Raw genomic sequence first — 104055 nt, 5'->3', positions numbered from 1 at the left:
AAATTTGCAACCTATCCTTGAAAACAGGCGTGATCCCAGAGGATTGGAAGATAGCCAACGTCACGCCCATCTTTAAAAAGGGATCAAGAGGTGACCCGGGAAACTACAGACCAGTGAGTCTGACCTCGGTTCCGGGGAAAATGGCGGAAGCACTGATTAAAGAACACATTGATGAACATTTGGAAAGAAATGAACTTCTGATAACAAGCCAACATGGTTTCTGCAGGGGGAGATTATGCCTAACGAACTTATTGCACTTCTTCGAAGGAATTAACAAACGGATGGACAGAGGAGACCCCATAGACATCATATACCTTGATTTCCAAAAAGCCTTTGACAAGGTGCCTCACGAGCGTCTACTCCGGAAACTGAAGAACCATGGAGTGGACGGAGACGTACATAGATGGATCAGAAACTGGTTGGCGGGTAGGAAACAGAGGGTAGGGGTAAAGGGCCACTACTCGGACTGGATGAGGGTCACGAGTGGTGTTCCGCAGGGCTCGGTGCTCGGGCCGCTGCTATTTAATATATTCATAAATGATCTAGAAACAGGCACGAAGTGTGAGATAATAAAATTTGCGGACGATACAAAACTATTTAGTGGAGCTGGGACTAAAGAGGAATGTGAAGAACTGCAAAGGGACTTGAACAAATGGGGAATGGGCGGCGAGATGGCAGATGAAGTTCAACGTTGAGAAATGTAAAGTATTGCATGTGGGAAGCGGAAACCCGAGGTACAACTATACAATGGGAGGGATATTATTGAATGAGAGTAGCCAAGAAAGGGACTTGGGGGTAATGGTGGACATGACAATGAAGCCGACGGCACAGTGTGCAGCGGCCGCTAAGAAAGCAAATAGAATGCTAGGCATAATCAAGAAGGGTATTACAACAAGGACGGTAGAAGTTATCCTGCCATTGTATCGAGCGATGGTGCGCCCGCATCTGGAATACTGCATCCAATATTGGTCGCCGTACCTTAAGAAGGATATGGTGTTACTCGAGAGGGTTCAGAGGGGAGCGACACGTTTGATAAAAGGGATGGAAAACCTTTCATACGCTGAGAGATTGGAGAAACTGGGTCTCTTTTCCCTGGAGAAGAGGAGACTTAGAGGGGATATGATAGAGACTTATGGTTAAATATATTTTATTGAGCAAGCAAGAGCACAACATAGCAACACAAAGTACAGAAACAGCTCAAAAGTTTTGAAATAGTCCCCAAAAGAACCACCCTCCCAAACCCCCCAAACCCCCCTCCCCACCATACCCACCCCTGGGTCCTCCTTCGAAACACAAATGAACAAAGAATCTGAATAACAAACTATACAAAAGAGGCACAAAAAGGAAGTACAAACAAAGCATCAATTAAGTATCCGGCTACGAGCCAGAGGGGTCAAAGTATTCCAGAAAGGTTCCCAAGTGGTCTGGAAAAGACGACCTTGTCGAGAAGCCAAGGCAGTCACATCCCTTCGCTCCCACATCAAAAGAGCGATCATGCGGCTCCTCCAAAGGGAATAGTCCGGAGCCTCAGCTTCAAGCCATTTCATCAGGATGCATTTCAAGGCGATCAGGATAGACCACTTGAGGAAAGCTGCAACTCCCTTGGAACGTGGAAAGTAGTGAGGAACAGTCCCAAATAAAAGCAAAGGGGAACTGCGAACAGTAACATGCCAAATAGACTGCACAAAAGCAAATATAGCAGTCCAAAAAAGTTGTATCTGAGGACAAGTCCAGAACATGTGGCCTAAGCTGGCTTCCGGAGCCTGACAACGAAGACAGGCTGCGTGAGGACGGAAGTGAGCCAAATAAGCCCTTTTAGGAGAAATATATAAACGAAAAATCAATTTAAAATGTTGCTCCCAAAAGGTAGTGTATTTACGAAAAGCAGGCAGTCGCCGGACAGCCTGAAGGAGAATATCAGAAGGCAAATCAACAGCAAGATCACCGGACCAAGCATCTCGCAGCTTAGAATGGTCAAACAAAGGGCATTCATCCTTCAAGTGGCGGTGATGAAACGTGAGAGGGACCGGTTGTTGAGAACCAAGGGTAAAGGCCGTGGACAAAGTCTCATGACAAGCGGCCTTCAAGGAGCTAGAAGGTAAGGAAGAGATGTAATGATGGATTTGCATGTAAGCAAAATAGTCAGTAGCAGGGAGATCAAATTCAGCTCGCAACTGAGCAAAAGATTTAGTGACGCCTTCATCATTAACCAAGTGAAATAGATAATGAATGCCCCTTGTTTCCCACCGAGCAAAGCTCGGCCCATCTATCCCAGGTAAGAAAGAACCATTGAAACGAATAGGAAGGAAGGGAGATACAGAAGGAGAAAGAGTGTGAAATTTACAGACCCAACGCCAAACCTTCCGTAAGGGTCAATGTAAAACTTTCATAGAAAGAGACTCAGGTTCTGAAGAAGGAACAGAATGAAGATAGGCACTGAAATGAGTGGAAGAAAAGCAGGAAAGTTCCAGAGCTGAGTTAGTAAATGCCAAAGTACCCCTAAAGAGATCATTAATATGCCTCATTCCACAACCAACTGTCAAATATCGGAGATTCAATAATCCCAAGCCACCCCTATACCAGGGAGTCGCCGCCCGCTTATAAGGCAAGCGAGGCCTCTTCCCTGCCCAAAGAAATTTCTGGACCAGTCGTTCCAATCGGCGCTCGTCACGAAACGTCAAATAAAGGGGAAGGACCTGAAAAACATAAAGCCAACAGGGGACCAGAAGCATGTTGTACAGGTGTACTCGACCCAAAAGTGAGAAAGGAAGGGACTCCCAAAGGTGCAACCTATTTTGTAACGTTTGAAACAACGGGGTTACATTCAGCCGGTACAAACTGGATAAATCTAGCGGAATATTAACCCCCAAGTACCGCAAAGAAGAATCTGCCCAACGAAGAGGGAAGACACCCCGCCACGAAGTACGTAAATCTGGTGGAAAAGGTAAAGCCAAAGATTTATCGAAGTTAAGAGACAGCCCTGAATAAAACCCAAATTCAGAGATGAGATCCAGAGCCGCCGGGAGAGAATCTTCAGGTCGGGTAAGAATGAGAAACATATCATCCGCGTACGCCAGAGTCTTAAGTTCGAAGTCACCGACTGAGAGACCTCGGACCTCCGCGAACCCCCGAAGAGTGCACAGCAACGGTTCCAAAGAAAGAAGAAACAAAAGAGGGGAGAGAGGGCATCCCTGTCGGGTTCCACGAAGAATAGGGAAGGGGTCAGTACAAGTCCCATTAACAAGCAAAGACGCCAAGGGATTGGAATATAGGGAACGCACAGCGTCTAGAAAGAATCCCCCGAGCCCCACATACTCCAAGGTACGAAATAAGAAGGACCAGTGAATACTATCAAACGCCTTAGAAGCATCCAAGCTGACAAATAAGGTCGGAATCCGGAAAGATTGACACTGGGCAAGAGCAAGAAGTACCTTGCGAACATTATGGACAGACTGTCGGCCCCGAACAAAGCCTACTTGATCCTCATGGATAAGCTGAGGTAAATGAGGAGCAAGACGATCAGCCAACATACGAGCAAAAAGTTTAAGGTCCACATTGATCAATGAAATGGGACGATAAGATTCCGGCAAATCAGCAGTCTTACCAGGCTTCAAGAGTAAGGTAATAAGGGCCTCGTTTGCAAAACGTGGAAAAGAACCACGGGCCGAAGCAGCATCAAAATATGCCAATAAAGGTCCATAAAGTGTCGGAGAAAGAAGCCGATAGAAATCTCCCGAGAACCCATCCGGACCCGGAGCCCGGTCAGAGCGGAGCGATTTAATGGCAGACTCCAATTCAACCGCCCTAAACGGACTATTAAGAGAGGCAATCGCATCCGCTGACAAACGAGGCAACCCAGAAGAGTGAAGATAGTCCGAAATCATATCCAAAGAAGCGTCTTCCGGAGCTGCATATAACCGACTAAAGAAATCAAATAAGACCCCAGAGATCTCAGAAGTCCGAGACACCACACCTCCGCCCTGGGTACGCATAGATAAAATCGGCTTCCTGCCAGTCGTAGCGTTAACCAAACGAGCCATAAGACGGCCGGGTTTGTTACCGTAACGAAGGAAACGATGCTGATAAAAGGCTTTACATTTTTGGGAACGAGAATGGAGAAGGGAGTTCAGGGCCACCTGAGTAGACAAATAGCAGTCTCGAGTCTCCGGAGAAGGGTGGAGAGAAAAGGACCGCTTTGCCAGACGTAAAGCCCGTTCCAGAGTGACGATCCCCTGATTGATACGCCTATGACGAGCACATAGAAATGAAATGATATGTCCTCAAATCACCGTCTTCCCAGCCTCCCAAAACAAGATAGGATCATCCATGTGGGTAGCATTATTTGTCGAATAATCGTCCCATTGAGTCTGCAAAAAAGCACGAAATTCCTCATCCTTAGCAAGGTAAAAGGGAAACCGCCAGGACGGTGCGCGGAAGTACGCAGGATCCAAGACAACATCAACCCAAATCGGGGCATGATCCGAGATAGACAGAGGGCCAAGCTCCGCCGAGTGAACAGAAGGAAACATAGAGGAGGACAAGAAAATATAATCGAGACGGGACCAAGTACCATGGGCACGAGAGAGATGGGTGTAGTCACGAACCTCGGGATGTAGAAGACGCCACGGGTCTACAATCGAAAGTGAGTCACAGAAATCAGAAAGGAGATGACTCTTAGAACCCAAAGAAGAAGCAGAAGAGCTAGACTTATCCTGATCGGGATGCATCACCAAGTTAAAATCTCCCAAAAGAAGCAGCGGGTCATCAGGGAAGCGAGAACGAAGCTGAAGCAATCGCTGTAAAAAGGCTGATTCACCAGAATTAGGGCCATATACCACTAAGAAAAGATAAGAACGACCTCCCAAAGTAAGGCGAAGAAGCAAGAAGCGACCGTCAGACGACTTGTCAAGAACCTGGACACCTATGGGCGAAGACTTACGGACCAGCACTGCTATGCCCCCATGACGACCCGAAGAGGAAGCAAAAAACACCTCCCCCACCCAGGATCGACGTAACTTAAGATGTTCTGCATCAGTCAATCTAGTTTCCTGTAGACAAGCAATGTCAGACCGGTAGCGTTGTAGAGCAACAAGTATTTTGGATCTCTTGACAGGCGACGTGATCCCCCCAACATTCCAAGAGGCAATTCTAAAAGGGGTACTCATAGTAGAAAAGCAGGAAGGAAACCATGCCAGAAAAGGAAAAGCCAGTGAAAACTACCCCAAGGGCCCAGCCTCCCCCAGAGCAGAAAGAATCGCCAAATAATTTTAGGGAACAGAAAAGACCAACAAGAAAACGTATCAAACTGATTGAGCAAATATAATGAAGGAGGACCCCCCACCCCCATGAACCCACCCCAACAACTCCCAAAGCCAGCCACCCCAACCCACCCCCAAAAAAGAACCAAGTAACACCTTCTAAAAGGTAACAGAAGAAACACAATTGGAAGGTGGACCCCCCACCCCCCAAACCCAACCCAACCCACCCTATCCCAAGACCCCCTAACTACCCAACCCATCCCAACTCCCACCCCCTTGAAAATTCTGCTCCACAAAAGGGGAACAGAAAAGAGTCACACAAAGATGTGAACGGGGCCCCAAATCCCCCCAATCCCACTCCCATCATACGCACCCCAGGTACTACAACACTCATCCAATCATCCAAACAAACCCCACCAAAACCAGGAGAAACTAGGGCCCAAAATGAGGCAGGGCTGTGAAACCAGGGGAACAGAGAAGCCCGCCAACCGCCAGTACTAAAGCCCCCCCCCCCCACTTCCAAACAGTGCACCAGTAGCCCAACAAGCGAACCACAAACCATGTAAAGGCCTTGCAAACCAAATAAACAACAGTCTTTCCCCAAAACAGGCAAACCAAACATACACACACACACAGGAGACCCAAAGCCATAGCGGACCCCATAAGCAATACAAGCAAGCAATACAATACAAGCAATACAAGCAATACAAGCAATACAATACAAGCAAGGAGCTGACACCCAAGAACCCACAAAAGAAAAAAGGGGGGGGGTCAGCAGGCATCGCAGGAAACCCTCCAGAAACGGAGCCCTCCACAGACCAAGCTAGGGAGGCTGCCCACCCTCGCCTGAAGGTGCTTAAACCAAAGGTACAGCGGGAGCCCCCTGGGCGTCGCTCCCAGACAGGTGGCCCGCAAAAGCTCCCAACCAGCACAATGGTCAAGCAACCAAGAAGCAGGCAGAACCGGGTCCATCCAAAGTGCAGAGCAGGGGATACAAGGACGCGATGACAGCAAAAGTCAAAGAGGCAAGGCAATGGAAAAGTGTACAGACTCCAAAGGATAAACAAAACAAAGGCAAGGGAGTGTGAACACTCCAACAGGGACCAAAATGCCAAAAGAGCCAAATAGAAATAGGGAGCCATCCCAGAGGCACAAAGCTGGGTCCCGCAGACCAAGGGAAGATCTCTCCAGTGGAAAGTGCTAGGTCAGCACAGCAACCAGGACAGGAAGACTCAGGGGGCCGAAGAAGGCCCTGCTTCACCGGGTAACTCATCCAGGTAGGTTTGCGCGGCTTCCGCTGAGTGGAACATTCGCCATCCCGAAGGGGTCCAGATCTTGAGCTGCGCCGGGTAAAGAAGCTGGAATCTCAGTTTTCGGTCGTAGAGAGCCGAACACACAGGGGAGAAGCGCCTCCGGCGTTCCTGTAGCGCGGGGGAGTAGTCCTGGAACAGGCGCACCGGGACGTCTTCAAAAGAAAGAGTATTCCTCTTCAGCCTGTACTGCCGCATTAATTCAGCTTTAACAGCCGAGTTGTGAATCTTACAAATAGTTACTCGAGCCCGCTCTCGATCATCAGAGCGCCGGCCCAGGCGGTGTGCACGGTCCAGCCGCAGCGGTCCCACGCCAGATGGAAGTGGCAGTGCCGCTTGCAGCCAGGACTCCAAGGTGGAAAGCAGCCGGGCATCGGGGACTGTCTCGGGGAGACCCACCAGGCGCAAGTTGTCCCGCCTCGAGCGATTCTCGAGGTCCTCCAGCTTGTCGGCCTGGCGCTGAAGCTGCGCCTTCATGGAGGTCAAATCGATAGCGGAGGCCGCACACGTGTCTTCAACTCCCGAGACGCGGCTCTCCAGTTCACCCGTGCGCCTGGTAGTCTCCCCCAGTAGAGCTTCAAGCGAGGTAAGCTGGCTAGACAGGTGGTCAAAGCGCGAGTCAAGAGCTCTAACCACCGAAGCCGACAGCGCTGCAATATGGGCCTCTGACAAGGGAAGCGCGGAACCCAAGTCCCCCACCGCCATTTTGGAGTCGGACCGCGCCGAACGAGTCTCCCTTTCCTTAGCTGCACGACCCGGCTTACCGCTCATGACCGGGCTAGGTTGCTGCACGAACCGATCCATGCACGGTCCCAGAGGTCCTGGAATACGCGGGCCAACAAAAGAAGAAGCTTAATGAGTGGAGAGATTCGGGGCCCCGGAGCACGAGTAAGGCACGTCTCACTCGGCTCAACACATCACGTGACTCCCATGATAGAGACTTATAAGATCATGAAGGGCATAGAGAGAGTAGAGAAGGACAGATTCTTCAAACTTTCAGAAAATACAAAAACAAGAGGACATTCGGAAAAGTTGAAAGGGGACAGATTCAAAACTAATGCTAGGAAGTTCTTCTTTACCCAACGTGTGGTGGATACCTGGAATGCACTTCCAGAGGACGTTATAGGGCAGAGTACAGTACTTGGGTTTAAGAAAGGATTGGACAATTTCCTGCTGGAAAAGGGGATAGAAGGGTATAGATAGAGGTTTACTGCACAGGTCCTGGACCTGTTGGGCCGCCGCGTGAGCGGACTGCTGGGCATGATGGACCTCAGGTCTGATCCAGTGGAGGCATTGCTTATGTTCTTATGTTCCCATCCCTTTCCCTCCTCCCCTCCCAGCAGTATCTCTCCTTCTTCTCCCTTCCCTCCTCCCTCTATCCAATATTAACTCTCTTCCCATCCCTTTCCTTCCTCTCCTCCCAGCAGCATCTCTCCTTCTAACTCCCTTCAAGTCCAGTAACAGCTCTCCCTTTTCCAGACCTTCCCAGCCTCCTACAGTGGCTTCCTCCCCTTCCAGCAGCTCTTGGTACTTGCCTGCAGGAAGTTGCTGGTAAATCACTGCCCTGGCAAATTGGAGAGCTGGTGGGAGGGGAGACAGCCACTGTGAAGGCTCCACAGGATCTTGTTCGTACATGCTGACCATCTCCCTCCACCTGCACCTGAATCTGCAGCTCTCTCCGGTCTAATCGCAACTTCCCCGCGGCCCTCTTCAGCAACTCGGCAGGGGTGGCGATCAAGACACGCTGCCGACGTCGGGACCTTCACTCTCTGAGTCCCGCCTATTTTGTTTCAACTTCCTGTTTCCGAACAGGCGAGACTCACAAAGGGAAGGCCCCGACGTTGGAAGCCTATCTTGATCGCCTGAGGCTGGGAGGAACATTAATCAGCAGGAACCGCAGTCAGGAGGAACCGCAGTCGGCAGGAAATTTAACTGCCGATTTGATCTCACCGGCCCTGCGCGGACCGGCAGAAATTTTCTGCGGACCGACACCGGTCCGCGGACCGGCGGTTAAAGAACTGTGATCTAGAGAACAGCGATTTTCAAAACAAAAAGACAGACGTTTTCCGTTTCAAAAATTCATCAAAATATCCTAAATCTGACTTAGATTGAAAATGCCCCATGTGTAATGGGGGTGGAGTGGGTTTGTTATTAATTAATTAGTAAATTTATATACCGCAAATTAGCTATGTGGTTTACAAGTTACATTCACATCATCTTGGCCCTACGATCACTACAAATGTGGCACCGGCAAACAAACAGGATCACAAAATTCCAGTAAAACAAAAACAGACATTATCAGATCAAATTTCAGCAATAGAAAACAGTAAAGCAAAGCAACCTCATCTACTCCTTATCTCCACTAGAAATTACCAGATATCTTCTTCATGTAATATGTTTCTTTATAATTCTTTTGTAATCCGCCTTGAACCGCAAGGCAATGGCGGAATTGAAATCTCTAATGTAATGTAATGTAAAACAATAATGGTCAAATTCATCTCAGAATATTTTTGAGAAATAAATCTTTAAGATTTCAGAAACACAGTAGCACACATAAAGAGGGATTACCATAGAAGGTATTAACATAGAAAGGCATTAGTGAACAGCTGTGATTTCAACATTTTCTTAAAATTAATCCTATCTGCACAAAATCGAAAAATACCGGGCAGGGCATTCCAAAGTTTGACACCTGTCACATATACCGCAATACCTCACAATTCAGTGCGGCTTGCAATAAAAGGTAAGAACGGTAAAAACACAGTGAATTTACACCACAAAACACAGTGCATCCTATATAATAAAACCCTAAGCGCACATGCGCACTTAGGGTTTCGTGATCCCTGCCACCGTGTTTTCTGATCCGTGGCCGAATTCTATTTTAGGACATGGCGGCAGGGAACACTCTGGCCATTCCCCTCCTCCCGCCCTGACTCACTGTAAGGCCCGCTGTTTCTTCGTTGTCGTTGTTGCCTCCCCCCCCTCACGCGGGTCAATCAGACCTTAGACTTAGTGTGGATGGGCGGACCCGCTATGCCTAAGGCCTGTTTGGTCCAGGCTTCTAGAGCCTGGGCCAATCAGGCCTTAGACTTCGGCGGGATGGGCCGGGAAGGGGCGGGCCTGCCTCATTTCGACCAGGCGTGCCTGCCGGCTGGACGGGCAACACCCATCTGGCTGTAAGAACAGGTTAGTTTGGTGGGGTGGAGGTTTGGGGGTTGTTAGCGCCGGGGGGGGGGAAGGGTGCGTCTTCGGGCAGGAGGGATTGGGCACCCTTCCTGCCAGCGATCAGACAGGCCGCGGCCCGCTATACTTATAGCGGCAGAGAGATCCCTTGCTGCGATAAGTGTAGCGGGCCGTGTCTAATCTAACCCGATTCTCTAACCAGCGTCTGTAACATGGACGCCGGTTACAGAATCGGGGTTTAGTGTAGGCCGATTCTGAATAGGACGCCTCTCCCGGGCGTCCTATACAGAATCAGAGCCTAGGTGTCTTGCGGGCCTCGCCTTCAATATAGGCGGCCTGCCTGGGGAGCATTTTTTTTAAAAAACGTGCATCCCGATTGGCTGATTAGACAGCTGTAGGACGCCTATAGCTGCCTAAAATCGGGACGCACTTTGGAGAATCAGGCCCACAGTGTCTAAGGAGAGAGAGACAAAGAAAAAAAAAAAAAAAGATAGACAGACATCTACTCTAGCACCCATTAATGTAACGGGCTTAAACACTAGTTATATATAAAATATAACATTAAGAAATTATTAACTTATCTAAATTATACATATTAAGAACTAACATTTTCAGTTCACTATTAGGTTCACTATTAGTTCACTTTAACAGTGTGTTTGCCATGAGAAATAATCGGGGGGAGAACTGGAGTGTCTTGTTGGCCATAGACACTACTATAATTTTGTGGCCTTTGAGGTATCCTTCAGCCTTGCCAATCTAAGAGGTCCACTATACACACGCACACTATAAAACAGTACCTAATGGCACCCAACTTGTAGGTGTGGTTGTCAATCAAATGCTGGGCACCGATTCTAGAATCTCAGCTACTGGCACTTATCGACTTAAGCACCAATAGGAATCCTAGTGTTAGGCGCCAATAATATAGGCCAGGGTTTTCCTGGCCTATGTTACCAGCGCCTGTCAGGTCATACCTATTTCCCACCCCTAACTACACCTACTTTTTGGGTAGGTATGGGTAGATGCCTGCCGACGCTTAGATGTAGGTGTCAGTAGGTGTCATGCTGAGTTCCGCATGGAACTCTCAGCTAGTGATTAAAACTTGTCTTTTGATTGGCTGAAAACTGGTATGATCAATTATCACGCCAATTAAGCCAATTTTGGAATCTGCATTCAGTTCAGCTAGACACCACTTACAGAATCAGGCCCACGGTGTCATTTGTCAAACCTCCGGAGTTTAGCTGCAGCAATGCTAGGAGTCCCTGGGGCTTCTCTTGGGCCTCCTTTGCTGTACAGTTCTTTTTGGAACTCCTAATTTCCAAGTGTATTTCAAATTTGATATACTGTCTATCAACTTGTACCTAGACGGTTTACAATTATAAAATTTTTTAAGAGGGTAAAAAAAGAAACTAAAAAGAAATACGTATATATATAGACTGGACTTAGACATACAAAAGCAAGAGGATTAGGGGCTAGGCAAGTGTGAAATACATTGAGATAGAATAAATGAAAAAGGGAAGGGAGAAGACAAAGAGGGAAAGGATGACGCTTCTTAAAAGCGGTTGGTATTCATTACTGTGAGCGGAGAGAGTAGATTGGGTGAATTGTCCATTCTCATGTTAGAAAGGCATCCTGAATTCTCCCACAGAAAAATCTTGGTAAATACCTGACTGGCATCCTTCCAGAAAGAGCATTTAGTCCCAGAGATTTGGGGTAAATGCCTTCCAAACTGCTTTGGACTGCTGAGTCTCTCCTGGAACTTCTTTAACCTCCTAAACAGTGGAAGAGATTATCTCATCTTCTCCGTAGGGCTATGAAAGCATATTAAACAGCTGCCCCTCTGTTCTCTGGAGCCTGAACAATTGCATCTTCTTACTGCTTTTTTCAGCTCCTTGGACCAAAGAAAGCCATTCCTAGCCTGTGTATATGAAAAGGGTGGGGGCAAGTTCTTTATCTCACAAGGAAGAGCATACAATGAGAGGGTTTTCTGTAGTACTTAATGGCTCATCTTGCCTCCTTAAAAGTTATCGAGAAATAATACAAGGAAGAAAAATACTTGTCAGTTAACACCCAAATCTAATACAAGCAGATGGAATAAATTAGCAGTTTGAGCAGGAAACGTCCCAGTCTAGAGAATTAGAAAGATTGCTCAAGAATGACTCAATTGTAAATTATTTACTTAATGCTACAAATATTTATAATTTATAATACTACTTTTTTTTTGTTAAAAAAGACTAAAAATCCAGCAAAAGCTCAAAAGGTTAAACTGGCTCTAGATTCTGAGTTTCTGGAACCTGATTCAGTTCTGATCCAATTGTTTAGGTTTGGTAGCATTTGTCTATAGCTATTCTGACGGCTGATGAAACAAAGAGGTGGTTATGGGTGAGAATTAGCTACAATAAATGTACTACAGCTAAATGCAATGGAGGACTTGGTCGTGCCTGAACTAAGTATATATAATGTAGCTTAACTTGTGGTTTATTTCTGAGTAGAGAAAATTGAAGGAACAAGGGGGAGAAGAGTGTGGCACACTGGTTAAAAGCTACAGCCTCAGCACCCTGAGATTGTGGGTTCAAATCCACACTGCTCCCTGTGACCCTGGGCAAGTCAATTAATCCCCTCGTTGCCCCCAGGTACATTAGATAGATTGTGAATCCACCAGGACAGACAGGGAAAAATGCTTGAGCACCTGAATAAATTCATGTAAACCATTGAGCTCCCCTGGGAGAATAGTATAGAAAATTGCATCAATAAAGAGTGTGAAAAGCTTCAGCCTCTGATAACCAGAGCTGCTATTGTGACATCATAATGCCTCATTCCACTAATGCCTAAGAGCCAACCTCTTAGGCATTAGTGATGTAACTTAGGCATTGTGATGTCACAATGGCTTGATTGTCCTATGCTTGGCTCACTTTTACTACATTATGATTTCTAGAGTGGCACAGTGGTTAAAGCTACAGCCTCAGCTGCTCCCTGTGACACTGGGCAAGTTACTCAATCCCCCCCATTGCCCCAGGTAGATAGACAGTGAGCCCACCAGGACAGACAGGGAAAATTGCTTGAGTATCTGAATAAATTCAGGGAGGAACAGTATAGAAAATTGAATAAATGAATAAGTTATCTGAGTGGAGGAAGAGGTGTGGGGTGCTGTATATATAACTGGGTACAGTAAAATCTTGGTTTGCGAGCATAATTCATTCCAGAAGCATGCTTGAAATTCAAAGCACTCATATATCAAAGCAAATTTCCCCATAGGAAATCATGGAAACAGACGATTCGTTCCAGAACCCAAAAACTTTAATACAAAATACAGTATAGTATATTTGAAAGTCTCCCAGTTAAGTAACTTGCAGAAACAAGATAATGCGATCATGCCCATTGTACTTACCTGGATGTGACTGCTGAGATAGTATATCTATGTGCCTATTTTCTCTTTGTTCCACTGATCAATGAAGTGAATTTTAAACCAATCATGGAGAAATTCTCTTTTATAAGGGAGAATACAAAAATATTGCACATTTGGCGATATCGATATATCATAGGTCTGTACATATGTAATTTTATAACATGACCCCTAGGCTGACAAAGTGCAGGTGCACATAGGAGTAATTCTATATAGAAAGGGCTAACATTTAGGCTCTATGAGTGCATGTATACGATTAGAGAGTGACTGAAGTTTGTTTGGATTTTAGCTTTGGTCAAAAATGCTGGTGCAGTTTTGGCTGAAACTGTGCAGCCCATAGCCCCCCACTCCCTTTCTGAACACAAGGACCCCTCCACCCCACAGGTAGGCACTTCCATGGCCCTTTACCACAGAATATTTTTCTCAACCCCACAAAGAGCCACGATCATTCTTTCTCTGGGACTCCTGCCCCCACCCTCCCGGATCTTCTCTCATAGCAGACAGCTTTGCTTAGAAACACTCATACACATGCACACCAAGTTCTCATAGTGAATAGTTCCCTACCCCCTCCTACCCTAACTATGGTAATCATAGAAAGCTCTTGTATTTGCCGGCATGTTTTGTTCCCCGTATGAAATGGTCCTCTTACACTCCCCCCATCCCCTTCTTTTTCCTATCACTTTTCTGCAATCCCTCTCTAGGACCCTCAGTGGATTAGCTGGCTCTATCTCAGTCCTGATTTTCTTGAAATAACCTTACTTTCACACTGTAGAACCTTCCCCCTGACTCAGCCCCTCCTTCCTATGACTAGAGATGCTTTTCAGCTCGTCGACTCATCACTGCTTCCTCACAGTCACTGTAATTGCTCTCCTGAGCCCTTTGATGGAACTGGGAACATCATCAGGAACCTGACTGGCTTATTGATGCCGCTAAGGCTTCTGAAAGCAGACAGGAGAGGCTAATTCACAATGGGAAGCTGCTCCCCAATTGATAACTTCAGGTAGAGGTCTAAACTCTGGACCATTTTCAGACTCTTTAGCCATACTTCTAGCTTCCAGACATAAGTACAATCATCTGTTTAGGGCTGAAAGAGTTAGCAATCCCAGGCCTTCCTGAACGCTAAGCCTGTCTGATAAGATGCTCCTACATATTTGGGCCCTCAGCTTGTGCTTAGTTTACTTATGCTTTGAGCTTCCTTCAACCTCTGGGATCACCTCTGTGGTCATCAACATTTCATCTTATTGTTTGGATTGTATACATCAATCAAAGATGACATCAGGGGATAGATTCAGAGCCCGCGGTCACAAGGCTCTGGTAGAAGTCTTGATGCATGGTCTTCGCACCATGACCGTTGCTGAAATGACCAGATTAGGTTCTATTTTGGTGAATATGCAATTGAGAAAAAAATCCCCAGGTATCTGCTCATGGTACCAGAGGCCAAAAGAAATAGAAGTGCTGGCCTAGGAAAAAGAAAACCACTGCTCCAGTACTTGGGAAAATTGGACTCAGTGAGATAGAAAATCAATGAGAGTCTATATAGAAAAAGTTGCCTGCTTGGCTGTATTTTTTTTATACTGCAAAATAAACGATAAACAATAAAATCATGATCTTAACATGTTCATGGTCAATTCTTACACATTTTAAATGATGAAATGCAGAGAATAATCGCTGGAAACAATTCTCAGTCTCTCCTAATACAACCCAAGGTTACCGTATATCTGTACATTTTTTTTTTCATGGAAAAACTCAAGAATTCAATCATAACCCACCACTAGCAGCTGTTTAATCATACTGCAGTGCCTGCCTCAAGACTATGCTCCTTCCCTATCTTCAAAATGACCAATTAGTAGCTCATTGTTATCATGGACTATAGAGTCTCAGCAGCTGCAAGACGATAAAAATTCCAAGTGAGGATTTAATACAAGAGCTTCAAGGTTAAACACAATCACTAACTCTTTTGCACTCAGCATTCAATTCCTGATGTACAGAAGTACTTCAAAGAATCACATCTATCCCTGTATTATAAACCAGTTATAGAAAAAAACAACAAACAACCAACCTATAGTATAGGAAAACTTTAGAAATGTTCAACCACAATATAAAGAAACTGTAAAAATGGAATAAGTGGATATTAGTAAATCTATTCTGGGTTCACTATGCACCAGATCAGCTGTCGTTACTCCATTTTATATTATGGCGATTTTACTTAGGGGTCGCGCGCTATGGGGGTTAGTGCGTTGGACATTTCATCACACGCTAACCCCCGCAGCAGCCTATAATCCTAACGCCTCATCAATGGAGGCGTTAGGTACTAGCGCAGCAGGCGGTTTAATGCGTGGTATTCCGCGTGTTAAACCGCTCCCGCGCCTTTGTAAAAATGACCCCTTAACGTTACATTAGGATAGATTGTGGTTATTTTTACTTCGGATTTTCTCTGTATTTTTATACACAGGGTGCAGGAATTGATTGTGAACAAATTTGTAAGAAAGATTTGTCTGCATTTGTGGATATAAGTTCACTTTAAAGTTAAATGATTATTAAAACACTAAGTAGTATTTTAATAATAATAATAATAATAGTTTATTTTTATATACCGCCATACCCAGGATTTATAGGCAGTTGACATCAATCATTATACATACAGTACAAATAGATATTTAAAATTGAAATCTAATTGAAATCATCTAAAATTTTGGCAAACTTAAAAGCTTACAGTGGGAAGATACAAACAATTTAATAGCACAAAGGGGCCTTTTTACTAAAATGTGGTACTTTTTAGTTCAAATCCTTGTGGTAAAAAATGGGGATGCCTGTATCTGTCCTGCATTTACCCTCCCCCCCCCCCCACCTTTTACTAAATCATAGTGTTGGTTTTAGTGCTGGCTGCGACAGTAACAGCTTCAAAACTCATAGGAATTCTATGAGCTGTCAGAGCTGTTACAGCCGCGGCTGGCACTGAAAACCACGCTACAGTTTAGTAAAAGGGAGATTAGTGCACACAGTTACCTTATAACTACATTACATAGAAACATGATGGCAGATAAAGGCCAAATGGCCCATCCACAGTAACCATTATCTCTTCCTCTCTCTAAGAGATCCCAGGCCTTCTTAAATTCAGACACACTCTTTGTCTCCACCACCTCTTCTGGAAGATTGTTCCATGCATCTACCACCCTTTCTGTAAAAAAGTATTTCCTCAGATTACTCTGGAGCCTATCGCCTCTTAACTTCATCCTATGCCCTCTCATTGCAGAGTTTCCTTTCAAATGGAGACTCGACTCATGAGCATTTACATTACGTACGTCTCTATCATATCTCTCCTCTCCAGCCTTTTCTCCAAAGTGTACAGATTGAGATCTTTAATTCTGTCACCATACGCCTTATGATGAAGACCACAAACCATTTTAGTGGCCTTCCTCTGGACCGACTCCATTCTTTTTATATCTTTTTGAAGTTGCGGCCTCCAGAATTGTACACAATATTCTAAATGAGGTATCATCAAAGCCTTATACAGGGGCATCAATACTTCCTTTTTCCTACTAGCCATACCTCTCCCTATGCAACCTAGCATCCTTCTAGCTTTCGTCATCACCTCTTCAACCTCTTTGGCCACCTTAAAATTATCACATACAATCACACCCAAGTCCCGCTCTTCTGTTGTGCACATAAGTTCTTCAACCTCTAATCCAGGGATCTCAAAGTCCCTCCTTGAGGGCCGCAATCCAGTCGGGTTTTCAGAATTTCCCCAATGAATAAGCATTGAAAGCAGTGCATGCACATAGATCTCATGCATATTCATTGGGGAAATCCTGAAAACCCGACTGGATTGCGGCCCTTGAGGGACTTTGAGACCTCTGCTCTAATCTGTTCCGTTCCCTTGGGATTTTGCAACCCAAATGCATGGCCTTGCGTTTCTTAGCATTAAATTTTAGCTGCCAAATTTCAGGTCATTCTTCAAGCTTCGCCAGGTCTTTCTTCGTGTTATTCACACCATCCGGCGGGTCTACTCTATTGCAGATTTTGGTATCATCCACAAAGAGGCAAATCTTACCTGACAACCCTTTGCGACATCATTGGGAAAATAAAATACAACACTTTAGCATAGTTCTTTTAATCTTGTGGGGGTTTTTTATTTTTAATTATCACCAGAAATTGAATATCCAATCACAATTATTTTGTGCTTTTGACAAACATTTAATATCCTAGCTACATTCTGAATTTAACATTTGTATGTAAAAATAACTACAGTCAGTTTTAGGCTTTAAAAAAAAAAAAAAAGATTTTCTTTCAGTCTTCATTACAATATAGTTAGTACAAAAACAGAACCTGAAATATAGCCTTCTGTGACCTTTAATTGACGTTCAAGTATTTCCAGTAGAATGGAATGTAAATGACAGTAGGATGTTGAATACATTTAATACAGCCCACATATAACCCAAACGTTCCCCAAGAAACTAACCCCCTCTTTTATTCAAGCTGTGCTAGAGCTCCTATGCTCACAGGAATTTTATGAACATCGGAGCATTTATCATAAAAACATAAGAACTGCCGCTGCTGGGTCAGACCAGTGGTCCATCGTGCCCAGCAGTGGCCCCCAGGTCAAAGACCAGTGCTCTAAATGAGTCCAGCCTTACACAGGCCCGCGCTAAAAACCTCTAGTGCAACTTGATAAAAGCCAGCCTAAATGTTGTACAAGGGTAACAGCTCTTAAGCTCAGATACTGGAACAATAATGTACAAAAGAAGCCGTGATGCAAATTTGTGCAACATTGACATGTTAGAAAGGATAACCATTTCCTCATTTTTAACAATTGTTTTGGTGTGTCAATCCATTATTGCATTTGGATGTTGTTGTAATAAACAAGCAACTACACTCGCTTAACTATAAAATAACACAGCAGCTCATCTTTGGCAAAAAAGTCCTTAGCTATAATAGAGGAACAGCACTATATACTTTGTAGAAGGTATGTAATTATTCAAGAAGGCGTCTAATTCAAGAGGGCAAATAGGTGCCTACTTAGGAGCTATTTTACAAAGACACAGAGGTGCCTATGTTGCAGGCACAGACATTTACACACATCCAGACGGTCCTCTCCGGATACCTCTCCCACTCCTCCATCCACCCCACCCATATCCATCTCCATCAACCCCTTGCTCAAGCATCCAAATGGCAGATGACATTTAATGTGAGCAAGTGCAAAGTGATGCATCTAGGGAAGAGGAACCCAAACTATAGCTACATGATGTTCCTCAAATATTGTGTGTAATTTTGGTCACTGCATCTCCCCTCCCCCCTCCCCAAAAAAAGACATATTGGAATTAGAAATGATCATGGGGATGGGATGACTTCCCTATGAGGAAAGGTTAAAGAGGCTAGGGTTCTTCAGTTTGAAGAAGAGACAACTCAGGGGAGATATAAAATACTGAGTGGAGAGCAATATGAAACATTTGTTTACAGTACTCTTTCCAAAATACAGGGTTTAGGGAACATGCAATGAAACTATTAAGTAGTACATTTTAAAAGAAATCAGAAAAAATATTTCTTCATTCAACAAGTAATTCAACTCTGGAATTTGTTGCTAGAGAATGTGTTAAAAGAACTTACCCCCCCTTTTACTAAGATGCGCTAACCGATTACCGTGCACTAAATGCTAATGCATCCGTAGACTAACATGCACGCGTTAGCATTTAGCGCGCGCTAATCGGTTAGCGCACCTTAGCAAAAGAGGGCCATAGCTTAGCAAGGTTTAAAAAAAAAAGGTTTGGCCTAGTTCCTACAAGAAAAGTCCATATCTTTGACATACTGCACTTATTTAACAAAGGTGAAGGTGGTGTACGTTACAAAAAAACGTAAAAGAAAAGGAACTGCATATCAAAATAGAAAAGATCCTTACAACTGAAGGTTACTCTACATTAAATTTTGTTCCTTTCATCTAGTTGCTCCATACAACTGGAATAAACTACCTGAGTTTGTCTGCCACACCCCTTCTCTCTAAAAACCCACCTTTTTAATGGAACCTTTGATCCATAACCCTACTCATAAAAACATAAGAATAGCCTTATTGGGTCAGACCAATGGTCCATCAAGCCCAGTAGCCCGTTCTCACGGTGGCCAATCCAGGTCCCTAGGACCTGGCCAAAAACCCAAAGAGTAGCAACATTCCATGCTACCGATCCAGGGCAAGCAGTGGCTTTCCCCATGTTTTTCTCAATAACAGACTATGGACTTTTCCTCCAGGAAGTATTCCAAACCTTTCTTAAAACCAGCTACGCTATTTGCTCTTACCACAACCTCTCTTGAGTGAAAAAAAAATTTCCTCCTATTGGTTTTAAGAGTATTTCCCTGTAACTTCATCGAATGTCCCCTAGTCTTTCTAATTTTTGTTGCAGTGAAAAATCGATCCACATGTACCCGTTTTACTCCTCAGGATTTTGTAGACTTCAATCATATCTCCCCTCAGCTATCTCTTTTCTAACCTTTTTAGTCTTTCCTCATACCAGAGAAGTTCCATCCCCTTTATTATCTTGGTTTCTCTTCTTTGAACCTTTACTAGCACCGCTATATCTTTCTTGAGATAAGGAGACCAGAATTGAATGCAATACTCCAGATGAAGTCGCATCATGGAGCGATACAGGGGCATTATAACATTCTTAATCTTGTTAACTATACCTTTTAAAATAATTCTTAGCATCCTGTTTGCTTTTTTGGCCGCACATTGGGCAAAAGGTTTCATCGTATTGTCTTCGATGACACCCAGATCCTTTTCTTGGGCGCTAACCCTCAAGGTGGACCCTAGCATCCAATTACTGTGATTCGGGTTATTCTTATACTTCCCAATGTGCATCACCTTGCATTTGTCCTCTAACTGTATCCATAGCATTTTCTTTAGAGTGTAAGCTCCTTTGTGCAGGGACTGTCTCCTTTGTGACTCTATAGTGCTGCGTACGTCTGGTAGCGCTATAGAAATAATTAATAGTAGTAGTAGTCTTCATTAACCTCTTACTTTGGAAAGGAAAGGCCATACCTCACCTACTGCTGGAGATGATGCGAGACTACAGGTACTAACCAAAAGAATGATTATTTCCATTTGACACTAAATATGCAGTCATCTGTGGGAGAGTAAGTTGCCAAGCAGAAGAGTAATGATCTAAAAGGAGTATAACGCCACCTTGAACCTGTCACTTCCAGTGGGGGATCCTGGAGGAGGGGAGGTGCAGGGACAGGAGGCGAGATGCCGACAAGGACTCATCGTTGGCACCAACTGCCTGCCCAGAAGACATGCCTCTCGCCACGAGAGGCACATCACGTAAGTAGTCATCCAGCACCTCTCCTCCTTGATGGCATCTCACGGCATACCTGGAATCAGTTTGTGGTACACTGTATTAGACTATACTATTTCTTTTATGTACAAATGCTTATTTGATATAATAACTGAAAACTTAATTTAAAAACAAACAAACAAGTATGCAACATACAAAGAAGATCAATTAAAAAATATTTCACTGCACAAAGTTGGTGCAAGGTCACAAATCCTTTGCATATTGTGTTACTTATCTTCAAAAAAAGACAACTGAAAATCTACCCTCACCATTATTAAGATGCACTTGGGGAAAATCCACCACTTATTCCTGGGATAAGCAGCATAAGATCTGTTTTTACTCCTTTTGGATCTTACCAGGTTACATGCGACCTGGATTGGCCACTGTTGAGGACAGAATGCTGGGCTTTATGAACCTTTGGTCTGACTCAATATGTTAATGCTTATCTAATCTAATCTAAACCTTAGGTTTGTATACCGCATCATCTCTACATTCGTAAAGCTCGACAAGGTTAACAAGAGTTAGGGTGGAAAGGAACTCCAGTGGAGGGAAGAGGCAAAATGAAGAGAAAATTTATAGGACTAGAATAACCAGAGAGGGAGGAGGAGTTACATTTTTGAGAATAACCAGGTTTTCAGATGTTTACGGAAGAGTTGGAGGGAGCTCAGATTCCAAAGAGGGAAGGTAAGGTTGTTCCAGAGCTGAGTGATTCTGAAAGGGAGGGAAGAACCTAGTTTTCCTACAAGTGAAATGCCTTTTAGAGAGGGAAAGGAAAGTTTCAGTTTTTGGGTGGATCTGGCAGAATTGGGGTTAGAGGAGTTCCAAGAAAGAGGAATGAAGGGAGGGAGAATACCGTGTAGGATCTTGAAAGTGAGGCAGGCACATTTGAAGTGGACTCTGGAGATAATTGGAAGCCAGTGGAGCTTGGATAAAAGCGGTGATGAGACGTGGTCGAATTTGCTTTTTGCGAAGATAAGCTTATCAGCGGTATTCTGAATCCGCTGGAGTCTTTGAAGGTTTTTCTTTGTTAAGCTAAGGTAGATAGAGTTGCAGTAATCCAATCTGGAAAGGATGGTGGATTGGACAAGGACGGCAAAGTGTTTTTGATGGAAACAGGATCTCACTTTTCTCAGCATGTGAAGGCTGAAGAAACATTTTTTTACTAGGGAGTTGAGGTGGTCGTTGAAGGAAAGTGTAGAGTCAATGATGACTCCCAGAACTTTACTAGAATATTCAAGATGCAGAGTGGGGCCAGAGGACAGTGGGATGGAGGTGGGCAGTTGGTCCAATTTTGGGCCGAGCCAGAGAAGTTTTGTTTTAGATTCGTTCAGTTTCATCTGCACAGTGTGGGCCCAGGATTGAAGGTTCGATATACATGAGGATATGTTTGCCAAGAGGTTGGTGAGGTTCCGGTCGGTCTCGAGGAGGACAAAGATGTCATCTGCGTAAGTGTAGAGTGTTTCAAGGGGGAGAGATGGAGGAGTTTAAGGGAGGACATATAAATGTTGAAGAGGATAGGAGAGAGAGGTGAGCCTTGCGGGACTCCACAATCCCCTTTTCCTTCAGGATATCATCCAATCCCATTTTGAAACCCAAAATTGTACTACTGGGCCAATCTTTAAAAGCTCGTACAAATGTATTCCCTATTTTGTAACAGGAATACATGTATTAATTTTGAGCCATATATTAATGTTATATCTTAATGAAACTTTCTAAAGAAAAGCAAAATCCACTCAGCCTTGTAAAATCATCCAGGTAAGAAAAGCATACAGAGAATGACAAATATACAAAGGTATTCTTTAAAAATAGTCTTCTAAAATCCCCTTTTCTGCTATTTGTTTCCACTAATGCAGAAACATGTGTTTTCTATTAAGTTTAAGGATGTGCCTCGTGGATGATGTCAATTGAAATAGTTTAACCTTAGAATTACTTCCAAAACTGTGTTAAAAGGGGCAGTTTGATATTCAACTGTTCTCATATCTAGAGAAGGCAAGGCACTCACTATTAGCAAACAAAAAAAAAAGAAAATAAACTCTGCAGAAGATATACTAAGAACTAAAGGAATGGAGACCCGAGCCACAGGTGCAAATTAAAAGACCTTTATTGGATAACAGCTGACCCGACACAGCCATGTTTTGGTAATAGTGCCTATGTCAGGGGACTTTGTTATTTCGGTAACCAAATGTATATTGTTCCAACAATTTTAAAGAAAATCAAACGGCAAACAATAACATCTTGCAACGGTAATTGACAGGATGTGTAGTGAACTGCAGCTCTGTGTCAAAATCAATACACAGAGCTGCAGTTCACTATGCATTGCATCAATTACAGCTGCAAGACATTATTGTTTGGGTACAATTGTTGGAACAATATACATTTGGTTCGGACCCCGGACGCAAGCACCATTACTGAAACATGGCCGTGTCGGGTCAGCTGTTGTTCAATAAAGGTCTTTCGCTTTGCACCTGTGACTCAGGTCTCCATTCCTTTTGGTCGCCTCCATTCTTTGGTTCTTTCAAAGCACTCACTATTTACACTTACTCAGTTCAAAGAGATAATTGTTCTTATTCCTGTCCTTCCCCGTTATGGGATGGATCTAAATTGCAAAGGATCAAGTATGTTGCTTGAGAATTCTTTTGGATGCTGGACTAACTTTTGAAAATCATATACAGTATCTCATCTGGTTAGTTCATCCTTTTATTACTTAAACCAACTTTGTAGGATTTGTTCTTATTTTACTTTAAAAGATTTTGCTCAGTTGCTGTATACTTATCTGATTTTGCACAATGATTATTGCAATGTGTTATTTACTGGACTCCCACTTAAAAGTTTAAAAAGACTTTAGTGTATTCAGAATGTGGCTGTCTGACGTCTAATTCTGGATGGTATAGTCATATTACGTCAAATTTTTTCTTCCTTATATTGGCTTCCAATTGAAAATGTTTAGCATTTAAGGTTTTTTTTACAGAAGGGCACCAAAACATGTTTTGGATAAGCTACCAGAATATATTCCTAAGCATCTCTGCCCGAATATGCTCACTCTCGCACGTATTCCTACTCTGTGATTCTACCCTTCTCTATCACAGTGGTTCTTAAACCTGTCCTGGGAGACCCCCCAGTCAGTCATATTTACAAGATACTCCTAAAAAATATGCATGTGGCAGATTTCCATATAATAGAGGTAACAGGCATGCAAATGTGCCTCATGCATATTCATTATGGATACCTTGAAAATCCAACTGGCTGGTGATACCCCAGGATAGGTTTAAGAACCACTGTGCTATCAGATCAATAGATGATTTATTAGGAATTTAAAGAGCTGTTAAGACTTATCAGTTTCACTGAAATTTATCTGGTAATTAATCTATGAACTTGCCCACCAGTTGAAGTAGAAGGGAAAACCAAGGTTGTCTGGGCTACGGAGGAGCTATCAGGATCATGGTGGCCGACTTGTTTTGAACTTAACTAATGTCTGCAGGATCACAGGGATTGGTGGAAATGCAGAAGAAATGCATCCGCTTCCAGACAATGAGGAGACTATTGTCTGGAGTAGAATTGAGGCAACTTGTGACTGCAGGGAGATGCAAACAAGTCTGGCAGTTTTCTGACTCCTGCGGCTACAGCAGAGGTTTCTACCGTGGCCCAGAGCGCTAAATGCTCCAACACTCATAGAATTCCTATGGGTGGTGGAGCATTTAGCGCCCTGGGCCACGGTAGAAACCTCTACCGTGGCTTAGTAAAAGATGGCCAAAATGATTATGCAAGAGTAACAACATAAGAATTGCCACACTGAGAGACTGAAGGTCCATCAAGCCCACCATCCTCTTTCCAACAGTGACCAACTTAGTACGTAGCTAGATTAAGTAGTAAAACAGATTTTATGCTGCTTAGCCTAGGAATAAGCAGTGGATTTCCCCAAGCCATCTCAATAATGGCCTATGAACTTCTCTTTTAGGAAATTATCCAAACCTTTTTAAAATCAATGTTACAAAACACATTAAAAAAAATAAACTTTAGCAGGCAAGGGAGCTTAATGCTTTGTATTAAATCACATTTTTCATAAATTGTATTTTTAAATTAAGAGTAAGAATCAACGGTATCACTGCTGAAACACTGACCAAATTACAAGGACATATATTTTACTGATTTACGCCCCCTTTTATCAAGCTGTATTAGGGTTGTTTGTTTTTTTTTTTGTTGGGGTTTTTTTTAAATCGCTGGTCGCATCCGTAAAAGTTTTGACGCTCATAGAATTCCTATGAGCATCAGAGCTTTTATCACCACAACCAGTGATAAAACAAAAAAACTAACGTGGCTTGATAAAAGGGGCCTTAGAAATTGAATTTAAAAATAATACTAGGTAAAATGATTGCAGCATCTGAAAAAGAGAAAATTTCACAAAATGGATAAAAAAATTTATCGTCTCTTGGTAAACAAACAGAATAAGCTTTACACATAAGTTTTGATGTGGGAATAAGTCTGAGGGGCCTGATATTCAAGAAACTGAACACCTACATTTAGGAACTTAACTTAGGGCCCCCTTTTACAAAGCTGCAGTAGCGATTCTCGTGCGGTAAATGTGATGGAAGCCCATTCAATTAATATGGGCTTCATCTCATTTGCCACACTGGAACTTGCTACCGTGGCTTTGTAAAAGGGGTCTCTAGATTTCTAAATTTGTCTCCTACTTTCAACTAAACCCAAGACCCTGTGTTTTCAGCTGAAAATTCACCTGAATTATTTAGGAGCATACAAATTATACTCTTAAACTTGCCATTCATTTGCCTAAATTTAAAAAAACTCTAAGTGCTCCTTTTACAAAGCCGTGTTAGACTTTTTTATTGTTGGCCTTGGTGGTACAAGCTCCAACGCTCATAGGAATTCTTTTAACGTTAGAGCTAATACAGCCGTGGCTAGTGATAAAAAAGCTTAAAACAGCTTTGTAAAAGGGGGGGGGGGGAGTTAATTTAGGGAGTGGCTGCTCAGTAGAATAGACAAAGGGTTTGTTGTTGGCTCTGGCAGCTTTTCTTTAGCTGCACAAATTAGCCACATTGTTTTAATCATGGTAGTTCTCACCAATCTCTAAAGGAGACTTACTTTAACAACCCCTGATGCAGGTGCTTTGCTGAAACATGACTTTTGCTGTGCTCTTTATAGAGAATGACACGGCGACAAAATTCATCACCGTTCCCGTCCCCGCGGATAACGGGAAACCATCTTCATGTCATTCTTTAAGGAGAGAGGGAAGAATCAGAGTATGAATGGCCACAACCACTGACCCACAAGCTTTCCTTTGAAGAATGCTGGTGTAGAAGGACTGAGGTTGAAACAGACACTACAGAATGACAGACTCTGGTATCCAGAGCAGATATTGTGATGTCATAATGCCTCATTCCACCAGTGCCTAAGAGCAAATCACATCAGTGATGTCACAATGGCTTCATTATCCTTGGCTCACATAAGAATCAGAGTATGAATGGCCACAACCACTGACCCACAAGCTTTGCTTTGAAGAATGCTGGTGTAGAAGGACCGAGGTTGAAATAGACACTAGAAAATGACATGGGATTATTTCCCGTGGTTATCCGCGGGGGACGGGAACGGTGATGAATTTTGTCACCGTGTCATTCTCTAGCTCTTTATTAAACTTAAAATGCCAACCCATCTTTGGAGGCCCATTGTGCTTTTTTTCCTTGGCCTGCCATTTATTTGCCTAGATTTAATCTTAATTTTGGCCATTAATTCAGAACATGGAAAAACTGGCCATTTTCCGGCTGCAGTAAAAATGGCCTTATTGCGTGAACAAGACTAGCATAAGGGTGCACAAAGGCCTTGTAAATGACCCCTAAAAGTAGTGTGTGTGAGTGGAAATATTTATTATTTGAGTTAGACACAGGGAGTGCTATATTATGGGTGTTTGGGACGAGGGGATCAAAGCAAGGGTAATTCAGATAAAGTATTGGATGGCAGCATGTGGAATGAGGCAGGCAGTAAGGCTGATTCTTACCATGGAATTTTCCCATTGAGGCATACAGTAAGGTTAATTCTTGCTATAGGATTTTCTCTCTTTTGATGTAGTGGTTTTTCTCCCAGTCTTACTCTATTTTAATTTTCTTTCCTTTATGAGGTTTTCCTTTCTCTTGTGGATAAACCCACAAAAAAATTACAGAGACAAGCATTAAAATCCTTTCATGTGTTCTCTCATTACAACTGGCCTCTAAATTTCTAAGGGATGCTCTAAATTGCTAAGGGATGCTTAGATTTGTCTTTGCCCATCAGACTCCCAAAATAAAAAGATTATTACAAAGAAATAAACTGAGTTGGAACCTCACCTATTGAAAGAAGTCATTGTACCTTACAAAATTCCTCAGCATATAAATGTAATCTTTGACAAAATTATTGCATTTTCCCATGGGGCACAGGGGTGGTGAAATTTTCAAAGCATGCTTTTACACAGCTGCACAATAAAAAACATCTTAACTAAAGTTCATGAAATGAAGATGACTGAAGTAGAGTTCCTCAAATGAAACAGGTGTGTTGTACAGGTTGCTCTGTATGCATGGGGGCAGTGTCAGTTTATTGCTTGTTACAGTTCTTGTAGACAGGAAGGAGGTCAGTAAATGACAGGGCCATCCAGCTTTACTACACACAGACTAATATGTCTGTGCAACAGACTACACTGCTGCAATATTTTATACATATATAAATTTATATACAGATATGCATATATATGGTTGTCTTTAGTTTCTAATATACACATGGTTGCCTTTAGGCTCACATATCATCTGAGGCACAGAGTAATAACCAAGTAAACCATTCCAAAATAATGTCTTAACATGCTCTTTTTTTTTTTTTTTGTTCAACAAGTGTGTTCTATTTTCTGATGGTTAGTCACATTCTCTTATGTAGAGCTCAGAAGTTAAATATCATCACTTTTACTCATCCACAGATCCCAAATTCCATAAAGGTTGCCCACACTTGGGCGCAGATCCCAGATTAGCGCCCAAAACAATTAGTTGATGGGCTCCAAAGACTAACTGATATTACAGTAGGCTCTGTTAACCAGAACTCAAACAATCAGAACTCTCAAGCAACCAGCAAAAAAATATCAAAGAAATACTGTAATACTTTAAATAAAAATAAAATCAATTTCTGGTATAAATTTAAGTGTAAACTTGGCACGCCATACCTGAGTACACCCATGCTTTGGCTACCACATGTCCAGTAGTTTGTCTAGAACAGTTTATGGTATGGCATAGTATGGGATATAGTATTAGTTAGGCCTATTTTTAAATAGTAACTCTCAAGCAACCAGAAACTATTTTTTTTTTTTTTTTTTTTAATTTGGCATCTATCAGTCTCTATGGGTGCCGGTTAACTGAGAGTCTACTGTAATTATAATTTGGGTGCCAATTTGGCTATGTGCTATTCTGTAATAATGGGCACTTAAATTGGATTGTGTGTAACTCAAAATGGGGCATGACCATGGGAGGGGCAGGGCATTTACAAAAGATATGTGCAACGTTATAGGGATCCATGCCCAATTTGTGTGCCACAATTTAGACCAGTTTCAGCTGGTGTTAAAGTCGTCATCATGCCCAAAGTTGAATGAAAAATTTGGCACTCAATGCTATTCTATAGTGCCTCTTATGGAATAGCGTAGAGTGCTGAATTTTATAGATGCCATTTATAGCATCTGGCCCAGAAGATACAATTGCTAAAACACAAACAAGCTAAAACAGAGACAAAATAATAATCATAATATCAAATTTTCAACAGCACCGTTCCTGGATCTTCATGTGAAATTTCTCACATGATAGAAGTTAAATTTCCTTCTTACCTTCTTTATGATGGTAATGCACTGGCAAATAATCACCACCTACCTTACTGCCAACATTCTTGCATTTCAGTAATCAGCAGAGCACTGGCATGCCAATACAGCAGAAAATACTCTACATATTCAAGAGGGATTTGATTCTGGAGCTTACTAGCATTGATCAGAAACCTTTCCATATATTTAGGATGTGGATATTTGGACAAGTAGGTTATCAGTGGTTCCCAATTTGTCATTGGCCTGAAGAAGTCTTGGAAGAGTAAGCGTCACAAGACAAATTATTTACCACCATGAAGAAAATGCAGACTAAAAAGCCAGAAGCTAAGCCTTCCTTTGTTTGTTCCTTCCGGTCTGTTCTTTAAAGTAAGAATTAGTAGTCAATACATTTCTACCTCTGATAATACTGGATAAGGATGGGGAGGATAAAAGCTGTGATTTGGATTAATTTGTATGCATGATTCCACCATGAATTTTCAGTAGGCCCTAAGCAAGCAGGCAGTCCAGTTTACTAATGTACTCTACCACATTACCACTGGCTAATATTGCTAACATGCACTGCTCTGTATAAAATGGAATCAGTGGTAAATAAAGTGCAATAATGCACTTTTTAGTAAATATAATACAAGATTTGGGAACCACTGAGATGCATACTTTTAAAAATGCTTCTATGTGAGTTGACTTGCTTTTATAGTATAATTTTTCCAATCTGAATGCTTAGCATATAGTGTATATTTTTGGTATAAATCCAAGAGTAGTGTACCGATAATTATACATTTCATAAGGGGCCCTAGTAATGGATCTGAGGAAGATGTTCTAGCAAGCAAAAATTTTCTTTCTAGGCATGACAGGGATATAGGCAGCTGTGTTTCACATCATTTTTTCTACAGGAACTGCTGAAGCTTTAAAGCTCGAATCCATACCAACATTGGTATTCCTCATGCATAATTCTGTCTCTATTAAGGAGACTGTACTCCTATATCCCAGAGAAATCACCACCATCTGTATAAAAGAAAAAGGAAACTGCCAAGATCTCTACAGAAAACGGTTAAGTTCTGTAAACATGGAGAAACCAAGAATATGACTCGTCACTGTCCATTTCTTCTACTGGATAAGATTGGAGAGAAAAGTAGTTGGGAAGACCAAGATATATTTGCTTTGGGTTCACTACAAAACTTAGAAAACAATTTATCTTAACCCTCCGAAAACAAGTTGCAAGTGTTAACTGAGATGTTAATGTTATCAGTGTTAACAATATTTAAAGAGTTCTGAAATGGATGTTGAAAAAAAAATATTGCTCTACTTTTGCATTAATCAACTACTATTCAACTCCTCATTATATCCATACAGAAGTCTTTCCATCTCTGCTACTGGAACTTCCCTTTTCTGAACTGGCTTTAGGCTTAGCCCCTTGCTTCTCATGGGCACTATTAACCATGTTCTGTTCCACCACAGTACCACCTGAAGCTGGGCTGCTTGTTATGGAAGGCTGTGCGTTGACCTGATTGTTATAGCTCTGGAAAGCTATGTCCAGCTGCTCCTGGGCCACTCTCAAATGTTTATGTAGTGTAGATAAATCTTGTGGAATATTGTCATCAGGGCTTGTGCATTGCTCTTGTGCAACATTGGCCAAGTTCTGCTCATGGGCCATCAAACTGATGGGCATTTTGGAGGGCTTCTCCGATTTCACCACTAGGTTATATTCAGGAGGACAGGAGATATTCTTTGGATAGGAATAATTGTATGGAAGCTGTCTACACCTACCAACTCTTCTGCTGCGAACTGCATCTCTAATTGTGCCAAAACCTAAGTGGAACATTTCACATACGTTGAGCAACAAACACAGGAAGCTCACTACATACATCACCAGGAGAAATATTGTTTTCTCTGTTGGTCTCGACACAAAACAGTCCACATTGTGAGGACAAGGGTTTCTGTCACAGACATAGTAAGGTTCAACTTCAAAGCCATACAGAAAGTATTGTCCTACTAGGAAACCAACCTCAAAAGCAGCTCTAGCAATCAGCTGAAAAACATATATCTTCATTAAGCCTTCTTGCTTAATGCGACTCCTTCCATCATGCTTTTTATCTTTGCCTTTTTCCTTTGTTTCTTCTTTTTCTTTTTCAACTGAATTATCATATATCATGGGTTCCTCTTCTTCAAGGTCATCCAAATTCCGGTGCCGTTGCCATTTCATTGAAATCTTTTTTTTTAATGCCTTGTGTCTCCTCTCGTCTTCCGATGCCCTAGCTATCTTGTGTATGGCATAGCCAAGATACATTACGGAAGGAGCTGATATCATGATGATTTGAAATACCCAAAATCTCACATGGGAAAGTGGTGCAAATGCATCATAGCAGACATTATCACAGCCTGGCTGTTTGGTGTTGCATGTAAATTTGCTCTGTTCATCTGAATAGATGGACTCCCCTCCAACAGCTGTCAATACAATGCGAAAGACAATGAGGACTGTGAGCCACACTTTGCCCACAAAGGTGGAATGATTGTGAATTTCCTCTAGTAGGCGGGTTAAAAAGCTCCAGCTCATGTTGGGCATAAGGACTGATCATTTATAACCTGAAAGAAAAAAAAAAAAAGTTATTTAAATACATATTTAAAACAATGAATTTTTTTGGGTAAGCAATATATTTTACATCTATTTGCATGGTTAAAATATTCACTGAGATGCCATAAAAACACTGTAGTATTTTTTTTTTTTAATGTCATCTTTAATTTACTTGTGTTGTCAAGAAGAAAAACATTAATAAAATAAATCTGATTCATTATTGTGAGCTTGGATGACATTCAGAAGAATTTTTTTTAATGGTAATTGGTGTGTATGGTTGCAGGTTCACTAGTCAAACCCAGGAAATTTGTCACCTCTAAGTCACTGCTTTAAATCTGTCTTAGGTCTACAGCAGGGGTCTCAAAGTCCCTCCTTGAGGACCGCAATCCAGTCGGGTTTTCAGGATTTCCCCAATGAATATGCATGAGATCTATGTGCATGCACTGCTTTCAATATATAATAAAAATAATAATAAATATTATGTAATAAATATAAATAAATAAAATATAATATAATAAAAATAATAATAAATATTATGTAATAAATATAAATAAATAAAATATAATAAAAATAATAATAAATATTATGTAATAAATATAAATAAATAAAATATAATAAAAAAACAACAACAACAAAAGACTAACCCCCTATTTTACAAAGCTGCGCTAGCAGCTGCCGCATGGCAACAGCCCCAAAGCCCTTTAAATCTCTATGGGCTTTGGGGCCATTACCGCAGCGGCCTGCGCTAAACAGCTTCGTAAAAGAGGCCCTAAATTAATTGATCCCATGAAGATCGGGTTTTTATGATTTGTTTCACAATAACCATTGAGGCGTTTTTTTAGCCCTCTGAGGATCATAATCAACAAACGAAGATATAAATTTTCTATGAATATGCTCGCTGGAATTTAAAGTTTAAACTGCATAGGAATTCTATGAGCACTGGAGCTTTTACTGTCACAGCCGGCAATAAAAAAAGCCTAACGCGGCTTCATAAAAGGGGGTGGGGGGAAAATTGGTTGAGGCAGCAAAGAGAATACTTACTGTTGATATCCGAGCAGCATCAGATTTGTAAAAGTGGAATATATTTATTTCTAGTCTTTACAATCTATTATCATACAAACAGCATGTTACTGAAAAAAAAAAAAGTTGCAATGGGAGAATGTGCTACATTTTTGTGGGGAGGAGGGATGATCCCCATTTTCTACTTGGTTTGGGATATCCTCTCGGGATTCCTAGGAGCATTGCTTTTCCTCAACTGTGATTGCAGTGCTACTCTCTTCAGATAAGAGGACAACCCCCCCCCCCCCACACAAAAAAACAACAGGCTTGTTTCCAGCCAAGTTCAGCAGTGATATTCTTCAGTCAACAGGCAGGTGGAGTCCTCCACTGCACACACACTTTCCTGCCACACCAGTTTCCCATTCATTTAATAGTAATAGCTTCTTTTTTGTGTTTTAGAAGCAGGCCAAATGACTGTGCCAATTCCCATTCCTGCAACAAATATTATCATGATAATGAGCTATCCAAAATTTTCTGAGGCATTGTGCAGGGAATGTACTTCTTTAACCTTTCCATATCCTCTGTTTTAATTTGCATCCACATTCTTTTCTTTATGCCAAACACTTTGGCAAAGAAAGGCATGAAAAATATTATTCTAAGAATGGGAAACATGACACCTCCTGTAGCAATCTCAGAACAATTGTAAGGTCAAAAACGTCTGATGTCGTGGGCTATCCCCTTCACCTTTGCTCAGATGCTATAATTACTTGATAGTGTTAGTATATGTTTTGGATAGTTTCCAATTCTGTTAGGATTTCTTCCCAAAAGTCACACAATTCTTCCTTAATAACTTACATAGACATTAATTGAAAAGAAAAACAACTCACGCCGACAAATATTTTTTTTCCCAGGCACACCAGAAAAATGTAAGTGAAAGTGTCAGAAAATAAAAAAATTATATATCCATTATTTAAACAGTTAATTATATAAATACAAGTGAAATTCTAAAAATTTTCCATGTCCATTTCTTGTGTCTTTATCACTTACGATGCCATGCTCCCTGCCGCCGTTATGTGTGCTTCCGTGCCGCATATGCGCACTGCTTGCCTTCTGCCCCGATCTCTGATGCCGGCTGATTTCCTGCGCTGCCACTGCCGGGACGCCTCTTCTCACCCCCGGAACAGCAAACGCAGCAGCCGTGGTTTCATCTTGCAGCCGTGGGGCATTTGCTAGGCCGGTCCACTTCGATAATGCAAGGTGGGCCGGCCTAGCAAAAGCCCCGAGGCTGCCCGGGCTAGCGGATGCTGGACAGGGGGAGCAGGGAAAGGAGAAAGGGTACTACTGGACAGGGGGAGCAGGGAAGGGGTGCTGCTGTACAGGGGGAGGTAAAATGAAGGTAGAAGGCCTGCTACTGTACAGGGGGGGAGGTAGAAGGGCTACTGCTGGTAAGGGGTGGTGGTGGACAGCCGAGGGAGAGAGAAAGAAAGAAAGAGAAAGAGAGAGAGAGAGAAAGAAAGAAAGAGAAAGAGTGAGAAAGAGAGGAAGAAAGAGAAAGAAAGAGAGAGAGAGAAAGATCTATTCTAGCACCTGCTAATGTAACAGGCTTAAAGACTAGTAAGTACAGTGGAACCTTGGTTTACAAGCATAATTTGTTCCAGAAGCATGCTCGTAAACCAAATTGCTCGTATATCAAAGCGAGTTTCCCCATAGAAAGTAAGGGAAACTCGCTTGATTTGTTCCCACCCCCCGAGGCTAGCAGCACTGCTCTATCCCCCCCGAGAACCGGAATTGCTCCCCCCGCTCAAGAAGGCCACCCTGCGTGATCTGGAATCCCCCAGCCACGATCCGGCACCCCCCCCCCCACCCGAACACTTCGCTTACCCTCCATCTGGCACCCGGTACCGGCACCAACGCACAGGACATGCCGGTGCCCGAAGATCTGCACGGCAGTCCTTTTTGCTGGGCCTTGAGCATCTGCGCATGCTCAAGGCCTTTGAGTTCCCGGTCTCTCTCTGATGACCACTGGAGGGATATAAGCATGACCCCACCATGCTCCCCCAGTGTTCACTGGCCCCCTCCTATCCCCCAAAGGTGTAAATGAAATAGTACATACCTTCCTGTATGACAGCTGCAAATGTAATTCTCAGTTCTAGAGTAGCCTGGTGGTCAGTGCAGTGGACTGCAGAGAAGGAGACCCAGGCCCATATCTCACTCTACTACACTTGTGCTGAAGTGTGCGAGTCCACCATAACCTAATGGACCATCTTATGGGTGCTACCTGCAGGCATTAAGGGCTATTGTTGTGGTGTACATAGGAGGATGGGATAATACATGGAATGACTATATTGTAATGAAGGGCAACATCTTACTACGATCCAAAAAAACAAGGCAAACAACCCCACGGCAAGTACATAGCAAAGAAAAAGTGGGGAAGGGACTGTGCACATCAACCTGAGATAAAATTGAGTTTAAGCACAATCATCTATTAAAATGCAACACAAATGAGATAACCAGTCTGTCTTTCATATCCTTCCAGACCTGACATGGTCCATGTTTCGGCTTTTTATGCTGTTCAAGCATGCACAGCCACGCAGCTCTACCGTGTCAGGTCTGCAAGGATATGAAAGATGAACTGATGTGTGTTGCATTTGAATAGATGTTTGTTCTTAATAAACTCAATTTTATCTCAGGTTGATGTGCACTGCTACGTCTTACTACAGCAGGAAAAAGAATTCTTGCTGAGAAATTCATGCATTATGTTTCTAGGTGTTTAAACTAGAAGATGGGAGCAACATATGTAAGCAGGACAATTATGGGGGCCACCCCCAGCAAAAGATAAGATGTGATGATAGTAAAGATAGCAATGTGAACAACAATCTTAGCAACTCACATGTTAGCAATGCAACAAGTGAAACTAAACAAAAAAACTGTACAAAAAATGAGATTGCTACAGGAATGTAATTGGAAAGCAATGACCACAAACGCTTGCCATCTAAAGCAACAAAGTTCATGATTTGCAAGCCCTGATGTTAGAGGAAGACTTGGATATTGTTGCTATCACAGAGACATGGTTCACTGATTCCCGGGATGCAAACATACCAGGCTATACTCTTTTTAGGAAGGACAGAGATGGTCAAAAAGGTGGAGGAGTAGCTGTCTATGTAAAGACCAATAGCCAAGCAACTGAAAGGGAGGGGGCCTGGGGAAAGAAGTGATATGGATTGCTCTGAAAAGAGAAGAGGGAACTTTTATCTATGTAGGTGTTGTCTACAGCAGTGTTCTTCAACCGCCGGTCTGCGGACCGGTGCCAGTCCTCAGAAAATACCTGCCGGTCTGCACAGGTCTGGCGAGATAGACGTGGTTAAATTTCCTGCCCCGGTGGTGTTGGCGGAAATCTGCTGTTCCACCCAGCCTCGGGCGATCAAGACAGGCTGCCGACGTCGGGCATTCCCTCTGTGAGTCTCGCCTATGCAGAAACAGGAAGTTGAAACAAAATAGGCGGAACTCAGAGAGGGATGGTCCCGACGTCAGCAGCCTTTCTTGATCGTTGCCCCTGCTGAGTCGCCGAAGAGGGCCACAGGGAAGGTGCAGGTGGAAGGGAGAGAACTGCAGGTAGAAGGGAGATGGGTCAGCATGCGCCGGGGGGGGGGGGGGGGGGTCAGCATGTGGATTGGGGCCATGGCAGTGTCTGTGCTGAGTGTCTGCCAACGTGCGGGATGCGTGCATGCACCCAGCGGTTGAGAGGGTGCCTCTAGGTGCAGTGGGTTGAGCCCATGTGGCTGTGGGGTCGTGCCGTGTTCTCTGGCTGCCACCGGGTTGTTGACAGCATCCACGGGTGAGCGAGTGGTGCGGTGCTGGCCCTAAGCTTTCCTGTATGCAGGCCGCTTACTCTTGGAGACTTGACAGCAGGGCGGCGGGTAGGGGCCTCCGGCTCGTCTTGGGTGGCAGGGCCTGCGGTGCAACGCTGTTTGTGCCAGCTTGAGAGGGGGGGGGGTGCGAATGTGCAGGGCGCGCAGGAGCAAGATCATAGGGAGCCTTTGACAGTGGCCGTCTCCCCTCCCAGCAGCTCTCGTACTTGCCAGGACAGTGATTCACTTTGGCAACTTTCCCTTTCCTCAGAGGCAGCAACGGACCCAAGGCTGCCTAAGTAAATCACTGCTGCAGGCAAGTACTGAGAGCTGCTGGAAGGAGAGGAAGCCACAGAGGCTGGGAAGCTGCTGGATAAAGGGAGAGCTGCTACTGGACCTGGAGGGAGGTAGAAGGAGAGATGCTACTGGGAGGGGAGGAGGGAAAGGGATGGGAAGAGAGTTTATGTTGGATAGGGAGGAGGAGGGAAGGGAGAAGGAAAAAAGGAAGGAAACAGCTGGCAGGGAGATTACAGGAGGGGAAGGGGTCAGGGTGGAATAGAGAGATCAAATGAGGGAAAGGGGAGAGACAGAGGAATGAGAAAGTAGAGAGAGATTGATTCTGGAAAGGGGTCAGCAGAGAAATGAGAGGAATAAAGATGCTAGATCTGGTGTAGGAGAGATAAAAATGAAGAAAGCAGTGAAGTTGGAATGAATGATGTAAAAAGGAGAGAGGAGGCACAGGCTGGATGGAAAGGGGAGAGAGGCATAGAAAGAAGTCAGATACATATGGAAAGGGGAGAGGGCAGACAGTGGATGGAACGGGCAGATGCTGGATTGAAGAGACAGGGCCGATGCTGGAAGGAAAAGAGTGAAAAGAAGATGAAAGCAGAAACCAGAGATCACAAAAGGTAGAAAAAATAATTTTATTTCTATTTTGTCATTAGAATATATCAGATTTAAAATATATATCCTGCTAGAGACACAACTGGGGGACTGCAAAGCCCAGGCAGTGCTTCTTTAGCTTCCAGCTGGCTTAGGGCTCTCTCTGACCAAGGGACATTCCCCTAACATAATTCCTGTCATGTGTGACTGCAGTATTCTGTTAGCATGATATTTCTGTGTAGCATTCTGTAATAACTTGGCTTGTTTAGTTTTCTTGATAGTAGAGGGGATATATGTGAAGGGGAGGGGAGACAGGGGTTTTTAGTTGGTCCTTGCTCTGTATATTTGTGTTTACAAAATGACAATTGTACAGAATATTGTTTCTTTTTATACTTTAATAAAATACGTTCAATATAAAATCATAACTGAGGCTTGTGCGGATGGGATCAGATGGTTTGTGGGGACTGAGCTTGTGGAGATGGGGCGGAAATGGTTTTTTAAATTTCAGCCTTAGTAGTTTGCCGGGCCATAAAATAATTATTTTATTTCTGCCAGTCCACGGGTGTAAAAAAGTTGAAGAACACTGGTCTACAGACCTCCAACTCAATCGCAGCAACTTGACAAAGATCTGATTGCAGATATCCAAAAGGTAGAAAAAAGGTAGAGATGATATTGATGCCTTTCAAGGGGCTCTGCTCAGACAAATGGTGATGGAAACCAAGAGGGAAAATCAATACTGGATCCGGTGCTCACTAATGGGGAGAGTATCTCTAACGTCCAAGTGGGTGCCCATCTGGGAAATAGCGACCATCAAACAGTTTGGTTTGATATAACAATTAAAGTGGAGGAAGGCCCCACAAAACTCAAAGTCCTAGATTTCAAGCATACAGACTTTAGTAAAATGGGAAAGTACTTGAAGAAAGTTGATAGGATGGGAGGACATAAGAGAAGTAGACAAACAGCAGTCCAAACTGAAAAGAGCAATAAAAATAGCTACTGACCTTTACGTAAGGAAAATACGCAAGAGAAAAAAGAAAACCAATATGGTTCTTTAAACTAGTGGCGGAGAAAATAAAGGCAAGAGAGTTGGCATTTAGTGAAATTAAAAAAACTCAAGAAGAGGAATATGGAAAGGAATACCAGATAAAACTGAAATAAGCCAAGAGACAGATCCACTTGTGCTTTTACCAGACGTAAGAACAAATGGATAGAAATGTCAATAAAAAGGAGACAAATTTTTTCAGGTATATTAGTAAAAGGAGGAAGACAAAAAATGGAATTGTGAGACTGAAAGAAGCTATGAACCACTATGTGGAGAGTGATGAGGAAAAAGCAAATGTACTAAACGAATACTTGTGTGTTCTCAAAAGAAAATGCTGGAGAAAGACTGCAATTGGCTGGCAAAGTTACACATAAGAATGGAGTGGATACCGTGCCGCTCACGGAAGAAAGTGTATATGAACAACTTGAAAAATTGAAGGTAAACAAAGCCTTGGGACTGGACAGGATCCATCCCAGGATATTGAGGGAGCTCAGAGAGGTTCTGGTGGACTCTAAGATTTATTCAATAAATCCTTAAAGGAAGGAGAGGTTCCACGGGACTGGAGAAGAGTGGATGTGGTCTCTCTTTACAAAAGTGGCTGCAGAGATAAAGCAGAAAACCCAGGCCGGTAAGTCTTACTTTGGTTATTGGAAAAAAAATGGAAGTGTTTCTTAAGGAAAGGATAGTGAATTTCTTAGAATCTAATAGATTACAAGATCCGAGGCATAGAAACATGATGGCAGATAAAGCCAAATGGCCCATCTGCAGTAAATATTATCTCTTCCTCTCTCTAAGAGATCCCACGTGCCTATCCCAGGCTTTCTTAAATTCAGACACAGTCTCTGTTTCCACCACCTCTTCTGGGAGACTATGCCTCGCATCTACCACCCTTTCTGTAAACAAGTATTTCCTTAGATTACTCCTGAGCCTATCACCTCTTAACTTCATCCTATGCCCTCTCATTCCAGAGCTTCCTTTCAAATGGAAGAGGCTTGACTCATGCACATTTATATCACATAGGTATTTAAACATCTCTATCATATCTCCCCTCTTCTGCCTTTCCTCTGAAGTATACAGATTGAGATCTTTAAATCTATCCCCATATGCCTTATGACGAACACCATTTTAGTTGCCTTCCTCTGGACCGACCCCCCATCCTTTTTATATATTAAAATTTGATTCTGTTGCTTATCCAACTTCTAAGTGAGTTACAGATAAAATATAATGGGGAATGCAAAAATAAAAAATGCCAGTAATACAATTAAAAAAGGAGATTAAAACAACATAAGCAAATGGCGTATCTAATGTAGTACATATTGGACTAAACTAACATGATACAAAAGGATGATGAGGAGGAAGTACAATTAATATAGGATAAAAAACAATTAAGGAGAGAACGAAAGGAAGGGGAACGCTGTATTTTGTTTCTTTTGAAAGGATGACTGGTAGAAACCAGAGGAAGATTTAAATGTTAAATGTATCTTTAAATAAGTGATTCTTACCCTTCATTGCAGTTCCTTTCTATCCCAACTCCTGTAAACCGTGCCGAGCTCTACGATTGTGGAGAGGATGCGGTATACAAACCTAGGGTTTAGTTTAATTTAAGAAGGCCTTTGAAGTGCATTCCCCACTCCCAAGGGATGTTGTTACAAAAAATTTCTTGATAGGACACTATCCTTTCAGGCAGGCATCTGGGAACACCCTAAGTGCCCTCCTCCTGAACTCCCCATCATACCAATCCTTCAGAAAATCTCTGAAAACCCACTTATTCGACAAGTTTATCTGATCCTATGGAACCCATCCAGCCTACCTACAGTCCCATCACATACCCCTTCCACCTGCACAACCACCCCCCCTCCATATTTAAACCTCTGCTGTAATCTGCCTGCTCTCTTCACTTGTACCGTTACCTGCGGTACCTTCACTGTATCTCTACTTTACTGTACACCGTCTTGAACTGAAAAGGTATGACAGGATATAAATAAAGCTATTATTATTTTCTTCTCTTACTGGAGCCGTCACCTTTTCAACCTGTTTGGCCACCTTAAGATAATCACATACAATCATACCCAAGTCCCTCTGATTGAATTCTTTGATTGGGCAACCAAATAATTGGATCAAGGACATGCACTAGATATAATTTACTTAGATTTTAGCAAAGCCTTTGTTATGGTTCCTCATAGGAAGCTCTTGAATTAACTTGACAGGCTGAAGTAAGGGTCCAAAGTGGTGAACTGGATTAGAAACTGGTTGATGGACAGATGCCAGAGGGTGGTGGTTAATGGAATTTGTTCATAGATCGGTGCTGGGGCCAATTTTGTTCAATATATTTGTGCATGATATTGCTGAAGGTTTAGATGGTAAAGTTTGTCTTTTTGCGAATGATACCAAGATTTGCAACAAAGCGGACCCTCTGGAGTGGAAAATATGAAAAAAGGATCTGCAAAAGTTAGAAAAATGTGCTTCTTTGCATTGAATTTTAGTTGCCAGACATTAGACCAGAGTGATGCATTTGGGGAGCAGAAATCTGAGGTAGTAGTATGTACTAGGAGGTGAGAGGCTGACATGCACAGATGTGGAGAGGGGACCTTGTGGTGATAAGTGTCTGAGGATCTGAGAGCGATGAAAGCGTGACAAGGTGGTGGCTGTAGCCACAAGGATGCTAGGCTGTATAGAGAAAGAAGTAACCAGCAGAAGAAAGGAGGTACTGATGCCCCTGTACAGGTCATTGGTGAGGTCCCACTTGGAGTACTGTGTTCAATTTTGGAGACCACATATGACGAAGGATATAAAACTTGAAGGGGTCCAGAAGAAGCCAAAAGGCATACAAGAGGAGACTGGAAGATCTGAGTATGTATGAACAGTGGTCCCCAACCCTGTCCTGGAGGACCACTAGCCCAATCGGGTTTTCAGGCTAGCCCTAATGAATATGCATGAGAGAAATTTGCATATAATGGAAGTGACAGGCATGCAAATCTGCTCCATGCATATTCATTAGGGTAAGCCTGAAAACCCAATTGGCCTGGTGGTCCTCCAGGACAGGGTTGAGGACCACTGCTCTAGAACAGTGATTCCCAACCCTGTCCTGGAGGAACACCAGGCCAATCGGGTTTTCAGGCTAGCCCTAATGAATATGCATGAGAGAGATTTGCATATGATGGAAGTGATAGGCATGCAAATTTGCTTCATGCATATTCATTAGGGCTAGCCTGAAAACCCAATTGGCCTGGTGTTCCTTCAGGACAGGGTTGGGAACCACTGCTCTAGAAGACAGGAGGAACATGGGAGATAGGATAGAGATGTTTAAATACTTGAAAGGTATTAACACAAAACCAAATCTTTTCCAGAGAAGGGAAAAGGGTAAAACCAAAGGGCATGAATTGAGATAGTGGGGTGGTAGACTCAAGAGTAATGTTAGGAAATTCTAATTTCATGATGATGGATGCCTGGAATGCCCTCCCTAGAGAGATGGTGGAGAGCAAAACGGTAACAGAAATTAAAAAAAGCTTGGGACAAAACACAGAGGATCTCTGATTAGAAAGTGAAGGGTATAAATTGAAGTACTAAAGCCAAAACTGGGCAGCTTTACATGCTTTGTGCCCTGTAAATTGCTAATCGGTTTAGGATGGGTTGGGGAGGGCTATGGGAATTCCAAGAATATGAGATGATTTAGATAAGCTGGAGTGATATTTAATGTCAACTCCAGTAGATGAAACCTAAGAACTACTGGGCGGTCTTCTACAGTCTATGGCTCAGAAATATAAGATTACTTAATCATATAATCATTGGGCAGACTAGATGGACCATTCAAGTCTTTATCTACAGTCATTTACTATGTTATTATGTTACTGTGTGTACATTCGGGTCCAGTAGGTTTTGGAGGGCTCACTACACAATATAAGGGGGTTATGGTGAGATATGTACCCAAGACCTCCTTTTATATCAATTTCTCTGCAGTACCACTCAGGTACCCCACTGCTTTGCTGGGGTATCTGTGTGACCAGTCTACTATAAATGCTGGCCCATCCTACATCCAATGGCTTGTTTTGTGTGATTTTCTTTATACTGGTTATTAAATGAAATCTGACCTTGTTATGATTACTTCTGTCAAATGGCCCCAGTACGATTATTTCTTCCAACACATTATGCGGTCCATTAAAGACTAGATCTCGAATCATCTCCCTCTTGTTGGTTCCTTGACCAGCTGCCCCATAGAGCAGTCCTTGATTTCATCTAGGCACTTCACCTCCCTAGCATGCCTTGATGTTACATTTATCCAAGCAATAATGGGGTGATTGAAATCATACTACTAATACTAGGAAGGTGTGCTAACTTAAACACAATCCTTTATAGTCACCACACACCTACTGTATTTCTCCATGTATAGGCCGTGGCCTATACATGGGTTTTACAATCTGAAGCCGTGGGTGCGGCTTCCTTATATGGGGCGGCCTATCTAAAGACATCGTAGATAAGCCGCCCCATTAGTGCAGCAGTCCCCTGTACCTGTACCGCAGGTCCCCCATACCTGGAGCTCTCTTCTGGATGGCTGCCGGCTGCCTCCTGCAATGTCGCAGCCGCGGTGCAGGGTAGGAACGATGTTTTCAACATCCAGCTGGCCCCGCACTGCTTCCTCAATGCCTGCGTCAGTTCTTGCGGGACTTGCCTCCCAATATCCCTTGCGGCGCAAAGCACCAAAACTTTAAACCTGCTTGCTTCTTCAGGGCAGCTCCATTACGATCGGGAGCTGCTCCCTTCCCCGTTCAAGCCATAGTCTTCTGCCGCAGGGGGGAGGAAGTCGGGCTGGTGTGGGAGAAGGGTGTGGGAGAAGAGCTCCGCCTCCCGACATCCCTTGCATGCTATTCCTACTACTACTGTTTATCACCTGCATTGCAGCAACCCACTGTGCACCTCCTACATACAGCACCACCACTTCACGGCAAGCCACACAACAACAAAGATTTAAACCCTCACACCAAACGAACACACACAACAATCAACATGATCACCTCCAGAACATTATACCCATCCTTTGGAACAACCGCAATAAAGAAAACAAACAAAAGAAAAAACCGCCTATCAAAGCAAACATCACCTTAAAGCCCAACAGCCATCAACACACCAAACCTAACAACAAACCTCGTTTTGTCATTGACAAGCTGCTTCAGGGGAAAATTAACTTGCAGTGCACAAACACAAATTTCATGGTGGCTTGAAACAGCAGATCACAACTAGAACTTTAAATCCCCAAACAGATGACGTCATTTCTGGACACGCAGAGAATTAAAAAAAAAATAAAAATTAAAAACCAAAAGACCAGAACTCAGAAAATGCAATCCATTAAATTTAAAGACAAGGGGGTTTAGATTACAGCATTTACAGTAAAGACACAACATACAGACTTAAAAATACAGACTTAGAAGGCATAGGGTGGATCAAATTGCAGCGTTTACAGTGTAGATATAACATGGAGGTAACATAGCTTTTCTAGCAGGTGAGTGTATCTTTGTCGTCGGAGAATGTGGTAGTAATTCAGGTTATATTTGCGGTGGCCTGCGAGTTTAGAGATGTCGTTTGGTGTATTAGGCGGTGCCTTTGAGATCCATCCGTCTGGGGTGTAGACGTGGGGGTGTTAAGGAGCTGGGTTTGTAAAGGAGGAAGGTTTTCATGGCTTTCCTGAAGTTCCAAAGACTGTCTAGTGATCTAATGGATGAGGGGGAATGATGTGGCATAATCTGGGCATGTAATGAGAATAAGAGACGTTGCATATGGGTAACAGAATAAATGACAGCACATCTAAAATTGTTGAAACTATGCCCTATTTCCAAGCAGTGCGCACACAACTGATCCACTGTCTTCCCATGGTCAATATTATACTGATGTTCAAACATCCTGGTCTTTAATGGACGTGCTGTCTGACCAGTATAGCAAAATTGACAAGGACACTTTAAAAGATAAAGCACATGAGTGGACAAATGAAGAACGGAGGTCTTTTTCTCCACCATATACATTTTGGGTTCCTTCCTTCATTTATATATGGGTGTGTGGTAATTGAAATCACCCATTACTAGTGTATTACTCCGTTTGCTAGCTTCCCTAACATTTCTGCATCTCTCTGTTCATTTTGGCCAGGCGGATGGCAGCATACTCCTCTCACCACCAGTGTGCGCTTGATACATTGGTAAACTGAAATGGTCCCAACAGTAAAGGTTTGCAGGCAAGACCTGCTTGATCAATGTCAAAATTTACTACTACAACTAATCTTTTCTATAATGCTAGTAGACGTATGCAGCACTGCACGAGGGGGGCACTGAAAAGTTCTTAGCCCAAACGACCAACTTCCTAAATTTTGAGCATCATTTTACCACTGTAGCTGAAAAGAGTATTATCTTATTTCGTTAAGTGCCAATTTGCAGAAATGAAATTCTATGTTTTTTTGACATCATATCGAAATCACCGACTGAACCATATCCACGTCATTCTCTTCTTGGGCTGAGAACTTCTCAGCACCCCCCTCATACACATTTTATGAAGACACCTAGTGGGCTCTCATAGTCTACGTTTTGTACCTGGGGCAATGGAGAGTTAAGGGACTTGCCCAAGGTCACAAGGAGCTGCACTGGGAATTGAACCCAGTTTGTCAGGATCAAAGCCCACCGCACTATTAGGTTACTCTTTCCAGCACTGCTCATAGGATATAACTCCCTGTTACTTTAGACTGCTGGCAGAGTTAAGCCAGAGGTTTGCCTGCTTGGGACGCCTGAATGCCACTGTTACTATCTCCTGCCCTGGCCAAACAACTGGAGGGGAAAGGCTAGCCATGGCAGTGGATGGGGATTCCCCCATTCCATTCAACAGCCCAGATTTAGATACCAAGAATAGAAACATAGAAACATAGAAATAGACGGCAGATAAGGGCCACGGCCCATCTAGTCTGCCCACCCTAATGACCCTCCCCTACCTTTGCCTAGTGAATAGAGCCCACGTGTCGATCCCATTTAGCTCAGTAATAGCTTTGCCTTTACCATCACCACAAAGCCAATAACAAAAGTCAATTTATTTTCCTTTTTATTAAGTCTAACAGGGGTATTTACTACTGCGCACACAGAAGTCTACATCCATTGTCCTGGGTTTTAGAGCTGGTGAAATTAGCTGTTTTAAAAATCCTCATCCATCTGTTATCATTTACCCAACCTGTCTTGTCTCTCAGGTCTTCTTAAGAGCATAGATTTTAGATTTAAAAAGGGTGTTGATAAAAATAAATAAATAAATAATGCAACACGGGCCATTTTACTAATTAAGCACTTAGCCCCCAAATCCTGTATACAGCACCATCACGTGCGCAAATCAGTGTGCACAACTTATTTAAGAAGACCAATCAGTGCCGATAATTGGCAATTAACACCTAATTGATGCTAATGGGCATTAATTAGAAGCTTCGTGCACAACTTGGTAGATACACTCTACAAAGTGGTACACGTCATTTCTAGTGTGTGAATCCAATGTAACTAGTATGTCCTCCCTACCTCTTGTACTAAGGTCTCTGTCCAATGTCTGTATTATTGATGCCCTCTGGAAATTTGTGTTTTGCTTTTAATTTTATGTACAGCGCTGGAAGATAGGCAGAATATCAAAATCAAAATAAACTTGGGATTGTGGGCATTCCTAAAAGTTAGGCTCACTGTTATAGATTCTATAAAGTTCACCTAAAGCTATAGATTCTATAAAGTTCACCTAAAGTTAGGTCCCAATATCGGCACCAATCCTATAAAATTTGGGCAGTAATTAGCTGAAACTAAGACCGGGAGGCCAGGGAGAGGGGGAAGCTGGAGGACACTGCAAAGAAGGGGGGACATGCAGGCCTTTGGTGGGGGGGAGGGAAAATTTATAAACTATAAAGAGTTTTACCTCAAGCAAAATTGTCATTTCTTTAATGAGACATTAACTATTTTTTCTGAGGCCCTCCAAGTACCTACAAATCCAAAATGTGGCCCTGCAAAGGGTTTGAATTTGAGACCACTGGTTTACATAAATTTATTCAGGTTTTCCATGGCCTAAATGGGAGCTCCTAAATGTTATATTGCGTAAAGCTGCTAAGTGCAATTCCTTTTATAGAATCGCACTAAATGCCACGCTGATTGGCACCTATTTTTTGGCACAATATTTAGAATTTGGGCCTTAACCACAGGGTAACTGTTAGTGCAGAGCTGTGTTAATGGGCAAAAGAAGCAGATAAATTGTGTATTAAGTGCTTTATGTGTGGGAAGAGACTGGGCTTGGAAGGTGTTAGGCAGTTAACACGCTGAACTTACTGGGCCCAGTTCTATATATGTTGCCTAAAGCAAGACTCTAGAACTCAGGTGCACTGTATAGAATCATGCTTAGTGCCGCCTAAGTGGTGTCTGACGTCCTAACCTTTAAGCGCACCATATTTATACCAGGGTTTTCTTAGCTTAAATGCCTGCGCCTAAGTCAAAAACGCACTTTGGACCAAGGGCTAGATTCACGAACCTGCCCGATCGGGATGGATCCGTGCCCGATCTAGGCAGGTCTGATGGATTCTTCAACCGTGAATATGCATATGGGGGCGGTCGGAGGAACGCCCCCATCTGCTGGCACGGATTGCTGGTGTGCGATCCCAATGCATGCGTAGACCATCTATAGATGGTCTGTGCGTACGTCTAGACCCGTCCGAGCCGCGACTTTTTGTTTTTTTAACTTTACTTTTTAGCTCAGCAAGGCCGTGGTTTTAACCCACTTAAACCCACGGGTTAAAACCACGGGCTCGCAGTGTGGGGAAGGGCAGGAGAGATTCAGGGCAGCAGGCAGGAGAAAACCGGGTTTGAACAGGTCAGCGATTCGGGGCAGAGCAGGCAGGAGAGATTCAGGGCAGCAGAGAGCAGGGCTTCGGAGAGTCAGAAAGACATTTTCGACTGGTCCCCAGCAGTCGCTTCTTGGGTTGATCAGCCAGGCCAGTCGCGTTGGTGAATCGTGTCCCTGTCTACTTTGCATGCGTTTCTCCTCATTTACATGCATGGATTCAAAGCGGATCGCATGAGAGGTTAGTGAATGGGGCCGGAGGGAAATCTGGTCGCAAAGGGGTCGCAAACCAATCGGTACGCTTTGTGAATCTAGCCCTAACTTTACATTGTCCAATGAAAATGAAGCGTTAATTGCCAATTATCAGCGCCGATTTAGCCTATTAAGTTAGATGTCTATCAGATAGGCATGCCGATGTAGGAATTTTAAGCTGACTTTATAGAATTTGGGGTACTACAGGACCACTGTCTCCTAAATAGGAGGTGCTACGTGCTTCCACATTAACTGGGAGCAGATATAAATTAATGTGAATGTTTACGACTGCAATAGAAAATACTGGGAATCACCCCCAAACAGGTCCCTTAATTCACCCTATTCCTATCTCCTAAAAACTTCTACTTCCCGTTGATAACTATTTTTACCCGACATTGTTATTACCTTAAAATTTTATCTCATCGCTTATTCTATTCCTTCAAATTTTGAATGTAATTCTTGTTTTAGTTTGGATGTAATCCGCCTTGAACCACAAGGTAATGGCGGAATAGAAATCACTAATGTAATGTAATGTAATGTAATGTAATGTATATCCACATAGCACAACCTCAAGAGTATAGGACAGCGATGGCGAACCTATGGCACGCGTGCCAGCTGTGGCACGCGAAGGCCTTGTAGCTGGCACGCGGGAAGGTCCGCAATAGAGAGCTGCACGGGTCGCGGGGATCCCGTGTGGACGCCTCCGAGGGTCGCGGGGTTCCTGCGGTGCTGGATGTACTAAGTCGCGCGGCTTTTCTCCCTACCTGCTCTGCTTGCCCGCCCTCCCTCCCCTCCGACGTCAGCGCTGACGTCGGGAAGACTTCCGTTCGGCTCTGTGCTGCAGGCAGGGTAGGTAAGGAGGAGTAGCCTCGCAGCTCGAGTGGCTACCAAGGGAGGGGGGGCGGTCCGCCCCGCCCCGCCCCGTGTGCAGCACAGCCGGCCAGGTCCCCTTACTTTTGTGGAGCTAACCCGACCGACCGACAACAGCCCTGGTCCGACAAACCTCCCTGCCCTTAACCGCGAATCTAAATTACCTTCTTACAGCAGCTGTAAAAAGGAAATTTAGATTCGTGGTTAAGGGAAGGGAGGTTTGTCAGACCGGGGCTGTTGTCGGTCTGTCGGTCGCGGAAGCGCCACAAAAGTAAGGGGACCTGGCCGGTTGTGCTGCACCCGGGGCGGGAGAGAAGGAGGGGTGAGAAGGACGCTGAAAGCATTTGTGGAAGACAGAAGGGGGAGAAGGTCGCTGACAGGACATGGGGAAGACGGGGTGGGGGGGAAGGACACTGAAAGCATTTGTGGAAGACAGAAGGGGGAGAAGGTCGCTGACAGGACATGGGGAAGACGGGGGGGGGGGGGAGAAGGACGCTGAAAGCACATGGGGAAGACAAAGGGGTGGAGAAGGACGCTGAAAGGACATGGGGAAGACGGGGTGGGGGGAAGGACACTGAAAGCATTTGTGGAAGACAGAAGGGGAGAAGGTCGCTGACAGGACATGGGGAAGACGGGGGGGAGAAGGACGCTGAAAGGACATGGGGAAGATGGGGGGGTGGGGTGGAGAAGGACGCTGAAAGGCCATGGGGAAGACAGAGGGGGGAGAAGGTGGCTGACAGGACATGGGGAAGATGGGGGGGGGGAGAAGGATGCTGAAAGGAAATGGGGAAGAGAGAGTGGGGAGAAGACGCTGGCAGGGAAGAAGACAGAGATGCCAGACTATGGGGGGAGCGGAGGGAAGAAGATGGGTGCCAGACCAATTTGGAAGGGGGGAGAAAGGGAGAGGCACAGTAACAGAGCAAATGGAAGACGCAGAAGGAAGAGAGACAGTGGATGGAAGGAACTGAATGAGAACATGAGGAAAGCAGAAACCAGGCAACAAAGGTAGGAAAAGAATTCTATTTCTTTTTGCTTCAGGATAAAGTAGTATATTAGTTGTGTTGATAAAAATTTATAAACAAAAGAGGCTCTGGTAGAAACCCGTTTACAAAGTGTGTATTCTTCCCAATTAATATTTCCCAATTAATAAAGTCTTTTTGCTTATTTGTAAATGGGTTTCTACCAGAGCCTTTAATTCAGTAGCATAATTAAATGAAATAACTATTTCTGAAGTTTATAGGGACGGGCGGGGACGGAGGGGATTCCTCACGGGGACAGGTGGGGACGGAGGGATTCCTCACGGGGACGGGTGGGATTCCTCAAGGGGACGGGTGGGGACAGGTGAGACTTTGGCGGGGACAGGTGGGATTTCTGTCCCCGCGCAACTCTCTAGTCCGCAATTAAGATATGCGGTGCGGCGGGAGGCGAGTGTGCCGGTGTCTGCTTTGAAGCTCACCTGGCAACAGGGCCGGACTGGCCATTGGGAGGACCGGGCATTGTCCCGGTGGGCCGCGGCCCATCCTCCTGTGCTGGCTGTAGTCCTGTGAGTGGATGTTTAGCCTGCCTGTCTTCCCCTTAGTATCCTATGAGCCAGGCAGTGTGTGAGGGGGAAGTGGGGGGAGGAAGAGAAGCTTCACACTGAGTCTGTCACAGGAACTCAGTGAGGCTGTAGTGTGACTCCACATGTGACATCTGTAATCAGGAACAGTTCCTAGTGCTCCCATGCTAGAGAGGTGAGGATATGGGGGGAAGTTAAGGTTTTTAATAATGTGCTCCTCTGTAAAAACCTCTGTATCTTCCATTGGGGACATGCTAAATTGGAGGAAATAAAAAAGCTGCTTATGATGATTGCATAGAGAAGTTCAGTAAGCTGAGAGGAGGGCTGGGCTCTCTGTGAACAACCAACACACTAATCCTCTGTGCTGTACCTTATGGAAAACTCAATATAGCAAAAAACAGTAAAGTGTATATGTGGCCCTTCACAGTGCTTTTGTAAACATCATAATAAAATAACAAAGGCTCCAATAATGAAAAATAAAAGTCCTTTTCCCATACACTCAGGTTGCACAAGTCCGGTTTTCACCCGGACAGTATATTTTTTGACCAAAACGGATGTCTACAATTAGTAAAATTCCCCAATCACATATTTTTTTATGGGGACGGATTTGTATACAGCACTTCATTAGATTTTTTTTTATTATACAAATTTTATCTTTTTGTAGACTTGAAGTCTTGAACAAAGAAAATGAGTACAGCAAAAAAAGCAAAAACAGATAGTGGAAGACCATTCCAAGAGGCCTGGACAGAGTACATATGGAGTGATTGAACGCAGTGGGAAAGCATTGTGTATTATGTGTAATGAAAGTGTTGTGTCTCGCACATCAAGTGTCAAACGTCACTTTGGAGACCAACCATAACAGTGTTGCTGAACTTGGTTTAGCTCAAAGAAAAGAGTTCCTTGTAGGAAAATTAAAGAAATATCACTCCCAGTCTCTTAGTTTTAGCAACTATCTTTCAAAAACTAATCATCTTACAGTTGCCAGCTTTCAAATTTCACTGTGCATGGCAAAACATGGTAAGCCCCTCTCTGATGGAGATTTTATCAAAAAGGCAATTTTGGCTGGGAGTAATTCACTCTTCCATGATTTCCAAAACAAGGATAAAATTGTGCAGCGCATCTCTGAGATGCCGCTAAGCAGAAATACTGCAAAAGATAGGGTTCTGCGAATGGCTGCTGATGTTAGTCAACAGCTTACTTGCGACTTACAAAAAGCACCCTTCTACTCCATGTGCTTGGATGAAAGTACAGATATTACTAACCATGCAAGACTAGCGCTCATTTTGCGTTATGCTACTGGTGACATCATGAGAGAAGAGCTGGTAAAACTGCTGTCTTTGCCTGGAAGAACACAAGGGATAGATATCCACAATGCTGTGATGGAAGCTTTTTCATCACTAGACATAAGTCCAGAAAAAGTAGTTTCAGTTACTAGCGATGGAGCACCTAGCATGGTGGGGACAACATCAGGATTCATTCATTTCTTTGCTAAGGAAGCAAAACATTCACTGATTCAATTTCACTGCATAATACATCAAGAGGCTCTCTGCGCCAAAGAAAGCAGCAAAAAACTTGACGATGTCCTCAAAGATGTAACAAAAATGGTGAACTTCATCATGGCGCGTGCTCTTAATTTTCGACAATTTCAAGCCCTTCTTGATGAGGTTCAAGCACAATATAACACTTTACTGATGTACAATAATGTCCGGTGGCTGAGCAGAGGACGAGTGTTAGAGAGATTTGTGGCCTGCTTGGAAGAAGTTAGGCTATTTATGAACGAAAAGGGGGAAGACTATCCTCAACTCACCAACATGGCCTGGCTTACCAACTTCATGTTCTTTACAGATTTTACTAACCACTTTAATGTACTAAACAAAAAATTACAAGGCATGGGAAAAACAGCAGAAAGCATGTTTAGTGACATCAAAGCTTTTGAGAGAAAATTGCATGTTTTTGAAAAAGACCTTGAGAGTGGACAGCTAAAATATTTTCCCAACCTAAAAATACATTTGGATAATTCTACAACATTTGTGGACAGTCATAAAAAACACCAGGAAATCAACAAAGCATATTCCACCATTGTAGCCGAAGCAAAGGAGAATTTTAGTAAAAGATTTTCTCAGTTCCATAAGATGGAGACAACCCTTTCATTTATAACTTCCCCAGAAAAGTCCACATTTGAAGATCTTGATCTTTCCTGCTTACAGTGGTTGGATATTCAAAATTTGGAAATGGAGCTACTGGAATTTCAAGAAAGCTCTATCTGGAAAAGTAAATTCAATGACCTGCGTGCGGCTCTTGAACGTATTGAGTGTGAAAGGGTGACAAATGAAATCACTGCTAGCAGTTCTGAAAATGAAATCCTAAAAGCGTGGAATTCTCTGCCAGACAATTTTAAGTCCATGAAAGCACTTAGGATTGCTCTTCTTACTTTGTTTGGGTCATCCTATGCTTGTGAGCAGCTGTTTTCGGCTTTGAATCATATAAAATCTGATGCTAGAAACAGATTAACGGATGACATGAGTGCTGCATGTTTTGCTCTGAAATTAACGCACTATGAGCCAAGGATTGACAAGTTATCAGCATGCATGCAACAACAAAAATCACATTAATTTTTTTCAGAGCATGCCCAATGCATATGTTTACATGAAGCAGTGTTTTCAGTTTGCAGTTAAGACACTTTTTAAGTTATTTAAATATTATTTAAAGATGTTATTTAAAAAAGGGACTTTACATGGCCCTGTTGTATTCCAATCTGGAATTTCCAATAAAAACGGTTGGTTTAATTGAAAGCTCTTTTGTTTTCTTTACATCATATTATTAGAAATGTAATGATTTAACTATTTTCTAATTTGATTGCAAATTTTACAAAAAAACATGTATAGACTCTTTGGGAATACACACCGAGTCTTGACACAGTTAACAGTTAAGAAGTTTATCTTTTTTTTTACTCAGGATACATTTGACATGTTATGTGAATAATACATTTAAAATATATTGTGTAACTGAATCAAATTCTTCCTAAATTCATTAAAATGAATGAAATCATTAAAACATTATAAATTGCCAATAAATTGAAATGAAAACCAAAGGATTGTGAATCAAATTGATTCTCTGACAATATACAAAGATTCCAACCTTTAAAAATGATGTTACATAGTTCAGGCAACTTTATAAAGAGTTTTTAGATACAAAATCTTGTTATTAAGGTTTAATTGACGTGCTGGCACTTTGAGGAAATTCTTTGGTTTTGTGCGGCAGTTTGGGCACTCGGGCTCAAAAAGGTTAGCCATCACTGGTATAGGATAACAAGTCCAAGTGTTACTCTTAAGGGAGAAAAGACCTCAGTGTCTAATAGGGAAAATCAAAGCAACCCATATAGACAGGCTAGTTGCAAATATCACTTGCAGCCAGCAGACACATCCTCGGTCAAAAACTCCCAAAAAGTTGAGGACACAATTTCACAGTGAATTTCAACAGTCTTAATTCTAAATCTCAAAAAGTTTTCAAAAAAACAGAAAATTGAAGCGGGTGAATCGATGCTCAAATCCCTGAAAAAGCGCACCAGCGAAACAGGGAACCCTGTTGGATTATGCTAGTGGTGATATTTAGTAGCTTCTATGCTCTGAGTTTGTCTCCTATGGAGTGATTTTCTCCTGCTTCCAAACTCCAGGATCACGTTCTTGTGTTTGCAATTTGATTGAGAAGACAACAATTTTCAGATAAGTGTTTTTTTGAAAACTTTTTGAGACTTAGAATTAAGACTGTTGAAATTCACTGTGAAATTGTGTCCTCAACTTTGAGTTTTTGACCGAGGATGTGTCTGCTGACTGCAAGTGATATTTGCAACTAGCCTGTCTATATGGGTTGCTTTGATTTTCCCTATTAGACACTGAGGTCTTTTCTCCCTTAAGAGTAAGACTTGAACTTGTTATCCTATACTCTTGAGGTTGTGCTATGTGGATATAGATTTATTTAACAGCCTCCCTTGGTTCTATTTATTTTTTATGTAATGTAATGTGCCATGTTAAATTTGTGGCTACCATGCAGTAAAGTCCCATGAATTAGAAAAGGTTCAGAGAAGGGTGACGAAAATGATAAAGGAATGGGACAACTTCCCTATGAGAAAAAGCAGCTAGGCTCTTCAGCTTGGAGAAGAGACAGCTCAAGGGTGATATGACAAGAGGTCTATAAAATGCTGACTGAAGTGGAAAGGGTAGATGTGAATCGCTTGTTTATTCTTTCCTAAAATACTAGAACTAGGGGCCATGCAATGAAGCTACTAAGCAATAGATTTAAAACAGACCAGAGAAAATATTTCTTCAAACATATAATTAAATTCTGGAATTCATTACCAGAGAATGTGGTGAAATCAGTTTGCTTAGCAGGGTTTAAAAAGGTTTGGATAATTTCATTATTGAGATGGCCTGGGGAAATCCACTGCTTATACTTAAGATAAGCAGCATAAAATCCATTTTACTACTTGGGATCTAGCTACTTACTTGGGAATTTGGTTGGCCACTGTTGGAAACAGGATGCTGGGCTTGATGGGCCTTCGGTCTGTCGCAGTATAACAATTCTTATGTTAAGCTACATTATCTGCAAATTTTATTGTGGCTTAGTAAAAGTGCCCTTTAATTTAGGATTTCTTATGTTTAGTTCTCTTAAACCAGTGGTTCCCAACCCTGTCCTGGAGGAACACCAGGCCAATCGGGTTTTCAGGCTAGCCCTAATGAAGCAAATTTGCATGCCTATCACTTCCATCATATGCAAATCTCTCTCATGCATATTCATTAGGGCTAGCCTGAAAACCCGATTGGCCTGGTGTTCCTCCAGGACAGGGTTGGGAATCACTGTCTTAAACAACTGGGTTGCAGTAAAGTGAAAATAGCTTAGTATGAGCCAAATAATTCTATCCAGGACTGATCTCACTAGCATTATTTAATGAAAGTAGAGAAATAAACTGCAGAAGATTTCCAGCCAAAATCCATTGGACACAATGTTAAATATTAAATGTTAAATGTTAAATCTGTGCTGCTGTAAATGTCTGCAAATGCTTTCCAAAGCAAAGAGAAATGTCCTCAGGGACATACATTTGTGGCATATTGTGTTATTTGAGAAGAACAAGAATTGATTCACCACAGGCAGTCTGGGAAGTATATACTTTCCTTTATATGAAAGAAAAAAGAAAGCTAGAAAAATATAAAGAAAATCAACCAAATAAACTCTCAATGACTCTCTGCCCATTTCATTTTAGGAAGTCTTCATGGACTGGATGAGATCCTCCACCTTCATTTGTTTGTGGACAGTGACAGCCAGATAGTCTCCTCCCTCATCTAGCTTAAGCTCTTGTATGATTTAAACTGATACTTAGGAATAGGATAAGAACCGCTGCTGGGTCAGACCAGTAGTCCATCGTGCCCAGCAGTCCGCTCATGTGGCGGCCCTCTGGTCAAAGACTAGGGCGAGACTAGCCCTACCTGCGTATGTTCCGGTTCAGCAGGAACTTGTCTAACTTTGCCTTGAATCCCTGGAGGGTGTTTTCCCCTATGACAGACTCCGGAAGAGCGTTCCAGTTTTCTACCACTCTCTGGGTGAAGAAGAACTTCCTTACGTTTGTACGGAATCTATCCCCTTTTAACTTTAGAGAGTGCCCTCTCGTTCTCTCTACCTTGGAGAGGGTGAACAACCTGCCTTTATCTACTAAGTCTATTCCCTTCATTATCTTGAATGTTTCAATCATATCTCTTCTCAGTCTCCTCTTTTCAAGGGAGAAGAGGCCCAGTTTCTCTCTTCAACTATAGTCCAAGTCCCTAAGAAATACAAAACCCTTTTTAAAACCAGTCATCCATACACTGTGGTGATCTTGGTGTGATAAAGCAATGTTACTTACCGTAACAGTTGTTATCCAGGGACAGCAGGCAGCTATTCTCACTAGTGGGTGATGTCATCCGACAGAGCCCCGATACGGACGTCTCACAAGCATGTCTTGCTTGAAGAAACTCAGAAGTTTCGAGATGCCCGCACCGCGCATGCGCCAGTGCCTTCCCGCCCGATGGTCCGGGCGTGTCTCCTCAGTTCAGGTAGCTAGCAGAGAAGCCAACCCAGGGGAGGTGGGTGGAACGTGAGAATAGCTGCCTGCTGTCCCTGGATAACAACTGTTACGGTAAGTAACATTGCTTTATCCCAGGACAAGCAGGCAGGTAGTCTCACTAGTGGGTGACCTCCAAGCTAACCTCAATGGGATGGTGGGAGAGTTGGCAACTTAGGAGAATAAATTTTGTAACACAGTTTGGCCAAACTGTCCATCCCTTCTGGAGAAAGTATCCAGACAATAATGAGAGGTGAATGTATGAACCGAGGACCAAGTGGCAGCCTTACAAATCTCCTCAATCGGAGTCGATCTGAGGAAGGCTACAGAGGCCGCCATTGCTCTGACCTTATGGGCTGTGACCTTACAGGGAAGGGGTAATCCAGCCTGGGCATAGCAGAAAGAGATACAACCTGCCATCCAATTGGAGATGGTGCGCTTCGATACAGGTCGTCCCAACTTGTTTGGATCAAAGGAGATGAAAAGTTGAGGAGCAGTTCTGTGTGGCTTGGTGCGATCCAAGTAGAAAGCCAAAGCACGTTTACAGTCCAGAGTGTGAAGAGCTGATTCTCCAGGATGAGAATGAGGCTTCGGAAAAAACACTGGAAGTACAATGGATTGGTTGAGATGAAATTCAGAGACCACTTTAGGTAGGAATTTCAGATGAGTACGGAGGACAACCTTGTCATGATGGAATACTGTGAAAGGTGGGTCCGCCACCAAGGCCTGAAGCTCGCTGACCCTGCGAGCAGATGTGAGGGCCACCAGAAAAACCACTTTCCAAGTGAGAAACTTTAGTGGAGCCTGTCTCAGAGGCTCAAAGGGAGGTTTCATAAGCTGAGAAAGGACAACATTGAGATCCCAAACCACTGGAGGCGGTTTGAGAGGAGGATTGACATGAAAAAGTCCTTTCATAAATCTGGAAACCACAGGATGAGAAGAGAGAGGTTTCCCCTGTAGAGGCTGATGGAAAGCCGCAATAGCACTCAGGTGGACTCGTATAGATGTAGACTTGAGACCAGACTGAGACAGGTTTAGAAGATAGTCCAATACAGAGGAAAGGGATGCTCGCTGAGGCTCCTTAGAATTGGAAACACACCATGAAGAAAATCTAGTCCATTTTTGGGAGTAGCAATGACGAGTAGCAGGCTTCCTAGAAGCCTCCAAGACATCCCTCACCGCCTGGGAAAACTGGTGAGGATTTACGCTGAGAGGAACCAAGCTGTCAGGTGGAGAGACTGCAGGTTGGGATGAAGCAGATACCCCTGATGCTGAGTAAGCAGTGAAGGAAACACTGGAAGTAGGCACAGTTCCCTGCTGCTGAGTTGAAGCAGAAGGGAGAACCAAGGTTGTCTGGGCCACCGAGGAGCTATCAGAATCATGGTGGCATGGTCGGACTTCAGCTTGACCAGAGTCTTTTGAATGAGAGGAAATGGAGGAAACGCATAAAGAAAGCGATTCCCCCAATCCAGCAGAAAAGCATCTGCCTCGAGGCGATGAGGATCGTAGATCCTGGAGCAAAATTGAGGCAGCTTGAAATTGTGGGGAGCCGCAAAGAGGTCTATCTGAGGCGTCCCCCACTGAGCAAAGATCTGATGAAGGGTCTTGGAATGGAGTGTCCATTCGTGAGGCTGGAGAAGACGACTCAGGTTGTCCACCAGGACATTGTCCTTCCCCTGAATGTAGACAGCCTTGAGGAAGGCGTTGTGGCGAACCGCCCAATCCCAGACTCTGAGAGCTTCCTGGCAGAGGGAGGCCGAGCCCGTGCCCCCCTGCTTGTTGACATAATACATGGCAACCTGATTGTCGGTGCGAATGAGGACCACCATGTCGTGAAGCAGATGTTGAAAAGCTTGAAGAGCATTGAAGATGGCTCTGAGCTCCAGAATATTGATTTGATGGAGTCGGTCCGCACTGGTCCAGAATCCCTGAGTGTGAAGCCCATCCAGATGCGCTCCCCAGGCATAGGTCGAGGAATCGGTTGTGAGAACCTTCTGGTGGGGAGGAGTGTGAAACATCAAACCTCTGGATAGATTCGAAGAGGTCATCCACCAAAGTAGAGACTGCCGAAGAGCAGGAGTGACGATGATGTGTCGAGTCAACGGATCAGACACCTGAGTCCACTGAGATGCCAGGGTCCACTGAGGAATTCTGAGATTGAGTCTGGCCAACGGCGTCACATGAACTGTAGAGGCCATGTGGCCCAGGAGGCCCATCATCTGTCTCGCCGAGATGGACTGGCGAGAAGATACAGACTGGCAGAGATGAAGAAGAGCATCCATGCGCTGAGGAGGAAGGAATGCTCGGAGACGTATGGTATCCAGGACCGCCCCGATGAAGGGGAGCGACTGTGTAGGCTGTAGATGAGATTTGGGAAAGTTGATCTCGAATCCCAAGCTCTGCAGGAACAGAATTGTGGACAGGGTCGCCGAGATGACCCCTGAGGCCGAGGGAGCCTTGATCAGCCAGTCGTCGAGGTAGGGGAATACCTGAAGACCTTGATTCCGGAGTGCAGCGGCCACTACCACCAGACACTTCGTGAAGACTCTGGGGGACGAAGACAGGCCAAATGGAAGCACTCGATACTGTAGATGGAGATGTCCCACCCGAAATCTGAGGAATTTGCGAGAGGCCGGATAAATGGGAATGTGAGTGTAGGCCTCCTTGAGATCCAGAGAGCATAACCAGTTGTTCTGCTCGAGGAGGGGGTAGAGAGAAGCAAGTGTCAGCATGCGAAACCTCTCTTTGACTAGGAATTTGTTGAGGACCCTGAGGTCCAAAATGGGTCGCAGGTCGCCTGTCTTCTTCGGAACAAGGAAGTACCGGGAGTAAAACCCCTGGTTCAGTTGGTCCGCCGGGACCGGCTTGACGGCTCGAAGCCGGAGCAAAGCCTGAGCTTCCTGAAGAAGAAGGCGGTCTGAGTCAAGTTGGAAGGATACTCTCTTGGAGGATGGTCTAGAGGGACCCGATGGAATTGAAGAGAGTATCCTTCCCTGACGATAGTAAGGACCCAGAGGTCGGTGGTTATGGCCTCCCAGTGATGATAAAAATGATGGAGGCGTCCTCCGATGGGAAAAACAGGGGGAGGCAGAACGAGGTTGGTTATGCCCTCGACGATACAGTCAAAAAGGCTGAGGAGCCTTAGGGACAGCAGGTGGCTGAGACTTTTGCTGACCCTTCTGAGGAGGCTGCCGTTTTGCAGGTTGCCTTGCAGGTGGAGCTTGCCTCGGCTGATAACGCCGCTGATAGATCAAAGGCGGACGAGAGGGTCGAGACTGCTGAGGCTTAGGCTTCGGCCTAAGAATAGACTGGAAGGACTTTTCATGATCAGACAACTTCTTCGTGACTGTCTCGATGGATTCGTCAAAAAGATCCGCCTCAGCACACGGGACGTTCGCCAGGCGGTCCTGAAGATTCGGGTCCATGTCAATGGTTCGCAACCAGGCCAAACGGCGCATCGCCACCGAGCAGGCCGCTGCTCAGGCCGAGAGCTCGAATGCATCATAGGCAGATTGCATCAACTGAAGACGAAGCTGGGACAGCGAAGCAACCACTTCCTCAAACTCAAACCGAGCCTGGGACTCGATGTATGGCGTGAATTTCCGAAGCACAGGCAGAAAAAATTCCAAGTAGGCGGCAAAGTGGAAATTGTAATTCAGGACTCGGGACGTCATCATAGAATTCTGATAGATGCGTCGTCCAAACTTATCCATGGTTCTGCCCTCGCGGCCCGGAGGCACCGAAGCATAGACCTGGCCAGGATGAGACCGCTTGAGCGAGGATTCGACCAGGAGGGACTGATGAGATAGCTGAGGTCCCTCGAAGCCCTTATGATGCACCGTGCGGTATCGAGCATCCAATTTTCCAGGGACCGCAGGAATAGAGTAAGGAGACTCAAAGCACCTCATGAAGGTCTGGTCGAGGAGCTTATGCAGAGGAAGGCGCAAGGACTCGGCTGGAGGACGAGGCAAGTGCATGGTATCGAGGTACTCCTTGGAGTATCAAGACCCAGCATCGAGGGTAATGTCCATGTCATCCGCCATCTGTCTGAGAAAGGAGGAAAAAGACAGTTGGTCCGCCGTCGCCGGTCTTCGAGAAGGACTAGAAGAAGACGAGGCTTCGGGCTCCATAGAGGCCTGTGAACAACAGGGCGAGTAGAAAACCTCGGGGTCCTCGAACTCCGGTTCCGGAGGAGGAGACCCAGCCGAAGCAGCATACCCCATCCGAGGCAATTTCTTCTGAGGCGAGACGGTCGAGTGTCGAGAGGAATGTCTCGAAGAGTGTCTGGATCGATGCCCCTCCCGATGCCTGGAAGGGGATCAAGCCCGTCTGTGAGAAACGTGGTCAGATGCCTCCAAGGAGCAGATCGGACTCGAGGCTGTCGATCGTAGAGGCGAAAGAGTCGGTGCCTCCCCCGACGATGCCCAGGCTTGATAGGGGATTCGGAAGAACTCGTCCTGCTTCCTGCTATGCCCAGGACTGGGAGGCCTCGAAGGTGGATGCCACACCGAGTCATGGGGCGGAGTAACAGGCTCCAATGGAGGCAAATCGCTAAACGAGGCTTTCCTCGAGGGGATAGGCTCTAAGGGGGGCATATCACTAAGGGAGGCCTTCCTCGAGGGAATCGGTTCCAAAGGAGGCAGAGCACTAACCGAGGACCTCCTCGAGGACCCGGACACCGCTCGCCGCTCCTCCTCGCCGAGCAACGAGGTCGTGTGGCGCGGCGGAGGAGGAGGGGGCGGTCCACCCCTCGGAACCGGAACGTCACCCTGGATCGAGGCAATCAGCCGGGGTCCCATGGTGTTCATGAGTTCCACAAACTGAGCCTCCAGAATGGACCGCAACGAAGCTGATATGGAGGGATCCGCACCAAAAGGGGGCCCTTCCGCACGGTCTCCGCGCTCTTTCGGTGTCGCGTGCTTCTGCTTGCCAGCCTTCGGCACTTTAAGCACCACCGGTGGAACTGTAGGGGTCGATTCCTGCTCCGAGGAGACGGAGGAAGGCACCGGCGCCGAAGTCGAGGCTGAAGCCGGCGTGAACGATGCCGGTTTCAGGAGGCCCGAAGCAGCCGGGGAGGCAGAGGGCTTCGCCGATGGAGTCGAAGCACCAGTTGATGTCGATGTCGAAGCTGAAGGATCCAACGAAGCTTCCATCTTGAACATGGACTCCCACAGCAGACAGCGGCGCTTAAACGCTCTCGCCGTCAAAGTGGAGCAAGGCCGGCAAGATTTCGGGAAGTGATCCGGTCCCAGACACTGTAAGCAGCGCCAATGAGGGTCCGTGAGCGAAATCGTGCGCTGGCACTTGCTACACTTTTTAAAACCGGTAATCGTCCGGGACATAGGCCGGAAAAGCTCCGCCGCAAGGTCGAAGGCGCGGGGCCCCAGCCACGCGGCCGACCCGGATTCGGAAGAAAAAATTAAAAAAAAAAAAAAAAAAGAAATCAAAGAAAGAAATAAACGCACAGGAGAGCCAAAAGAACTCAACCCGCGGCGAAACAGAAGGCAAAAAAGAGATTCAATGGGCGCAAAATTGAAGATAGACTTCTCAGCTCCGCGGAAGAAAAAGAACTGAGGAGACACGCCCGGACCATCGGGCGGGAAGGCACTGGCGCATGCGCGGTGCGGGCATCTCGAAACTTCTGAGTTTCTTCAAGCAAGACATGCTCGTGAGACGTCCGTATCGGGGCTCTGTCGGATGACATCACCCTCTAGTGAGAATACCTGCCTGCTTGTCCTGGGATAATCTGTTTTTCCTCTTTGCCGAACACAAGTAATATCTCGGAAAAACAAACACAGTCCTTGAAAACTCCCTAAGAACCTCCTCTAATTTCTTGAACTTCTCTTTACACTGGCTTGGTTTCTAGTCAGATTTTTGACTCCTGGATGGACTATGACAACATCATTCCCATCTTCCTGTTGCAGCAGTATTAAATATCCCAGCTAGCCAAAGATCACGGTAGGCATTTGACCTTCTTCTGTTCCTCCCGATTCTGCCTTGAAATCTATTCCTCTGGTGATACAGTACCCTATTAAGAGGCATTTCCTTCTCTTATGAAGGCTGCCAAGGATAGTTAGTGCCCAGATTCCATATGTTCATGGAAAAATTATCCTGTGCTTTGATTTAAAAGACTTTATAAAAATACTAATCAGCCGTCATATTTGAACTCAGTTCCTTTTTACACAAAAAGAGTTATCATCCTCTTTGAAAAGCACTGATGAAGGTCAGGTCCATAGAGAAGATATAAAACAATGGATGGTTCAGAGTGACATACAAGGAGACATTATCAGTGAGGGAGTCTGCTTTCATACTTGCAGTTTGTGATGTCCCTAAATCAGAAGATGAAAATATTTTTGATATATTTTGCTGCTATGAGGAAAGGCTAAATGGGCTAGGGTAGAGAATGGCAACGGGGACAATTTTTTCCCTGTCTCCACAAGGAACTCAATTTTCCCATCTCCATGAGTTTTGTCACTGTTCCAGTCCCATTCCTGTAAGCTCTGCCTTAACTTATGATTTTAAAGTGTTTGAGGCTTGTGCAGATGGAGGACAGAGCTTGCAGGAATGGGGCAGGGACAGGAAAAGAACTCACGGGGACGGGATGGGAAAATGAGTTCCAATGGGGACGGGGAAAAATTTGTTCCTGTGTCATTCTCTAGGCTAGGGCTCTTCAGCTTGGAGAAGAGATGGCTCTGGGAAGATATGATAGAGGTCTATAAAATACTGAATGGTGTGGAAAGAGAAGATGTGAATTGTTTGTTTACTCTTTCCAAAAAAATACTTGGACTATGGGGCATTTGATGATGTTACTAAGTAGTTGATTTAAAACAAACCAGAGAAAATATTTCTTCGCTCAAATGTGTAATTAAACTCTAGAATTTGTTGCCAGAGAAAGTGATGAAAAGAATTCTGATCTAAGATGGCCGCGACTATCTGACTGGGGCGAGACGCGTCAAGAATACTTGCTACTGACTCGTTCCTGAGAATGCCAAAGCGTAGGGGGGAAGAGCACTACTGCAGCCTCGCGGAGCTCAGGGACCTTTTCTTCAGTAACTATTGAGTTCCGGTTCATAGACAACGGCGCGAAAGACAAAAGCGCGTGCCGACAATTGAGCGCAGCGCATGCTGCTGCGCCGCTCTAAATTACAGTTTTTAGGTGCTCCGACGGGGGTTTTTATTGGGGAACCCCCCCCAGTTTACTTAATAGACATCACGCCGGCGTTATGGGGGGTTTGGGGGGTTGTAACCCTCCACATTTTACTGTAAACTGAACTTTTTCCCTAAAAACAGGGAAAAAGTGAAGTTTTCAGTAAAATGTGGGGGGTTACAACCCCCCACAACGCGGCGCGATGTCTATTAAGTAAAGTGGGGGGGTTCCCCCCCACGCCCCCCTGTCGGAGCACTAAAAACAGTAATTTAGAGCGGCGTGGCGGCGCACGCTGCGCTCAATTGTCTGGGCGCGCCTTTGTCCCGGCGCGCTTTTGACCTGACACCGGCAACATCAGGGAATCGCTCACAGGAGACGCTGGTGTTGAGTGAAGCCATGGCAAATCTCCTCTGGGCTGGAATCGACGCTGAGCCCCACCTCCACAGCCATAGGGAGCCAGCTCACCGAGGTAGGACACTCTGTCTGAAGAGGTAGACTCTATCCCCCAGGAGGCTGTATTGGGCCAGGTTCCGGAAGAGTTCGATCCTGCAGCTGAAACATCACTGGAGCAAAAAGAGTAACACGATAGAATGGAAAGAGAAGCCCAGAACAGTGGATTTCGACCCAATGCTTACAGGTAATTTTACTGTTACAAAGCCCACCAATGTAACTCTTGATTCCCTTTGGGACCTGGTGGCTAGTCTAGGACAAACATTGTCCCCACAAATTCAGAATTTGGAAAATAAATTTTCTGAACATAAAGACGAATTTAAAAATTTCAAGCAAGAAACTTTGGTTGTAAAAACAAAAGGTAGAAAACATGGAAAAAGAGTTCTCAGATGTAAAACAGCTGCGGGATTTTTTGATTAAGGACCATACCAATTTAAGAAGGAAGATGGAAAATCTAGAAAATAACTTTTGTTCTATTAAGCGCAGGATATTAAATTTCTCCAAAGTTCCATCAATATCCGCTAAAGAGATGTTAAAAAAAAAATTTCCTTGAAATTTTGAATGTTTCAGATGATATATTTCCTCCTTTCCAATAAAAGTTAAAAAAAAAGAAGAGCAACATTCTTTAGTACAAGACCAGGATCCACAGATGGATGGATATAACAACCATTTTGGAAACATCTCTCTCTTTTTTTTTAATCTTTATTTATTTTCTAACTTTGACAGTGCAATACAATTAATTGAACATAAAATACTGCACAAAACACACTATTAATTACACAAGTAATACATAAAATAATTTTCTCCCACTCTCCTCCCAATTATTAATACAATAGGCCATATTATGTGACTACAATATTATAATTAAGTAATTTTAATCCTCAAAATACACTTCCATCCCCCCACCCATCCACTGTGGATGTGTAAGAAAATCTAAGAAACATCTCTTAAAGATTTAGTTAAACCAACTACTTTATTAGTCACGATGGCATTGGTACCCGACAAAAATTGGATTCTGAAATTGTACTTTAAACATAGACATAAGGAATTCCTAGGACAAAAAGTTCAGATGTTCCCAGACAAAGGAAACCCAGAAACGTCGACGGCAGTTTTTGCTTCTTATATCAGGGAGTAACAGTGATGGGTGGTATAGTTTTGCTACGGTATCCATGTAAATGCATTGTTATATACAGATCTCACACATATGTATTCTTTGAACCGTCACAGTTAACTGGGTTTCTCTCTATGAAAAGGCTTGAAGGGGAGATAACAACAAGTTAATGTGTTATTAATGCTCCTGTAACCATAGTCAGATAATTAGCCTATTTTGATAAGTGGGTGTAAACCCATGATTTGCCTATTTTGTTTTTCACTCATTAGATTCTTGGATCCAAAATTTTGGACTATAATATTGATTAAGTAACAAAAATTATTTTGTAGTTTATGTTTTATTCATTGTACCTTTCTCAATAATCTGTACAAGAAAGTGTTCTTGATAATATTGTTTAAACTTAAATTTAAAAAAAAAAGAGAGAAAGTGATGAAAGTGGTTAGCGTAGCAGTGTTTAAAAAAGGTTTGGACAATTTCCTAAAAGAAAAGTCCATAAGTCATTGGGATCTTGCAAGGTCATGCATTTGGGCTGCAAAATCCTGAGGGAACTGTACAGTTTAGGGGGCGAAGAACTTTTTAGCATGGAAGAGGATTGGGTGTGATAGTATATTATGATCTTAAGGTGGCCAAACGGGTTGAAAAAGCAATGGCAAAAGCTAGGATGCATAGAGAGAGGTATGACAAGTAGAAAAAAGGAGGTACTGATTCCCTGTATAAGACTGGCAATACATCATTTAGAATATTGTGTACAATTCTGGATACCTTACATTGAAAAAGATATAAACAGGATGGAGTCAATTCAGAGGAAGGCTACTAAAATGGTTGGCGGTCTTCGTCATAAGGCATATGGGGACAGACTTAAAGATCTCAAGATGTATACTTTGGAGGAAAGGCCTAAGAGGGGAGATATGATAGAGACATTAAACACAGTCCATGTCGAGTCCATGATCTGCTACATGCTTTTATGACTGACAAGACTACTTTATGCATGGATTTTATATTTGGTTGCTAATAAAGTGGGTTTTGAAGACCAGGCGTACTCTGCTCTCTTCTATAGGACCTTGTGGATAGCTGCGCAGAGGTGATTGCCTCCTTCATGGTTGCCTATGCACACATTTATACCATAATCAATCATCCTATGTATCTAATATAATAAAACTCTAAGTGCGCATGCGCACTCTACCACCGTGTTGCCTGATCTGTAGTTCCGTGGTCGGCAGAGTGCGCATGAGCGCATACAACGGACCCTCTCTCGCAGGTGATGTGCGGTCTTGCCGGCTCTGTCTCCCTTACACTTCACGGCCAACATTTGCAACATGGAAGCAGGGAACACACCAGTGATTCCCCCCCTCTTCCCCTCACTCTGTCTAACATAGCGGTCTCGGCAGCGACACCCCCTCCCGTCCTCACTTCGTCAAACTGGCCGGCAGCACTGGACTCCCTGCTTTCCACCTCTCAAGCTGCGGTGTCGGCTCCTCTCACAAGCCTGCAATAGCGTTGGAGAAGGCTTCCGACGCTGGCGGGGATCGTGAGAGGAGCCGCCGCCGGCACTTTTAAACTTTAAATAAAAACTTTGGCCGCAGCAGGCCAGCCCGCGGGAAGGAAAGGGGGAGCCGAAAAAGAACAGGACTCCAGCTACAGGAACGCAGGTTAGACCGCGGGAAGGGAAGGGGGAGGGGCCGAACGGGGCAGGCCAGATCGCGTTACGAGAAGGGAGGGGCCAAACGGAGCAGGACAGCTCACGGTAAAAGAAGGGAATGGGGGTGGGGGAAAATGCTGCTACTGCTTCACAGGGACCTGGAGGGGACGGGAAATACTGCTGCTGCTTCTGTAAAAGAAAGGGGGGGGAGAGGGGGAAAATGCTGCTACTACTTCACAGGGACCTGGAGGGGAAGGGAAGAGAAATACCACTGCTGCTTCTGCAAAGGAAAGTGTGTGTGTATGGGGGGGAGGAGGGAAATGCTGTTGCTGCTGCACAGGGAAATGGGATGAACATGCTGCTGCACAGGGAAAAGGAGGGAAATAATGACAGACAGACAGCGGGAGGGAGGGAAACAGAAAGAAAGGAAGAAAGACACAGGGAGAGGGTCAGAAAGACAGACAGAGAAAGGTGGCCAGGGAGAGAGAGACACAGCGGGAGGGAGAGAGACAGAAAGACATATATTCTAGCACCCGTTAATGTAACGGGCTTAATGACTAGAGAGAGACAGAAAGAAATACAGACAGACAAAGGAGGCCAGGGAGAGAGAGAGACATAAATAAAGACAGACAGGGGACCAGAGAGACAGACAGAAAGACAAAGGGTGCCAGGGAGAGAGAGAGAGAAAAATGGCAGGAGGGAGAGAGACACAAAGAAAGGCAGAAAGAGACAGGAGCAGGGAGAGAGACATAAATAAACAAAGACAGACAGGCAATATATTCTAGCACCTGTTAATGTAACGAGCTTAAACACTAGTAAACACATATAATACTAGTATCGTGTACTATGTTCATACTAAATCCTACTTATTTGAACACATAATACCTGTATCATGTTCAACTTAGATTTACATACATTCTGATAATTCTAGTTATCTATACTTTATCATAGCCTCAGCAAATATGGGTATCATGTTCCTAGTTGGGCACATGTGTGATATTTTGGCGTGCAGAGCTCCTGAAAACGCCAACACGATTTGTATTTTCGGCAATACCTGTTTCATATTTGTATTTTTTTAACGATTCATATGCGGTTACTTGCTTGTCCCCTGAATGCATTTGAGATTGCCGAAACTGAGCTCCTAGTCAGGACCTTAGTTTTAAAGATTCAAGTCAAAGTAACTTTATTGGGACTTTATGTGAAAGTTTAGTTTGGTTTGTTTTTTATGAGAATAAATGTAACCATTGGTGGATTCAGACATCTCGCTTGTCTTTTCTGTTTGTTGTTCCCGAGTGGGGACTAGCCATCTAGCTCCTCTATTGAACTAGAAATATAGGTTCACTGCCATAGACTTACCCTCTAAGACTCCGATTCTATAAAATCCGTCTAAGGTTAGGCACCAATATCAGCGCTCAATTTAATTAAGCGATAGGCTTAATCAGTGCCTATACTGGCACTCAACACCTCACAATTATCTTTAATTGGACTTATGAAGGTTAGGCACCTAACTCAAAAAATTCCTAGCCCATAGCACCTACACTAAAAGTGGGCATGGTTAGGGGGAGAAGCTTTACTTTTGTACGGTGTTCACTAAAATTGTCGCCAGCTATCATTTCGGGTTTTTTTCCAGTGTTTTTATTGCATTATTTGGCCATTTGGATCGATATGTCATTGGTTTTAACACTCGATACCAAGACTCCTGAGGCAGGCCCTCTTGGGCCGAAACACGATCTTGTCGAGTCTGTTTAGGATTGCGCACCATCTGATCTCCTTCATTGTTATAACTGAAAAACACCATTAAAAGCCAATTTTAAAAACGCTTAAAATGATTAACAACTTAAATGCTGCACAGAAACCAGCATGTCACCTACTAGCACCTACACCGAGACGCCTATAGGCACCTATAGGAGAAGTAGGCATGGTTAGGGACAGTTCGGGCCTGGAAAGTGTTAAGTGCCTATGTTAGACATCGGTATTTTAGGTCAGAAAAACCCTGGCCCAATATACTGGCACCTAAGTTGTAGATGCTTACCGGCACCTAATACAATTTAGGTACGATTCTACAAATGCCACCTAGATTTACATGAGGTAGGCACTATTTCCATAGGTGTCTACTGGTTTAGGTGCTGTTTGTAGATCTCAGCACTATAGGGTTCTGGAAAGAAACCCTGGTGCATGGACATCAACCAAGATGGGAGGGGCACAGGTGCCATTTGTCAGCTTAGAGCTCCTTCTACAAAGCTGCGGTAGCGATTCTCACCCCCCCCCCCCCAGCAAATACACTAGAGCCCATAAAAATTGAATGGGTTTTGGTTCATTTGCTGGGGGGGGGGGAGTGGGGGAGAGGGAAATTGCTTTGTAGCCATGTTTGGGAAGAATAAGGGGTAGGGATACAAAGGCTGATTTTTTAATCCGTATCTGGAGCCTTTGCAGGGGGACAGGAACCACCCTTACACCATGTCTAAATGGACATAAAATAGGAAAGAATCTCCCACGTGGTTACAAAAGAAGGCCCATGGACCTACGTAGTGTTCCACATTGTAATTTTTGAAGGACAGTGGTGGCCCCCACTCACTCTCTGTGGCTCCTTAATTCTATTCTCTCAATAATACATACTTCCTTTCTGCTGGCAATGTCTCCAGAACTGCTCGGTTTTCCTTCAGGATGTGTGGCTCTCAGCGAGTTATACAGAAAACAAACTCTCATGCTATTCTTTTGAGACTGTACGAACAATGATAAAGTTTGGACGCCATGTGGATCATGCTTACTGTAAGCCACATGATGTGGAAGCAAAAAGAACAGCTATCTCAGAGGCAATGCCTGTAGCCAGACAATGGGAAAGGTCAGGCGTCGTGGCAGAGCTGACTGGCTTTGGGGGTGGGCAAAATCTGGAAGGCAGTGGGGGGACATAAGGAGGCACTGGGGGCACAAAGGACATGGGAAGGAGGCACTGGGGGCACTATAGACACGGGAAGGAGGCACTGGGGGCACTAAGGACATGGGAAGGAAGGAGGGAGGGAATAGAAAGGGACAATTGTTGGGCCTGAGTGCAGAAAGAAAGAAAGGATACACAGTCAATTAATAGATGTCCCCTTTTGATGAAAAAAATAAATGGTCACGTTACCACTGACTTACTTTCTCTTCAGCAGAGTCAGCATCCGCGCTAAGGTGCAGGAAGGTCCCGCGATGACTCGTCTGCTGGCTCTGCTCTGGAAGAAGTAAGTTACGTCGGAGGGGGTGGACCCGGCAGACGCAGTCATTGCGGGACTTTGCCGCAACTCCCTGCGTCTGCCGGGTCCACCCCCTCCAATGTAACTTATTTCTTCCAGAGTAGAGCCAGCAGACGAGTCATCGCGGGCCCTTCCTGCACCTTAGCGCGGCTGCTGAGTCCGCTCTAGAGCAAGTACATCAGAGTGGGGTGGATTGGCAGCAGGCAGCTACAATCATCGCGGGACCTTGCTGCATGAAGGGAGAGAAAGGAGCAGGACTGCTGGAATGGAAGAGTGGTGGAGGGAAAGAAAGGGGCAGGGTGGTATGGAAGGGTGGTGCTGATGGAATTGATCTACAGAGAAAGGGGAGAGACATAAGGGGGAAGGATATTGGAGGGAAAGAAAGGGGGAAGATGCTGATTGAAGAGGGGTGGATGGAGGGAGAAAGGGCAGACATTGGATGGTAGTGGGGAGCCTATGCTGGATGGAAGTGCAGATGGGAGAGATAAGGGAGCAAATGCCAGAAGGAAATGGGAGGAGAGAAAGAGGGGAGCAGATGCTGGATGATAAGTGGACAGAGAGAGGAGAAGGTACTAGATGGAAGGGTTGGAGAAAGAGGGTACATGATGGAAGGAGGGGATAAATAAAAGGAGGACACATGATGGGGAGAAAAGGATTGAGTTAGGGAAACACTGGAGGGGTGAGGCAAAGAGGTGGCAAGCTTTAGGTAGACAGTAAAAAAGGACATTGATGAGAGGGTAGTAAGAACATAATCTAAACAGATGCAGAAAATAAATTGAAAAGGGAAATGAGGGAAAAAAGGGAAAGGGAAAGGGATTGCAGAGGAGAGGTGTGGGAGAGGGAAGGCGAGGAGAGAGATGCCAGACCAATGGGGGTGAAAGGAGAGATGGAAGGGGGAGGCATACAGTTTCTGGAAGGGGCATAGAAGGAGAGAAGATGCCATGTAGGGGAAGAGAGACGGCAGACAGTGGATGGAAGGAAGAGAGTTACAAGAAGATGAGGAAAGCAGAAACCACAGAAGACAAAGGTAGAAAAAAATTTCTATTTATTTATTGCTTTAGGAGACATGTGTCACTGTTTCTGTGAAGCATTGTATGCAGAGTCCAGCTTCTTGCTGGTTCAATTTAACCTTTGTCTATGTATTTTTATTTTATCCCCCCTTTTACAAAACTGTGAAGCGTTTTTTAGCACCAGCCGTGGTGGTAGCGGCTCTGATGCTCAGAATTTTATGAGCATCAGAGCTGTTACCTCCGTAGCTAAAATCCACACTACAGTTTTGTAAAAGAGGGAGGGGTTAGTTTGTGATTACATATTCCATACTAGGCGAAGGTGTGTTCTGTGTTCTGTGTGTTCTAAAGACATAGTTTTCTGTTAGGATTGACGGTGTAGGATTGATCTGTGCTGGTCTGGCTTGTTTAGTTTTACAATGGGTGTATTGATGTACTGCTCACTGCAATATGTAAGATGCTGCCTTTTCCTAGGTACTCATGTGTGACGTGTGGCTTGTTACTAAAAATCATGTTTTTCGTACAGATCGGGGGGGGGGGGGGTGCCAAAAAATGATGGGCCCCGGGTGTTACATATGCTAGGTACAACACTGCATTATGTAAAGATACCAGAAAGCTGGCGAAGCAAAAACTTTATGTAAATTGTTATTCTTCTAAGTTTTGAGTATTTAACCCTCCCACAATCTCATGGGCACTCGTTTCAAGTTTATTGAGATTTTGATTTAAATGCAATATCAAATATTTTCAATGTGTATAACAAAAATAAATTTTGGGAAATAAATAAAACCATTTGAACAATAAACATACAAACATATCCATAGATGATTAAAAATACATAAGGAGTACAAGGATAAACTACATTTGTTTAAAAATGCGTCCTCCGTGCCTGCTCATAAATTTGTGGAATATGTAACTTGTCGCTCATGCATATTTTTTTTTGCACTCACCTCATCAATCCTTAGAGGGAACATTGGTCCTGCCTACTTTCTGTTTCCGTGAAGGCAGGACCCGGCAATGAGGAAGGCCCGAAGCAAGCAAGAGCAGCGAGTTGTAAGCTTCCCTCCGTTGCTGACTTATGGAAGTTAGGTCAGCGATAGAAGGAAGCTTACAACTTGCCTTAGTCCAGCCCTGCACAACATGCGGCCCAAAACGGATCTCACTGCCGATATGGCTCTCACTCCGCTCTCCTTTGAAGATCAGCTCAGGAGGCAAGATTTAGCCCGAGATCAGATGAACATTAAAGGGCATCTGAGCAGATTGAGGAGAACATGTCCTGTTTTTCCATGCCTAAAAATACTACCTTGTCTAATGTAATCTCTGATCAGATCCTTAAGAGCGATGCAACTATGTATGCTGGACAGTCTCCTCCAGTAAACAGAGCTTTAAAGCCTGCAGCCATACAGAACCAGATGGTCAAAGGGCTCCGAAGTGTAGTATTGCCAAGGGATCTGTCTCACAAGTTTCTGCTGCTGGCAGATGTAAACACAGCACAAGAAATAGAGACTTGTGGCATTCTGTGTGGAAAGCTGATGCATAATGAATTTACTATTACCCATGTAATAGTGCCAAAGCAGTCTGCTGGACCAGACTACAGTACAGTGATATGGAGAATGTGGAAAAATTATTCAGTGTTCAAGATCAATATGATCTCCTCACAGAAGAAAGACGGAGAGAAAGAGAGAAGCCTGGACCAAAGGGGAAAGACAGGAGGCAGATACTGGAGAGGGGGGAGAGAAGGGAAGGAGATAGAGATGTCAGACCATGGGGTGGAGTGGGAAGGAAGGAAGGAAGGAAGGAAAGGAGAAGAGAGAGATGCCAGAGCATAGGGGAAGGGTGGAGACAAAAAATGGAGAGGGGTTGAAGCTGAAATAAATCATGTACAAAGGAGAGAAAGGGCACAGGATATAGAGTTTATTGAAGGGACATAGAAAGAGGGAAGATACCATATGGAACAGAGAGAGGGCAGACACTGGATGGAAAAGGCAGAAAGGGTGGACAGTGGATGCAAGGGGCAGAGATAGGGTGGACAGTAGATGGAAGGGGTAGAGAGAGAGAGGGCAGAGGCAGGGTGGAAGAGGCAAAGAGAGAGGACAGATGTTGCATGGAAGGGAGCGAGGACAAATGCTAAATAGAAAGAAAAGAGTGAAGAGAAGATGACTAAAGCAGAAACGACAAAAGGTAGAAAAAAAATATTTTTGTTGCTTTACGTAGAATCAAGTAGTATTGTAACTGTATTGATTAAAATTTATCAATAGGAAATGGAAATAAGGCAATTTTGGGGGGGAATAAACCCCTTTCCTCAGGTCAGGACAGGATACCATAACAGCTATATACTGTACTGTCTTGAAGAAAGATTTGGCCTCTGAAAGCTAATTGAAAAATGAATTAGTCCAATAAAATGGTATTTTCATATTTCTCATTATTTTATTTCTATTTGTTAATTTGTAAAGTGGTGACTGTTATGTAGAAGTTTTTTTCAAATTTACATCTACTGTCTTTATATTTTGCACAGTATTAGGGGACATGTGTCACTATTTCTATGGTGTTGCATTGTATGCAGAGTCTGGTTTCTTTGTTCAGTTTAACTTTTGTCTACATATTTCTATTTTTAGTTTGTGATTATTCCATATTGGGCGAGGTTGTATCTGTGTTCTGTGTGTATGAAAAGGACATGGTTTTCTGTTAGCATCGACTACGGGATCAACTGACTGTGTAGGATCTGGTTTGTTTAGTTTTACAATGCGTGTGTTGGTGCTATCGTGCTCACTGCAGTGTTTAAGATGCTGCCTTTTCCTAGATGCACCCTTATTGTGTGACTCATGGATTATTACTAAAAAATATCTTTTTTTATATAGAGGAGGGTTTGTTAAAAAAATGATTAGCACTGGCTGTCATATATACTAGGTACACCACTGGATTTAATGACCCTATTCTAACTTTACTGTTGACATAGGTGTTGTCCCCCCAACACACAGACACACCCATTATAAAGAATTAAATTAAAGTTGTATTATCATCAAGCAGCTTTCAAATGACATTATAAGCAAATAAAAATAAAATATTTTTTATACATTGCTAATTATTACCTGCACCTTTACCTATACTGTTTTGCCCTAGCTCTTACTTTGCAGTATAGCAAAATAAGAAGCAGATAAAGATCAATCACACAGGTGCCCTTCAAGGCTCAGTAACACCTCTGCATAAATTATGTGGAAGAGGACTGGAAGTGGGGATAGCATCTATTTCATATCCTCAGTGAGACCTCAGGAAGGAACCTAGTGATCAAAACATTATTAGAGGTGTTGTACAGCCATTTCTTGTATGACTGGATGAGCTATATTTATCTTTTTTTTTTAGTTGTTTAAATTCATGCAGAAATAAATGGTTAGATTGAACCTAATGACTTCATTAACGCATTTCCCTTTTTTAAACCTCTATACTATTTGAAAGAGGGTGAATATCTAATTATTCACTTCTAGAATTGGATACTTCTTAAATTTAGTAAAGTGTCAAACCTTAAAAAAGGAAGTCATATCGAGCATTGGAAAATAATAATAATTAACTAATAAAAATAGTATACATTTAATTTTCCCCACTACCAAATTTCCCCACCCCGCCACCCGGCTACTTTTTCATGCCACCTGGCTGGAAAAAATTTCTGGGGAGAACACTGAACCTGGTCCTGGTGGTACCCCAACCAGTCACAATATTCACACGAGAGAACTGCATGCAGAAGTAAGCAGTGGCTGCAAATCTCTCGTGGATATCCTGAAAACCTGACAGGCTGGAATGCCTCCAGGATCAGGTTTGAGAACCACTGACCTAGGGAGTGCAATTTTCTGGAGCATCAGACTTCACTTTATTTACACATATTGCTCTGGGCATGGGTTCAGCAGCTGGACTGGCTGGATCACTGGAAAGAGAAAGAAATTGTGCCCCCCCCCCCTCCTTGGCACATCCAAATCCACTTTATCTAACACTGGACCTGGCTCTCATGTTGAGCTCTCTTTGCCATCATGGACACCACTTCAAAATAGAGCCTAATTATGTGGGTTCCAATTAAAGTGGAACCTTAAGCAAGAGGAGAAAAACGGCTGGGTCAGGGAAAAAAATGGGCCGGGGTAACTTGGTGATAGTTCGGCTCTGCCCTCCGTTATGAATGAACTTGATACTTGTAGAAGATGTGAAAATAGAAAGTTATGCTTTTGTGTAGTTTTGTTACAGTATGCTTCCTTCTGGTGTGAAACATAGCAAGTCCATCACTTTGACTCCTCTCACGTAAAATTTGTGATGCGTTCCATTCAGCATTTCATGTGAATTTACTCAAATACACTAAGAAATCAAACAGAATGCACTGAAAGCTTGTTTTAAGTAATTTTAGAGAGAAGATTGCTCTGTAAATGCCAAATATAATTTCAATAATAATAACTAGGAAACTGACTATAGTAATAAATACCACTGGTATTTATTACTATAGTCAGTTTCCTAGTTATTATCATAGTTACTTCACTGACTAGTGTATATATATGTCCCTGTAAGCCTTTTTTGAAATATAATTTCAAGCCAGCACACCCACATGCTATAATAACATGGTCTGACTCAGGGGCAATATGACAAATTCTTATGTTCTAACAAAAGAAAAAAAACAAACAAGAGGTCATTGCATGAAACTAATGACTAGCAGATTGAAAACAAAAATCATAGATTTTTATTTTGTCTTGCATAATTGAGCTGTGGAATCTGTTGCCAGAGGATGTGGGCAAGGTGACCAACATAGTAGGATTCAAAATAAGATGGGACAAAACCAAAATTATTTGCCAGGAAGCCTTGGGAGTGAGTAAAGCATTAAATACTTCTGTACACAAATGGGGGAAAACAGTATACACTTCTCCCTCAATATTCGCAGGGGTTAGGGGCGAGCCGGCCCGCGAATATTGAAAATTCTGGGCCAGCTCTGACCCACACCCCGTCTTCCCCAGGCATCCCGGACCTTACCTGGTGGTCTAGCGGGCTTTAGGGTAAGAGCGATCTTCCTACGCTCCTGCCCCAAAAGCCCGCTAGACCAGTGGTTCCCAACCCTGTCCTGGTGGACCACCAGGCCAATTAGGTTTTCAGGCTAGCCCTAATGAATATGCATGAGAGAGATTTGCATATAATGGAAGTGAGAGGCATGCAAATCTGCTCCATGCATATTCATTAAGGGTAGCCTGAAAACCCGATTGGCCTGGTGGTCCTCCAGGACAGGGTTGGGAACCACTGCGCTAGACCACTAGGTAAGGTCCAGGGAGGTCCAGGATGCAGAATTTCTTTTCTTCTTCTCCCCCCCCCCCCAATAAAAGCGAATAACCGAATCTGGATACTGAAACCGCAGATTCAGAGGGAGAAGTGTATACCAATGCTTGTAGTATGGGAAATAAGGCTTTATATTTAGAGGCTGTGATAGAAGAGACTGATTAGGATTTAGTGGTGGACAAGGTTCATAGAAAATTGTGACAAATATAGTTTATACTGGGCTATAATCTGTTCAGAAAGACAGGGTAGGAAGAGAGGGGCAATGGAGCCCAGGATGGAGCCATATTGAATCTAGTGCTCACAAATAGGGAGAAGATTTATGATGTTATAGTGGGTGATCATCTGGCATACCATGACTAGCAGATGGTGTGGTTTAATATTAAGATAGGTGTGGAGAGGGTTCATTCAAAAGTAAAGATTCTAGACTTAAACAACAAAAAAACAACCACCCTAACTTTGTTCAGATGGAGGATTACCTCAAGGAATTGTTGTCCAGATGGGAACATCTGGAAGAAGTAGGAAAGCAGTGGGCAATACTTTAAAAATGAGCTATTTTAAGTAAAGTAAATAAAAGTAAGATGAAAAGATCACTTTGGGTTTCAAAAGTAATAGCTGAAAAAATAAGGAAAAGAGGATAGCCTTCATAAACTACAAGAGATCGCCGAAAAGGGAAAGAAAACAATAATATCTGGAAAAGCTAAGAGAAACTGGTAGAGTGGTCAGGAAACAAAGATGCAAATGGAAGAAAAAAGGAAAAATTATGTTCTTACATGTTAATTTTCTTTCCTTTAGACGCAGCAGATGAATCCAGAGATCAATGGGATAGCTTACATCTACCAGCAGGCGGAGATAGAAAAACTGATTAACAGGTGGTCCTATGGGCTGGTACTCCTCCTGTATCATCAGTAATGCTCCTTGCCCAAGCATCCGTAACCACCAATAGGCATAGCATGTAAAAAACTTCTTTCCCATAACAAATCTCAAAAGGCAATAATACAGAATACAACCATCAAATAACAAACTTTGAGAGTTGCAAAAGAAAAAACCGACAGACAATATCCAGAAAGGGTGAGGCTCTGGATTCATCTGCTGCATCTAAAGGAAAGAAAATGAACAGGTAAGAACATAATTTTTCTTTCTTTAGCAACAGCAGCACAATGGGATGTAGCAAAGCAATTCTCAATCTGGGTGGGAAGCAAACGCCGCCTCCGCAACAACCAAAGCATGAAACGCATCCACCGCATGCGCCCTCCACATCCAACCGGTAATGCGGAGACAAAGCTCTCTCGGAAGACCAAGTAGCCACGAGACAAAACTCCTCCAAAGAAAAAAACCTCTGGGCCGAGTCCAAGAAGAAGCCATCGCTCTGGCGGAATAGCATGAAGGGCTTCCGCCAACCGCATCCCTGCCATCAAGCAAGAGCAAAGAACGTCCTCCCAGACTCATCGAGCAATGGAGGCACTGGACGCCGCCATACGTTCGAGGCGTCCCTTGAAGAATACAAAAAAGGGAATCTAAACTACTAAAAGTCATTAGAAACCTAGCTCGCAGAGAATGCTACGCACTTTCAAAAAAAATGCAGCGAATAAAAGCACGTCTCCCCATTTCTCCTCCAAGGAAGAAGGAAGGAAAAGTGATAGTGGCATAAAAGAAAGGATGACACCTCCTTAGAAAGAAATTGTGGAACCGTCTGAACTAACCCCTCAGATTTCGGAAATCAGAAATAGGAATCCCCACTGAACAAGGCCTGCAACTCAGAAAACCGCCGAGCTGAAGCCATGGCCACAAGAAACCCCATTGTCAACGGCACAGCCTTTTAGAGTCTCAAAAGACAAGAATGAAAGGAAGCCTTCGGTAAACTTCGAAGAAGTACCGTAAGACTGTACTCCTTTTAGGAACTGAAGTACATGAAGCTGAGAAGCAAGTGAAGAGCAAGATACCTAACCCTTGTAACAAGCTAAGAATGGCACTTGAAGCTGAAGGGAAGTGAACACTAAGCCCTTGGCCATTCACTAGTGCCAAAAAGGAAAGAACAGAAACCTAAAAGCCAGGCAGAGTGCTAAGGCAGAGAAACACCCAAGAAAGGAAAAGCCTCCAAACTGGAGCCCAAGTCACAGGTGAAGGAGATGTCTGTAACGCCTGGAAAAGAGAAGAAAGGACCCGCTTCATACAACCCATATACGTCACCCATGACATATCAAAAGCCCGGGCCGAACACCACAGGAAGACAAATAACCATGTGGATCCTAAGTGAGTAAATCCGGAAGTACCAGGAATCACAACAGAGTGGCCATTGAAAGACACATCAGATCCGCCTAGCAAGGAGGGCGCAGCCAACCCGGAGATTCTCTGATCACAATACCCTGAAAGCGAGCTTGAGATATCAAACTCGTCCAATCAACTGCCAGGGGGAAACACCCAAAAAAAAGAGAAACCAGAGGAGAGGAAGAAGCAAGCTACTACCCCCTCTGACTACCACTTCCTGCGTCTGCAGAAGGAACTAGAAAACTGGGAATTTCGAGACGATGCTATGAGGTCCAGCTCAAGGTGATCTCACCCTTCTACAAAGAGCTGGAACACTTGAGTGAATAGCTCCCAAATTCCAGGATGTAGAAGATTCTAGTCCTACTACTATAAGTACTAGCAAAACACTGAAAGACGAGCTCTGCGCTGTATATTTTAACAGACAAAAGACGGACCCTGCTCAGATTTTGTGGCGATAAAGGCTATCCAAACCCTTTTCCTGTCCTGTAAAATGACGCGTAGACAGAAGAGGAAGACAAGATTCCACCCAGGGAAGGGGACCAGAACTGTACTCGCCCAACCGAGCACATCACATACTGTCCTTGGAGAAACTTGGAGAAACATCACCACAAGAACACTTTCCTAAAAGACAGGTATCGCCATGCCGGAAGAATGGTCTGAATCTCCTGAACCCCTGAAACTCAGGAAACAGCTGCCAGACCATGATGCAGCCCAGAAGAATGAACGAGTAATGAGTCACCTGGTAACACCAGACTCCTTGCACTGAGGATTGAAGGCACTGAGCCCCCCAACCCGTCAGCCTGGGATGGTGGGTGACTATGCGCCAGTCCAGCAAAGACCAATGCATGCCTTGAAAAGATTAATCTTGTTGAGCTGACAAATTACATTGAGCGAGGCTTGAGGGGCCAACTAGATATCCTGAGGAACCTGCGAGATACCATGAACCACCGGAACAAAAGTGACTGCTGCAGTGTGGTCACATGAAAGCGAGCTGAAGCTCCCAGTGGAGTCACCACCATATATCCTAGAATCTGTACGGAATCCCATAAACATGCACTTGATGACTGAAGAAGAAGTGGAACCTGAGATCGTAACTTGTCGCCCCAGTCCCTGGGAAGAAACAAACCCCTCTCGTACGTGACTAACAACATCCCCAGATAGTCCAATATATGGCATAGAACAAGAGAACTCTGTGGAAGTTTGAACATGCACATCTAAAGAATGAAGAAAATAAATCACCCAAGTGCGTTTGTAAAATGACCTAGCTGGAAGATGGCCGAATCAACCAGCAGTCCAAGGAATAAAGCACCTCTATACGACCAAACGCTAGCACCATCACCACCATCTACTAAAATGTTAGTGGAACCGTGGCTAGGCCAAATGATGTCTGATTAAACAGAAAGCGCCGCTCGATAACAACTAAGCGAAGAAACTGCTGACGTGGTGGTCACATGAAAATACATACAAAGAATCTCACGGTTTCCTTATGAAATGTCAAACTCTGAGAAACTAAGTGACCCATATGAAATCCATCACCAGGCTGACCAATTCCCCCTTCTTGGGTACCATGAAGCAAATGGGATAACCACTCCTAGTTCCAGGAGAGCAGAAACAACTGTCCCAAGTTCTAGCCACCCTGGAAGGGGATCTCGCACCAGCGTCACCTTAGGATACTCAATACATAGTGACACCCAGAAAGAATCTGAAATGGGAGAAAAGAATTCAAAGGCCCGCAACCTCACACTACCATATCTCCCTTTCCGCAGAGAATGAGCTGGAGGAGAGTCGTAAGTTCTGAATAGAAGAAAGGAACTCTCCTAAGGACATACTAGTCCTGCAATGTAATCACGATTACGAGTTATCTGTGGCAGCCTGTGCAATTGGAAAACAGCATGCAAGCTTCTCCAAAATACAACTGCCCTTAAAGGGTAACCTCTTAGTGAAGAATTTGTTTGTTTGTTTTTTAAAAAATTTTTTTGTGTTTGTAGTTCAATGCGGCCCAGGGAAGGCAAAAGATGGGACACCCCGGCAGTAGACCCTGTTACGCTATAACAGAAAAAGACAGTCTTGCCCGCCGGAAATAGCCAATATGCCCCTAGAACTGCTCCAAATGTGCAGGAAGCATTTCTATAGCGCCACCAGACACATTCAGCCATTAATATTAAGGAAACTGCCAGACCTACATAGTCTCACCCTTTGGAGATGAAGAGATACCCGAATGAAACACCTGGGACTCTCCTGCGACTGACCCAAGTTGTATAATGAGTCGCTTTCTACCAACCCAGTACGGAGGGAAGCCGAAACTGGGTGGTTAAGCATAGAGCCGACTCTCTCTCTAATGGGCCTGCAGAGACTCCCACAGTCCCGCAATCGCAGCAAATCAATCAACTCGGGAACCTCCACACACTGAGCCCCAATGTCTCATTAAAGCAGAAAAACTGCTAGCAATATCCGACGCATTAGACTCTGAAGGCATAGAAGCCGCAGCAGACGCCAATATAAGCCAGCTACCAAAGAAACGTACTGAACGCTGTGGCCATCAGCTCAGGAGCGCGAGCCTCTTGCCCGCTGTAAGACAGCGGCTCCCAGCCTACGGTTAAAACAACTTACCAGCTGGAGAATCAAACACAGCTGTGGCAAGTGGAAAATCTATCTGCCTGTTTCGCCACTCATTCAACTGTGTCTTAAAAACAGGGAGACCGCGGAAGGCACAGAGGGAAAGAAGCCGCCAAAACAGACCCAAGAACGCCACGACGTGTCCGCCAACGTCGAAGCACAAGCACGATCCACCAACTGAACGCTGAAAGGCACTGGCTCCACAAACAGTGTCCATCCTGTTGTACCCCAACCACAGCTGCAGCACACGCTGTGCGACGGGCAGCCTCAGCGAAACAGACTGCAAATGCGAGGCCTCCCCCACCCCCGCATGAAAACAAGCTCATCCAACCGAGCCCAAACTATAACTCAGGGGCTCTCCACTCAAACATATCCACACAATCAAAAAAAAAAAAAATAAATAAATATATATATATATATATATATATATATACATACATATACATATATACACTCCACAAACTGCAAAATATGTACCACCCAACAAAGCTTAGCTGTTGAGAAAGAAATTAAATATCAGCTGAACCATGTGACCGCACAGCTGCCGTGTCCCCAGAAGTACAAAACGTAACACCAGCAACAAAACCTGCAGCGCTAAGACAACATCAAAACAAAACTCACAGGCCCAATACCACAAGAAAAGATAACCCACAATTGCAATATAAAAAGGAATACTCACAACCCAGCTTACAGTGCTGGTAGACGCCGGTAGGAACCGGTTGAGCACCACTGAGAGTACCCAATCATGGATAGCAAATGTGGTCTCTTTTTTTTTTTTTTTTTGATAGGAGGGAGGGTGAGGCAGGAACCTGGGGGGCGAGGTGTAACCCCCGAAGCCGACACCGTTCAGCCGGACACCCCTGTCTCACTGAAGAGAAAAATCTCAACAGGAGAAATAGAATTGTAAGCTCACTGAAGAGAAAATCTCAATAGGAGAAAATGAGTTTCCAGCCACAGCCAGAATCCAGGAGCTAGTTGAATAGCGACCATCACCTGCTGGGAGATAAAGCGTATTGACGATACAGGAGGAGTGCCAGCCAATAGGACCACCTGTTAATCAATTTCTCTATCTCCACCTGCTGGTAGATGTGGGCTATCCCATTGGTCTCTGGATTCATCTGCTGCTGTTGCTAAGGAATAGGCAATAGAGTAAAAATGAGGGAACAAGTTTGTTTTCTTAGATACGATAGTGATAGGAGAAAGTGCAAAAGTGACATTGTGAGACTCAAGGGTGAAAGGGAGAAATATGTAGAAGCTGATAAGGCTTTACTGTTTAACAAATATTTCTTTTCTCTTTGTTCACAGCTGAAGACAAAGGGATGTGTGATAGTCCCTGAACAATTTTCAGAGGACTGTGTTCATAAAGCATTGGCTAAAGATGCAAAGCGGCCAGACCACGTACATCCAAGACTACTGAAGGAACCTAGGGAAGTTCTGATGGCTCTGCTGACTGACATTTTCAATGCTTCCCTAGTCGGGAGTGATCCTAGAGAAGGGGGGACAGAAGTGGTCATTTCAAGTTTATTTTAGTCTTGATATACCCTGAATAAAATGTCTGAGCAGTGTACAATTAAAAATTATGGGGAATAAGTTAAAAAAAAAAAAAAAAAAAAAAAAAACACAATATAAAAAGAGGGTAAAAATGTAGGCCATAAGAGTGGAAGGGGGGGGAAGAATTACTATTTCTTGATAGGAAAGGAAGTAAAGGGGAATAATGAGGGAAGAGGGCAAGGGATTAATATAATTCCTTACTAAAGCTGAAAAATAAATATTTTATTCTAAAGTAGCCTGCTATATCATATCATAGGCATCCTTAAATAAAAAGGTTTTATGACTGGACTTGAATTTAGCTAGAGTAGTTTCATGGTAAAGGCAGATCGTGTTTGACGAACTTGCTGCACTTCTTTGAGGGAGTAAACAGACAGATAGACAAGGGCGGGTCGACATTGTATATCTGGATTTTCAGAAGGCGTTCGACAAGGTTAAAACAACTACTTCGGAAAATTGCAAGCCATGGAATTGAGGGTGAAATACTCATGTGGATTAAAAACTGGCTCGAGCATAGGAAACAGAGAGTGGGGGTAAATGGACAATACTCGGACTGGAAGAGCATCACCAGTGGGGTGCCGCAGGGCTCGGTGCTTGGACCCGTGCTCTTTAACATCTTTATAAATGATCTGGACATAGCTACGAGGAGCGAGGTGATTAAATTTGCGGATGATACAAGACGCAGGGGGATTGCGAAGATCTGCAACGTGACATAACAAGCTCGAGGAATGGGCATCGACATGGCAGATGAGGTTCAACGTGGATAAGTGTAAAGTGATGCATGTCGGTAACAAAAATCTCATGCACGAATACAGGATGTCCGGGGAGGTACTTGGAGAGACCTCCCAGGAAAGGGACTTGGGAGTTCTGATCGACAAGTCGATGAAGCCGTCCACACAATGTGCGGCGGCAGCAAAAAGGGCAAACAGAATGCTAGGAATGATAAAGAAGGGGGATCACGAACAGATCAGAGAAGGTTATCATACCGCTGTACCGGGCCATGGTACGCCCTCACCTGGAGTACTGCGTCCAGCACTGGTCGCCGTACATGAAGAAGGACATGGTACTACTTGAAAGGGTCCAGAGAAGAGCGACTAAGATGGTTAAGGGGCTGGAGGAGCTGCCGTACAGTGAAAGATTAGAGAAACTGGGCCTCTTCTCCCTCGAACAGAGGAGATTGAGAGGGAACATGATCGAAACATTCAAGGTACTGAAGGGGATAGACTTAGTAGATAAGGACAGGTTGTTCACCCTCTCCAAGGTAGGGAGAACAAAGAGGGCACTCTCTAAAGTTGAAAGGGGATAGATTCCGTACAAACGGAAGGAAGTTCTTCTTCACCCAGAGAGTGGTAGAAAGCTGGAACGCTCTTCCAGAGGCTGTTATAGGGGAAAACACCCTCCAAGGATTCAAGATAAAGTTAGACAAGTTTCTGCTGAACAAGAACATGCGCTGGCAGGGCTAGTCTCAGTTAGGGTGCTGGTCTTAGACCAGAGGGCCACCACGTGAGCGGACCACTGGTCTGACTCAGCAGTGGCAATTCTTATGTTCTTAATAAATAAATAAAAGATAGGTGCTGCTACCGAAAATATGGTTTTATGAAAGGGGATGGAACTCCTCTCATATGAGGAAAGACTAAAATGGTTAGTGCTCTTCAGCTTGAAAAAGAGATGACTGAGGGGAGATATAATTGAAGTCTACAAAAATCCCGAGTGGAGTAGAATGGGTACAAGTGGATTGATTTTTCGCTCCGTCAAAAATTACAAAGAATAGGGGACACTCGAAGTTATAGGAGGAAATTATTTTTCACTCAGAGAATAGTTAAGCTCTGGAACACATTGCCAGAGGTTGTGGTATGAGAAGATAGCATAGCTGGTTTTAAGAAAGGTCTGGACTACCCCCTCCCCTTTTGCTGGACCGAATTTCGTTTTTTGGCACAGGGAGCTGCGCTGAATGCCCCGCACTGCTCCCGACGCTCATGAGCTCCCTGCGCTGGAAACCGCTGTTGCGGTTTAGAAAAAGGGGGCCATAGTGCAAAATATAAACAGCAGATATTAATTCGGACACATTTTGATCACTGAATTTAAAATAAAATAATTTTTCCTAAAGAAAGGTTTGGACAAATTCCTGGAGGAAAAGTCCATAGTCTGTTATTAAGACATGGGGGAAGCCTCTGCTTGCCCTGGATCAGTAGCATGGCATGTTGCTACTCTGAGTTTGGGCCAGATACTAGGGACCTGGATTGGCCACCGTGAGAATGGGCTACTGGGTTTGATGGACAATTGGTCTGACCCAGTAAGGCTATTAATAACAATAATAACAGTTTATATACCACAGGACCGTAAAGTTCTATGCGGTTTACAATGATTAAAAGATGCTACAGATTGAGTAGGATTGACAAAGTTAAGAGCTAGTGATAAACAGCTCTAGAGATCAGATACTGTGGACCAAGACTGTACAGTTACCTAAATACTTCAGGAAGAGATATGTTTTTAGGTTTTTCCTAAATTCCCCATAAGTAGTAGGCATAAGCAGTTGTTCCAGGTCTTTACCCCATAATGCTGTCTGGTGTGCGAGAAGATGTTGATGCGAGAAGATGATGATTTTTAAATTTACATCCTCTAACTGGTGGAGAAACAAAATTCAAGTGTGAGCTTCTCTTTTGTCTGTTGGTTGTGAAAGAGAAAAAGGTCAGTTATATATTTAGGGGCTAATCCGAATTGAGCGATCCTGCAGGCAGATGGGGCATTCCTCCGTTCGCCCCCATCTGCATATTTTTCATTCATGAATTCATTGGACCTTCCCAGATCTGACCCGGAACAGGCCCGATCGGGCAGGTTAGTGAAACCAGGCCAAGGTTAGAAACTGATTGAGTGGAAAGCGACAGGAAGTATTGGTAAATGGAGCTCACTTTGATGAAAAGGATGTTACCAGTGGTGTGCCACAAAATTCGGTTCTTGGGTTGGTTATTTAAAAAAATATTTTGTAAACAATACTGTTGAAAGGCTATCCAGTAAGATTTGCCTCTTTATGGATCATACCAAAATCTGCAATAGGATAGACACCCCTGATGGTATGGATAACATAAGGAAGACTTATGGTAACAAAGCTTAAAGAATGGTCCAGAATTTGGCAGCTAAGATTTAATGCTAAAACAATGCAGGGTCATGCATTTGGGCTGCAAAAACCCGAGGGGAAGGTACAGTTTATGGGGTGAAGAACTTTTGTGCATAAAAGAGGAGTGGAACAGTCTTACATAAATAGTGTATCTGTTGAAATTTCAGCTGTAGTGGAGAAGTCTACTGGTACAAATGTACCCATACACATATTACTGGTAAGTGAAGGGAAATTTTCAGCCTTGAGAATTTATTCATCTAAAATTTTGAGTTACTTTGGCAAATTCTTTTGAAAACTGTCTTAGTTTTGTCTATACCCTTTACAAGCACCAGAGGAAGTTTTTTGTTTTCATCATCTTCCATTTGTGAAGTTTTTTTTCCCACACATATAAACCACTCATGTCTCCTCTTCCCCCACCACCCTAGAGTCAAGCAGCTCACTGTCCCCTCCCCCCAGTTCTATAGCCCAACAGCTCTATGTCACTTCCCTCCATAGTCCTGCACCTCCTTGTCTCTTCTCCTCCAAAATAAGTGCTGCTTCAGTCCTCAGGGCAGCAGCTGGGAGGGGAGAGCACATCTATGGGGTTAGTGTAGCCATGTTTCCTCTGCTAGGCTGTTACCTGCTGCCTGCACTCTCCCCTCCTAACCACTACTGTTTACACTGATCAGTCCCACAACACACCAACCAGGTGCTCATAACACATGGTGTTTGCAAGTGTTGAGAACAATGGTGGGGGGTGGGAGAGCGTTGCAAGTGTTGAGAACCACAGTGGGGGGGGGGGGGGAAGCGTTGCAAGTGTTTGCAAGTGTTAAGAACCATGGTGGGGGTGGTGTGTGAGAGCAAGTCTGGCAGCAGCGGTGAAGGGACAGGAGAGCTCCCAGTGATTTCCAGAGTCCAATTCAAATGCTCTTGCCTGGCTTTTAAGATTATTCACGGCATCCTTCCTTCCCTAATCCCACTTTCTTTCAACTCCTTGTGCCCTGACTCCACCAGGACCGCCCATAAATTAAAACTATCCTTCCCCTCCCTACATGGTATTCTCCACGCAGGTAAACTGGGAAAATCACTTCTTTTCAAAATCACAGGTCTCTGGAATGACCTTACTATCTCGCTGTGGAACCTGAGCTCCCTCCATTTATTCCGCAAGCAACTAAAAACCTGGCTCTTCTCTAACATGTAATTTCTTTTCCCTTACTTTTCCACTTGATTTATAAACTTATGTAAACCTTTTCCTACTCTTTCTCATTTTTAAGTTCTTGTAAACCGTGCCGAGCTCTACTTCCGTGGAGATGATGCGGTATATAAACTTAAGGTTTAGTTTAGTTTAGAGCGATGCAGGTGACGTCAAGATAGAGGAAAAAATGCATGAATTCAGGTCCCTTAAACGGTTGAGCTGAAGAAGGGGCCCAAATGCACGTAGTGTGTGACTTGGCATGTCTGGACTTGCCCAGGGACCCAAGGAGCTGCAATGGGAATCACACTAAAGTTCCCTAGGATCTCATCTCACTGCATTAACCATCAGGCTACTCTTGAAAACTCAGCTGGCCTGCAGCCCTCGAGGACCAAGGTTGGCCACCCCTACACTATGGTAACCCTAAATGAGATTAGGATTGCTTTGAAAATAGCAAGATTAGATGGTTTGGAATGACTGGGGATGATTAGTAGTTTAAAAAAAAAAAAAAAAAAAAAAAAGAAGAAAAAGAAGATCCCTCCCTTGCAAAACTAGGGATACACCTCCCCGTCCATTCAAGCACAGAATCAGAATGAGTGGGATTTTGAATGTGTTTCAGGAACATTAACGGAACACACTGACATTTTCTCCCCAGGGCTTGTCTTATATTTCTCTTGATAAAGGTGGTCTACATATAGGGCAGTGGTCTCAAACTCGCAGCCCCGGGGCCACATGCGCCAGGTACTATTTTGAGGCCCTCAGTATGTTTATCATAATCACAAAACAGTTTCTTGATCATATATCTTTTTAGCTATAAATTATAATATTATTAATAAGACTTAGCCAAAAGGCAAGATTTATAAACTAGAAAGAGTTTTACCTCATGCAAAATTGTCATTTCTTTAATAAGACATAACTATTTTTTCTGAGGCCCTCCAAGTACCTACAAAGCCAAAATGTGGCCCTGCAAAGGGTTGGAGTTGGAGACCACTGGCTAAACTGTAACCATGACATCCTGTTTGTCTTTGGGAAGCAGAGCTGAGATTGTGATGTCATAATGCCTCATTCCACCAATAAGAGCCAGCCTCATCAGTGATGTCACAATGGCTTGATTGTCCTGTTCTCCCCTCTGCCATCCAACCCAGCCAGCAGATTAACTGTTCCCCTTAACTCAGTGGTCTCAAACTCACAGCCCGCCAGGTACTATTTTGAGGCCCTCGGTATGTTTATCATAGTCACAAAACAGTTTCTTGATCATATGTCTTTTTTAGCTATAAATTATAATATTATTATTAAGACTTAGCCAAAAGGAAAGATTTATAAACTATAAAGAGTTTTACCTCATGCAAAATTGTTATTTCTTTAATAAGACATTAACTATTTTTTCTGAGGCCCTCCAAGTACCTACAAATCCAAAATGTGGCCCTGCAAAGGGTTTGAGTTTGAGACCACTGATATAGGGGGTCTTTTAATAAGGTGCGCTAGCCGATTTAGCGCGTGCTAAATGCTAACGCGCCCATTATATTCTATGGACAAGTTAGCACTTATCGCGCGCTAAATCGGCTAGCATGTCTTAGCAAAAGACCCCCATAGTAAGTAAACTTTTCAAAGCAGAATGAACACATCCCTGTAAACAGCTTCAAAAAGCCACTATTGAATACATCTTAACACTAAAGTGGATCAGTTCATCACTGCTACTCATGTCATTGCACAACCAGAAAACCAGACACTGCAGTCAATGAGATGAAATATAAGAATTAAAAAAAAACAAACCCCAAAAACAACCCTCCTAAAAGATGGCACTGTGCAAAGTGACTAGTTTTTGCTAAGTATGAAGAAATAGAAGAAGGGTAAAAGGGATGGGACTTGTATACTGCTTTTTTCTGTTTGGTTTACACAATCAAAGTGGTTTGCATATTTTAGACAGGTACTTATTTTGTACCTGTGGCAATGAAGTGTTATGTGACTTGTCCAGAGGCAGTTGCTCTAACCACTAGGCCACTCCTCATGGATCATCAAGAACTAAACAGGGGCATCAAACTAGAATCTCTCAGAGCCACAAACCAGCCATGTTTTCAGGCTATCCCTAATGAATATGTATGACATTACCTGTGCACAGTGGATATGCAACATCTCTCATGATGCATATACAGCACTGCGTATGTCTATTAGCGCTATAGAAATGATATTAGTAGTAGTAGAAATAGGATAAATGACTTTTTTTATTATTGAACTGACTTATGATTAATACTCCCTGCAACTTCAATCACTTTTGATTTACTTCTTAAACGATTTCTTTTTTAATTTTTAATATCACTCTTTGTAAGTCTTGGATCACAGATTGTGGACTATTGATTGCTTAATATTGTAAGGGGAGTAGGTTATATTTCTCCCCTTTATAAAATTATTTCATTTTCTTCTTTTTTGTTCCTAAATTACAATCATACTGTACAAGATATTATGCTTGATAAATTTGTGTAAAATGATAAATAATTTAAAAAAAAAAGATATGGGACCTAAAAGTCAGATGACTGTCACTAAAGACTCCAAAACATCTTGATTTCTTCTCTAATAGGTTCAGGTACCCCAGAAATAGAGGGGGCTGAGGTAAGGGATTAAATTTTAAGTGGTTTGAGGTAAAGCAGTTAGTAATTTGAAATGGTAGCGGGACGAGTTTCTCAAGGGGGAATAAGAGTTGGATGTCATCAGAAGAGCTAATGGTGACGAGAATGAGCTCCTAAAGAGCTTGCCTTTCCCTCCTCTCTCCACTTCCCTCCCACCTTCGATTTGCCCCTCTCCCTTGCCCTCTGTTTCCCCTTCTCACTCATCTGCTCTGAATGCCTTCCTGAGTCTCAGTTCTCTATCCTAGTGCTTCCCCAGCCTCCCAAGCATCATCTACGTTACAATCTACTTCTTAGCAAATCAAAAATGTTCAAACCACTCGTTATGTATCTCCTAACATCTTGACAATTCTCATGGAATCCACTTTATGTATTCTGTATCATCTTGACAATCATATGTAATCCGCCTTGATCCTCACGGTAATGGTGGAATAGAAATCACTAATGCAATGTAATGTAAAGCACAGTTACTTACCGTAACAGGTGTTATCCAGGGACAGCAGGCAGATATTCTTGACTGATGGGTGACGGCACCGACGGAGCCCCGGTACGGACAATTTTAGAGTGATTGCACTCTAAGAACTTGGAAAGTTCTAGTAGGCCGCACCGCGCACGCGCGAGTGCCTTCCCGCCCGACAGAGGTGCGCGGTCCCCAGTTAGTATAAGCCAGCTAAGAAGCCAACCAGAGGAGGAGGGTGGGACGCAAGAATATCTGCCTGCTGTCCCTGGATAACACCTGTTACGGTAAGTAATTGTGCTTTATCCCAGGACAAGCAGGCAGCATATTCTTGACTGATGGATGACCTCCAAGCTAACAAAAAGAGGGATGGAGGGAAGGTTGGCCATTAGGAAAACAAATTTTGCAAAACAGATTGGCCGAAGTGTCCATCCCGTCTGGAGAAATCATCCAGACAATAGTGAGATGTAAAAGTATGAACTGAGGACCAAGTAGCAGCCTTGCAGATTTCCTCAATAGGAGTGGAACGGAGGAAAGCTACAGATGCTGCCATAGCTCGAACTCTATGGGCCGTGACAGAACCTTCCAGTGTCAGTCCGGTCTGAGCATAACAGAATGAAATGCACGCTGCCAGCCAATTAGACAACGTACGTTTAGAAAAAGGACGTCCCAATTTATTCGGATCAAAGGACAGAAAGAGTTGGGGAGTTGATCTGTGGGGCTTAGTACGCTCTAAATAGTAAGCTAGAGCCCTCTTACAGTCCAAAGTATGTAGAGCCTGTTCTCCAGAATGAGAGTGAGGTTTCGGAAAGAAGACAGGCAGAACAATGGATTGGTTGAGATGGAATTCAGAGACAACCTTCGGGAGAAACTTTGGATGTGTACGCAGAACCACCTTGTCATGATGAAAGACCGTAAAAGGTGGATCTGCAACTAGTGCATGTAGCTCACTGACCCTCCTGGCAGAGGTAAGAGCAATAAGGAAAAGTACTTTCCAAGTGAGAAACTTGAAAGGAGTGGTAGCCAAAGGTTCAAATGGAGGCTTCATTAAGGCGGAAAGAACCAGATTGAGATCCCAGATTACAGGAGGGGCTTTAAGAGGTGGTTTCACATTGAAAAGACCCCGCATGAATCTGGACACCAAGGGATGAGCCGAGAGAAGTTTTCCATGAACTGGCTCATGAAAAGCAGCAATAGCACTAAGGTGGACTCTGATGGAAGTAGACTTAAGGCCAGAATCAGACAAAGAAAGTAGATAATCCAACAAAGTCTCCACAGCAAGGGAAGTGGGATCATGTTGATGAAGAAGACACCAGGAAGAAAATCGTGTCCACTTCTGATGGTAACATTGCAGAGTGGCCGGTTTCCTGGAGGCATCCAGAATGGAATGAACGGGCTGAGACAAATAAGTATTATGAGAAGTCAGCCCGAGAGAAACCAAGCTGTCAGGTGCAGAGATGGAAGGTTGGGATGCAGAAGTGTCTCCTGATGTTGCGTAAGCAGAGAAGGAAACAGCGGAAGAAGAAAAGGCTCCCTGGCACTGAGTTGAAGTAGAAGGGAGAACCAATGTTGCCTGGGCCACCGTGGAGCAATCAGAATCATGGTGGCTCTTTCCCTCTTGAGCTTGAACAAGGTTCGCAACATGAGAGGCAGAGGAGGGAAAGCGTACAGGAACAGATTGGACCAATCGAGGAGAAATGCATCCGCTGCCAGACGGTGAGGAGAGTAGAGTCTGGAGCAGAATAGGGGCAGCTGGTGATTGTGAGGAGCTGCAAAGAGGTCTATCTGAGGAGTGCCCCACTGAGCGAAGATGGACTGTAGAGTTAAAGGATCGAGTGTCCACTCGTGAGGCTGAAGAATTCTGCTGAGCTTGTCTGCTAAAGAATTCTGTTCTCCCTGAATGTAGATAGCTTTCAGAAAAAGTTGGTGATCTGTGGCCCAAGCCCAAATCTTCTGGGCTTCCTGGCACAAGAGGCGAGAGCCTGTCCCCCCCTGCTTGTTGATGTAGTACATCGCAACTTGATTGTCTTTGCACAGCAGGAGGACTTGAGGAAAGAGAAGATGTTGGAAGGCCTTGAGGGCATAAAACATCGCTCTGAGTTCCAGGAAATTGATGTGATGCTTCATTTCCTGGGCTGTCCAAAGTCCTTGAGTTTGGAATTCGTTCAAATGAGCTCCCCAGGCATAAGGGGAAGCGTCGGTGGTGATGACAAGTTGATGAGGAGGTAGATGGAACAGAAGACCTCTGGAGAGATTTGAGGATATCAACCACCATTGTAGAGATTGACGAAGAGACGATGTCACAGATATGTGTCGTGAGCAGGGATCCGTCGCTTGGGACCACTGGGTAGCTAGGGTCCATTGAGGAGTGCGCAGGTGAAGACGTGCGAAGGGTGTGACATGAACTGTGGAGGCCATGTGACCCAAGAGTATCATCATTTGCTTGGCAGAGATGGAACGTTGTGGAAGCACCTGCTGACATAGAGACTGAAGAGTTTGAAGACGGTTGGACGGCAGGAACGCTCTCATGAGGACTGTGTCTAACACCGCTCCAATGAATTGAAGTCTCTGAGTGGGGATGAGATGAGATTTGGGTAGATTGATCTCGAACCCCAGAAGTTGGAGAAACAGGATGGTCTGGTTGGTGGCCAGGAGTACTGTCTGAGATGAATTGGCCTTTATCAACCAATCGTCCAGGTAAGGAAAGACCTGAAGGTGGTGAGAGCGTAAAAAGGCCGCCACCACAATCAGACATTTGGTGAACACTCTTGGAGAGGAGGCAAGGCCGAAGGGCAGCACCTTGTATTGGTAATGACAGTGATTGATCATGAAACGGAGGTACTGTCTGGAGGTCAGATTGACCGGTATGTGAGTGTATGCGTCTTTGAGATTGAGGGAGCATAGCCAGTCATTTTGATTGAGAAGAGGGTAAAGAGTGGCTAAAGAAAGCATCTTGAATTTTTCTTTGACTAAGCATTTGTTGAGATCTCGAAGATCTAGAATTGGCCTGAGATCTCCTGTTTTTTTGGGGACTAGAAAGTAACGTGAGTAGAATCCCTGTCCCTTTTGATCTAGAGGAACTTCCTCTATGGCGTTCAAAAGGAGGAGGGATTGAACCTCCTGGAGAAGGAGAGAAGACTGAGGAGTGTTCAAAGCAGACTCTCTTGGCAGACTTAAGGTAGGAAGTGTCTGAAAGTTGAGAGAGTAGCCGTGGCGAATGATGTTGAGGACCCATTGGACCGAAGTGATAACTTCCCATCAGCTGAGGAAAAAAGTGAGACGGCCACCTATAGGTTGAGGTAGGTGGGTAGATGTGGTGACGCTGGCTATGCCCTGGAGAATTAAGTCAAAAGGGCTGCGTAGATTTCTGCTGTCCTTCGGCCTTGCCTCCTCTCCAAGAGTGTTCATGACTGGTTTGTCGCCTCTAGATTTGCAGTGTTGACACCCCCCGATGTAGAGGGAACTTTGGGCCTAAGCTTGCAACCTCCAGGTCGAAGAAACTGGCTGGAGAAAGTAAGTTGAGAGGGAGTACAAAATAAAGAGAAAAAACACCTCCAGTATGACATCTGGCAACTGATTCTAGTCTGGTCTATTTAGCTAGAAACAGGAAACCTCTAGCTCACAAAGAAAAAAAAAAAAACCTCAACAAGTCAATATTCAACAACCGCAGTCCATGTTTGTTTTAAATGCCAGCCATGACATTTAAAGATTTTACATACTACTTGTAGAAAGCAACAGTGCAACATGAATAGCTGTCAATATTCAGCCACCATCTTTGTCCATTTACATTTAGAACAGCCTTACTGTTGTCTTAAATTCATGCGTTTAGGTATACAGACAGCAGCTGAATATTGGCCCTCTTATCAAGATGTGTAAGGGATTTTTGGATTTTTTTTTTTTTTTAAATCACAGACCGTTGCGGTAAAAGCTCCGACTCTCACAGAATTCCTACACGTGTTGGCGCTTTGACCACAGCAGTCTGCGATAATAAACCCTTATGCAGCTTGATTAAAAAAAAGGGGGCCATTATTAGCCATCATTATACTTAGGGCTCCTTTTACTAAGTTGCGCTAGCGGTTTTAGCGCGCACTGCATTGCTGTGCGTACTAGACGCCAACGCCAGCACTGAGCTGGCGTTAGTTCTTGGTGTGTAGCACAGTGTTAGCGCGCACGGCAATGCAGCGCGCACTAAAATCGCTAGCGCACCTTTGTAAAAGGAGCCCTTACTGTATATGTGGAACATCCACATTCCACTCGACCCCCACAAGTATCCAGACAGCGCCATTAAACATATCAGGTCAATTTTTTTTTTTTTTTTTAAAGATAGTAGAAAAAAGTAGGAAGTAGAAAGTGCAGCAAGAGGGGTGAATTTCTACTGTGGGTAAATTCTGTTTGATGTACGGTTTACTGTAACCCCACCAAGGATTTTAGGACCCCCATTTACAAAGCCACAGTAGCAATTCTCCTGCAGCAAATGCACCACAGCCCATAGGAACTGAATAGTCGTTGGCGCATTTGACACACTGGGACTCGCCACTGTGGCTTTGAAAAAGCTGCCCTTAGACCAGTGGTCTCAAACTCGCGGCACGGGGGCCACATGCGGCCCACCAGGTACTATTTTGAGGCCCTCAGTATGTTTAGCATAATCACAAAAGTAAAATAAGTTTTTTGATCATATGTCTCTTTAGCTATAAATGACAATATTATTATTAAGACTTAGCCAAAAGAAAAGATTTATAAACTATAAAGAGTTTTACCTCATGCAAAATTGTCATTTCTTTAATAAGACGTTAACTATTTTTTTTCTGAGGCCCTCCAAGTACCTACAAATCCCAAAATGTGGCCCTGCAAAAGGTTTGAGTTTGAGACCACTGCCTTAGACTGAATAGGATATAAATTTGGAAAATAAATCATTACATAAATGAATATCTTTCAAACAAAGTCCTCACATTAAATTTTCTATTTTAAAAAAAAAAAAAAATCTGTGAAGCATTTTCCACAATTTTTTTCTGCCAAGATGACGACGACCTGTGTTTTTGCCATCTCTCCTCTTGATATTAAAACAGCTACGTGTGCAGTTGGATCTGCATGCTGCAAGACTACCTAAGGCTGCTTTTCAGCCTCCCGCCTCTCAGTTTCCTGATCTGTCTGCTAGCAATTCAGTGGAGGCGGGCATTGCCCCTTAGAAAACTCTACCCAACACTCATTAGGAAAGCCAAGAAACTTCAGAGGCTCGTATGGGGTTCCATCAGGCAAATGACTAATGTCTAAAACAGAGATCTTTGCTATTTCCAAGCGGAAGTATGTCAAAAATTAATTGCGAGAGCCAAGATCATCAGCAGACACCCTGTCACAAACCTCCACCATCCTGTCTTTTCTATCTCCTTCAGTTTTTAACCTTCCCTTATACCTCCATTATCCCAGGTACAAAATAAGTACCTGTATATACATAAACTGCTTTGAATGTGTAACTACAAAAAAAAAAGTGGTATACAACTCTCATTCCCTTTCTCCTTTTCGTTTCTCCGGAGGCATGTTGGCAGAGCCACCTTTGGAACAGCTGTTCCACTTTCTGCCAGCACCACATACCTCACAATAAGTCTGAACTGCATGGTGCTTTCTATCATGCGAGAACAAATTGAGATTTTGGACGGCACACTGCACAAACTCACAGAGAGCTTGAACACGCAGTGCATATACAGTGTTAAACATAATAACTGTTATGGAAGTGAGCCAGCAACAAATCTAAGGAAATGGTGAGGGAGAATTGTATACTAGGGAATAAAATCAGTGGGCTTACTTAGGGCCAGTAGGGGACATCACTGTCCCCTAGGCCTTGCAATGAACAGTGGTCTAAAGGAAAGGAACCAACTAACTAAACAAGCAGCACTCAAGTTCCTCCAAAAGTGCACAAAACTGCCCACGAAACAGCAACACAAAGCATTGTTTTCTTTCTCCTGTGCTCTTCTGAGCAGGGACTGTCTATTGTACGTTAAAATGTACAGCGCTGCTTACGCCTTTCAGCCCTATAGAAATAATAAATAGTAGTAGTAGTGCTAAATTGAATTGAATTTTAACACGAAACATATTCTGGTTTTTTTCTCCAATACCGCAGGCACAAGGCAAATTACTATTATTATAACGATGAAACGTATAATTTGTACAGTGAAAAGAATCAGTAGTGAAAGGGCACACTCCCTTCGGAACAATTTTAAATATCACAACAATAAATATTAACATTTTTGAAACAGGAGGTCCTCAGTGTGATTGCATAGTCAGGTGAGCGCGATAGCTTTCAATACTTAACTAATTAATTGCATTAATGCAAAGGCCCCTCCCCAGTACAACAGCCCCACCAGCCGACCACACATTCACAAACCCAGTGGAATCATTAGTCATTAATATCTCTGGTCAACCGTTATCCCATTGTCAACTGGATTTACTGAATAGGAGGTCTCTCCTATGTGCCTACTTTCAAAGGTGATCGTTTTACTGCTATGAGGGATATTGCTAGGGTGGTTCGGAATCTTCAAGTGAAATTGTTTTTTGCTCAAAAGGACAACACTTCCGACCGATCAATCCATTTTCAGAGTCCCTTCTAAATGGGCAACAACCCTCCCCGGTCCGATGGACCCCCATATAAAAGTATTCTGGGATCTGGTGGTGAAGGACATTGATGTGATATTTACTAGAATTCAGAGAACCTATATGAATCTCTCTAAATCCCAACTAGTAGCCCTAAAATTCTTGCCGTCAGACACTAATCTGGTCATCGGGTCTGCTGACAAGGGTGGAGTCATAGTGGTCCAAAATAGAGTTCAAGTTGATGGTCAAGTAAATCAACACTTACAGAGATAGGATTGGCATCAAATTTTACCGAGGAACCCCACTCAGGTTTATTATTACAGAGGTGGAGCAAGCCTCGGATCAAAACATCATTACCAAGGGAGAAGCTAAATTTCTAACCCAAGAGCCTGAGAGACAGCAAAGTTTTTTATAACTCCTTCAATGATCCTCTGGGACGTCCCATTGTGTCCCTTCGGGGAACGATATTGGAACCTCTTATCGTAGTTCATGGATTTCTTTTTGAAACCTCTAGTCTCTACTGCATGTTCTTAAGTTAGGGATACTACCCATTTTTAGAGGTTGATCATAGAGCTACAAGGGACGCAACCATCTGATATACTGGCAACTATGGACCTGGAGGTGCTTTATAGCAATATCCCCCCAATAAGCAGCATTGAATATCACCATCAAGCCCTGTCTTGCATGCTGACCCCTTCTTTAACTCCAAATGAAACCCCCCGATGGAAAAACAAATATGTGTACGGTACTTATTCAGACAAATCTGTTAAAATACCTTACATTACAGTACTGTATACGCAAACACTGGCAGGTATTAACATCTCATGAGGTGTTTGCAAATGACCCCTGTATTGCCTATAAAAGAACAAAGAATTTGGGCAATTTGCTGTCATATAAAAACCAGACTGGGCAGTCCATGACCATCTGGACAATAGGTCACGCTCCTTGTGGGGCATGCAACATGTGTGCTATATCCCTCACCTGTGTAGACAGGACTCACTCTTTAACAAATAAAAAATATATATTAAGACATAAGACCAATTGTGAGTCATCTTGGGTTGTTTATATCATTATTTGCCCATGTGATCTCATTTATGTGGGCCGGACTACCAGAAAGATAAAAGTGAGGTTGACAGAACATAAAAGCAGACTGAATAAGGCAGTGACTACAGCTCCCATGGTGCCCCATTGTTTAACTCATCAGCATAGTTTTGAAGACATGAGATGGTTCATTCTGGAATGGGTGCCTGATTTGTTTGTAGGCAACAAGAAACAATATATGCAGCTAAGTCAAGAGAACAGTACTGGAGTTTTGAATTAAATTCAGTAGCTCCTACAGGATTAAATGAAGGTATTGAGTGGAATACTATTATTTGATCCTGGACTATTTGTTCCTTTGTAGTATCAATAAAGCTCATTGATGACATCATGGAGGACTCTTGAATAAAATGGTGGTTTCTCAGTCCTTGTCTTCAGGTGGTGCAATACTCAGTGTTTGTGATTTTGTCATGAAACTGCTATTTTTTTTGTGTGCCAAAATCCTTGTAGGTTCTTGATGAAGGGGTTTTCCCCAAAATCGAGCTCAGTAGAACTGGTGCCAGCTACAGCCATGAAATTAAGATACCAAACGCTGACCAAAAACAGCGGCTAATGCCCCACAGGACCAGCAAAGATAAGTGGGTTAAAATTTAATTCTAAATCGCTGATGCACCGAAAAAGAAATCTTTTGCGGCAGTGAAATTGGCATGACTTTTCTCACTCTTAACTTTATATATTAATTTATATACGTGCACTTTTTGCACGATTTGTTTTCAGCACAAGGGTGGGCCCAAGGATGGTGTGCTGAAATGGGCAGTATAGCCTGTGCATTAGTTAAGTATTGAACGCTATCGCGCTCACCTGACTATGCAATCACACCGAGGTCCTCCTGTTTCAAAAATATTAATATTTATTGTTGTGATATTTAAAATTGTTCAGAAGGGAGTGTGCCCTTTCACTAGAGAAGAACTATATACATTTGTTTGAGACAGATTACAGTATTCTTCAGAGGATTTTTGTGCCAATATGTATAATTTGTATAGCATTATGGGACTTATGCAATGCTGTCAGGTTACAGTATGTTCCTAATCTAAGGCTTAGTTTACAAGATGAAAACATACAGTAACAATATAATAAAATTCAAAACCAACGAATATAAAAACAAAGGCCTGATTTTCAGCAGCCATGGACACCAGATAAAGTTAAGTGCTGGTCATTATGCTTTATTTTATTCATATATTTAGCAGCCTTAGCCTTTTCAGTTGTTCTGCTGAATACACATGTAAGCAGTTACTGTATTGCTGCTTGTATGTATGTTAGGCCTACTTTTCTGCTGATCTTAAATTACTTAGAAGTTAAAGGCAGAGCAGAGAAATTTCACAACCGTTTTGAACTTTTGTGTTGGCCCAGTTCTATCCAAGCCTCAGTAAACACATAAGTTTTATACGTCTATCCATAAAAATTTTGCATATCTCCAGGGAAGTACAAAAGTTATGGTGACATCAAAACCACCTATGTAAAATCTTTAAAAAATATCTGGCCGAAAGAATTTATCAATTAGCAGATTAAACGAGAGCATGCCTCCTTTGTTACTCATACCCTCTAAATCCCAATACAATTTCTTTAAAGCGTCCTATCTGAAATTACCACAATACAGTCCCCTAATAAAAAGGGTTATCTGATTAAACAGCTCGGAGCTCTCACAAGCTTTAATTGCTCATTACATCAAAGTATTAAAACGCATTTCCCCAACATACTAGGAGATCCTGCTCAGGAAATTTCCTGGGAAGTGCAACGTCTTTTATCAGCAGCTACCAACTACAGCTATTTCCTGGAGAGCCCTTCAAATTAAGAAAGACAAAAAAAAAAATAAAAAAAGCAATACCCATTGCCTTACTGAGTAATTATATCCATACTAAATGAATTGGAAAAGAAAAACTACTCACCAGCAGAAGTTCTCGTTCAAGAAAGCATTGTGTTTTTCGACTAAGAAGACTCGTCGCGGCCACCCTCCCCCCCCCCAAAAAAAAAACCCCGAAAACTTTAGGCAAAAAGCCTGAGAAACACGCGCTAAGCGCACACGCCGGCCATGGAGGGGAGCAAGCCGCGTTTTAAATGCCTTTCCTTTGCAGAAAGTCTTTAACCATCCCGGCAGGCTCCTCCTCTGGCTCAGCCCGGCTCTCTCTCCCCCTCGTAGTCTTTACGCGCTTTACCTTCCCGTCCACAAGACGCAACATTTGAAACAACAAGAAAATAGGCTTTGGGACGCCTCGAATCAACTTTTTTTTTCTTCCCCCAGCTCTTTGACAGGTTTTGCTTTGTTTTAGGCTGGCGGTTAGCAGCAGAAGCTCCCGCAGAGCAGGAGAGTTGCTGCTGGTGGTGGTGGTGGTGCGCGCGAGCTCACTCCCTGCCCGCCGCGCGACACCCTCGGGTGACTCGGGGAGGATGAGGTGTCCCGCGCGGCAGCAGGCCAAGCGCCGTCAACTCGACTATAAGAGAGATAACTGAGGAAACATACGAGGAGGAGCAGCAGGAAGCCTGGGAGAATTGACGAGAAAAAAGGGCATATAAGGCCTTGCAACAGTATTTTGTGGAAAAAAAAAAGTGTATGTGAGAGGGTTCATGTTTTTTTAAAATAGAAAAACCCGCCCAAAATAAGAGCGGCAGCAAGTGCCAGAATAGGGCACTTTTTGAAAATTGCACAAGGCAAATTACGCTTTCTCTATCTTAAGAATACCAACATAAGAACTGCCATACTGGGACAGACCGAAAGTCCATCAAGCCCAGTATTCTGTTTCTAACCAGTAGCCAACCCAGGTCCCAAGGGTGTAAATTCAAAAGCGCGCCGGGACAAAGGCGCGTGCAGACAATTGAACGCAGCGCGGAGGTGTGCGCCGCAGAAAATTACTGTTTTTACGGCTCCGACGGGGGGGGGGGGGCGTGAGGGGGAACCCCCCACTTTACTTAATAGAGATCGCGCCGCGTTGTGGGGGGTGTGGGGGGTTGTAACACCCCACATTTTACTGAAAACTTCACTTTTCCCCTGTTTTTAGGGAAAAAGTTAAGTTTACAGTAAAATGTGGAGGGTTACAACCCCCCAAACCCCCCACAACGCCAGCGCAATCTCTATTAAGTAAACTGTGGGGGCTCCCCAACAAAACCCCCCGTCGGAGCCCCTAAAAACTTTAATTTTCTTCAGTGTGCGCCTCCGTCTTGCGCTCAGTTGTCGGCATGCGCCTTTGTCTTTCGCGGGGTTGTCTATGAACCGGTCCCAAGTAGCAAAACAAATTCTATGCTGCTTATCCTAAAAATAAATACTGTAGTGCAGTGTTCTTCAACCTTCTCACACCTATGGACAGGCGGAAATAAAATAATTATTTTGTGGACCGGCACCAGTCCGTGGACCGGCGGTTGAAGAATACTGGGCTAAGTCGTAGGCCAGACCCCACCCATCTCCGTCCCAGACCTCACCACCATAATAGTACTAATTGTAACACTTTTTTCTATTCATTTTTCATATATACCAACACAATATAATCTTATTAACAACTCATAATAGTTAACCACAAAATTAAATTACAGAAAGCACACTGTACGTATGCTTCTCAACATTCATTCCTACCAGAACACAGATAACCCCAATGCAAATACGGGACCAAAAACTAAAAGTACTAATATATACTACAAACAAACCTTAAGATGCAAGACTCTGCATGCAGTACAACCCCAGAGAAAAAGAAACAAATGCATTTCTTCCTGAACAGTGCAAAATACAGACAGCAGATGTAAATTTTCAAAATTGACACAATTCAATTACTAAATAAAATCATTCCCCCCTACCTTTGTTGTCTCCCTCCCTCCATGCTGTGCCTTAATTTCTGGCCTGCTCCCGCCTGGCCGTTTTATGCCACCCCCAGCGTTATCTTTGGGCCGGCTCCCTCTTCCTCACTGACACAGTGCACAAAGCCACGCGCAATGGCTCTTCATGCGTCCCACACCTCTCTGACGTTGCGATGTCAGAGAGAAGACTTCCGGTTTAGGCACAGGATGTGCATAGGGAGCCGCTGCCTGCGGCTTTGTGCACTGCGGCAGTGAGGAAGAGGGAGCCGGCCCAAAGATAACACTGCATCGGTTGAAGAACAATGTTTCAGGCCCGATGCACATGTCGGCCCTGTGGACCGGTAGGAATTTTCTGCGGATCGGTGGTTGAAGAACACTGCTGTAGTGGATTTCCCCAAGCCATCTCAATAATTTCCTATGAGCGTCTCTTTTAGGAAATTATGCAAACCTTTTTTTAAACCCCGCTAAGCTAACAGATTTCACCACATTCTCCAGCGTTTAATTGCACATTGTGTGAAGAAATATTTTCTCCGGTTTGTTTTAAATCTACTACTTAGTAGCTTCTTCATATGTCCCCTAGTCCTAATATTTTTGGAAAGAGTGAAAAAGTGATTCACATCTACCCTTTCCACGCCACTCATTATTTTTTAGACCTCTTATCACATCACCCCTGAGCTGTCTCTTCTCTAATCTGAAGAGCCATAGCCATCAGGGCTGGATTAAAGGGTAGGCCCAGTAGCACATACCTCAGGCCTGAAAATATCAGGGGGGTCCCATGGTTGGTATTAGGGTGGGGAGCAAAAAGGGCAGAGGGCCCAGACTGCCTGGTGAGGTCAGCTTCCCTCCCTTTCACTCCCTCGCTGCGCTCTTGCCCACCGCCCACAAGCAAACAACCCAGGCGTGCGCTGGCTTCCCTTCTCATCTTTGTTTTCCATTCCTTTCCTGATAATTCCTAACATTCTATTTGCTTTCTTAGCAGCTGCCGCACATTGAGTAGAGAGTTTCAACGTATCCTCAGCAATAACACCTAGATCCTTTTCCTGGATAGTGGCTCCTTATACAGAACCCAGCATCACATAACTATAGTTCGGGTTCCTCTTTCCCACATGCATCATTTTGCACTTGCTCACATTAAACATCATCTGCCAGTTTGGTGCCCAGTCTTCCAGTCTCACAAGGTCCTCTTGCAATTTTTCACAATCCTCTTGCAATTTAACAACCTTAAACAACGATATGTCATCAGCAAATTTAATTATCTCACTAGTTATTCTCGTCTCTAGATCATTGATAAATATGTTAAAAAGCAGCGGTCCCAGCAAAGACCCCTGGGGAACCTCACTATGTATTCTGAGGAATAAAGTAGGACACCCTATACCCTAATATATTTTTTTTCATTTAAAAAATTTCTATACCGCCAAAAATTTCAGCGGTTCCGGAGTTACCCCCTTTGGCTGAAATAACTGCAGTGAGACGCTTCTTGTAGCCATCTATCAGTCTCTGACATCGGTCTGAGGAAAGTTTGGTACTGGGCAGGGGCAGGGCTTCCATTCTGAAGAGGCGGGTCCTTGAGGCAGGAGGGAATGGTCATCTCTCCTGCTGACCTTTCAACAAAAGGTACGGTGGTTTTTGGGCTCAGCTGGAAGGGGGACTCCTGGAGGGCTCGGAGGGGGGGGGGGGGGGATTGGTAGAAAGAATAGGGGGGGTTTACTCCCTGAATTTTGGCATCAATTATTCAGTGCTGGGGAGGAGTTCCCATTAGTGCACTTTAAAAACTTATTTTGATTTCTCATCCTTCAGAGTGATGGTGCAGTCCTTTGTCCTAAGTACCTTAGATTATTGTAATATTGTTTACTTGGAATCCTATAAGAAAACTATCAAGAGAATAAACATTATTTAGAATACGGCAGTATGCCTGATTTTTGGCCTGAAAAAGTCTGAACATGTAACACCTTATTACAAAAAAAATCTCATTGGTTGCCAGTGGAAGCTAGAATAATTTTCAAATTCGCTTGTTTATGTTAGAAAACACTGTTCGGTCTTGCTCCAAACTACCTTTTAAATCACTTTGATTTATCAGGAATTACCTGCCGTACATGTAGAATCCTCTTATTTTCTTTTCCAACTTTGAAAGGCTGTATTTACAAGAGATTCCTTGATGGGCCATTATGTTACTACATTATATTTCTAGACCGCAAAACCTGGATCGATGCGGTTCACAAAAATATAAAAGTGGACATTCCCAGTGAACAACAGAGTAAAAATATCAATCAATTCAATTCTCTAAAAATTTTACAAACAAGAATGATTTCAGTAACTTTCTGTAATGTATATAAGAGCAAGACCTTCTAAATCAGGGGGTCTCAAAGTCCCTCCTGGAAGGCCGCAATCCAGTGGGGTTTTCAGGATTTCCCCAATGAATATGCATGAGATCTATGTGCATGCACTGCTTTCAATGCATATTCATTGGGGAAATCCTGAAAACCCCACTGGATTGTGGCCCTCCAGGAGGAACTTTGAGATCCCTGTTCTAAATAGAGAACATAACTCCTTATCCCAGCTAGCTGCCTGGAAAGCAAATAGGCATTGCTGCAACTTCTTAGACACGCAACCTTGAACTGGGGGGAAACAAACAAAGCAGCATTACGTAGTGGACGGTTCGATGTGAATAAAGTAAATGGAATCAAAGTTTAAGTGATTTGATTCTGAATGCTTTATCTTATCAAGCTTTTAGAAGATTAATAAAAACTTACTTATTTGATAAATTTGTTTAATTACATAATCTTAATAGTGTATTTAACAGAACATTTTTAAGAACATAAGAATAGCCTTACTGGGTCAGACCAATGGTCCATCAAGCCCAGTAGCCCGTTCTCACGGTGGCCAATCCAGGTCACTAGTACCTGGCCAAAACCCAAGGTGTAGCAATATTCCATGCTACCAATACAGGGCAAGCAGTGGCTTCCTCCATGTCTTTCTCAATAACAGAATATGGACTTTTCCTCCAGGAACTTGTCCAAACCTTTCTTAAAACCAGCTACACTGTCCGCTCTTACCACATCCGCTGGCAACGTGTTCCAGAGCTTAATTATTCTCTGAGTGAAAAAAAATTTCCTCGTATTGGTTTTTAAAAAAATGTAATTCTTTATTCATTTTTAATTCAAATACATAGTGCAAACCATGAACAACCTGCACTCTATTACAACAAATAATAAACAGTTATTAAATCCCACCTCCAACCCTAACCCTCCCCCTCCACTCCTGGATGTGTATAACAATCTTTCATAAATCAAAAGGAAATAATATTAATATTTCATAACTTACAATATTTTGTTAATGGTCTCCAAATTTCCTTAAATTTGCTATGGTGTCCACTCTGTATAGAATGAATGTTTTCAAATTTATAAATTTGACAGAAGGCTTTAAGTTATCCCAACTTTTCCAATTTTTCATTATCATCTGCATGGCTACTCCTGTCATGATGAGAAGCAATTTATTCTGATTTGCATTAATTGGTTTCTTGGGTAATAATATTGTTCCAAATAATATTATATCATATCATAGTAATAATGGAACTTTCAATATCATAATAATTTGACCTCCAAATGGATTTCCAGAATTTGAGTATCAAGGGACAATAATATAGCAAATGATCTAATGTCCCTATATCAAGATGAAAATGCCAGCATCTATTAGA

At 43.6% G+C, this 104055-nt stretch overlaps 1 protein-coding gene across 2 annotated transcripts; it reads right to left on the bottom strand.

Annotated features, from left to right (window-relative positions):
• Nucleotides 1-27283: 27283 nt before the first annotated feature.
• On the bottom strand, nt 27284-99038 carry GJC2 (gap junction protein gamma 2). Of its 2 annotated transcripts, none has more exons than XM_033931802.1 (2): nt 98468-99038; nt 27284-30878 (listed from the first exon to the last, which is right to left on the bottom strand). In XM_033931802.1, exon 2 carries the CDS (start codon nt 30856-30858, stop codon nt 29635-29637), a length of 1224 nt encoding a protein of 407 aa, XP_033787693.1. In that variant the 5' UTR covers nt 30859-30878; nt 98468-99038; the 3' UTR covers nt 27284-29634. The 2 variants fall into 2 exon arrangements, with proteins under 2 accessions (XP_033787693.1, XP_033787694.1); XM_033931803.1 differs by lacking the exon at nt 98468-99038 and adding an exon at nt 98279-98367.
• Nucleotides 99039-104055: the final 5017 nt, after the last annotated feature.

Source organism: Geotrypetes seraphini, chromosome 2, assembly GCF_902459505.1.
Source record: "Geotrypetes seraphini chromosome 2, aGeoSer1.1, whole genome shotgun sequence".
In the NCBI taxonomy this organism is placed as follows: domain Eukaryota; kingdom Metazoa; phylum Chordata; class Amphibia; order Gymnophiona; family Dermophiidae; genus Geotrypetes; species Geotrypetes seraphini.
The sequence above is the reverse complement of the archived record's forward strand: the minus strand, read 5'-3'. Positions and strand labels throughout refer to the sequence as shown.

Bases quoted from the DNA above. Each gene is read 5' to 3' on its own strand.
- GJC2 (XM_033931802.1), bottom strand. From the start codon at position 30,858: ATGCCCAACATGAGCTGGAGCTTTTTAACCCGCCTACTAGAGGAAATT.